The sequence below is a fragment of the Hylobates moloch genome, unplaced genomic scaffold (genome assembly GCF_009828535.3).
Source record: "Hylobates moloch isolate HMO894 unplaced genomic scaffold, HMol_V3 SCAFFOLD_3, whole genome shotgun sequence".
Taxonomy (NCBI): domain Eukaryota; kingdom Metazoa; phylum Chordata; class Mammalia; order Primates; family Hylobatidae; genus Hylobates; species Hylobates moloch.
In genome coordinates this window covers 35,205,695-35,348,313 of record NW_026652278.1, presented here as the reverse complement: position 1 = coordinate 35,348,313, position 142,619 = coordinate 35,205,695, and the positions used below count along the sequence as shown (strand labels likewise).

At 46.6% G+C, this 142,619-nt stretch overlaps 3 protein-coding genes across 12 annotated transcripts in view; all 3 read right to left on the bottom strand.

Annotated features, from left to right (window-relative positions):
* Positions 1-33,213: 33,213 nt before the first annotated feature.
* On the bottom strand, positions 33,214-64,556 carry PYROXD2 (pyridine nucleotide-disulphide oxidoreductase domain 2). 4 transcript variants are annotated; one of them, XM_032134846.2, is made up of 16 exons: positions 64,383-64,556; positions 60,403-60,422; positions 57,370-57,463; positions 57,107-57,180; positions 49,669-49,824; positions 46,939-47,092; positions 44,976-45,037; positions 44,781-44,878; positions 42,534-42,675; positions 42,051-42,185; positions 40,628-40,700; positions 40,215-40,371; positions 37,973-38,127; positions 36,832-36,938; positions 34,574-34,694; positions 33,214-33,514 (listed from the first exon to the last, which is right to left on the bottom strand). In XM_032134846.2, the coding sequence occupies exons 1-16, from the start codon at positions 64,507-64,509 to the stop codon at positions 33,444-33,446; spliced, it is 1,746 nt and encodes a 581-aa protein (XP_031990737.1). In that variant the 5' UTR covers positions 64,510-64,556; the 3' UTR covers positions 33,214-33,443. The 4 variants fall into 4 exon arrangements, with proteins under 4 accessions (XP_031990737.1, XP_031990744.1, XP_058292100.1 ...); XM_032134853.2 differs by lacking the exon at positions 37,973-38,127 and having other exon boundaries at positions 33,220-33,514; positions 64,383-64,545; XM_058436117.1 differs by lacking the exons at positions 57,107-57,180; positions 57,370-57,463; positions 60,403-60,422; positions 64,383-64,556 and adding exons at positions 52,579-52,707; positions 52,787-53,055 and having other exon boundaries at positions 33,220-33,514.
* Positions 64,557-65,592: 1,036 nt separating this feature from the next.
* Positions 65,593-96,507, bottom strand: HPS1 (HPS1 biogenesis of lysosomal organelles complex 3 subunit 1). Of its 5 annotated transcripts, none has more exons than XM_058436115.1 (20): positions 96,459-96,507; positions 94,866-94,982; positions 92,713-92,829; positions 85,238-85,375; positions 84,875-85,017; positions 83,583-83,691; positions 80,743-80,903; positions 80,175-80,274; positions 79,402-79,500; positions 79,184-79,253; positions 76,825-76,874; positions 75,439-75,606; positions 75,162-75,341; positions 73,890-73,951; positions 73,079-73,213; positions 72,930-72,994; positions 71,687-71,832; positions 69,388-69,501; positions 67,537-67,619; positions 65,595-67,088 (listed from the first exon to the last, which is right to left on the bottom strand). In XM_058436115.1, exons 3-20 carry the CDS (start codon positions 92,827-92,829, stop codon positions 66,926-66,928), a joined length of 2,103 nt encoding a protein of 700 aa, XP_058292098.1. In that variant the 5' UTR covers positions 94,866-94,982; positions 96,459-96,507; the 3' UTR covers positions 65,595-66,925. The 5 variants fall into 5 exon arrangements, with proteins under 5 accessions (XP_058292099.1, XP_058292098.1, XP_058292097.1 ...); XM_058436114.1 differs by lacking the exon at positions 96,459-96,507 and adding an exon at positions 96,221-96,448; XM_058436113.1 differs by lacking the exons at positions 94,866-94,982; positions 96,459-96,507 and adding an exon at positions 94,152-94,171.
* Positions 96,508-106,265: 9,758 nt separating this feature from the next.
* The window catches only part of HPSE2 (heparanase 2 (inactive)), a 786,995-nt gene continuing 750,641 nt past the window's right edge, over positions 106,266-142,619 (bottom strand). For 2 of the 3 annotated variants that reach the window (XM_032134711.1, XM_032134691.2), the window contains 3 exons: positions 138,574-138,719; positions 131,170-131,316; positions 106,266-108,931 (listed from right to left, as the gene is read on the bottom strand). In XM_032134711.1, coding sequence (XP_031990602.1) covers positions 108,766-108,931; positions 131,170-131,316; positions 138,574-138,719 — 459 coding nt within the window. In that variant the 3' untranslated portion in view covers positions 106,266-108,765. The remainder of the gene's footprint in view (positions 108,932-131,169; positions 131,317-138,573; positions 138,720-142,619) is intronic. The other variant, XM_032134716.2, reaches the window with a different exon arrangement.

The window sequence follows — 142,619 nt, the reverse complement described above, 5'->3', positions numbered from 1 at the left end:
CTTCTTCAGAATGAAGTAGTGGAGTTGGGAATCGAGGCAGGTACCCCAAAGTTGTGCTCTGAACAGCATCACTGCTGCAGTGGTGGGAAGCTGAGGCTTGCAGGAGCTAGGAGTATCTGCAGCCCCTTTTAGAGCACACCTGCTGAGTGCTTTGGTTCCCTTCCAACTATCATGCTATATGGCTCTTACAGTCACCCATCTGCTGTTTCTGCCCCTGACTCACAACTCTGATTAAGCCTGCTCTTTTTTGCTATCCTGGAGAAAATGTGCTTCTTGCTTGATCTTGTTCCTTACAAATTCATTCTCTTGTTTAGGGTCCATGCTCCTTATTGATGCTGTTGTTCTATTGTCTGCCACAAACCACTTTCCACTCTAAAGGTTTGTTAACATGAACCAGTTTGTTGATGAAATCAGACAAGACAGATGTGAGGATGATATTCTTCTCGAGGTGTCCAGTCCAGCTTGATACCCGACAGATCTAGACTAAAAGCATCCTCCTGACCCATGTGCAGAGACGGCACATGATGCTTGGCTGTGTGATGGAGACACTAAGACACCAGCTTGAGTTCTCTGCTCTTACTACCCATGAGAATGTGGGTGAGAAACATGACCACCCTGAGCCTCAGTCTTCTGATGTGTGAAATGAAGATAATTGGAGACCCTATTTTCTAGGGTGTTTTAGGAAGAAACAAAATCATGCTTGGCATGGTACCTGGAACATCTTTAGGGTCCAATAAAAAGAATAGCTATATTCCTTGTAGTGACGAGATAGTTCTGTATCTTGAGTGTAGTGATGATTACACAAATGTACGCATGTGAGGAAATGGCATAGAGCTACACACACACTGACCTGGTGTCAAATTCCTGGCTCAGATTTTGTGTGATAGTTATTCCCGTAACCAATGGGCAACTTCTTGTCATTATTTCAAGATTAAAAAAAAAAAAGACCAGGAAGGTAAAAAAGGAGATGGGGTGGGAATAGCTGTGGTGGGATTAGTATTGTTTGGAGACTTAATTTCCTTCCCTGCTCTGCTGTATGACTGCAGAGCGCTGGCTGCAGACCCTGCTGCACTTTCACGGCCGCCCTGGTCTCCAGGTTCATTACTATCTCTCAGACTCACAGCATCAGCCTTCACCCTGGCTCTGCTGGAGACTGCCTCAGAGCTACAGTCCTCTGGTAACTCCCTGGTGCATCACTGCCCCAGGCAGCTCCACCACCCCTGCCCCACCCCCAGCAAGACACATGCAGGCTATGCAGGGGGAATCTCATGCTGAAGGGTGACCTCACTGTGTGAGCAGAGCTCTCCACGGTCCCACACGCCTGGCCCTGGAGGGAATCCGAGGATAATGGGTGTTGCTGGTGGCTGTAGGGTGTGGACTGTGGGGATGTGCCAAGCTCGTAAGTATGAGCGTAGGAGAGAGTCCTGTCTTGAAGGATGTGATGGCTCGAGCTATGGAATTCTGTTCCAGCAAGGATGAGAAAACACTCTGTGTCTGTCCAAACCAAGAAGGAAAGCAACAAGTATGGAGGGTTTTAAACTTTGACAAGTTCCAGAGGCTCAGTGATAAGAAACAGGGAGAGATTCCAGGGGGTGAAGGCAATCAAGGGAAATGTCTGAGCCCAGGAAGGAGATGGGAGGTGAGCGGCAGGCCCCGGTTACCAAGGACGTTCATGTCTGAGTTAGACCATGGAAGAGACGTCCGTGTGAACCTGATAGGCAGTCTTTTAAAATGTTCATAAAGGAAAAGTAGATCCTATCTGTGGCAGATTGTAAAATGCAGGGGCTGTTGCGGTCTGCGGAGAAGACACCTCAGGATTTTGATCAGATTGGAGTATTGGGGGAGCGTCACTTCAACCAGCTGCCAGAGGACCTCTGATCCGAGATGGGAACTTTGGTTGCAGATGAGCATATGGAGAGGCTCTAACTGCTTTCTTTCCTCGTTTGTCTTCCATAAAGAAGAGAAGACCTGAAGTCCAGGATCCTAGGAATAAGAAGAGCAGATACCATCTTTCCTTTGCAGGAATAACAAACAGTCAGCCCAAATCCTACCCTTCCAATTTTGGTGAGCATGTGGAGAAACAGACACACTTCCAGACATGATGGTGGGGGTGTGCATGGACAATGTTTTTGGGGAATTCAGTCTGGAAGATCCACACATGTCTACAACTGGGTCTTTGTGGAAGACTGTGTCTTGCATATCTCAGGCTTTTGCTGGTAAAGACCAGTGAAATGAAAGGAGTGGGTGCTGAAGAACTGCAGGCACCTGCTTCATGCTCCTCCCAATGCCTCTCACCAGTGGGGAAACCTCAGGAGTCTGTCTCTGAATTTGTTTCCCTTGCTATGAAATAGGGATGGCAAGAATAAAATCTCTTTCTGGGGTGGCTGGGAGGATCACTTGGAACAGTGAACAGGCTTTGAACATTGAACCACACCTCTGGAATGCTACTGAATGTTGCTATTATGACATGTGAAGAGGCAGAGGTTTTGGTGTCTGGGAGCATTTTCCTGGGAGAGGGAAGGGGTAAGGAGGTGAGGGAGGTGGGTCGTCTACAATCATCCCTTTACCCAGGTGGCTGGAATTGCTGCATAGGAATTAAAATCAACAAAGGAACTCATTGTGAAAATATGCATAGACATGAGCTCTGGACAGAGCAGATTCAGGAAACGGAGGAGATCCCCAGGAAGTCTTCCAAGCACAAAGAGGAAGAAATGGAAAGTATGAAAGTACGGATGCAGGATCCTGTGATTAAAGCAGAAATGAAAGAATGAATAAGGGAACTATAGTTCTGCAAACAAGAAAGGGAGGAGGAGGGAATAAGACCAGCTCTCTTTGCAAGTCCTTCCTTCATCAAGCCATAGGAAGGAGGGAACGGATGGCACAGGAGCTCTGAAGAACAAAACAGGGCAAGTCAAAACCAAATCACTAGTGAGATAGTGAGAGGTTAATAAGAGCAATTTCCAGATCTGTCAGCAAACGTGGGTGTGACTAAGACTGGTACACAATTTGGGGGTCCCTGTAAGATGCTACTGATGGAAGGGGAAATGGGGATTTTAAAGGAGAAACATTGCCCAGGGACCCAGAAGCCCTGGAAGGGGACTACTGCTTCCAGAATGGTTAAGTTCACTGAAGAATTTTCCATTAGTAATGGACTCGTCATTCATAGAGGGAGAGAGCTGGAGACAGAGCAAAGGCTGGCCACGCTGGCAGTGGTAGGTATGACCCCACACTCACCTACTGGGGTCAGCTTCCCTGTCTGCATCCCCTACAGCTGGGAAATCCAGTTCCTCTGTCCATACAATCTTAATCTGCAAGGACTTTAATTTGACACCAGGGCTGGTGTTTGAATGGCATTACTGTTAGTGGAGGGAGCGGACGGAATGACTCAAGGCACAAGTATATCATCTGAAGAAGACTAGAGCCTCATTGCCTTAAAAGAGTCAGCAACAAGTGAAAAGTGACAGTGGCTGACCATGTGTCCTTGGACAAGGTACTTATCTGCTCTGAGTGTACTTGCTGAGTCTGTTTCAACTATACAATGGGAATGACACGACGTCCTGCAGGGGATGATGAAGACCACCTTAGAGAGCAGGTGAAGTGGCCGGGGTCACACTCTAGTACTGCCCTCAAGAAACAGCTTCCTTTCCCTTGCAGTGAGGGAAGCCAGGGTGTCTGGATGAGCAGATAGAATCTTTGTTTGCAGTTGTCCAGGCTGTCCCTACCATCGTCATTTAGATGTCGATGCAAGCTCAAAGAAAGCATGTCTGAGCTTTATCCCTTTATTCCTCTCTCATCTTGTCAAGCCCAAGGATGCCTTTTAAAAAATAGGAAAGGCCAAACTGTTTAAAAGAAGGGCCAAGTGCCAGGCAAGAGCCGTGGTGAGTGGTGGGGTGCAGGGAGAGCTTTGCAGACCCTAGGACTCACCTTCAGGCCTTGCACTGACTCTATCTGTTCCTGACAAGCCCTGTGCACTCTCCTCTGGCTCCTGGTGGCTTCTTTCCTGGTTCCAGCCACTCCATTTGTCCTGGACTTCATCTTGGCCCATCTGTTCTGATTGGGCCTTCCCTTTTTGAATTCTTTTCCCTGTTTTTGCAGTCCCAGAAGCCTTGGCTGCCTCCTGGATATCCAAAGTCTTTCATCTTGCCTCGGGCTAGCAGACTGCACTAATTTACACTGAGGGGTGAATGAGGCTTAATTAGGGAATGTTTGCAGCCCAGGAGTACAGAAGGGGTGAGGAAAGGAGAGGTCCCGGGTGGAGTGCGGTGAGGGGATATGGGCAGCACCTGTCTTCAATGTGATTTGCCCAAGAGCATCCCCTAACCCCACCCCAAACATTCTCCAGTGCTGTCGAGAGAGAATAAAAAACACCAAATGCAGGAGTCAAATGTCCCCCCACCTTTGGCAGCCTCTGCCTTTTAGATGAGGTCAAGGATAGAGTCCCCACATGTGAGGCTTTGTCAGTCACCAACCAGAGATTCCACTTCCACCTCCACAACTTCCAGGGCACAGACTCCTCATCTGACAAATATGACCAAAGACCTAGCTGTGGTGAGCGCAGCATTTTGTTCTCCTGCTCTGACATATCAGTAATATTGGTATTTGAGCTGTGAGATCCCATTAGCTCTCCTCAGATCTTGAGGCTTTAAATTTCCCACTGAATTCATTTTAACCCACATTTACTGGGTGTGTACAAAGCTCTGGGCTCAGCACAGTAAAGAAAATGGTGAATTGGCCCCACAGGGAGATCATGATGTAACAGAAGCAAACTGTGAGCTCTGGCTTTCACTATAGGGTGGGATACATGGGGGCTAGAGGGCAAGAGGGCTGGAAGAATTTATTCCTGGGTTGGGGTCAGGGCAGTGGGTGTGTGGCTGGCTGGAAGGAAAGTGAGATTTGGCATGGGGCTTAGGAAAGCATCTTCAGACCGAGGGAACCTCATGAGTAGAGGCATGGAGGAGCAGGTGTGACAGAGCCTATGATGGGGAGTTGGGGAGAGCCTGGATAGGTCAGCCCAGGCCACAGAGAGAATTGGTTAACACATGAACCTGAAGGCCAGAAGTCTAAGAGACATCAGGGTCCATAACTGCTCAAATTATATGCAATTATCTTAGTGCAAATGTATTTTTTAAGAGGAGAGTCTACATATTCCTTCAAGGTCACAGTGAGATCCAGAGCCATCAATGCTGATATAGGCCATGGGGGCCTATTGGAATATTGTTTTTCATTTAAAAAGTTATTTATTGTAAAGATTTTCAAACATACCAAAAGTGGAGGTAATAATATAATGAACTCAATGTCCCACCTTCAACAATGATCAATTTGTGGCTGGTCTTGTTTCACTTGCACCTTCACCTCTTCCCACAACCTCAGGCTTGATTTGATGCTAATCTCAAAGAAAATATTCAGTATGTTTCTGAATTAAAACATAAGGATTTTTTTAAAACACACAACCACAATACCATTAAGTCATCTAAAATGTTTAACAATATTTCCTTAATATCATCAAATATTCAGTCAGGTGTTCACATCTCCCTAATTGTCTCTTGACTTTTTTTTTAAACAGTTTGTTAATTTGATTTAGGGTCCATATAGAGTTCATACCTTGCTTTCTTTAAGTCTCCTTCAACCCATAGGGTCCCTTTCCATCTATTTTTTCTGTCATTTGTCCTGTGGAGTGTCCTGCAGTCTGGATTTTGTGAGCTGCAGCTCATGGTGTTATTTAACATGTGCCTCTATCTGTGTGCTTCCTATAAACTGGGAGTTTGAGCTACAGATGTCATTATATTCAGGTTTGATTTTTTTTCAATACAACTTCAAGAGGTTCATAATGCCTGGTTGTCCCTCTTCTTTCCATCACAGTAATTTTTTTTTTTTTTGAAATGGAGTCTCACTCTGTCACCCAGGCTGGAGTGCAGTGGCGCGATCTTGGCTCACTGCAACCTCAGCCTCCTGGGTTCAAGTGATTCTCCTGCCTTAGCCTCCCGAGTAGCTAGGACTACAGGCACGTGCCACCACGCCCAGCTAATTTTTTGTATTTTTAGTACAGATGGGGTTTCACCATCTTAGCCAGGATGGTCTCGATCTCCTGACATTGTGATCTGCCCACCTTGGCCTCTCAAAGTGCTGGGATTACAGGTGTGAGCCACCACAGTGATTTTAAGCTTGGGAGATGTATTAGTCCATTCTTATGCTGTTGTGAAGAAGTACCCAAGACTGGGTAATTTATAAAGAAAAAAGGTTTAATTGACTCACAGTTCCACATGGCTGGGGAGGCCTTAGGCAACTTACAATCATGGGGGAAAGCACCTCTTCACCGGGGGGCAGGAGAGAGATAAGTGCAAGCAGGGGAAATGCCAGATGCTTATAAAACCATCAGATCTTGTGAGGCTCACTTACTATAATGAGAACAGCATGGGGGAAACCGCCCCCATGATTCAATTATCTCCCCTGGTCCCGCCCTTGACATGTGAGGATTATTACAATTCAAGGTGAGATTTGGGTGGGGACACAGAGCCAAATTATATCAGAAGAGAAGTGTAGGCATTTCAGAAAGGTCAGTCAATGGTGTGGGGGTCTGAGCAGAGGCAGGGACCAGAGGCAGGAAGACCAGCTGGGAAGCTGCTGCAGTGGTCTAGGCGAGCTGCCACCTTCCAGCCGCACGAATGAGCCTGTGTAAACGAGGGGTGCTTGTGTGCTTGCATGTGTAGAAGGCCCCCTGGAGCTGCAGGCAGCACTCTGGCACTAGATGCTTGTTTCTGTGACCTGGGGGAACTTGACAGCCACATGAGGACCATCAAGTGGCTAAATACAGCAAAATAAATGAGGCACTTTTACGAACGTGTTTGCTTTTTCTCTATCTGCCTGAAGCTTTGCTAGGTGAATTAGGTTTCCAATGTGTTGCCCCTCCCTAGAAACATGAAATCCCCAGGGGATAGGAAGTGACTGGAAATGACTGAAGCACAAGGCGAACCCCTGGCCTGTGTGGTTTCTTCTGTATGCTGTAAAGGAGAAAAACAGCAGCTGTATTTTAATGGGAAATGCTTTAACAGTGAAAAAGCCCCAGATTGCAAAATCTTACCCTCCCCAAGAGGCACAAGCAATTTAATGTTTGAAAATGGTTTTACATTTCTTTGAGGACCCAAACTATTCCCCTTGTTTCTAATGCCCATGAGCTAGTCTCTGACTCTCCTTGAAATTTGAGAGGGGTGGGCAGTGGGGAGAAAGAGAGAAATGTATTATATTTCCTTTTGGAATGGGTACACATAAAAGTGTCCAGTAATGTAATTTTTGAAGGTGTAACTAGGCTTATTTTCTGATAGTCTTGAGTCATAAAATTATACCTTAATTTTAGAAAGCATTCTGATTCTGAGATGTAATAAAATTATATTTAAGGCTGTGAAACATTTTAAAGTGTGTTTATAAAGGAAAATGATATTTTGGATAACCATTAAGTATCAGCTATTCAAAATAAACTACAAAATGCAAATAAAAATGTACTTGGGTTATGTTTTGAAGTTTGGTACAATACCGTAGAAATCTGTTGAAGCTACAAGAATGGTAACTGAATCAAACAGATCCCACTGGACCTATCTGCCATCACGGCATCACTGCCCAAATCCTGCAGCTTGATCTAGTGCATCTCATAGCTTGATGGCTCCGTGGTCTATGTTTCTGAGTGTTTTGAGGAAGCTGATTTTAAGAACAGCCAGCTTTGTGTGGCATGGAGAGGATCGAGAAGCAGGCAAGGCTCAGCCCCAACCTACACGTTTGGGAGACTGTTGGGCAGCAGTTGATGGGGGAAATGTAGACTCTAAAGTCTGATGAACCAATTTAAGGTTTTATAACGTGACTACCACTTCCTGGCTGAGTGATGTTGGATATGTCATTTAACCTCTTCTGTGGTTTCTTTATCAATAAATGGAAGATTAAAAACTCCTTGTTTTAGGCCAGGCGCAGTGGCTCACGCCTGTAATCCCAGCACTTTGGGAGGCCGAGGCTGGCGGATCACAAGTTCAGGAGATCGAGACCATCCTGGCTAACACGGTGAAACCCCGTCTCTACTAAAAATACAAAAAATAGCCAGGCGTGGTGGCGGACACCTGTAGTCCCAGCTACTCGGGAAGCTGAGGCAGGAGAATGGCATGAACCCAGGAGGCGGAGCTTGCAGCAAGCCAAGATAGCACCACTGCACTCCAGTCTGGGCGACAGAGTGAGACTCATTTCAAAAAAAAAACAAAAACCTCTTTGTTTTAATATACAATAAGTGGGGCGTAAAAAGAACATATAGGAAAATTGGCTGTGTGTTAGGAACTAAGCTGTTGCTCAAGAAATGATAGATCTTGTTATTATCAGGACACGTAAGAAAGTAAATCAATAATAGAGGAATAAATTAGCTAGCCTTTATAGCTGAGGGAATATTTTAATCTCTTTTTTTAATGCAGTAAAGCTAATATCATCAATTTTCCCTGATTAATGAATATTAAAAATCTGTGGTATGGTAACCAGCTTCAAAGATGGTGCCCAATTATCCTCTTGGTCTTCATGACTAGAAAGAGACACGTGGTTCTCATCCTCATTGTAACAGACTTGGCCTATATGGCCAATGGAATATGGCAGAAATAATGGTAAGTGCCTTCTGAGATTAGGTTATAAAATACACTGTGCTCCCATGGAAAAGAATAAAGTTGGATCCTTATCTCCACCATATACAAAAATTAACTCAAAGTGTATCAAAGACCTATTTTAAGAGCTAAAACTATAAACTCTTAGAAGACAACAGAGAAAATCTTCATGATTCTGGATTAGTCAATAGTTTCTTAGATATGACACCAAAACTACAAAGAACAAAAGACAAGCAAACTACACATCATCAAAATTAACTTTTGTGCTTCAAGGCCAAAGTCTTGGTCAAGAAAGTGAAAGAAAACCTAAAGAATGGGAGAAAAATTTAGCAAATTATATCTAATAAGGATCTCATATCTAGAGTATATAAAGATCTCTAACAGCTCAATAATAAAAAGCCAATAACTAAAAAACAAGCAGAGGACCTGAATAGACAATATACACATGGCCAACAAACAAAAAGTTGTTTAACATTATTGACCATCGGTGAAATGCAGATCAAAACCTGGCAGATACCACTTCATACCCATACAGATGGCTATAATAGAAAAGATAGATAATAAAAAGTGTTGACAAGTATGTAGAAAAATTGGCACCCTTATACATTGCTGATGGGACTGTGAAATGGTGCAGCCACTTTGAGAAACAGCCTGGCAGTTCCTGAAAATGTTAAACATAGAGTTATCATATGACTGTGCAATTCCACTCCTAGGCAAATACCTAAATAAATAAAAACACATGTCCACACAAAAAGTTGTACATAAATGTTCATAGCAGCATTATTTGTAATAGCCAAAAAGAGGAAACAACCCACATGTCTATCAATTGGTGAATGGATAAATAAATTGTGGTATATCCATACAATGGAATATTATTCAGCAATAAGAAGGAATGAAGTACTGATACATACTATAAGGATGACCTTTGAAAACATTATGCTAAATGAAAGAATTATAAAATGCCACATATTTTGTATTATTCTTATTTATATTAAATGTCCAGAATAGGCAAATCCATGTAGACAGAAAATGGCTTACTGGTTAGCGAGGGCTGGGAGGCTTAGGGAGAAATGAGGAGTGATTGCTAATGGTTATGGGGTTTCTTTTTGGGGTGATAAAAATGTTCTAAAATTAATCACAGTGATGATGCACAACTCTGTGAATATACTAAAAACTGAACTGTATACTTTAAATGGGCGAATTGTATGGTACATAAATGACATATCAATTAAGCTGTTATTTTTATTTATTTATTTTGGAGACAGGGACTCTCTCTGTCGTCCAGGCTGGAGTGCAGTGGAGTGATCTTGGCTCACTGCAACATCCACCTCCCAGGTTTAAGCGATTCTCATGCCTCAGCCTCCTGAGTAGCTGGGACTACAGGCATTTGCCACCACGCCTGGCTAATTTTTTGCATTTTTAGTAGAGACAGAGTTTCACCATGTTGGCCAGGCTGGTCTCGAACTCCTGAGCTCAGGCAATCCACCCGCCTCAGCCTCCCAAAGTGCTAGGATTATAGGTGGGAGCCATCATGCCCGGCCTGAAGCTGTTATTTTTTAAAAATCACATTGCAAAATATTTTTTAAAAATTAAAAATTATAAATAAATAAATAAACAAAAATCACATTGCAAAGTATAGCAGATCTCTATGATCTGGTCTGAACTCTAACTTCAAACATTAAAATCGAGTTTGTCAGTATTACTATGTATGGTTTCTAAAAATACCAAATAAAAGATAATGAGGAATCTGAAAATACTTAAAAAGACATCATGGCTTTGGCGTTGCTCGCTCTCTCAGATCACTCCCTCTGGGAAGCAAGCTGCCATGTCATACAGGGATGCCCACTTGGTGAGGAGGTGAGGCCTCCAGCCAATAGCCGGCAAGGAGCAATAGCCTTCTGTTGCCAGCCCTGGGAGTGAGCTTGCAGACAGATCCTTCAGCCCCAGGCAAGCTTCTTGATGACACGGTCCCGGCTGACAAGCGGACTGCAAGCTCATGAGATACCCTGAGCCAGAACCACCAGCTAAGCCACTTCTCAAGTCCTGACTCACAGTGCTGCAAGATAATAAACGTTTTGGAGTCATTCGTAACACAGCAAGTGATAATGAAGATATGTGGGTTGAGTGGGGCTTTGCCTAATATAACCTAGTGCCTCCTGAAAGTGAATGAGGCCAGCTGGGATGACCAGGCACTGCTCAGAGAGCTGGGGTAAGGCCACCATGTGCTTTCCTAAAAAGAGTGAAAGTAGGGAGAGCCTGAGATGAGCATCTTCTGGAGGGAGGGACTATGTCGCCTGGGAGAGAGTCACATGCACCTGGTTTCTGGGGCTCTGGGCCCCAGGGGCAGGTGTTATCTAGGGATAAAGAACGAGGGGCAATGTCCAGAGGAGGAGGTCCCTTCTCTGACAGCCTGGGGTAGGAGGAGGCAAAGCTTTTGTTGAGAGGCAGTTCCCTGGCTTGATCAGAAGAGGAATGTCAGCCAGCTTCTGAGGACTGCAATACCAGAGCCTCTGAGGCAAACTGGGACATAGGAAGATTGAAGAAGGCTCCAGAGGCACAGAGACACATTACTGGAGCCTTGGAGATGGTGGTCATGGAAGCCATTAATAAAACATGGAACTTTCTGGAACATTGGTATTCATCATCATCATCTCTCACCCTCATGTCAACACTATTTATTTATTTATTTATTATTATTATTATTATTATTTATTTATTTATTTTTTTTTGAGACAGAGTCTCGCTCTGTCGCCCAGGCTGGAGTGCAGTGGTGCGATCTCAGCTCACTGCAAGCTCCGCCTCCCGGGTTCACGCCATTCTCCTGCCTCAGCCTCTGGAGTAGCTGGGACTACAGGCGCCTGCCACCACGCCCGGCTAATTTTTTTTTTTTTGTATTTTTAGTAGAGACGGGGTTTCACCGTGTTAGCCAGGGTGGTCTCGATCTCCTGACCTCGTGATCCGCCCGCCTCGGCCTCCCAAAGTGCTGGGATTACAGGCTTGAGCCACCGGGCCCGGCCTTATTTATTTATTTATTTATGACAGGGTCTCACTCTATTGCTCAGGCTGGAGTGCAGTGGCACAATCACAGCTCACTGCAGCCTTGACCTCCCAGGCTCAGGTGATTCTGCCACCTCAGCCTCCACAGTAGCTGGGGCCACAGGCATGCGCCACCATGCCCAGCTAATTGTTGTATTTTCTACAGAGATGGGGGTTTCACCATGTTGCCCAGGCTGGTCCCAAACTCCTAGGCTCAAGTGTTCTGTCTGCCTCGGCCCCCCAAAGTGCTGAGATTACAAGCATGAGCCACGGCACCCAGCCATGTCAACACTTTAATGCAGGCAATCGCTATCCCCATTTTACTGAGGAGAATCTAATTTTGTGGCAGGCCAAGTCTCACTAACACAGGCCTCTGTAACAACCGCTTCAGTACTGACTGAGTGGTTAAGTTAAATATTAAAAGCCAGTGCCTTTATACAAAGGCTAGGATGTAACAAAAGCCCACCAAGAGTTTTGTCTAGGCCTTTCCTGGGCCTTAAAGCATGACAGAATAATGAAGGAATTCTTAACAGGACCCATTTAGGATTAAACAAGTTTGTTGGGGGTCTGGAGGAACTCCCCAAACCTGTGATTTAGCAGGAGACAAGATAAAGGTAATCACCCCAGCAACTGGACCCATTAAGAGTAAGTAAGCTGGCTGGGCGCAGTGACTCATGCCTGTAATCCCAGCACTTTGGGAGGCCGAGATGGGAGGATCACGAGGTCAGGAGATCGAGACCATCCTGGCTAACACAGTGAAAGCCTGTCTCTGCTAAAAATACAAAAAAAAAAAAAAAAAAAAAAAAAAATTAGCCGGGCGTGGTGGCGGGCGCCTGTAGTCCCAGCTACTTGAGAGGCTGAGGCAGAAGAATGGCGTGAACATGGGAGGTGGAGCTTTCAGTGAGCCTAGATCGCACCACTGCACTCCAGCTTGGGCGACAGATCGAGACTCTGTCTCAAAAAAAAAAAAAACAAGAGTAAGTAAGCTTACTGAGGCTCCAGAGGAAGGTCTTCAAGACTCAGACCTTAGTTATAGATTAAAAGAAGTTAATCACTTATGTCTTAAGATGAATGCACACCTACACATAGACATGTAGCTTAGAAGGTATAGAAGCTCTGGAAAACTTTGTAATTTTGAGTTGGTCTGGTGATAATTTCCAGGCCTTCTCCCTGTAACAGGTTGCAGAAATAAAAATTATCTTCCTCCCCAGTTCATCTGCATCTCGTTATTGGGCCATGAGAAATAGCAGCCTGACCCTCAGTTTGGTCTGGGAACAATAATGTCAACAATAGTAAAATGTGGATAGCTAATAAGTGGCAGAACAGGTCTTCCAACTCCAAGTCCTGGGTCGCTACTGCCACACAGCACTGGAAGTCATGAACGGGCCCTTCAATAGGAACCAGATAGGAGGCGGCTCTGGAGGAGAACACCCAGCTGAGACAAGGCTGATGTCAGACATTGTGCCCAGTCTGTTATTTCTCTTACTTGACCTAATCATGTGACTGTGCGTTTATATGTGTATGCAAAATATATTTTTAAAAGTGTATATGAAATCCATACAAATCATAATAAATATCCAAGCACTTACCAGAAAGCTTAAAAGACAGAATTATCACCAGTAACAGATACTCTTGTAAGCCCTCCCTAGTGGAATTCTCCTTCCCCTTCCCAAAAGTAAGTCTGAATTTTACGTTAATTTTGTTATTTCCATCTATTGTTCTCTAAGGTTTCTGGCTGTTCCTTTGTTTGCCCGTGGTGGCCAGCATGTTTGCAGTTGGGAGGATTCTTCACCAGTCTAACACATGCCTCAGTTTTCTGGGTGAGAAACCCAGACAAGAAAAGTATAATACCTGCCCCTCCCCTCTCTTGATCACTCCAGGTCACATGGACTGTGGGTGCCATGGCCGTATCTAAAAACAAATGCCATTAGTCAGGGACTGTTAAGATCAAAGGGACTTTGCCACCCAGGTCAGAGAGGGCACACAGAGGGCCTGCTGCTGTCATCCATGTGTGCAGATGCTGTCCATCTTGGATGGCCCCCTTTTGCGCCGACCTGTCTTGATCCTAGGCCAAAAGCTTTTTTCTGTTATTAAATTCTAATCACTTCCCCTGGTCTGACTCAAGGCTTTCTCCTCCAGACACTTGTACCGAACTATTCGGTTCCCACTGATTTCTCCACGTATTGCCCTGAACTTACGTTTCTGGATCTGGTTGGCATGGTTTCCAGGAGGTAGCGTGTAAGCCACTTGAGGCAGGGGTCTCAGCCTGCTCTTTAACCCCTAGCCCAGCCTTGGGCAGAGTGCCCAGTTGGGCACTCCCCATCAGTTGACTAATCTGCTGAGATCATGTTCAGCCGGGCCTGGAGGGGTCTCTAGTGATTGGAAAGCCAAGGATCCATTGCTCCAGGGCCAAGCAGTGGGGCCACATAGAAGCCTCTGATACACTCCCAAAACCTACAGCTCTTGTCCTAAAATAATTTACTGGGCTCTGCTGGGCTCTCCACTTCTCACGTGTTCCTGATTTTCCCTTTCACTACTGTCCCACTGGCCAAAGCATCAGTGTGGGAGGCCAAGCCCACACTCAGTGTGGGAGGCACCACCAAAGGGTGTGGGGGCAGGGAGCAAACTGTGGCCTTTACTATCATCAGTCAACCACGGTAAGGGAACTGATATTTATTAAGCACCTGCTATGTGCCAAATGCTTTACTTTTCATCTTATTCAAGCTTCACAACAATTCTCTGAAGTGCTGGCATTCCTGTCCCTGGATGAAGAAGCATCACTCAGAGACGTGGGTCACTTGCCCATGTGGTTAGCAAGTGCTGGAGTGGGGATTCGTACCTGCTGAGTTGGGGAGTGGGGCGGAACCTGCCCCTCTGAGAGTGACTCTGAGTATGACATAAGTGAGTCACAGTGAGAATTACAGGAGATCAAACAGAAGCCTGTAAATGAAGCTACCAAGTGGATCCTGCTCCTTACTTAAGAGGGCATGGTCTCTCTCCAGGCCGCCATGTGTCACCAGCGATGATATCCTCTGGTACGCCAGGTTCTTTATTCCTCACCACTGGGGATGAAGAGAAAAAGGATGGAGAAGGGGAAGCAATGTGATGCACGGGACCAGAGACCCAAATGCTGATGGCCTCAGCGATGGGGGTGTGTGAAAAAGACCTTTTCCTTTTTCCATTTCCAATGTCAGGCTTTGCCCTCTGATGGCCACAGGCCACCCAAACCCTTTCCATGCTTTCAGACACAGTTGTGGGTTTTTTTGTTTGTTTGTTTTGGTTCTTTTTTTGTTTTATAACAATTTTGAAAGTGCTTAGGTAGAGACACAGTTTTAGATGGGCCACACGAAGGGCCCCATTCGGACAGCTCTCATCTGATACAAAGCCTCAGAATGCCCATTGACGTGGCCCAAACGGTGGTGCACACTTGGGCAGGTGCACCTGAGTTTCATGCGGTGCCCTGATGGAGGCGTCATCTGAGCTGAATTCTGGCTCAGAACAAAGGAAGTGCAAGTCAGGCCCCCAGTCGGAATTTCCGTCCATCTTTCTGCATAAAAGGATCCTGCCTCCTGGGTTGTTGGTGGCTGCGTGGAGCCAAGTCAATTGCTAACTGTCATTTAAGACCAAAAAAAAAAAAATGCAGTTTTCAAATTCAGTGGACAGGGACTCAGAGGAAAGCAGGTGGGAGAGAAGAACAGGAGCTGCTCACAGCAGCCGAAACAGCAGGATGGGATCTGCGCAGCCCAGGCCTCCAGTGCCAGGCAGCCCTGGTGTCTCAGCGGCCGGCTGACCTCCTGAGGCCTGGCTACAGCCAGGAGCCCACACATCCCACTGGGTAACGCGCAGAGGCCTGCACACAGCCTCGGTGACCCCTCATCTTACACACAGCCTGAAATAGAAGCACAGCAGGAAAGACCTGCTCAGCCGCACACAGCGCCTGACCCGGAGCCAGCCTGACGAAGCCGGAACTTCTCACTTCACCTGAACCCACCCACCACCCGCCTGGCCACAGACTCACTGCCCTCTTTATCCCCAGATGAAAAGGGGTAGTTGTCTCGCTTGGTGCCCAGGCCAGCTTGTTTACCCTTCTTCGTAGGGCATATTTCTGGGCCTGTCCTCTTTTTCTCCCAAAGTACCTAAGACAAGGCTCCCTTTATAGGTCAGGGAAGGAGTATAGATCCTGCTCTCATTCTGTCCTCTTTCCCCAGGGCAAACAGCTTCACCCTCAGCTTTATGAATTCCTTCCTATTCTTACTTTTCTCCAAAGCTGTTTCTCATTGACCTGACGTCTCCTGACCTGTTGACCAAAGCACCATTCCACGTGTCCTGTATGTGTGTAGCTCACTGTGAACTTGCTGTTAAGCTGAGGCCTGGCCCCGAATGTCATCAGCTTGCTGGTTACTTGCTGAGACAGGAGATGGAGGTGTTACAAGAGAGGGAGTTGAAAGAGGAAAGGAGAGAGAGGTGGAGAGATGGAAATGACCAGGAGGGGGAGGGCGGGGAGCAGAGCTGAAAAGTAGGAAGGAAGGAAGGTGTGAATGTGTGCTGGGTGCTACCCTGGGGCCTGTATGTATTACCTCATGTAGCCCTTACAACACACAGGTGACGTTTGCATCAGCACTCACATTTTTCGTGAGTTTTCAGAAAGGTTAGTTTGTCTGAGATCACTCAGCTGTGAGATGGCAGGGACTAGATTCAAACTCTGATTTTTGGCTTCGATTTCAGGACTTTTTCCTTTCTAATCTTCTGCTCCCCCTGAGAGGGGACTAGAGGAGAGAGAAAATGAAGAGAAATAGAAGGGAAGTGGAGACCACCAATTGTTCTCAGGTTGCAAGCAACAGAAACTGATTCTAGCTATCTTAGATGGGAAAGAGTTTGATTGGAGGGGCGTCAGGTGGCTTTCAGAATCCAGTGGACTGTAGGAGAGCAGGGTCAAGAACCACAGTGTTCTGGGGTCTGGGCAGGAGAAATTAACTGACAGCTTACTTGAGATTCTGCCTCTGAAATAAATATGCTCCAAACATTTCCCCTTCTGTGCAGGAGAGAATCCCAGGAAAGAGTCTGATTTGTTGTATTGGGGTCACTTGCCTACCCTTAAGTCAAGGGAGCTAAGAACACCAAGATGTCACATGATGGAGGAGAGAGCTCCAACTCCCAGTGCTGTTATCAAACGAAAGGGACACGGACACAAGGCACCCCAACCACAGATGACAACCACGCAGGAACTTCTTAGGTGCTGCCTGCAGGTATCAGGGGCTGATTCTATCTGCCCCAAACTGCATTAGGGCTGAGCCCTGCAGGTTGAGTCTTTCTCATGACATTGAAATGGCCACCATTGTCACCACCAATTCCATCTGACAGAGACGGGCTGGGCCCCCACCTCTTCCAAACCTGGCTTCTGGGAGGAAGCATTTCTGCTCTCAGGAATTAGTCGTCATTCAAAAACTCCATGCAGTAAGGTTGCAGAACAATGAGCAGCTTGCAGTCAACACTCTGGACACACTGTTTTATAAAGACTCTTCCCAGTGCAGTGGTCTTCAGAGTGAAACTTCTTGAGTTGGAATTCTAACACCATTACCAGCTGTAAGAGAGAAAATGCCCATCTACTCTCTGAGCCTCAGTCTGTTCTGCTGCACGGTACGGGGATAACGCGTACTCCGCCTCCATCTGTATGTTGTTCTATCAAATGAAATAAAAACTGTCATCAGCTTGTAAACGGTGAGATCCATACAGATACGAAGAGGCATTGTTGTCCTTTTCACTATTACCAAGAGAGGCCAGGCTGCTGTGGGAGTGTGGCTGGAGGCCGAAGGCGGCTGCACGCTGCCGTAACAAGAGTGGGGTTGGAGGAGTTGAGGGTGAAAGTCCAGGCAATGGGGTCCTCTGTGCTTCCAGCTTGCTCTCTTCTTCAAGCACTGCGAACAGATGAAGCTCCACCACATCCCTTCACCCATTCCAAGGCCAAATGGCCCGAGGGCAGAGTTATACATTCAACCGGTAATTTTAAAAGCCCTGATTAGCCTCATCTAAGCTCTGTCTTCTTTACTGAGAATCCAACTGCTAAGCCTTTCCTGGCAATTAGGCTTCTTGAGGCTGAGCCTTCACAAAGTTGGGTTGTCTCCAAGTTTCCCTTCTTTTCCTTCCACAGGTTGGCACTGCACAGAGACGGAACCTGATGTAACGGCCCCATTTGAGCGCCTGCTGTATCACGTTGGCTCTGCTTCCTGCAGCTGTGCTCCAAGATGAGCCTTTCAGCCATCGCTCCCTAATAGCTCCATCTCCCCCGATCTGGGAGGATGTGCATTCCTCTCCTCGTTCACATGCCCCACTTCAAGCCATCTGCACACTCTACAGGGGACTTGCTACCTAGCATCCTGATGTGCAACCCCATCCAAATCCTCTGCTGCAATCTCACTATTTGTACCACTTACGCTCCTGGAGCATGAAACAGAAAGGCCAGTCCTCTTGTCTCTTTATTCTAAGTGTTTAATACAGATTCCATGGACTTGGTCCATAACAATATGAGCATGATCTCACATCAGTCCTTTTACTAATTTCTCATCATCTCCCTCATCCTTGTCCTTTAGTGATTGTTCCAGACCTTCTCTTCTTATCCTCATACTCTCCCCTTTGGTATAGTGGTGAGTAAAAGAAAGAAAGAAAAAAAGGTCCTAGTGTGACTCATATCTTCATGGTTTATTTACTACCTGGAGGATTTTTGAGGCTATGAACATTGTTTTATTTTTTGCTGTATCCCCAGCACCTAGCACAGATATGTGTGTGTATCAGGGCCTGCATGTATAAGCTCTCTGATGCTGCTATAACATGTAGTTCCCCAGTCAAAACTAAGCATTATTAAAGCAGCATTTTGGACAGGGTTTAAATTACCTGGCCCTTGACTTTGGGAATTGGAATTTTGTCCACTGCAGTCGCTTGGGGGACCTTCCAGTAGAGATTGATAATTAAAATGATATCATCCAGTAAGGCTTTTACCACAGGACTTCTAAAAACAATAAAAGGATTGTCTGAGGCAGAATCTGCACTGTGGAAGGAGAATTATATATGGTTTACTATAAAGTAAACTTAGGCATAATTATATGTTGTGAACTACAATCGCACAGTGGGATTCTGAGATTAATTTCCAATCACTCCTCACCACGGATTGGTGAAAATCCCAGCCAAGTGTGGTGAAGGAAGTGTCTCTGTTTCTGCCCGGTTTGGAGGTATTGTCTGTGCGTTCGTTGCTGGTCTCATATCCCAACTTCCAGCTGCTGCTGCTCCACATCGGTCACTGCAGAGATGTTCAGTTTTTCATGCCAGGATTGCTCTGTCAGGATTTGTGTTAGTAATTGCAGAGGCTTCGTAGGTTCTGTTTGCAATCATACGTAACTCAGATTTTAAATTAAAAAGGTAAAAATGGAATAATTTGGAAAAACGTTCACAGAATATCAGAGTTAAAAGGAGATATTTAACACGATCAAGTCCAGGAATAGCAAATCGTTTTCCGTCCCAGCTTCCAGCCCTATCAACACCGTATCTAGGCCTTGCCCGTGAGAATGCAGTGATCACCTGGTGACGTTGGCCACAAGCAAGGGAGGATGGGCAGCATAGCCTGAACCACATACTTGCCCTCCTTGCAGAAAGGCAGGGATGTCCCACGGATGAAGGGAGGGCAGCCATCAGGTTGAAAGTTTTTTAGGAAAATGGAAACTTAGTGGCAGAAATAGTGTTTCCTTTACTATCAATTGACATTCAAAATCACTTTCAAACCAACAAGGCTAGTAGCAAATTGAAAAATAGGAGTGAGAATGCCTGGCCCAGACATGGATGGTGAGGGGCAAAACAGGGGTAGATCCAAATGAAACAATCAACTGTGACTCAAGCTGATTTCCAGCCTGCGAGTGTCAGCAGGCACAACGGTGGGGGGTTGGAGAGAAACCATCCGGCCGCCTCCTGCCTTGTACCAGATGCAGCCAACTTTATGGACCAGACATGTTACAAGAATCTGGCTCTAAACGGATTTCTGCAAGCCCTCTCTCAACCTCAGCAGAAGGGAAGTTGCCACTCCCTGACAGCAAATCAAACTGGATCTTGGAACACAAAATGTTGGAGACGTTTAAAAAATTGTAATTGAAAAAATTGAAAGTTAGGCCAGGTGCAGTGGCTCAGGCCTATAATTCCAGCACTTTGGGAGGCCAAGGGCTGATCACTTGAGGTCAGGAGTTTGAGGCCAGCCTAGCCAACATGGTGAAACCCTGTCTTTACTAAAAATACAAAATTTAGCCAGGCGTGGTGGCACACGCCTGTAGTCCCAGCTACTTGGGAACCTGAGGCAGGAGAATCGCTTGCACCTAGGAGTCGGAGGTTGTAGTGAGCTGCGATTGCACCACCGCACTCCAGCCTGCACGACAGAGAGAGACTCCATCTCAAAAAATAAAATAAAATAACAAATAAAAAATTGAAATTTAAAGAAAAGGAGAGAACACTGTTTAACCATAAATAAATACGTATGTGACCACAAAGAGTTACAATGTAAATAATTGTGTATTAATCAAAATAAACCAGTGGGGTAAAAAAAAGATAATGCAACTTGTAAATTGCCTGGCTCTCTAAGTTTTGCTGCTAGAAGTAAAATATAACATTTCTATTTTAAAAATTCCAAGCTGAAAACTAAAATGTTCAATTATAAGGACTTTAAGTAAGTAACATATAATAATGATGAATGGAAAGGTTTAGAACAACATGAGGAAATGCTTGATAGTATGTTAAGTGAAATCACAGTATTGTAAACACAGGATGATCAAACTAGAGGAAAAAAGCGTTTCACTGGAAAAAGCATCTTTATCCTTTCTGGAGTAAGAAGGGGTTAATATGGTGTATTATATGTAGCTATATCATTATGTCTCTCTCTTTTGGTGTTTTTGTTTATCTGTCAGGCACTCAGAAATATGAACACAGTTTGCACTCAGGAGCCGTAACCATGGATAATTTTTGTCTTTTGGCAGTTTTTATTACATCATTCCTTCCTGTTTATAGTAGCAATATTAGAAAAGAGATAAACAGAAGTAAAATAACATTTATAATTCTCCCCTGGATAGGTAATATTTGGCGCTTTCTTTCCAGACAATTCAATATGCAGATAGACACATAAGTGCATTTATTTTATAAAATTGGGATCATACTCTGCATCTGGTGAGTATTTATAAAGATCGACCTTGCCCTGGCTGGTGCCATCCCAGTCCCTGGGGGCTTGTGCTCGCCTCTGGGTGGAAGTTCACAGGCAGGCAGATCACAGAGCTGCAACGCAACCAAGTCTTTATGTTGCCTCTATAAGATGTTAAAGGTAAAACAAGGAAGGTATAACATGCTCAGTTTCTGCAGAGGCAGGCCCCTTCCCCTGTAATCTGATGAGCTCTTTGCTTTTATCCTAGAAAAATACAGCAAAGGTCAGGATGGCCCATCGGAGCTCTTGCCCTTGCCAAATGGTGTGTGGACAGGAAAATGTCAAGTGTCTCTGCTGGAAGCACTTGACCGGGAAAAGGCATTCATCCTCCCAGCACCCTCAGGGACAAGGGGTGCCAGCTGGGCTCCCCTGCCCTCCCGTTGCATGACACGGTCCCTGATACCCCGCCACCCGCTCCATGCCCAAGTTGCGTCCCCTCCCAGGGGCACACTCTCTGATGCTACTATGGCAGGCAAGGGGGAGACATGGCAAAGAGAAACCGGAGGATCTGTGCTTTTCCCTGAGGCTTTTGCTCCCAACCATCTGCAGAGAGAGTGTGAGAAGGAGAGTACCCAGGCCAGGAGCAACTGAGAGGCTCTATATTTGTCTTCTGGGCTGTTATGACAAAGAACCACAAACTGGGTGTTTTAAATTTATTATCCCACAGTTCTGGAGGCCAGAGGACCACAATCAAGGTGTTAGGAGAGCCACACTTCCTCTGAAACCTCTTGAGGGGTGGCGGGGGGATCTTTTCTTGCCTCTTCCGTGGTCGCTCCAGACACCCTTGGCTTGTGGCAGCATCCCGCCCATCTCCACCTCCACTTCACACAGCCGTCTTCTCCCTGTGTCTGTGTCTTCATAAGGCACTGTGTGTGTGTGTGTGTATGTGTGTGTGTCCCAATTTCCCTCATTTTATAAGGACACGATCATATAGGATTAGGGCTCACCCTTAGGACTTCATCTTGACTCCATGTGCAAAGACCCTGTTTCCCAACAAGGTCACGTTGATTGGTACTGAGGGTCAAAACTTCAACATGTCTTTTTGGGGGACACAATTAGACCCTAACAAGCCCTATGAGGGTTCAAGAGGACCAATGCTCTTTCACTATGTCAGATGTATGTGGAGGGAGTGACTAAGTAGGACAGACAAACTATTTTAAAATCCTACCTCTGCCCCCCTAACACACCTCTCCAGCCCTCAGAGAACCTTCCTTGGAGGACCCATGGCACCTGTAGCTTTGGAAAAGTCACTTGACTTCTCGGGGCCACTGTTTTCTCATTTATTAATTGAGCTAATGCAGTGACTCTCAAAGTGAGACCTGAGTATCAGTCTGATGACTATGAAGTGACCCAAGCACACAAATCTTTCCTGTGGTTCCTCCAGGTGGGTCACAGAGGTGGCCCCCAGACTTTACTTCTTATGTACGAGTAAAGCCTTTAACCCACAAAAATTTGGTATTCATAAACTAAAATTAGTGTTCCTGGGGTTTACTGAGGACTCCAATTTGTTATTCTACACTATACTTTACGTAGGTGGAATTTCCCCAAGATTTGGAAGAATGCTGTTTTGTTAGCTCTTCAGCAGTTGTTTTGAGCTATCATGGTTTTCAACTGCTTTTATTCATACTTTATATTTATAAATTACTATTGGTTTTGTGCCCTCATTATCCATTGAGTCTTGTGAGAGTTTGGGGTTGTCCTAGAATGGGTAGTAATAATTATTTACTTTGATAATTTTTGGCTTTTGTTATAAAATTGTCCAATTTCTAGACTTTATACGTAAACGAATTGCAGTTGAATAATTCATCACTCGCGTACCCCTACTGCTAAGGGAGGTGTATACATGATCCCTTTATATTTTGCTTGTATGGTGGTTTGCCCAGGACTGAGAGGTTTGCCGGAATGTAGAATTTTCAATGCTAAAGCTGGGAGAATCCTGAGCAAACTCCCACGGTTGGTCACCCTGTTATAGAAGGACACTTCATTGGTGGCTTCTTTGCCGGTGAATTTGTGCTATTTTCATCACTTTCGTCTTGCAATCAAGGTTAGCATAATAAAATTAGTAGGGTTATTTTGAGATCATGGAGCATTCATTTATAATATAAAATCAAGTGTACAATGGCAGATTTTTCTTTAACATAAATAGGAAGTGAACCATGTATATTGCCTGCTCAGCAGGTTTAGTGCAACATGTCTGTTTGGTTCCTCTGCAATCCTCCTCTCCTTCCCATAAGCCCCACCCCTATAATTACCAAACTCAGGAGAGAGGGGGAACTGGTGAGACATCGTATCCTTTGGCCCCACTCAAGTGGATATAGTCAAAGAAGTTAAGGAACCCCTGGGTTAAGGACTCCTAGACTGCCCTACCCCTTACAGCTTGGGGCTGCAGATCCACCCTGACCATGCTCAAAATTCTAAGCCAATGCAGAGTCAGAAGCAGCTCAGAAGCTTCCCCGGAGGTCCTTACTGAGAATTCCCTAACGGGCAGGCAGTTCCTCCTGCCCTAGGAAGATTTTGTGTATAGCCTCCTTTGCATAGTGTCCACTATGAATTCTCTTATCTGGCTCCATTGCATAATAGGAAGGCAGGAGAGGAGGACAGAAAGCTGCTGCTTATTTTCATGCTTATCTCCAGTGGTCAGAACTCTCATTAGGGACTTTTTGCTTTGGTCTTAATTTACCTTAGTCCTCACAGCAATGCTGTGATGTATGACTGACCCTACTTTGTAGATCTGGAACCTGGCTGCCCTGACCTGGCTCACCTCAAGCCCTGGTCTCCCCTCCAGCCCTGGTCTCCCCTCCACGCTCCCTCAGCCCCTGAAGCCCCAAGGAACCCGGGACTCCACTCACCTGAACAAAGGTCACTTGAAAACTGGGAAAGGGACAGAAGCTTTAAAAAGCCCAAACAAACAAACAAGAGGTTGACAATTTAAAAATAAAACCAACACAAACTCAGCCTGGAATAGAAGCTCCTGATGGAGTCATCCTTAGAATTCATTGCCCGCAATTTACCCCAAATCCTGGCCAACCCCTCCTCCACTGCTCGGACTGTTCTTAGGTACAGCTGCTTCACAGGGCATCGTGGCCCTGTAATAGATGACTGAGCCATCAGTGGGAGGCATCTTTCCCTACAGACCATCTCTTTTTCCCAGCTCAGAGTGTCTTTTCTAACCTAAGAATGTCCTGACTTTATATTTCCAGGGGGTAGTCCTTAACAGTGGGTAGGTAACCCTGTGGCGACCTGATTCCTGCTCAGCTGTGAGCTTTTTCTGTCCCCTGGTGGGGGACAGACACTCAGCATTCCAGACAGGGTTAGTGGTGGGACTTCTATTTATTTAACTACTAATCCCACTTATGTGACATTAATTTGCTCTCTTATTATAACTCACCTTGCTTCCTGCCCTGACCGGCTCCTGTAATTGACACCTGGCTGCTCCATTGTGTTCCTGCTTCCTGGGCTAAGGGGCAGTGGAAGCCAAGTCTTGGAGTGACTCACATTAGGAGGCTGCTCTATACAGAAGAGAGGTTTGCTCATTACAGACTGAGGAGGGTTACTGTAAAAACAGCGGTGGTGTTTTTTTCTCCTAATAACCAGTTCCCCTTTAGGCTAGCCCTTTCTGAGGAAGTTTGTGTACTACTATTAAACTTCTTCCCAACTCCAAATATGGGCTGCTCCAGTTTCTGCAGCGTGCAGATGAGTCTCTGGCTTCTGTAGTAGAAACCCAGGCCCAGGTCCCCATCTGCCTCGGTCCTGGATGAAGTGCAGGTCATCCACAATCCCAAACCTCTACCTAGAGGTGTCCGTGCTGCCCCAGGGGACAATACCTACAAGGTGTTACAAACACCTCCAGCCAAAAACAGGGGCTGCCACTAAAGCCTCCCAGACCCAGGTTCCACGGCCAGGATCCCTCTTCTGTCTGTGGCAGAGGTGAACGAGGAGCTGTTTGCATTGAGGCTGCAGGGGACATGGCTGTATTATGGAGATGAGAAGGAAGCACGCTGGCCTCTGTTCACGGCCCTCCACTGAGCACCTGGGCCGGGCAGACAGAGGGGTGTAGTAGTCTGAAGATCTGACTCTAGCCTCCAAGTGAGAAGCCCCCACTCCCAACTCATGTCCATCTCTCAACTGCTCATTTGAGTCCTTGGGAGAGGGCGAGGGGAAGTGGGGAAGAGGAAGCCCTAGAGTTTGTCCCCTGGCCTCTGCCAACACTGCAAATGTGGCCACTTAAACAGGCTAACAGACTGGACGTCCTCCCTTGTGTGTAAAATCCCCAATACCTCCTCCAGCAAACTCCATGTTGGCTGTAGAATGAAGGCCACCTTCTGCCCAGCATGGCGTCTGCAGCTTGACCCTCTTATCCAGCCTTATTCTCGCCTTTGCTCTTCACAATCCTCATCCCGTCCGACCGTGGCTCTGAACTCTCTACCCATCCCTCCATCCCACCTTTGTCACATGGTGCCCAAAAGACCCTGAATGCCCACCTTATTCTTTTCACTCATCATGTCTAGTGCATCCTTGACCCCACTCTGGCTCAGTCCCCTCTGCTGTGAGAAATACTTCCTGACCCTACCAATTAACAGGCAGCTTGTCTCTCCAAATTCCACTAGTGTGCTCACACAGATTAATGCAGCCCTGGAGTTGTTAATAACTCTTATATGAGCGTTCTTTGTCGTCCTCCACTAGACTGTAAATGCTTTGCAACAAGGAACCACTCCTTAACATTCATGTATAGTCCTACACGTGTGGCCAACAATTGATGGAGCTTGATGACCCTACGACCAGTTGTCCACTAAGAGTGTCCAGAGTGTTGTTTCTTGCTTAGAGCGTGATTTTTGCTGTCAGAAGGACCTCACTTCAAATCTTGACTGTGTCAACTACCAGCTCTGTGACCTCAGGAAACTATTTAACCTAACTGTGTTTGTTTCCTTATCTGTAAAAGCAGAGATGTACAGTAATTGGCCCCCGGGTTTATTGTAGATTTAAATGAAGTAAAGCATGGGAAATTCTGGCTTGGTGCAGTACCTGGCATGACTTCAGGGTTCACTAAATAGCAGCCATTATCATTATTGGGTTAGTTTTGGGGCTGGTGCCTCTGCTACAGTGAGTCTTAACAAACATCAAATTAATGGAGATAGATCCTGGTTTTAGGGGAGGCATCCTAGAGAGAATGTTGAAGTGAGTTTTGGAAATCCAACAAGGAGAGAAATCAGAAGTTAACCCAATTGCATTTCTCCCAACTTTTCAACAGCCTTCAGGCATACTCATTTTTAGCTGATTCTCCAGATATTGCTAGAACTTTTCCCAGAGGCAGATGCAGAGTGACTGTGCAGACTCTGAAAAACAGTGCTTGTCACCTGACCTTAAACGTAACAAACAACCCCTGAGGAAGGTAGCTCCAATTACAGTCATGAAGTTGGAGGAGCCCTTTCAAGGCAGATTGATTTATTGGACCAGACATACAGCTCAGCATCCCACACACAGATTTCTGCCTTTGGCGAACTGCCCTGCTTGCTTCCTTCTCTCTTGCCCTGGCATATTGCTCTGTGTGTGTGAGTTGGTGTAGTTTATTGTATAGGGTTGTGTGTGTGTGTTTGTGTGTGCCGTGGTCCCAGGATGGAAGCTCCCAGATTGGGGGCCCTCTCATTGAGTGATGTCCAAAGCCTTAATTGAGGGAAACCTTGCTCCATTTCTTTTTGTAGTGGCTTTAATTTCATCCCCCTGCTTCAGGTGGGCATAGAATGTTCCAGAAGGCCTCTCACTGTGTCTGATTCCTGTGCTTCTGAGTGTATGTAGTCACATGTTGTTGTATAAGGAAGGAAGAAAACTAGTTTTTGTTGTGTGCCCTGTGCCAGACAAAAAAAATTACCATCTCCATGAATCACATAAGAAATTGAGACTCAGAAGCATTAGAAACATGCCTAAAATCCAGTGCTGGTAGAGCCAGGATCCAAACACAGGTGTGTCTGACTTGATGCCCTCTGTCATGGTGACTCCAGGCTTGGCCCTGCTGGGAGATGGATGCCCAGCCACTATGGGAGTGAAGTCCAACTCATAGGGTCGTTTTGAATGGGAATACTTTGAAATCTAGGGGCATAATTTCAATTCATATCATCGTATTTTGCACCCATCATGTGCATGGCTATGTGGCTTTCTCCCTTTTATTAGTTATTGATTGCTGTGTGACAAATTAGTACAAACTTGGTGGCTTTGAACAACACACATTTATTATCTCACAGTTTCCACTGTTCAGGAATCTAGGCACAGCTGGACTCCCTGTTCAGGGCGTCACAAGGCTATACTCACGGTGCCGGCCAGGCTGTGTTCTCATCTGGAAGCTCAACCAGATAATCATCCATTTCCTTGCTCACATGGTATTGGCAGTATCATTCTTTGAGGTAGTAGGTCTGAGAGCTTCAGTCAGCTGGAGGCTACTGCAGTTACTTGCCACATGGGGTTTTCAACAGGGCTACCTGCCTCCTCATGGCCAGCCAGGAACTGAGATTCCTGCACGATTATGCCGTGTGTGATATAATCACATACATCCTTTCACCTTGTCATATTCTGTTGGTTAGAAGCAATTCATAGACCTCACCCACCCTTGAGGGGAGGGGAGCACACAAGGCCATGGGCACTAGTAAGGGGTCCCGGGTAGGGGGCACCCTACAGGTTTGTCCACCACATCCCTCTTTCCCTTTCTCCTCTTCTCCTTCCTTACCCTCTTTCTTCATTTCCCCTTTCAAGTCTAGTCTCAGACATAGGGCTTTGCCAACAAATATGAGCTTTAGAGTAATGATGTTAATAAGTGACATCACCATGTTCCAGGCACTAGTTTTTTTAACTTTCTATTGAAGTATAATACACATACAGAAAGCTGCAAATCCTAAGCGTAGAAATCAATGAATTCTTCAGAAACTGAACATGCCTATGTAACCATCACACACATTAAACAGGTGGATATACTGCTAGCACCCTGAAGCCCTTCTCAGGCTTCCTTCTAGGCCTTAACACCCTCAATGGTGAACTTTTTTTTTCAATACAGTGTCTCATTTTGTTGCCCAGGCTGGAATGCAGTGGTATGAGCATAGCTTACTGTAGCCTCCAACTCCTGGGCTTAAGTAATCCTCCCTCCTCAGCCTCCCAAGTAGCTAGGACTACATGCATGCACTACCATGCCTGGTTTTTTTTTGTTTGTTTTTTTTTTTGTTTGTTTTTTTAAATAAATGAGGTCTTGCTACATTGCCCAGGCTGGTCTTGAACTCCTTGCCTTAAGCAATCCTCCCACCTCAGCCTCCCAAAGTGCTGAGATTACAAGTGTGAGCCACTGTGCCCAACCAAAGGTGAACTTTTAACAGTATAGGAACTATTAATTTAGACTGTTTCTGTACAATTTATAAGCAGAATCCTACAACATGTATTATTTCTTGTCTGGTTTCTTTGACTCAATATAGTTTTGTTGCATGTGGTTCTAGATTGTTTATTCTCATTGGTGAATAGTAGTCCATCATGTGAAGGTACCGCAATTTACTTATCCATTCTACTGTCAATGGGCATTGGGGTAGCTTTCTGGTTGGAGGTATTACAAGCAGTGCTGCTAGGAGCAGCCTAGTATGTATCTTTTGGTGAACACCAGTAAGCATTTCTGCTGGGTATATCTGGGAGTGGGTGTGCTGAGTCACACAGTGTGCATATTTTGTGAGCTGTGTTTATGTATATACAATCCTCACATCCCTCTATGGGAAGCATCATCATCCTCTTTATAGACAACAGCCTTCTGGGCCAGACCTACACTTTCTCCATGGGTCCTGAAAGATCAGACAGGAAGGAAGGCCGACAGGTGCAGTGCAGAAAGTGTAGGTTTCACCTATCTTATCACTGTTGACAACCTTCTTTTTTTTTTTTTTCTTAAGAGACACATTGTTTTGAAGACTTCTGCATACCAATCAAATGTCCTTTGCTTAGTCTCATTTAATTCCTCTTGTGATTCTCTTATTAGTTAAAGACATATATAGACAGCTGCAGAGTTGCTGGTCTGACAACCTACATAACAGCATTGGCTAGTTTCAGATAAAACCAGAGAAAATCCAGGTTCAGGTTTACCTCGGTCACCTCCTTAACAGAACACAGGATTTCTGCTGGGCTGTGGAAACACTAGAAGATGCCACCCTTTCCCTTTGTGATGCTGCAGGGACCTTAGGTGACTAAAGATGCCACGTCTCCACTGAGGATCTCTTAGACCCAGACCAGGTCTGAAGCGCTCTGACTTATGGCCAATCAATATATATCAATGCATAAGCCATTCACACGCCATTTTGACCAGGCACAGGCCATCATTTTTAAACAAAAATTCAAAGTCCCATCCATTTACTTTGGGCTGGTTCTTATGCTAAAATAGGTTCCATGAAGGTAGTGAGGAACATTTTCCAAGCTGCTGCCAAGTGGTCAGAAAGACTTCAGGCTACTGCTAGTAGACTGTACTTCGGGGTATAATTTATTCTTTCCCATTTGTCTCTCTGTTTCTGTCTCTCCATCTCTGTCTTTTTCTCTCTCTCTGTCTCTGTGTGGGTATGTTTTATATAGTTAGTATATATAATGTATATTTACAGGTATATGAGAGATCCGTCTATCCATCTATCACCTATCGACAAAATTCAGGTCCCATTATATCTTACTTTTTATTAGCATTTTTTTTCCATGTGATAAAAGAAAAGTACGTTCAAAAATGTAACTTTTAAAGTCATTGTTTGATATTCTATCACATGCCGTTACCATGATTAATTTAACTAATTCTCTATTTTGGGACATTTACGCTGTTTCCAGTATTCTGCCATTGCAAATAATACTGCATGAATATCCTTCTACCTAAATCCTCAGGGACATTTCTGATGTTTTCCTTAGGCTAAGTGATAAGATGCAGAATAACCCACAAAGCACACGGATGTTGGCTTTTGAGTCTCATGATCAAATACAAATTTATGCCGCTGTCAACAGCACAGAAGAGCGTCTTTTTTGCCCACACCAGTAATTTTCTATACAAATATTTTTTCTCAATTTTATAGGTAAAGCATGATCGTTTGGTTTTCATTGCATTTAACGGATTCCTGGTGAGTTTAAATATTTTTTCAGGTTTGCTGTCCATTTGCGTTTCTCCTTGCTTTGCATTTTTCATTCCTTTTTCTCATTTCATGTGTCTCCACTCCCTCACAGAATGACATCCTGTGCTCAGCAGGTCTCTTTTCCCCTCATTCCAGACATCAGGGCAGGAGTATTACAAAGGTCCCACAGAAGAACTTGGCAATTGTCACCTGCCTTGCAAATTGAACGTATGTTAGAAAGATGCACGCTCACAAGGCCCACAGCCGGCTTGGTCAGCCACATCTGTCATTCCTCCCACCAGGAAGGCCAAATTCCTCCCAGAGCTGTAAACCTCACATCTCACTGAGTCTCTGGACACCATCACCCAGGGGCTGTGAGATCAGGAGGACCCGCTGGTAACGACTTAACCAGCTGAGGTTCCAGTGCACTTCAGGGGTTTACAGGACTGTGCCTAGAAGGAAGTGTTCCCTGCTGCTCTGGGGAAACAGGCAATTGTAAATCAGGTAACAATGAGGCCCTAACTTATTTATCCCTCTAAAAGTTTTACATATTAGGGCCAGCAAGGGACACATTTGCCCAGTTCGTGGCTGATTTGCAGAGTCAGCACTTTAGGTAAGACCAGCCTGCCTTGCTCAGCGGGGTCAGCATGTGTTGGGGGCTTGGAGGAACCAAGGCACCCTGTAGTGCTGAGACCTTATCTTGTCTCTGGGTCTGGACTAAATGTCATCTTTCAGAGACATGAGACACAGTATGGGAGTCACCAAACAGTGGGAAATTCTTCCTCTTGGTGCTAAAAGTGCTTTTTCCCCTCTCTCCTTGGTCTCCTCCAAGTTCCTCCTCCTTTACAGGGAACATTTGCCTGGAGAACAGGTGTACCCTTGTGATCCCAGAAATGATAGGGAACCATTAAAACAGGAACAGCGGCGATAAAAGAAGCTTTTGGGCCTTTGGCTTATACTAATTAGCAATCAAGGCCAAAGCTGAACCCAATGTTCCATAATAAATTATGACACATCCTTACAAGAGAATATTAGGCAGCTATTAAAAATAATGTTTTCAAAGAATTTTTATGGCACTGAAAACTGCTTATGACATGAAGTGAAATGAAGGAAAGATGTAAAGCCCACATACAGAACACGGAATATCAATGAGCTGAAAGACTATCTGGAAATATTGTAAAATGGGAACTGCAATTATCTCTGCAGGAAAAATTATGTGTGCATTTTATGTTTCTCTCTTATTATAGTTTAAAAATTTCCTACATTAGGCATTTGTAACTTTTGTTTACCAAAATAAATAAATAAATAAATAAAGTTTTTTGGTTTGTTTTTTGTTTTTTTGAGACAGAGTCTCTTTTTGTTGCCCAGGCTGGAGTGCAGTGGTGCAATCTCGGCTTACAGCAACCTCTGCCTCCCGGGTTCAAGCAATTCTCCTGCCTCAGCCTCCAGAGCAGCTGAGATTACAGACGTGTGCCACCATACCTGGCTAATTTTTTTTTTTTTTTTTTTTGCATTTTTAGTAGAGACAGCGTTTCACCGTGTGAGCCAGGATGGTCTTGATCCCCTGACCTCGTGATCCGCCCACCTCAGCCTCCCAAAGTGCTGGGATTACAGACGTGAACCACTGCGCCCGGCCAAAAATCGTTATTATTTTTAAAGACCAAGTCTGATGTGAGCTGCCCCAGGCCTTTGAAGATTTTCTATGTTAATTTCTCCCTCCTTCCCTCCCTCCCTCCCTTCCTTTCTCCTTCCTTCCCTCACTTTCTTTGTTCCTTCTTCTCTTTTTCCTCTCTTTCTCCCTCCCTCCCTCCCTTTTTTTTCTCTCATTCTTCCTCCCTCTCTCCCTGCCTTCCTTCTTTCCTTCCAGAAAACCAGCAATATTGACCAAAAACAAATTTTCAGCAAGCTCAAGAAGTTGATGGTCCTGATGCTGAATGAGGGAGGGAGCTTGGCTACTTTGGAAAAAGCCTGGGGACCCAGATATTGTTCTGTACTGTCCTGATCACAACGCTTTTAGAGGGCTAGTTTCAATTCTGGGTGCCAGGTTGAAAAGTATATAGAAAAGATCACCTTCTGCAGAATACAAAAATGACAAAAACATCTTCATCAATAAAAGCCACAGCAGCAGCTCCACCATGTACTGAATGCTTATCATGTGCCAGATACTGGATGGAAACATGATCTATTGTTTGATGTGAGCTTTAAAACAACTCTTTTACAGCTGAGAAATCTGAGTTTACCAACATTAAGTAATGAGGTGGATCTATTTGAACCTGTATAAATTTGCCCAGGAAATGGAGGAAGGGAAGCTTTCCCAGGGAAGATCCTGCCTCATCTGCAGATGGGACGGCTTGGACTGTGGCCTTGGCTGCCGGAACTGGAGAAGCTGGCTGGGAGGGCTGCATTACCACGGGAACTCTGGATGGATTTTCCTGGACAAGAGTGACAATTCAACTCTCTTTAGAATTATAGAGGTTTATATTGAAAGGTGTTGGTGATGCAACAGACTTAGCTCATGGGCGGCAGAAGGCTGAATGCTCTGGAATCAGGAAGACCGGGCTCCCAGACGGCCTCAGTGGAATCCACTTTGCAGCCACCCTTGGCTGCTTTTTGCCTGACTGGAGGATTCTGTGGCTTGAGATGCCCAGCATTGTTCAGGACCATAGCCCCTGAGGGTGACTCTGTGGATCATGGGGAAATTGGGTCCATTCTTATAGCTTGCTAGGAACGTGACAGCGGTTGACTGGGCCCCACCTGGGCAGTCCTCCAATTGTTGGTAGTGGGGGTCCCAGGCAAGGACAGGGGGATGCTTGGATCAGACTCTTCCACTGGTTAGATGGACTGTTTTTTGTTTTGTTTTGTTTTGAGATGGAGTCTCTGTCGCCCAGGCTGGAATGCAATGGCGCAATCTCGGCTCACTGCAACCTCTACCTCCTGGGTTCAAGTGATTCTCTTGCCTCAGCCTCCTAAGTAGCTGGGATTACAGGCGTCCGCCACCATGCCTGTCTAATTTTTGTATTTTTAGTAGAGATGAGGTTTCACCATGTTGGCCAGGCTGGTCTTGAATTCCTGACCTCAAAGTGATTTGCCTGCCTCAACTTCCCGAAGTGCTGGGATTACAGGCATGAGTCACCATGCCTGGCCTTTAAATGGACTGCTTCTTAGCTGATATAAGAATTATGAGTACCCCAGAGGAGTCTATCCCACCAACTAACACAGAGAAAAAATACAAGCAAAATTCTCTATATGAAATACTAGTTTTAATAAAACAGAACCAGTCCCTGTATGGAGGCATGGGCATAAGGTTAACTTGCACTAAATGTAACTTGTACATTTTTTCTAAAATAATTTCTTGAGCATTGTGGTGGCCTTACGTACTAACCCGAAGCTGAACTTCCCGGGAAGCTGATCCAATGGAGCACTTGGAATTCAGGGGTGGAGTCTTCTTCCTGGGTCAGAGCTGGTTCAGGGTCACATGCTCTTGAGGTCCCTGAAGGCCACATGCGCTGCATTTCGCCCAGCAGCTCCCATCACGCCTCCTCCTGGAAGGGAATGTCCTATGAATCAAAGCTCCCGTCAAAAACCCGCCAGGGTGGGGGTGGGGATAGGGCTTACAGAGATCCAGCAACAAAGCAGAGTGGGGCTGGTTAGAGGGGTGGAATCACCTAAGACAGCCATTCAATAGATTCTGAATCCCTCCAGGCTTCCTGCACCAAAGGTCTGGGGAGGGGCCAGGTCCACAGCCCAGTCTCAACGGCTGAGGGTGGACGTGCTGGATGGGCAGACACTTAGTTAGCGAAGTTAAAATTTCAGAATAAGGGGCTGGGGGGAGGGAGAAGATGTGTAAGCCTGGACTCTTTCCAGGGGACCAAGTCCACACAGCTGAGAGAAAGTGTGCATAGCAAATGACAGCCTCAGCCAGCTCCGTTAGGCTTGGAATGCGCACAAGAAAGAATTGTAAAGTTGAAGAAGTTAACTTTATCCATCCTTCCTGGTCTAAAATATGGATGGAGGCCTCTAATCCCAGCAGTTTGGGAAGCTAAGTGGGGAGGATCACTTCAGCTCGGGAGTTCGAGACCAGCCGGGGCAACCTAACAAAACCCATCTGTACAAAAGAATAAAAAATTAGCCAGGCATGGTGGCACACACCTGTAGTCCCAGCTACTCCAGAGGCTGAGGCAGGAGGATCACTTGAGCCCAGGAGGTTGAAGCTGTAGTGAGCTGTGATCATACCACTGCACCTCCAGCCTAGGCTATAGCGTGAAGCCCTGTCTAAATATATATATGGATGGGGAATTTAGGGACATGGGTCTCTCACAACCCCACGTTGGAATGTCGTGAGATGCCTCCACCAGGATGCATCCCCAGGCCTCCTGAAGTGTGAGCTCAACTGTGGGCTGTGGTCAGCCTGGTGGAGGCAGCGGCTGGGTGCTCACCTGTGCATGGAGAATTCTGAACACAGGGCAGCTTCTTATGTTGGGAGTTCCCTGCTCCCCTCCCTCTCTGCCACCTTCATTGCTTAACTTCCTCCTTCTCCAAGTCTCTGGCCTCCAGTGAGCCCTCCCAGTCCCCACAGGGTAGTGGGACTCCAGGTCACTCACCAGGATGAGCCCCACTTCCACAGAGATACAGGCCCTGGAGAGGGCAGCGGTAGCCAGAATGCAGGGGCACGGGGCGGGCGAAGTAGAGCTGGTCCAGGGACATGGCACAGTGGAATATGTTCTGCGGAGGCAAGGCCACAGTCATTAGCACAGGAGCGTTACAGCCTTTCCTGCCCTGGCGGGGTTTCTTCCCCTCCCCTGTTCTCCAGCAAACGTTCTTCTCCTTCCGGGATATTTTCTTGGGTTTTAAAATGCAGAAAGGGAAGGAGATGAGACGGAATGGGCACATGCTCTGGGGCTGGGAGTGAAGTTTTCCAGAGGCTTTTTGAGGAAGAAAGCAGGGTGGGGAACACGAACTGAATGGGAAAGAAAAGAGGGTTTTGTTGTCTACTCTGCATCCCTCTCACTCTGTTGGAAAAACAGAATTGTCTGACTTATTGTGGCTGCTGGCATGCGTCTCTGCGAGAACTCCCTTCTCTGGCCAAGGCATCCACCTGAGCCCGGACCCTGGCGTTCAAGCTCCAGCAGGATCACTGTGAATGGCAGACAAGGGGCACCGGAGCCCGAGCACGGTTCTGCCCCTCTGGCTTGGGTGAGACCAGCCCCAGGCTGAGAAGGGAGGCAGCATGGGACAAGTGAAGGTCAGACTCAGGGGGCAGGTCTGGACAAGAAGCCTGACGTCTGTTGGGCGTCACCACAGGAGTGTCCCCCCACTGCCCTCCTCACCTTGCCCCAAACTGAGGCCATCCTCTTCCCTCGAGTCTGCTCCTCCCCATCCTCCTGCATAAGTGAATGACACCACCTTCCTCCCCCTGGCCTCTGTGCCTACCCTTCACATCACCTCCACCCTGACCCCCATGTGCACACTGTCACCAAGGCTTCTCAAGTCTGCCCGCCCCATGCCTGCTGTACCCAGCCATTCCCTTTCTTCCTGCTGCCTGGCCTTCTTTCCTTTATACCTGGACCAGTGCTGTTCAGTGAACATGTAATGGGAGCTACATATGTAGTTTTTGATTTATTAGTAGCTACATTTAAAAAGTAGAAGCAGAGCCGGTTGTGGTGGCCCATGCCTGCAATCCCAGCACTTTGGGAGGCCAAGGTGGGAGGATCACTTGAGCCCCAGAGTTTGAGACCAGCCTAGACAACACAGCGAGACTCATCTCTACAAAAAAAAAAAAAAAAAAAAATTTGCCAGGTGTGGCGGTGCATGCCTGTGGGCCCAGCTACTCAGGAGGCTGAGGTGGGAGGATGGATGGCTTCAGCCCCAGAGGTTGAGGCTACAGTGAGCCGTGATTGCACTACTGCACTCCAGCCTGGGTGATAGAACAAGACCTTATCTCTAGAAGGAAGAGAGGGAGGGAGGGAGGGAGGGAGGAAACAAGGAAGGGAGGAAGGAAGGAAGGAAGGAAGGAAGGGCAAGCTGATGAAACTAATGTCAATAATACATTTTATGTAGCTCAATATATCCAAAATATTATAATTTCAACATGTAATCAATATGTAACTTATTGATGAGATATTTTACATTTTTTTCTATACTGTGTGCATTCTACACTTCCAGCACATCTCACTTTGGCCTCAGATCTTTCTGTTGCTTTCTTTTTTTAATTTTCTTTTTAGAGATAGGGTCTCATTCTGTTTTCCAGGCTGAAGTGTAATGATGCATCACAGCTCACTGCAGTCTCGAACTCCTGGGCTCAAGTGATCATCCTGTTTCAGCTTCCTGGGTAGCTGGGACCACAGGTATGCACCACCACACCTGGCGATTTTTTGGGTTTTTTGTTTTTGTAGAGATGGGGTCTCACTACATTGCCTAGGCTGGTCTCTGATCTTTCAAGTGCTCAGTAGCTGCAATGAGGCGATTGAGCCTGGCCTCCTATCTGGTCTCCCTGTCTCCAATCTCTAGTTTTTGATAAATTGACAAGTCTGAGGATGTGCTGCTGCCTTGAGAAGGGGGTGCTCTCTCTGAAGAAAGTCAGATGGCAGAGCCAGCATGGTTGTCAAGGCAGAGGGCCACAATCCTGGTGACCTTCTCAGTGGGGGCTGTCCTGCCTGTGTTTCTGAGCCCCGACTAGGGATTCCCCATTCCCTCGATTTGACCGCTTCTCTGCCCTCTCTCAGCCAGGGTCCCTGCCACTGTCCTCCTTTCCTGATGAAAGCTGAGTATGGAGGGACAAGATAAAGCAGAGAGGTCACAGCCAGGAAGTGAGGGTGCAGAGGGAAGGCTATGGTGAGAGACCCCCTAGGCTTATACGCACCCCTCCAGGAAGCCCGAAGATTCTCTCCAAATCTGGTGGTGTGAGGATGTCTCTGCCAACCACAGAGTCCTTGAAGCCAGGGGCATAGGCCTCGATGCAATCGAACACTGGGGTGCCAAAAACAGAGAAATGAGATGGTGTTAGGAAGAAGAGGAGGCACTATGGGTGTACAACTTGGGAAATTTACTAACAGTCATTAAATTACACACAGAAATGGGTTTATTTTATCGTATGCAAATTATACCTCAATAGGTGAAAAGCAAAAATCAGTCCACAAGCAAATGATTAATTCATCCCAAAGATGCATGGGTAGGCCAGTCCAGTCCCCAATTTCCCCCACTTCCCTAACCCAACCTTAAACACAAAGCTGCTCATCTCCTTTTGCATATGCAGCTTTTTTCACCTCTTTTCTCAAGCTGGTTTTTTTTTTTTTTTTTTGAGATGGAGTCTCGCTCTGTCACCCAGGCTAGAGTGCAGTGGCGCAATCTCAGCTCACTGCAACCTCCGCCTCCGGGTTCAAATGATTCTCCTGCCTCAGCCTCCTGAGCAGTTAAGATTACAGGCATGTGCCACCACACCCTGCTAATTTTTTTATGTTTTTAGTAGCGACGGGGTTTCACCATGTTGGTCAGGCTGGTCTTGAACTCCTGACCTCAGGTGATCCACCTGCCTCGGCCTCCCGAAGTGCTGGAATTACAGGCATGAGCCCCCATGCCCGGCCTGCTGAAGCTGTTTCTCTTGCTTGGAATGCCCTTTGCTGCCTGGCCAGCTCCTAGTCATCCTTGGAAACCCAGCTTGACCGTCCCTTCCTTTGAAAGCCTTCCTTGTCTCTCTGGCTCATGCTTCTCCTTTGGTTCATGCAGTCAGCTGTGCTGTAATGACAGGTTTCTTAATTAGTCTCCTCCATCCCTCACTAGACTGTGAGCAACTGGAGGGCAGGAACTCTGTCTTCTTGGCTTTCTTAGCCCAGTTCCTGAACCCAGCAGTCAACTATGTTGACTTGAGATTCCCTCGACTATTTCCTCCCTTTGGGACGGCACCTGCAGTTGTCAATCCCGAATGGGGCAGTGAGGAGGAGCAGGCCCAGTCGGGTCGCATGCCCGGCTGTGGCTCTGGAGGCAGAACGTGCAGCTTTCTTTACCTCTGTCTGCATAAGCGTCTCTCTCCTGCTCGTCCCAGGCCTTGCCTCCAGCCAGCGTGTAGGGCGTGTACTGAGTGAAGAGGGAGACTACGTGGCAGCCGGGGGGAGCCAGCGTGGGGTCCAGCGAGGAAGGGATGCAGAGCTCAATCATAGGCCTGTGAGGGCAGGGAGTAGAGACGGCAGGTCTAAAGAGCAGGAGTGTGGAGGGTAGCGCATCTGAGATGACTTGGGACACAGTGGAGGCCCTGAGATGACACCAATCCTGGGCGATTGTCGCTGTACAGCCACAGTGGTTGTCCACCTGCACGGGCTTAGCGACTGCTAGCGTGGTCCAGAGCACCTGTGAAGAGCTCGCCTGGCCGCAGACCCCCGAATGCATGGCCTGTCCTCGTCTGCCTTCATCACACGCTGTGCTCTTTAACGACAGCTCCCAAACGCAAATGTCTCCAAGGTCCACACAGTCAGTGGGAGTACGGAAAGGGGCCAGGCCTAAGACAGCAGGTGCCCAAGCAGCCAGATTTCAGCCAGGCTTAGTGGCCTGATTGCCTTTTCCAGAGCAGAACAATGGAAGACAGAGCTGCTAGGGCTGCCCCGAGCCCCAGCAGAGCTGTGACCTGCTTCCCACCCCATCACCTTTGCCTGCCACACCTCTTCTACCTGGAGCATGTTCTCCCTCTGATCTCCAAATATGAGTCTCCTTCAAGGCCACGGGAAATGCTCCTTCTCCCTGTGTCCCTCAGCTGCAATGTTCTCGCTGAACTCGGATGTCCACCAGGGATCTCAAACGTCCCCTGTTCAAACCCCAATGCCTGATTAGCCTCTAAAATCTGCTCCACCCCCACCGCCTCTTCCTCTTTTCAGTAAATGGAGGCATCATTTCACAGTCGCTCCTTTTTTTGACCCACGTCCTACTCCCTGTCCAACAGCAAGTCCTGTTGGCTTCACCTTCAAAATATACTCAGTCTTCCATCACTTCTCATCACTTCCCCTGCCCCCACCCTTGTCCAAGCCACTGTCCTCTCTCCCTTGGATTCTGCAACAGTAACCCATTGCAACAGATGCCTTAACTTTTTCTGCAAACAGTGTCCAGGTTGGTCTTTTTAAAGTATAAGGCAGGCTCTGCACAAACTTTCCTGGAGTAAGAGCCAGGGCAGTTGACAAGACCCAGCACCATCTGAGACCCTTCATTCCCAGGTGCTCTCTCTCCAGCCACTCTGGCCTCGTCCCTGTGCCTCCTACACAGCAGCACACTCCTGCCCCAGGGCCTTTGCACCTGACCTTCCCTCTGTCTGGACTTTTTTTCCCCAGATACCCATAAGATCTGTATTCTCACTTCCTTCTGGTCTCTGCTCAACTGCCACGTTATTAGAGAAGCCTTTCCTCCCCTTCCCTGCCTATTTTTCTCTGCAGTGCTCGTCATCAGTGCTTACTTGTTGATTGTCTTCCTCTCATGGATAGAGAGTCAACGACCTGAGACTTTCTTGGCTTTGCTTGCTGATATGTGCCCAGTCACTGAACCAAGCCTGGCATAGAATAGAGACCCCAGAATATTTATAAATGGATGAACTTTGCCCTATACCCTTCTCTCCAGGTGCACATCTTCTTTACCACATGCTATAAATATTTAGGTACCTGTCGTATCATAAGCTTTGTGTCAGTTTCATGCCCCTGCCCCACTAATTCTCCCAGCCCGTACCTAGTACAGAGCCCAGCACTGGGTAGGTTTTCAACAGTGTGTGCTGGACAGTGGACAGGATGGAAAGGCGCTTGCTCCTATAGCGCCCCTGCCTGTTCTGGAAGAATGGAAATACAGCTGCAGTGGGAGGTGGGAAATGCTTTTAGAAGTTTTGCAAGAAGGCAGATTATCAGAAAAAGAAAGGCTACGGAACAGGGGACTGGGTGAGTGCATGCCCTCTGACGGGCTCTGAATGAGAGAACCTCCTTTGCTCTCCCAGAACACATTTTCTCCTCTTCTTCCCCAGCCCCAGCACCTTCCCGGGCAGCGCTCTGCCCCTCTACCGCTTCTGCTAACCTTAGCTGCTCTTCACCCCTTACTGCCCTCGTTCTCGGATTTTTCACCTGGGATGCACTTCCTGTCCTTAGAAGTATGGATTTTGGCAGATCCTAAGTCACTGTGAAGGTTGAACGCCAGGCCTGATCCCTGCTGTGCGTGGCATGGACAGCCCCGCCTCCCAGGCCCATGTGGAAGAACATCAGGGGACACAAAGTCCAGGGCCCCTACCTGTGGGAAGGCAGGCCGTCCACAGCATCTTCAAAGGCCTGATGAAGGAGGAGGGTGTCTTCACAGTTCAGGTGGATGGAGCACTGGTGATGGGGCAGCGGCTGGCCCCTGGGAGCATTGGGGGCTGCCAGGAAGCTGGGCAGCCTGTCTACGGCCACTGAGGGACCAAAGAGGAGGGTCAGGTCTTAGCCCCCCAAGGTCCTCCCTCTACAGCCAGCACCCTGCTACCCTCACTGGTGGATGGGAGTAGGAAAGTATGAGCAAGTGTTTCACCTTCTGACCAGGCTGCAGGGGAACACGGGCTGGAGGTCAGGGAATGGAGATGATGACAGAGTTCAGCTGCCCCCAGCCCTGGAGGTTTCTCACTCAGATGGGTCAAAGGAGACAGTGCTGCGATGTGGGGTGCCTCTTACCATTGATCTTGGTGACAGGCGACCGGGTGTCCAGCTGAGAGATTCTCTCCAGGAACTCCTCAGGAAGCCACTCCTGGAAGGAGAAGGCTCCATGAAAGGCCTCAGATGTCCAAGGCCCCAAGGAAGCTGCCTTCTTTCTTTGCTCAGGAAGATCCCTCAGTCGCTCCCTCCGGAAATCCTCTTCATCCTTCAAAGCTCAGCCAAAACCACCTCCCCTGTGAAGCCTTCCTAGATCCCCTCCCACTCAGCTCTAACCACTTCCTCCTCCGCACTTGGCCAGCAGTTCTGACTGTGAAATAGTCCACACCTTTCCCTGCTTGCAAAGGTGTCAGTGGTTTGCAGGCCTCTTTTCACTACTGGTCTGTAAGCTCTTGGAAGCCTCGATGATCTCAGAATTGCCTTAACAAGTTTCTTTTTACTGATGTTTGTTGAATTTTAGTAATGGAATCACTCAGCAAAGGTAGTGCTTTGCCTCTAGGAATTGCCCCCAAGAATAGCTGGGAGCTTCATGCGCATATACGTGTTATCATATATTTTGGGCACACGGTAAGTCAATTGCAAAAACTGCCCCCAAAGCTCACCCCTCCCTGTTTGCACACCCACTTCTGTGTAACCTTGCAGTGCCCTCACACTCTGACTCTAGGCTTGGCCATGAGACTTGGTCTGGCCAATGCTAGAAAACAGGATGCAAAGAGATCAAACCATGTGATGCTTGCATGCATGCTTGAGCTTGCCTGCTTTTGCCCTTTGCCAGACCCTGAGAACATGCCTGGACTACTGTGCTGGAGGAGCACAGACACATGGAGCATAGCCGAGTCCCCCACCCGGTCATCCCAGAAGAAACGGTCCTGGACCAGCCACCACCAGCCAGTTCCCAGGCATATGAAGGAGTCCCACCAAGATCAGCAGAGCCAGCAAGCTGACCCACAGCTGACTGCAGATGCATGAACAAGCCTTGAGCAGCTGAAATCCACCAAGATCAACTGAAGTCTCCAGTTCTTGGTGCCAGTATTTCTTATTGTATGCCCAGAAGTTCTGTGGCTCTTTGTTAATTGATTAATTAATAATCATGGATAATACAACAAATGATTGACACAGAGAATGGAATTACAGCTGGTGAAAGGGGAGAAATCAGGAAAGTAGGAAAGTTGTGGAAATAACTCTAGATTGAAAGTCAGACCTGGGTTCTAGCTCTGGCTCTGCCAATGGCCAGAATCTTGGTCACTTCACCTCTCTGGCCCCTTCTCCTCACCTATGAGGCTTCTTCCCCGTTTACTACCTGCCCTTACCCGCCTGTTTCCCAAATGCAGAGACTTGGCTTTTGCATCTCACACCCTGATGCAATCCTGGCTCCCTCAATCCCCACGGTTTCTAACCCGTTTTGGCAGACATCTAAGCTCCACCCTCCTGCCCACAGCCTCACCTGTGGCGTCAGCTTCAGGAAGGTGATCTGCGGTGATGTGTTGGACAGCACCATTTTGCTTCTCACCTCTGTGCCATCTTCCAGCACAACTCCTTGAACACAGCCTTCACTGTTCACCTGCACCTTTGCCACTGTCTACAGCCCACCAGAACAAGGCCCCGGAAACCCCAGGAAAGGAAATCCAGGTTAGATCTTCCGGGATTTCCATGGTCTGTGCTGCTCCTAGGCATTCACAGCTTCTTCATCCCAAACCCATCCCACCAAGTTCTGCAGCTTCTCCATGAAACATTCAGCCTCAGTTCAGTGACCAGGGAATTTCAAGGGGGTGGTTAGCCACTAACAGACTGCATGACCTTGATTCTGCAACCCACCTCCCCACTGCCCCTCTGTTCATCGGTAAAACAAGCGATCTTCCAAATCTGAGACTTTGTTCTGTCCTGGGATCCTTGCCAATAACTGGGGTGGGGTAGAGGGGCCGTTCACCTTTTCAGTGAAGATGCTTGCTCCATGTGTGGTGGCTGAGCTTGCGATGGCATCAGAGAGGGCACCCATGCCCCCCTGGACGTAGGCCCAGGCCCCCTGCATCCCCTCCAGGCTCCCCATCACATGGTGCAGCAGCACATACCTGTTGACAGACCATCTGACTCAGATCCTGGAGGTGGGGTCTCATCTCCCCAGAGTTCTAGGTGCAACTATTCCTTTCCATCTTGATCTTCAGCCCCGCCCTGCCACCATCCAGCCCTTTCCCAGTAGGCTTTAATGAGCTCAAGTTCTTGTAAGAGCCCTTTGCCTTCTCTACACCCTCTCCCCAGCAAGTGTGTCTATGTGCATAGCTTTATTACCGAAAAGAAGGCAACGATGCCCAAACCTGCAGCTCCAGCACTCTCCTGAGCTCCAGCTCCTGTGTCCAGCTACCCACAGATATCTCCATTTGGACCCTTCCTTGGCAGCATCTTAAATCCACCACATTTTCCCCATTCTCCAGCTGCTTCTCCTTCAATCTTTCCCATCCCAGTGAATGGCACCTTTCAACGGAAGGATCTGTTTCCAACAGAAACCCAGGTGTCAGCCTTGACCTCTACCATCCTTCCCCATCTACGTCCACAAAGCAACACCAACTCAGCCTCCAAAGGGCTTTCAAGGGTCACCCCACCTCTCAGCCTCTCTTCTCTTCCTTATGCTGCTGCAGTAGTGCCCCTCATTGGACCCCCTCTCCCACTCTTTCCCTCCTGCAGGTCTTGTCCACATATATCCTGGAGCCCTATCTTAAAGCCCAGCTCTGCTCCTGCCACTCACTTATCACCAATTCCAAGCCTCCCCGGCTTGGCGCTACTCTTAGGGTAATGGCCAGTCTCCTAGCAGGTGCTCCAGCCTCATCCCTCATCCTGTTCCCCTCTCCATACCCCATCCTCCTAACAGACCCTCTTGATTCCCTGGGTGGATCACACGTTCTCTCAACCCCAGCATTTCCCCTGCTGTTCTGTCGGCCTGAAGCCCCTACCTCCCTCATCTTATGTTTCATTAACTCCTCTTTGTCCTTTGGGTCTCAGATCAAACATCTCTTCCACGTGGAGGCTTCTCTGACCCTGAACAGGCTGTGTCCTTGCTGCTCCTCCTAGCATCACACTCACGCCACTTCATCATCATCACTCGCTCTGTGTCTCTCGCCCATCAGGACGTCTGCTCCACTCACTACCGTATCCCCAGCACCTAGCACAGGCAAGCGCTCATCCATATTTGTTGGAAGAATTAACGAAGGAACAGATTACTTAAAGGCACATTTCACAAACGGAGCACTGGTTAAGCCTCCCAGAGATCCGAAGAGAAAAGGGCAGGAGGCCCCAGCTGGAAGATCCAGATTGGCTGGTAGATCACAGCTTGGCCAATGTGTGGCAACCGCTGCCAAGCTCCTGTCTCCATGGCCCTGGGGGAATTTGGGGCCGGCTTAATATGTGTTGAAAAACCACTTCCGAGGGTGTGCTCATCCCTTGAGAGAAAAGCCACGTCGACAGCTTCTAGCTTCTAGCTGTATCTTCTGGTGCACTGGAAACGGCCCAACCCTTGGCGGCATTCTCCATCCCAACACACACACACACACACACACACACACACACACCCCTCCATTCCTGCTCCTGCGGGGGCTCATTAAGTCAGACCACACTGCAGGCTTTGCTGTGTCTGACTGCCACCTCTCGGATTGGGCTGTCAGCACGAACCCTCACTCACAAAGAAAAAGGCAGCTTCCTGTCCATCCTGAGGTGTCTGTGTGAGTGTGTACCGGAGCCCAGGGGAAGGAACGGTAGGAGAGAAGGGAGAATGGGTGTTTGCGGGAGTGGAGAAGTGGAAGAGGGAAGGGAAGAGGAGAGAAAAGAAGATATAAATGTTGAGCTATCAAGCGGGAGGTGGGAGAGAGGCTTTTCTTAGTGAAGCAGTAGGGCACAGTCACTAAGAAGGAAGATTTTGGGGAGTCAGACACCTTGAGCTGGAAATCAGCCTTGCCACTTACCAGTTGAATGGCTTTGGGCAAGACACTCCCTTCTCTGAACCGCAGTTCTCAGATGTTGCTCTGAGGGTTAAGTGGATCGTGTGTGATGTGCCTGGCTCGGTTTCTGGCTCACTGGGTGAGTTCTGCTAAGTGGCAGCTGTTGTTGCTGCCACTGCCACTATAGTCCTCACTCCTGTTGGGGAACATGCCCCACTCCTGTGTCCCGCCTCACCCCCCTCACTCACCCACTCCCCGGAGTGTGGGGACTTGTCATGGCTCCAATCACAGCATCTGTGGCTAGAGTGGCTTTTAGAGGCTCAGACTCGAACCACTGATCCAGCACCTGGACAGCACAACAGCAGAGAGAAGGGCTTAGGGGCCTGGGTGGGAGGAGGGCCCCCTCACTGCCTGGTCGGGCCTGAGGCTGGGGAACCACTCACCTTGGTAATGGGAGCTGTGAGGACCTCGTAGTATCGGGGAAGCTGGGTTCCCAGGATGCGGCCTACAAGAGAAGATCCACAAAACAGAAGTTGAAACAGGTGACAGGGAAACCCTCCGACCTGACCTGGGGGATAAAAGAATGGAGGAGGCCGAGACTTCCTGCCGGGAGGTGGTATAGCACAGCCAATGCAGGGACAGATTCAGCTTGAGTCCTGGCCACACCTCTCAGTAGCTGCAGCACCTGGGACACATTTTTAACATCTCTGAACCTGCTTCTTTACCTGCTTCTTTACCTGTAAAATGGGAATCCTATTTTACACCCCAAGGGCTACGGTGAGGATTAAATGAGCTAGGTAAAGCATTTGCAAGTTCATAGGTACTTAATACATTTAAGCAGTTAGCATTATTTTTGGAAAATTTTAAACTTGTACCTTATTCCCTTATTTTGAACTCTGGAAGGCCCACATCCTGGGAGGTGGCTGGCATGGCTGATCCATTCCTATGACCCTGATTCAGACCATTTCAGAAAGAAACTAGGCTTTAAGGCCTTCAGGGTAGAAATCATGGTCTCTAGCCTTACAGCCCCTGGGCCTAGCTTAGTGTCTGGCACATAGCAGTTGCTCAATAAATGTTTTTTGCCTGTTTTTCACACAGAGCTCCTTGGACTGGTTATCTGAGAGGCAGTGTCTACTTTTTGCATTTGTAATAGATTCCACTGGCTCCATACTCTTTGCAATGTATAAGTTTGCAGTGCCTCCCAACCCACCACAGCTTGGTTAACCTGCCCAGCTCCTTGGCTCTGGGCTCATCCATGTGATTTGGCCAGCCAGTGGAATGTTTGCAGATGTGACACAAACCCAGATCTGAAACAGGCCTGTACGTTGGGTCACGCCCTCTGTGCTTGTGCCACTGATGTGAAAAGTCCACACCCAGATCAGCATGTGCTTCTACAAGGAGGACGAGAGGTACCTGGAGCAGAGCTGCCTCCACTGAGCTGCTGCAGACACAAACACGTGCCTGAGACCAGACCAGATCAGCTGAGCCAGCTGGGATCAGCTGAACCACGAAGACATGTGGGAAACCAATGGTTTTTTTTCTAGGATATAGAGGCTAAACTGGTCTGTATACCCCCAAGGAGGGTAGAAAATAATAGCACACTTGATGAGCCTTCCATTCTCATACTCATGGCAGACATTACTAATTGATCACAGAACTTCTCCTTGCTAAGCCCATATCTAGCATTCTTCCTGTATGGGGGCAGCTCTTCAAATCTCTTGGCCCCTATATCTTATTCATAGCCTCGGCCATGATGCTGAGCTCCATGCAGGCTTTGATCAGCTTCACACAGGCAACTCCACAGCATCTCACTTCAGTCCTGAAAAGTGAGCCTCTCTACTTCTTCCCTAGGGCTTCTCTGGCACCAGAGCAGGGCACTCATGGGAACCTACTTGGCACCCACAGATGCATAGCCCAGAAGTGTGGGGGTCAATGCCCTGTGAGGCAACCCTTGACCAATGGGAGATAGAACCCAATGGAGAAATATTTCCCTTTCCATCTCCTGGGAAGGTTTCTCAAATGCATTTCATAAGGCTTCCCAGAGGGCCCACATAGGTCCAGCATCTTGTCACCCACAGTGCTGGCTAGTGCAATCACACACTCTGGTATTGACTCTTTCTCTGTCCACTTTCACCCCAACTTTCTCCTATTTTTGTGCCTTGGGGTCACCCTTCCAAATGAACTACCCACGCATAAGCCTTGGTCTCAGGCTCTATTTTAAAGGCACATCAGCCTAAGATGCTCTCAACAAAGTGCTCCAGGCTGCCCCTAACTGATCGCAGCATGTTAACTGATCCCAGCTGGCAGGCTGCCATGGAGGTTCAGGCTTGTGTCTAGGCATCGAGACAACGGGCTTATCTCCTTGAAGGTCACTCATCATGCCCCGGTGCCTGCACTTGGACTTACCTGCCTTCAGCAGGGGCTTCAGGGTGGAGAGCGACCTCATCCTTTGCAGCAGGGAGCCACGCTGGAAGGCTGCCATGTCCACAGGGGCCGCATCCAGCAAAGGGTAAATGGCTAATGCCAAGCGATGCATGAACTCCTCATATTTGGGAAAGACCTGGAACAGAGCTGTGCATAAGGCCCCACCGTCCACATCCCTGCCCTCCATGCTGTCCCCATATGGCCTGTCACCCCTCACGGTTCCTCAGGCCTCATTCCCTGCTGTGGCCCGGCTTGGCTCTGTTGAGCTCCCCCAGTTCCAGGTCTCTGGGTTAACATCAATACCAGGAAGAGTGCATGGGGTGGGGTGGTGGTGGTCAGGAGACCCTGGGCAATAGAGAGTCACTGGGAGTGGTGACAGGGACAAGGAGCTAATGCTGGCTAACACGAAGTGTCATCCACAGAAAACTGGCAAGAATCCTAGGGTGTGGTCTGTGCAATAGACTATGAAACCACTTAGAAGTTTCTTCCTTCTGTCCTTTTCTTCTTCTTTTTTTTTTTTTTTTCAAGATGGCGTCTTGCTCTGTGACCCAGGCTGGAGTGCAGTGGCGCGATCTCGGCTCACTGCAAGCTCTGCCTCCCAGGTTCAAGTGATTCTCCTGCCTCAGCCTCCTGAGTAGCTGGGATTATAGGCACCTGCCACCACACCTGGCTAATTTTTGTATTTTTAGTAGAGACAGAGTTTCACCATGTTGGCCAGGCTGGTCACGAACTTCTGACCTCAAGTGATCTGCCTGCCTCAGCCTCTCAAAGTGCTGGGATTATAGGCGTGAGCAGCCGCACCGGCCTGTCCTTCCGTCCTTTCCTATGTTACTGGTAGAAGTTAGACCTCTTTGCTTGTATTATTTTCCAGTTTGTAGGTCGTCTCCCATGCCATCTCATCACCTGCAGTCACAGAAGCCTGCCTCCTCTCACCCCACAAGCTCCCACGTCAGAATCCACTTTCGAAAGCCTGGTTTCTGACACCCACCCTCCCTTCCCTGGTGGGCACAGGAGCAGTGATAGAAGCCTGTGCTACTGGAAGCCCTACCTGACTCTTCTTAGCCCTGCACTTTGAATTTTGGTCCATCTCTACCAATGGATATACCCATGGCATTTTAACGAGCGTTATGTAAAGTTCCATATTAAAATACATTTGAGAAGTCTTAGTAAAAATGAAGTTAAACAGCTTTCTCTAAGCAGGCCTTTAATATGACAGCATGGAAAGACAAAACCAGAAATCAAGCTCCTTAATTTCCACAATGGGAAATGGGCACTTGCCTCCAGCGTGTGTGGCCACTAGCGTGTAGGGCCACAGCTAGTGTCCTGCAGGCCCGGGGACCTGGCCTTGTGCCAAGTCCCCTCAAGTGCATCTGAGATGGGCAGGATTTGGACGAGAGGATGCAGGTGGTGGTCTCCAATCTGCTGCACAAAAGAACCACCAAAAAAGCACTTTTAAAAAAGCTAAGCTCCTCAGGCCAGGTGTGGTGGTTCATGCCTGTAATCCTAGCACTTTGGGAGGCGGAGGTGGGAGGATTGCTTGAGCTCAAGAGTTCCAGACCAGCCTGGGCAACGTAGTGAGACTTTTGTCTCTACGAAAAAATTAAAAATAACTTAGCCAGGCATGGTGGTGAATGCCTGTAATCCCAGCTACTCAGCTGGCTGAGGCAGGAGGATTGCTTGAACCCAGGAGGTAGAGGTTACAGTGAGCCAAGATTGCACCGCTGCACTCCAGCCTGGGTAACAGAGTGAGACCCTGTCTCAAAAACAAATAAAATAAAACAACAAAATAAAAGGCTAAGCTCCTCAGGTGATTCTGATCATCAGCCAGGTTTGAAAACTGCTGGTGGAAGAGACATGTAGGCTGTGTGTCTGTGGTTCTCTAAGTTTTACCCAGCAATAGATTAACACAACAAAAGCAATGTACGAGGGTTCTATTAACCTAGGTTCTTCTTATAAAAATGTCTCCACTGAGATGTGATTTAATGCTACACCTCAGCTTGTATCCAGGCTTGGTACAAAATGGCCATTCAAATAATCTTTCTATATCCACAGAACCAACTGTGGCAGGGCCCTTACGGAACTCAGTGGCTCATCTAGACAAGGCCACCCAGCAAGTTCCTAGAATGTAGTTCCAAGGGAAAAAAAGTGCATTCTCCATCTGACATGTGTTCATCCTGTCACCAGACCTGCACACCATCATGGACACTTTGTTGCCTTGGGCGGCCAGGAGGGAGCCTTGAGATGCCACATTGAATGAATATTTAGAACTCTCTTGTCCTAAGTTCCTGATTCAGTTTATTTTATCCTTTTCTCTGATCTTCCCTCATCCTCCTTTTTGGCTTTCATGTGCTTTGATGTGGACAAACACTTGAAACTCTGTCTGGAGGGGCATGAAGCACATGCCGGTGTAAGAACACGCCAGTGCATTTGTTCTTGAACTCAGCATGCACAGCCCCTCTGACAGTGGCCCCATACTGAACACACGCAGGTGAGCAGACCTCCCAGTCCACCGGTCTTAATCAGCATCCTCCATCCGCTTCTCTTCGCAGTGCCTGAGATCAAGAGCTGCCACCAACTGGAGCCCTCCTAAGAACGTGGGGTGGCCTGGCCCAGTGCCCCTGGCCTTTGGACAATTGTTCTAGGACAATCCAACCAGGCCCATCTCCAGGCTGCTGAGGAAGCAGGAGCTCAGTCACTGGTCGCCTTCCCTACCTGGGCATCCTTCCGGGAGAACTGGGCGATCTGCTTCTGGTTTTCTGCCATGTCTGTGCCCAGCAGAAGGGACCTGGGCACCTTGCTGCCTACACCCTCTTCCAGCATGGGGGTGAAGGAGTGGGGGTTTCGAAGATGAAGCCTCAGCCCATGTTTCTGCAAAACACAAACAGCACGGGCCACATATTAATGGCTCTGTGGTCTCTGCCCATCATCTTTGTCCGATTGTGTTTGTGTGACCATTTAGGTACCTGTGTGTAGATTCCCAAGTGTATGGTCCTGGTATCTTTTTTAAATATAAGTTCATAAAAAGCGCTCTTGCCCAAGTACCCTATGGTAGACAATACTGTATCACATCACGGTACACTATACCATTCTATACCATACCATACATACCACACATACCATGCCATACACGCCATGCCATGCCACATCATACCATACCACACTATATCACATCACACCTCACACACCATGCCATACCACACCCTACCACACCATACGATACTATACCATGCCATATCACACCACACTACGCCACGCCATGTCATGCCACATCACACCATGGCACACTCATTCCATGCCAGGGACTGTACTAGGGTTTACAATGGTTACCTCACAACAACTTTGTAAGTACAGTCTTGCATCACTTAACGATGGGGATATGTTCTGAGAAATGCATTGTTAGACAATTTCATCATAGTTTGAGCATCACAGAGTGTACCTACACAAACCTAGATCTGATAGCCTACCACACATAGGCTGTGTGGTGTAGCCTATTGCTGCAAACCTGCACAGAATGTTACTGCACTGAATACTGGAGGCAACTGTAATACAATGGTATTTGGGTATCTAAACATATCTAGGCTGGGCACAGTGGCTCATGCCTGTAATCCCAGCACTTTGGGAGTCCAAGGCGGGCAGATCAGCTGAGGACAGGAGTTCGAGACCAGCCTGGCCAATATGGTGAAACCCCATCTCTACTAAGAATACAAAAATTAGCCGGGTGTGGTGGCACGCACCTGTAGTCCTAACTACTCGGAAGGCTGAGGCAGAAGAATCGCTCGAACCTGGAAGGCGGAGGTTGCAGTGTGGCGAGATTGCACCACTGCACTCCAGCCTGGGTGACAAAGTGAGACTCTGTCTCAAAAAAAAAAAAAAAAAAACCCCAAACATAGATAAGGTACATTACGAATATGGCCTAAAAGGTAAGAAAAATGATACTGTATAGAGCCCTCACGATGAATGGAGCCTGCAGGACCGGAAGTTGCTCTGGCTAGTGAGTGGTGAGCACATTGCTGTACACTACTGCACACTTTATAAATACAGTACAAGTAGGCTACACTACATTTATTTAAAAATTTCTTCAGTAAGTTAGCTTACTGTAAACTTTTAAACTTTATAAACATTTTAATTTTTAAAACCTTTTTGATTCTTTTAAAAAGACACTTGGCTTAAAACACAAACATTGTACAGCTATATAAAATATTTTCTTTATATCCTCATTCCATAAGCTTTTTTCTGTTTTTAAAATTTTTATTTTTATTTTTTTACTTTTTAAATTTTTTTGCTAAAAAGTAAAACGCAAACACACACATCAGCCTAGGCCTACACAGGGTCAGGATCATCAATGTCACTGCCTTCTACCTCCACATCCTGCCCCACTGCAGAGTCTTCAGGGACAGTAACACGTGGCACTGTCATCTCCTAGAGAGCAATGCCTTCTGCTGGATACCTCCTGACAGACCTGCCTGAGGCTGTTTGACCGTGAATTTTTTAAATAAGGAAAAGGAATACACTCCAAAATAATAATAATAGTATAATAAACACATTAGCCAGTGACAAAGTCATTTACTATCAAGTATTATCTACTGTATATAATTATATGTACTAGACTTTTTGACAACTGGCCACACAGTAGGCTTTATCGCCACAAACACATGAATAATATGTTGCACTGCAACTATGACATCACTAGGGGACGGGAATTTTTTCAGCTCCATTGTAAGCTTATGGGACCACCATTGTATATAGTCTACCGTTGACCAACATGGTGGCACGTGGCTGTCTTATTATCCTCATTGTACAAAAGCAACATGAGAGGCTCAAAGCAGTTAAATAATTTGTTCTAGGTCACTTTAGGAGGTAGGTCTGGGTTTCAAAACCACAGCTCTGTAACTGCAAAGCCCCAGCTCTCAGCACCGGTCTGTAACTGCCCCACTTCAGAAATAAATAATTAAATTTAGAAAGACACAATCAAGCAATGTTTATGTGAAAATCTATACTTACAAGGTAGATAAATTATTCACATCAGAACATTTTATTTACTTTGCAGACTCATTTACTCCAGGGTCACTTTAAATGGAAGTTCCTTTGATGCATTTAAAATATGATTTGATTTACAAATATTTGATTAGCACACAGAACTTTCCAACAGCACATCTACTTCTTCAAAGCAGGCACAGATAAAACAGAAGGGGCCTGTGCTGCCTCCAGTTTCTGCTGTCGAGAGGCTTCCTTCTCCAGATCCGCGGCCTGCAACCTCACGACTCGAGGTCTTAGCTGGAATACCACCTTATCAGCCAGGCCTCCCCTGCATTCCCTGCTCCCTCACCCTGCAATATTTTTCTCCAAAGCACTTGTCACCACATGGCTAATCACATATTTAGTGTTTTCATTGTCTCCCCAAGTAGAATGTGAGCCCTGTGAAGTCAGGGGCATTGTCTGTTTTGTTCACCGCTGTACCCCCCGCATGCAGACACAGTGTAGTTAATAAGCATTCCGTCGACTCTGAATAAATGAATGCTACGTTGCAGACAAGGTATGGCCCCAGAGGAGAGAAATGAGATCTGACAGTAGACGTTTTAGAAAAGCACGAGGAAACCAAAAACAGGCTTTTACAACAATTACCGCTGGAGTTGCTCCACACTGGAGATGCTCCAGGCGGGCAGGCTCGCCGCAGCTCCGGACACTCTGTGGAGGAGATTTCCGACGCTGGCGGGGGCCAGGGCCAGGAGACGGATGGGGCCCCTCCTGTCCCTAAGATGGAGACGTTCTTTATTCTAAGCTAGAGAAACTTCCAGCTTCGTTCTTCTTAATGTAGTGAACTCACTCATACCCGGGAGGCATCCTTAGTTTCTCTCCTTGTCATCCTTGACATCCCATCCGCTGCCTCCATATTCCGTGCGCTTCTCTCCAAGCCGCCATTTTGGGAACCGCAGCAGCGGCGGCCTCGTGGTCCACATGCGACCCCTCCTGTTTTCGCCGAGTCCTCACCAGCCAGCAGGTGGGCTGACCTTTGTAAAGTCACAAATCCTAGCAGTGAACTTCCTGATCACACACCTCACTGGCTTCTCGCTGCACTTGGATAAAATGCAGTCCTGCCCCTCCCGCCCCAATCTGCTGCTCTCTGCCTGTCTGCTCTGTCCACACTGACCTGCCCTCTGCTCACGCCTGCCTGGGTGGGTCCTTCTCTTGCCTCTGACTGGAGACTGCTCAGATGTCTACATGGCTGCTGCTGGTGACCTCTTGGTATTTGAATAACTGCTCAAATGTCACCTCCTTGAGGAAGATGTCCTTCCTGGTCACCATCTAGGCTGGAATCTCCACTCTCTTTCTCTAACGCTGCCTTCTTTTCTTTTCTTCTTGGCACTCTGCCTGAAGTTCTCTGCCTAAGAGCAGGGTCCTTGCCTTCCTAGTTCACTGCTGTACACCCAAGGGCTTCTCTCGGTGCCTGGCACACAGCAGGTGCTCAGAAACATGGACTGAATGAACGAATAAACCCTCCAAATCAGGGACCCCAGAGGAATCCTAAAGTTATTTCAAGTATAACTAATTGACTATGAATCACTTTTCATTTGATTCCAGGACTTTCTCTTCTAAATGGAGGCTCCGTCATTCTTAATGGTGTTAAATCAAATTTAGCTTAAAGCTGCCTCCTTAAATACTTTAAGCTCAACCTAAAGGTTTCTCTGTTCATAGTGAACTATAACCTAGAAGGAGGCGTGAACAGACTGTAACCTACTCCTGTGTCAATCGCCGAGTTTTGGCCAATCAAAGGTGATCAACTGCTTAAAACGTGTTCAAATAAGGCAAACACTAAACTGTAACCAATCCAGCTGTTTCTGTACCTCAGTTCCATATTCTGTACATCACTTTTCACTTTCTGTCTATAAGTCTTCTTCCACCATGGAGCTGTGCTGGAGACTGTGAGCATACTCCAGCTCGGGAGCCTGATCCATTTATGAATCATTCTTTGCTCAATTAAACTCTGTTAAATTTAATTTAGTGAAGGTTTTTCTTTTAACAATGGTTTTAATTATGTGGAGTCTGAACGAGAAGGGGAATGTTAAATAACCATCAGATTATATCCACAAGATATATGTGTTCGGATTATGAAGCTTTTTTCTTAAAAAACAAACAAACAAAAAAAAATGAAAGCAAACCCTTCTTTTATTTACCCCATGAGAGTTCTCAGCATGCACAGTCATCCTGGGTGGAAATTGTTGGAAAGGGTGTCTATGTGTGAAGGGTGTATGTGTGTGAAGGGTGTGTGTCTAAAGGACCAGAGATACAAGAGATTTAAAGGGTGTGCTTCTCGAAGTTATGTTCTGGGGGCCTCCTCTTTCAGAATGACCTGAGAATGCCATAAAAACGACCGTTTCTTGGCCCCACCACTGCCACAGAATCAGACTTGTGAGCAAGAACCGCTGGGTTCTTCCTTAGGGGTTTCCCCATCAGTTTCCCAGGTCATACTTTGTGGCCCTGAAAATTAGAGCCCTACCTTAGAGAGATTTCCAGGAGAAAAGCAAGAGCAAAATGAATAAGGGTGAGTGAGACCCAGAAGGTCAGTGAGGGAGGGGAAGGGCAATGGGATTGCCTCTGGCAATGAGGTCAAGGCTGGCCCAGGGGGAGGTGGGGAAGGTGGCTTATGGCTGAAGGGGATGAAAAGCCCCCCTCCACACCCCCTTCTCCGCTAGTGCAAAGGCTCTGCTCTTCCAGCCTGGATTCCATCATCCAGCATGGGGCCGCTGCAAAAGCAAACTCATTTACTAGGTGGATGGAACCGGGAGGTGATCCAAGTCAGTGCTCGCATTGACAGCTGTGGAAACTAACACCCAGGAAGGGGAGGCAGGCCCTGGTGGGGACCACAGCGGGTCAGTGGAAGGTGCTTTGGTTCAAGGAGGGGAGGAGGGGCAGTGGTGCCAAAGCCAAGCCTCTCACTTCAGTTGAGGACTCAGTCTAATTGGATACAGCCTTATAAGTGGCAGGGTGGGTGAGTAGTCTCCGGCCATGGGTCTTTCTGGAGCCTGTTTTCTCAAGTGCCAAATGGGGGTACTAATAATAGTGACAAGTACTGAGCCCTCTGTGCACCAGGCACTGTGCTGATGTGGCCTTAGAAGGCAGGTGCTGTTACTATTCCCATCTTACAGATGAGGAAGAGAAGGCACCACGTGGTGAAATCACACAGCTGGTGAGCTGTGGAGCAGGGAGGCAGATGCAGTCGGCCAGTTTCCAGCAGCTCCAGTCTCAGCCTCTGTGCACACCCCGCTGGAGCTGCCAGGGGCACTCTATCACCATGTTCACCGCAAACTACAAAGAGCTAGAGACGTGTGAGTCTGGGTGGTATCGGTACCAAGAGGCCTGAGCGCATCATAGCTCAAGAACAATGAGTAGGAGACAGTCAGGCCTTGGCTCGAATTCTCCATCACTTTCTAGCTGTGCGAATTTAACCCCTGAACTTTAGGTCCCTGATTGTAACATGGCTCTTGACTTACAGGTGAGGATCAGTTGAGATAGAACATTAAAGGTCATAGCCCAAGATGTGATGCTGGTAAAATAAATGCTCTCCATTATAGTTTTGGAAAGACAACATTCCTGGAAGGAGTTTAGTTGCCCTCCTGTCAATGCCCTCCAGGCTGTCAATGTCCTGTTAAAACAAGGTGCTCCAGATGAGGTGAGTCCTGCGCATCACACAGCAGGACTGCTTTCTCCCTGCTCTGAGCTCCGTACTCCTAGTAATGCAGCCCAAGGCAGAGGTTAAAGCATCTACTCAATTCACTTGGGAGCTTCTAGTTCAAGGAACACTACGACAAATACCATTTCAAATGAGTAACATTTTTTAAATAAAGAGAATAATCAAGTGAAGATGTCCATTCTGTGATTCTTAGTCTCTTAAATCAGGTTTGCCAAAAGGAGGGTCCTTGCTCCCCAACATCTGCCACTATGAATAAGTGGTGCATTTATAAACTGCCTGCTGCTATGGTCTGCTCTGGACTGGAGACCAGCGACCCACCCCCAGGCCTGGCTAGATTTCATCCAGTCCTGGTACCAGGATGCACATACTCTGTTTCAGTGGCTTGAAGAACTCTCTACATGAACCAGTTAGAGCAGCCAAAGAGCTGTGAACAACAGCCGGACATCTTACTAGCTTAAAATTTTGAATTTAGAGCAAAGATGGCACCAATGTGGCCGGGCGCGGTGGCTCACGCCTGTTAATCCCAGCACTTTGGGAGGCTGAGGCAGGTGGATCACGAGATCAGGAGATCAAGACCATCCTGGCTAACACAGTGAAACCCCGTCTCTACTAAAAATACAAAAAATTTGCCTGGCGTGGAGGCGGCGCCTATAGTCCCAGCTACTCGGGAGGCTGAGGCAGGAGAATGGCGTGAACCCGGGAGGAGGAGCTTGCAGTGAGCCGAGATCGCGCCACTGTACTCCAGCCTTGGCGACAGAGAGAGACTCTGTCTCAAAAAAAAAAAAAAAAAAAAAGATGGCACCAATGTGAGTGGCAGCTGCAGATGGCACCAAGAACCCTTTTCTCTGAGTGGTGAGTGACAGTGGCACTAAGCAGGTAGAAGCCAATCAGCCTCAGGAACGTGGTGACACGGTTTATAAGACAGTGGGGGTGAAGGAAGGTGAAAGGGTGGGGGGCAGGGTTGGGCCAGGTTGTGGACAAAGGTCAGCAGACTAAGAGAGGCAAACAGTGCCAGATGAGACTCCCAGGAACCTTCCAAACAGCCCGGGAGCCAGAAAAGTCCCCAGGTCCCACTTCCTGCTCCAGCTGCCAAGAGAGGTAAGCAGCTCTCAAGTTCAATGAGGGCAGAAATCGGGCTCATGTCCCAAGGCAGCTGTAAGCTCAGGCGCCCAAGGCTTCAGATAGGTGTCCCACGTGGGCCTGAGGGTGACAAAGCTCATTCTTCAAGAGAAGTCTGATTTTTGGATGAAATTTCCCACTTTTCAAGACACTACATGGACGAGACAAAACCCATCTGTGGGAACGCAGCAGGGAGACCACGTGGGATACACAAGACTTGAGTGGAAGAGGGAGCCCTCAGGGGCGGGCCTCACCTCAGGCACAGAACAGGGAGCCTCCACCCAGGTTGGGAAGATGGAACTGCCTCCTCCCTCCCTGTAATCGGACCGGGGGGGGCCCTACCTTCAGCTCCAGATCAGTGTAAATCTGCGGCCTCAGCAGGCTGAGCAGGTAGGACGCACGGGAGAACTTAAATCCTGAAACCGAATCCGATGAAGACTGTCACCAGGGGTCACCAGGGATGAGGACCGTCACCAGGGGTCAGCAGGGATGAAGATTGTCATCAGGGTCACCAGGGATGGAGACCGTCACCCGGGGTCACCAGGGATGAAATCTGTCACCCGGAGTCACTGCCCTCCACTCCTCCATGCCACATCAGAGCTCACCTGGGATGATCTCCTCAGTGACAGCTGCACCTCCGATCACATGGCGCCTCTCGAAGACGGCAGTGTTCACCCCCAGTCTCTGTAGGTACGCTGCCTGGGAAGTGGGGCAGCACACAGGGCCCTCCCTTTATCCCTCTGAAATGTCAGGGCTCCCTCGGGCTGACCCGCAGACTAAGGTCCTCACTACAGGCCAGTATGGCCCACACCCCACGGCCTCCCCGCCCCACTCATGCTGTTCCCGCCTCTGGGAATGCCCTTCCCTGTGCTTCCCTTTCCATTCTCGCCTTTTCTAGATGTCCTCTAAGATCCGAGAGGCCTGCTCCCGCCCCTCCACTTCCCAACTGAAGGTGGTCTTCCCTCCTTAGAGGCCTGGTGCCTCGGGGACTCACGCTGCTTCCTGCCACCCTGCCCTGGGATGTCGCTTTCCTCCAGGCAGGGAGCAAGCCTCATTTCTCCTACAAGCACAGCACAGTGAGGTGGAACTTGTGAATGCTGACCCTTCCACCTAGGTTCAGCCCCTCGTTCTCTCTCTGCTGCTGCAGCCTCAGTACCTGATCCGTCTGGCCTTAGTTTGTTCACATGCAAAAATGGGGCTGATGAAAATAGTCCCGGCTTTACCCACTTCACAAGGCTGCTGTGAAGATGAACTGAGCTGGTCCCTAGACAGGGCTTTAAGTGGTCCCTGGCACAGAGAATGTACTCAGTAAATGAAGCTGTTCATAGCAGAGCTTTATTTTGGGAGAACAAATGATGCAAGGATTTCTATTAATTTTTTTCTAGCACTTAGTGGAAAAATCAATAAATAATTGTTGAACCAAACTGGTCATGAATCTACTGATCTAAAATGCTGGCCCTGTGACCACAGGAATGGTGCTATGCAAAAGTCAGACTTTTCAAAAAGCTCACTTGGCAACTACTATGTGCCAGAAACAGTGAGTACATTGTCTTGTTTAATTTTTCCCACCAGCCAAGAGGTAGGTACTGTGATTCTCCCATTTTACAGATGAGAAAACTGAGGCTCAATGAGGTTAACAGCTTGCCTCAGGCTCACAGAGCTGATGAGTAGAGGTGTTGGGAATTGAAACCAGACAGCGTGAAACCAGCATCTATCCTCCTAACATATCCTATCATAACCTACTGAGAAAGAAACAGCAGCCGTCACTCAGTGGCTGAGGCCTGGCACGCAAGGTGAGCTGCGTCATTCTCCTATTACACAGGAACGATCTCACAGATTGACAACCTCAAACAAGGTTTCTATGAGACTATGATAAAATGAGGCAAGCACAAACAAAAGCAATGTCTCCGTGCCATCCAGAAAATACCGAACACCCCTCTTGGCTGAAATGAGTGACTGCTACTTCTTTATCAATTACTGCTCTCTGCACACTCGTCTCTCCTCCCTATAGATCAGATTTCTTGAGCTGCCCAGTTGCAGGGCTGTCCCTCCTTCCTGACAGTATCTAACCTATGGCAACCCCTATTTTCTTAGGCCTTCCCTCAAATCACCAAAGCTCAAATCCTGTGCTAGGTTCTTTCTAACACCTTCCTACTGAGCAACCTGAGGTTCCCCTGATGGGAGTTCCCTCGCTGCAAAGAGCAAGAAACCAAACTAGACTAACTACAAGTGTGTTCCTGGTGGGCTTTAGGTGAAGGGCGTGGACACCAGCCTTCCTTGGCCTGGAAACTTCCAGTAATAACAGCCACCATTTGGGTAAGGCTGCATGTGCCAGGTCCTAGCAGCAAATGATCTATTACCTTCACAGCAGCTCTGTGAGGGCAGGTGCCATTGTTCCATTTTACCGTGACTCGGAGAGGTTAAGTGACTCACCTTAACCTTCACAAAGTGGCAGAGCTGGGAGATGAATCTTTGTTTATGTTAATACAAAATCAGGCCGGGCGTGGTGGTTCACGCCTGTAATCTCAGCACTTTCAGAGGCTAAGGCAGGCGGGTCACCTGAGATCAGGAGTTCGAGATCAGCCTGGTCAACATGGCGAAACCCCGTCTCTACCAAAAATACAAAAATTAGCCAGGCCTGATGGCGGGTGCCTGCAATCCCAGCTACTCAGGAGGCTGAGGCAGGAGAATTGCTTGAACCCGGGAAGTAGAGGTTGCAGTGGGCCGAGATCATGCCATTGCACTCCAGCCTGGGTGACAAGAGCGAAACTCCATCTCAAAAAAAATTAAAATAAAATAAATAAAATCAATGTTTTAAATTACTGATCCATTGAGTTACAAAATGCCCCACGTAAAATGTTCAAGTAAAACTTAGACATCAGGCAAAGTATTAAGGTTTAACATCAGTCCGTTAGCACACCCACAGTTTACCCCTATATTGATATTCTAGAGCTGCCGCTGCTTCAAGAAGATGTTCCATGTTTGTTTTGTGGCCCTGAATACCTTCTGTGGCCTCCTGGAGGTATCTGGACTCAGGTTACAGAAGCATAGGCTAAGGATAGCTCTGGGATACCCAGCTCAGTTTGGGATCTTGAAGTCAGTTGTGTTGGGGACAGGGTGCAGGCCCTTCTGCTAGACTGAGCTCCTCAATGTCTCCAGGGCACACTTTGGCCACATAGCAGCTATGTACTCCAAGGTGGTACATGGCCTGGACCTGGCTGGGAACACAGGGCTCTAGACACAAGGACTGCCTATGATCTGGAGTCAAGAGCCCCCACCCCGCCCCAGGTGCCCAATCCCCTGGGTCCCACCTGCTCCCATGCTATGTTGGTTACATGCTTCCCCGCCTTGTCAGCTTGCTTCTGGAAGCTCCCTGACTCCCTCACAGGCCATGGGGAAACCACCTTTCCCCATAAGGGGAAGGGGAGGAAAGGAGCCTGTGATGTCCTCAGCTGGCTGCAGATGTCCATTTGACCCAGCCCCCAGTCAGCGCTGGAGAGCAGAGAGCATCGACTAGGCTGCCTTTTCCTTCTCTCTCGAGGCCCTTATCCCACCTGCTTCTTCACATTCCTTCCCAGACTGCTGAGAGCCACACGCCTAGGGGCCAGTGAAGTGGGATCAAGTGGGGAGGTACTCACAGCCACCAGTCCATTGTGTCCTGCAACAAAACAGGGGAGAGGGAAGGAAAGCATCACTGGTCAGTGGGTGGGCCGACAGACAGTCCTTGAGGAATGTGCTCACCGCTGCCCGTTCCCCATGCCATGAAGATCCTTGGTGACCCTCCCCTCCCCTTCCCGCACTCTGATGTTGGAACAGCATCTAGCTCAACTCCATGAAACACTAGATCTTCAAGGAGTCAGAAAACCCTGGTTCTTGCCCTGGCTGGAAAAGTCCTGCTCCCCTGGCTTGGTCAGGGGCTCTGCTGGAGTGAGGGGCTCATGAGAGCATTGCCAGGGCTTCCATCGCTTGGGAGGCGCAAGTGATGGCGTCTGAGGGAGCAGCACGGTTGAGTTGGCAAGCAGGAGAAGCAATGGGTGGCTGGCATGCTGGTGCGCCAACATCCCATCTCGGGTGGCAGCATCAGCATCCAGGGGAGTGCTGGTCATGTGGGTAGTTGCTGTCAAGCGCGGCTTGTTTTGTCCACGTGTGGTTCACAATCGGCACAGTGGTGCCCTAGAAGGCTTTATTCACATAGGTTTGTTTTTGCCAATCCCCAGTGTTCCAAAAATAAAACATGAACAGTTCAACATGAAGTAAACATGCACAGCTGTGCTTCAGGGTGCCTTGAGCTGAGAGGCCTGAATTTGGCTTTGGCATCTCATGTTCCACACCAAGCCCCTGGGTAGCAAGTGCCTCTCCAGCTCTGAGAAGCTCAGAATCACCTGGGAGGTTGTGTAAATGTCGACTCCCACAGACCCCCTTCCCAGGAGTCTGTTCGGCAGGTGTTTCACAGAACCAAAAGTTTCATGAGCTAAAATTAACTCTTACCAAATGAGAAGCATGTGAGAAGCTAGTTGGTTATAGTTCATCTTAAAAAGTGCCGGTTGACATACACTTTATTTGTATGGGCTTTTGAAAATGTTCATAAGAAAGTTTAAACAATCTGCCAGTTGGGACTCATGAACAGATGGAAACTGTCTCTCAAAGACATGCAGCAAACTAAAGGCAGACAGTCCTGGGCTCAGCCCAGCCTCTGCTGTTTGCCAGGGCATGACCTCAGAGAGTCGTCAGCTGCCCTGAGCCTTGAGTTTCTTCATATGGGGAACAGAGGGTGCCAGGGACCCTGCAGTGTGGCAAGGATGAGATAAATGGGAGCTATTTGTCTTTTAATTGGTGCTGATGATCAATCTTGGAAAACTCACAGTTTTCCAGGCAACTGGGTCCAGTTCAATCACGGCAGACCTCAAATGAGTAAGATCAAGGATCCAAAGCACAAGACCCCCTCCCAGTGCCCACCCTCAAGTCCTGGCTGAGCCCTCCTTGGCTTCTGGTCACACCTCTGTTCCCTTGAAGAGGACTTCAGCTGTGGGCTCTGCTAATCCCCAGACCTGCCTCAGGGGCCCCATAGCAGGCGCCTGGGCTGTTGAGGAGCTGCTCTGGGCGTGGGCTCTGCAGCTGCCTGCTTCAGGCAGTGTTGGTTGGGTGGATGTGCCGACCTCCGGGAGTCACCTTCCGCCCTCAGAATGCTCGTCACCAGGTACCGGGCCAGGAATCTCCATTTTAACAAGCCCCTCAGTCACTCTCAGGCACATTTAGTCAAATGACTAAATCAGATTCATCTTCAAGGTGGCGGCCAGGTGCCAGTGTGCCTTCAGGGACTCAAGAGGTAACCCTTGTCTCAGAAGATGTCATTCTATTCCTCACTGAGGCCCAAGATGCCTTTAAACCAGGCTTTACGGTATGTTTAGCAACTAAAGAAATCATGTCAAGGAAAAGCTCACACACTGAGACTCACTCCCACTTGTAGGCAAGTCACCAATGCAGCTGGTGACCTAGAGTCAACCTTCCCCATTAGGAGACAGCAGGGTGAGCTGTGGCCGAGCACGGAGGGAGGCAGGGGGCTTCTCTGAGGCTAAGTGAGGTGCTGGAGATGGCTCCCACCAGCCCAGGGAGTTTGTGAGCCAGCTGTCAAACAGCCATTGTTGTAAAGTAAATTATATAAGCTTACAATTAAATAAATTATATTAAAAACAAAGGTAATAAATACTCGAAACACACTACCTCCTATTTGTTTTACTACATTTGACTGTTGCCCATGCCCTGGCAGTCATTGGCCTCTATGTACCTATGTGCATGGTGGACATACTATACACTGTTACCCATGCCCTGGCAGTCACTGGCCTCTATGTACATATCTGCATGGTGGACACACTATACAATGATGTGCTACTGGGTATCTCTCCTAAATCACATTGAGCAACCTCATCTTGGTAACAGAAAAGGCTATGGTGGGAGTATTTAGACCACCGTCATCAGCAAATATTACACAGAAGGGCTGAATTTATTTTTTGTGGTCAGGCTTAAGAAAGCAATGGGAAAATGCTAATAATGCAGATTAAACCTAACAGCGTTAGCTGTTATAGCGTGAATATATAGCACAAAAATTGAAGGAAATATTCTAGTATTAGAACAATATTATCTTATTTGAGTAACATCATTCCTGTCACTTAAAGAAGGAGGCCGGGTGCAGTGGCTCACACCAGTAATCCCAGCACTTTGGGAGGCTGAGGCGGGTGGATCACAAGGCCAGGAGTTTCAGATCAGCCTGGCCAACATGGTGAAACCCCGTCTCTTCTAAAAATACAAAAATTAGCCGGGCGTGGTGGCGGGCGCCTGTAGTCCCAGCTACTCAGGAGGCTGAGGCAAGAGAATCGCTCGAACCCAGAAGGCAGAGGTTGCAGTGAGCCGAGATTGTGCCACTGCACTCCAGCCTGGGCGACAGAGTGAGACTCCGTCTCAATAAATAAATAAATTAATTAATTAATTTAATTAAATTAAATTAAAATAAAATTTAAAAAATAAAGAAGGAGTAATGTTGGGACATAAATCTTCGTTGTTTCACTTGTTTCACGACCATCCTACTCTTTACAGAAAATACGCAGCACCATTCTCTTTAGAGCTACCCTCATTTGTCAATTGCACCTATAGGTTGGCTACTGAGTTTGGCAAAAATCAAAGCCTTATATGTGTGTATATATACATACATATATACACGTACACACACACATACATCACACATTTTTCCCTGGAGAGGTGACTGTTGAGTATCTACCAGCTTGCAACTGCTCTAGTGCATATGGAAATGAAGACATGTCCCCAAAGCTGCATGTTGAGTGCCGTCTGCTTTCGGTCCCGTCATTATCTCTGTATAGACCTAGTTGGCAATCATGCATTTGGGGCCCTCTGCAAGTGTGAATGGAAGGCACTAAGGAAAGACCACCTGGTCCTGGGCCTGCCTCTTCCCCTGGCACCCGTAGACTGTGATACTCTGAGCCCAGGGGTTGACAAAGTGTGGCAGGATCACTGCAGATCCCCAAATGTCCCAGAGCTGCAAGGCAATGGGGTCCACCTCCCTCTGCAGACATGCAGTAGGAACTCTGGGACTCAGTTCTGTTTTATCCTAACTGGCCTTTATGAAATGACTGCAGTTTCTTGTGATGAGGGGTGGCCTCAGTGGTAAGGTAGTGGTGACCAGAACTCAGGGCCCTGAGGGGGCGGGGTGCTGGATTTCACTTGTCTGTTGGCCCAGGGCTTTTTCCAACCCTTACAAACCATAGGCTCGGAATGCGGTGGAAACTAGGTCACTTTGCAGGAGATATAGGGAAACCCCTGAGCTCACCTAGTCTTCCTCTGTCATTCTCCATGGGAAGATCCAAGCCCAGAGAAGGCAAGCATTTGCCCCAGGCCACACAGCAGAGCCAGCAGTGGAATCCCAGGTGCCTGCCTGCCAGATGGAAGGGCTTTCCATTGCAGCCCCTGCTAGTGTATAAACTTCTGGCTGGGTTATGCCAGAGGAGAGAGCAGTGGGGCTTGGCAAAGCCTCCCCCTCCCCACCAAGCTCTGAGCAGGGCTGCCTTCCCACCCCTCAGCTCTGGCCCAGCTTTCTTTACTACTTTACCTGCTCCTATCACCACCGCATCATACTCAGGCTTCAGACCTCCCCCGGCTTCCGTGTGAGCTCGTCTCCAAGCCGGGAAGGGAGAGGCGGCCACAGCCTTGCAGAGACCTCGGCCACTTGCAGCCATTTCTGCCCCAGGCTGGGCCTTGCTAGGCAGGAAGTTTGCTAGCGATTGGCTTTTGTGCTGCCCTAGGCACGGGGTGGAGCAGGGAGGAAGCAGGAAGAGGAGGAGCTGCAGTCCCCCTCCAGGCCCCCTCCACCATGCATTCTTGGCCACAGGCCAGCCTCCTGCTGCCGTGCGGCTTGGAGGGGTTGCTTATTAGCCAGGCAGTGTCACCTCCAGGATGCAGGGGATAATGGCAAAACTGATAATCCACTGGGGTTCCTATGTCGGGCCGGCACTGTGCTGAACCCTGTAGGCAAAACTCCCCATTTTATAGATGAGGGCGCCGAGGCTGCGGGGTTAGGGAATGAGTGGTGGAGGCAGAGCGGAGCTCGAAAGGGCCCTCTCCTCCCCTGTGCGTCTCCCTTCAGTCAGAACTGAAACGCCTGGGATGGCAAGTGCTCATGCCAGACTCTGCTCCGACTCCATGCTGAGTCTGCCAGTGCAGAGTGGTGATGCCTCTACACCCACAGGAGGCGCCCAGGGCGGCCATCTAGCGTCACCATGACCAGGGCCTTCAGACACCGCAGAGGCGGCTGTGTCTGTCGCTGAGGAGCACTGGAGTCCTCCCCTAAATGCTCAAACACACCCCTCAATGAGGACTTAGGGGCAAGTTCACTATCTGTAATTCTCCGGGTTTTTCTATTTTGAAGGCCTGGCCATTTCTCCTCTTTTGGCACCTTGCCCATTTTCCAAGAATCCCCAAGGATTCGAGGTCACATCTGTAAATACCTCCAGCTAAAGTTCTTTCCGACCCTCCCTTAGGCCTGCCTTGAATTAGGAGCCCCTTTGTTCTCTGCCCATTACTTAGCAGAGTGTTCCCCTAGGAGGAAAAACCCCTCGGAGCGGAGAGTTCCTGCACTGCTCTGTTATCGCGGTGTGACGGAAACCTGCTATCGGTAACGAATCTCAGAACTGGGAGAGTATGTGGAGATGATCCTAAGAGGGGGTTCTGAGGACCCCTCCACACACCATGGACAGTTACCCCGCATGTGAGCATCTCTGCTAAGTTCTGATTCAGGATGTTCACCCCTGTGTTATTTATTATATAGAAAGATCAAGGGGACTGGTTAAACTAGACATATCACATCCAGCCGCTGCTAAAAACTAAAGGGAAATAGTAGGTGAAAAGCAGGGGTCCTGAACAGTGGTGGGCTCAGAGGATTGGAGTTTTTTCCTTTATGTTTTTCTGTATTTTCCACAATCCATGCTTTTCATTGCCATTCCATCAGATGATGTTAAGGAGGAACACACATCCAGTCACCTGAGGGGACACTTCCTCACTGCCACCTTCTCAGGGTTTAGACCAACGTGTGGGTTCGAGCTCCCCCAGCGCCTCCCCAAAGCTGTTCCCTGCAAGGGAGAGACCAGTCTTTGAGCGAATTTTGGCTCATGACTGAAGACACAGAAGGCAAGGCTCCTGCATGCACAGCACGCGGCCATCTGATCCTGTGCTGCAGTGGACACTGACTTTCGCCACGCCGCCCTCTCTGGCCCAGCACCGGCCTCCTGGCCTCAGAGGAGCAGACACTCCCGGTCCCAGGGCTCCCAGGGTCTCTTGTCCTTAGGTCCATTCTGGGACGGGAACTTCTCGGTTGGAAGAGAGGGGCTGTACCCCTCGGGTGGTGGTTCTCAATCCAGGATGCACCACGGAAGCTTTGAAAGACATCAAAGCCTGGGCTCCACAGCCGCCAAGTGAATCCAAATCTCTGGGCCAGGGCCAGGGGCTTGAGAACCCCAGCCCTAGGGCAGACGCCAGCCGAGCATGAAGGGGCTGGGACTTAGCAAGGGCTTATCAGCACTGACAGAAGGGTCTAGAAGCACAAGCATGTTGGGCTTCAGTGATAACAATGACCAACATTTATTGAGCACCTACCACATTGGGTAATCCTCACGCCACCCTGGGAGGGAGGTGCCACTGCTTTAAATATGGGGAATAGAAGAAACTTGCCAGGAGGTGCAGAGAGGAAGTGGCAGGGCTGGAATTCAAACCCAGGCAAAGGAGCACCTTTTACCTGGGATAGGAGAGAGCTTCCCGGGTGGGCTTCCTCCACGCAGGGAACAGCAGAGATGGGGCTTCCTCCCCATCTCCCAGGATAAAGGCACAGGCAGCTCTGGAAGAGGAGCTGCTGCCACTGTTGTTTTGCAAACAGGACCCTTGGGCTTCCCTCTTCCTCCAGAGAGAAGGATCTGGGGCCTTGCTCAGTACCCGACATGGAGGGTGGTCTAGGTGGGGTTTTAGAAACCCTGGGGCCACCCTGGGCACTCTGCCCCATCCTCAGGATGGCCACTGCAGACAGGAGGCTCTCGTCATGGGGAACAGTGGGAAGAAAGGGCGACTGGAGGACAGGATGCAAAGGCAGACTGCGGCCACCTTGGCCTAGAGCAGGGGGATACGGGAGGCCTCCCAGAGGCGCCGGGCCAGCTGGCCGGCCTGCTGCACCAGCAGGTCAGTGGGGATGACAGACAGGTGCAGGGCCAGCAGCTCGTAGCACCTGACAGCCTCGGTTGGGCGGTTCTTGCTGTAGTAGCGCAGGAGCTTCCTGGGGAGGAAAGGGAGGATGGGATAAAGGAGTGAGGCTGTGGCACTCCTCCAGCGCCAGAGGCCTCTCTGAGCCCTTGCAAGCAAATGCCCATGCCCTCGGTCATCTCACTAGGCCCCTGCATGTGGGCCTTGACACCTGCTCCGGTTCCTCACTGACCTAACAGTGCCATCCTGGCTACAAGGTAGCAGCAGGGATGTTCTGGGCTGGGCACAGACGTTCCCCGTGCTGCCAAGACCATGCCAGCAGGAAGGTGGTAGGAACACAGATGTGCCCTCCACACCCGTCCTCCCTCGCTGCACACAGGGCCAGCTGGGAAGGTGTTCCCAGCATGGATTTCTGGGTCTGAGGTAGGGCACTGCTGAAGCAGAAGCTGCTTCCGGCAGAGGCAAGCACTTATCACCCAAATGGGGGCATCTGTCCCCAGCGGCTCCCAACGCGGCGTCACCTGTAGTAGTCTCCTCCCAGCATGCCGATAGGCACTGAGTCGTCGGAGAGGACGGGCACCTCGATCATCTGGAGTTTGTACCCCTGAGGAGGGAGGACAGGGAGGCAGTGGGTGTGGGGAGAGTGCAAGGGCCTGAGTCAGACGCACTGGGCTTGCGGCCTGGCTTGGCTCTGTCATGTGTGCTGGGTGCTTGGGAAAATGCCTGGACCTTGTTTTTTCATCTTTGAAGTCAGAATAACAACAGTCACCTTATGAACATTAGAGACAAAGTATACAAAGTTTCAAGGGCCGGCAGGGTAGCTCTCATTACCATTAATAACTGGACCCGTACAGGCCACAAACACACGCTCAGGAGGGCAACCTGCAGGGCTGTCATACAGGGTCTTGAAGAGCACAGCATTCACAAAAGGCCCAAGCCTCTGCTTTGAAAGAATTGGGAATTCCCAGGGTGGGATAAAGTGGGGAAGGGAATTAAGATCTGCTGGACGCGCTCTGTGTGCCAGGCACAAACATGGCACTTAGCTGACGCTTGCATGGGCACCGTGGCCTGCCCTGCAGGGGGAGTGAATTCCGTAGCGTGCAGGGCTGCTCCCATGGCACCGGCTGGGCTGTGTGGCTGGCATTCAAACCTGGCTTCTCCAGCCCACAGCTCTGTCTCGCTTTATCACCCCATGGGGCCACCCAAGTACACAGACTCCTGTCCCTCCCTAGAAGTGAAAGTAAAGGTCACAGGAATTTTCTAGCACTTCTGTTGTACACACGTCCTGGGTACTTCTGAGGGCACAGAGGAAAACTGGGAGGAGCCTGCAGGCTGGGGGAGCAGAGCTTGGGCTCCGGCTTCCTCGCTTACAGCCTTGATGGCCCTGGCCATGGCGTCTGATCTCCGGATCATTGTGTCTCCATCCATACAACAGGGTCAGGAATCCCTGCCCCAGCCACTTTACAGGGCTGTGAGGGGTGACTGAGAGAACAGCGGTGGAGGGCCCCATTAACCGCCCTGCCCTATGGAAAGGGATGGCTGTCACCCTCAGTGAACAAAGAGAGTGCAGGGTGGGTGCAGGGGAAGGCACGGTAGTGCAGGGACCCAGACACCAAGGGCTGCGAGGGAGGAGGAACACTCCTGAGAGCTGGAACAACCACTCATGGTGACAAGCGAGATGCAAATAAAAGAGAAACAGGAGGAAAGCAAAGAAAGGGAAAAGACAGAGAGGAAGGAGAGACAGAAGGAGAGGAGCCCCAGCCGCTGCACCCCTCACAGCCCTGTGCAGTGGCTGGGGCAGGGATCCCTGACCCCGTTGTATGAATGGAGACACAATGATAGTAAGTTCCCCTCACCGGAGCTTACTCTGCAGTAACAGTGAGGCCCAGAGGAAGCAGTGCAGGGCCAGGTGGCCAGGGCCCCGAGCCACACCACCAGTGTCTCCTCGGGCGGCCTGGCTCACTGCTTCAAGCAGGGGCCTATACTCGAGTTCAGGGGCCTATGCCACAGGGATGACCGTGTGCCACACTTGGCACGTGACGCTGGTGACATGGAAGCACTAGCGACAAAGTGTGTGGTCTGAGTCGCATTTCTCACAGTGGGGCACGTGCCTATCTGCTCACATGTGTGCCTGGATGCCACGTGGACAATGGCAAGAGTTTGCCAGACAGCTGGGCAGAGGGATCCCAAAGCAGTTAAATGCCCATGTGAAAATGTGACCTCTGAGCTCTGGGTCCCAACCTGCTGGACTTACCAGCAAGAAGAAGAGAAGATGAGACAGACAGACAACAATTCAGAAGAAAGGAATCCAAGAGTTACAGAACAGGAAGTGTGTGCGGCCCGTCCTGGCCCAGGGACTCAGCCTCACCTACCATGTCATTCTCAAACCACAGGAAGTAAGAGCAGTAGAAGTCCCCCTCCTGGAACAGCAGCGTGGTGTAGCCCTTCTGCAGGTATCTGCGCGCCAGCTGGATCAGAGACCAGACCTGGGGAAAAGAGGAGAGCAAGCATCACCACTCTCCCAGCCTTGGTCTGCCTGGGCGGCTCTCACCTCCGAAGGAAGGAAAGTGCACAGCCGAGAAGCTCCATCTCTCCTAGTACCCCGGCACTGCCTCGGCTCAGAGCAGGAGGCTCAACAATAAATCATTATTGGATGGATGGACTACCCTCTAGTTAGCATGGGGGCAAAATATATGTAAAAAAGCTTTGTGTAACTTTACTATACACATAAGCCATAAATTAGTGAACTGGGCTAGTGTGGTGGCTTACGCCTGTAATCCTAGCACTTTGGGAGGCTGCTTGAGCTCAAGAGTTCGAGAGCATCCTGGGCAACACAGCAAAACCCCATCTCTACAAAAAATACAAAATAATTAGCCGGGTGTGGTAGCACACACCTGTAGTCCCAGCTACTTGGGGGGCTGAGACAAGAGGATCGCTTGAGCCCAGGAGGTCGAGGCTGCAGTGAGCTGTGTTTGTGCCACTGCACTCTAGCCTGGGTGACAAAGTGAGACCCTGTCTCAAAAAATAATAATATTGAAAAAAATTAATAAATTAGTGAAATGATCATCAGGCCAGAAAATAGCCAGGGACATCATTAAAGAACATGAGAACAAGGTGTGGCCTCCTGAATCCCCTCCTCTGCCTGGGGTCACCCACTCACCTAGTGCCCTTTAGGCTGGGAACTGATGGCACAGGTGAGTGACCCTGTAGGACGTCCTGAGCCAGGGGTGAAGTCCAAATCAGAGTTCACCAAGGGGTCAGATGGAAACACAGGGCCTGAGAAACCACATGCCTTAGCTCCCCTGGGAATGTCCTCCTGCCTGACGCAGGGACTGTCACCAATGCTGCTGGTGAAGTGCCCCAGGGAAGGCAGCAGGGACAGTGGGCTCTCTCCCACCTTTCAGGGCTGGGAAGAGACTCGAGGAGCCCTCTCCTCTACCCTTAACGGGAGGGACAGGCAATCTGCTCCAAACTGCATCACTGTGCAATTACTAATTAAATCTGCCATGGATTGACTATACTTTTCAGGAAAGTAATTTGACAACACCCGCCAATAACCTTAAAAACATTCCTCCCATCTGACTTACTAATTCCATTTCTAGGAATCCATTTTGGGGACATAATCAGAGGTGGGGACACAGATGTATGTAAGGTGTATACTTATACTGCAGAATTATTTATAACAGCAAAAGCCTAGAAATAATCTGTATGTCTAAACATCAGGGAAATGGTTCAATAAATTATGTTACATTCACATGATGGACTATTATGGAGCTAAAAATCATGTCTATAAAGAATTAATGGCATGAGGAAACGCATCTGATAGAACGTGAAGTGAAAACATAGTAACAAAGTTGTACATACAGAGTGATCTCAGCTACAACAAACTGTGCACAGAAAACCAACAGAAAGAAATGTACCAAGATAACCCCAACCGTCTCCAGAATGAGGGGCAAGGATGAAGATGGTGATGATGATGCCACCAGTAAGTACTGAATGAACTGTATCTGTATTTTGTGCCACGTGCTATGCTAAATATTTGATACGTATCCTCTCATGTAATCTTCATAACTCTGTGATGTAAATAGCACTATTATTTCCTTCTACAGATGAGGAAACTGACCCTTGGGCTAAGTACTGCCCAAAGCCACATAACTGGTGGGAGATGGGGCTGGGCTTCCAACACATGCCTCCGCCACCCATCTTCCCATCTTGTTTTAAACATTAGAATACACTTTACTTGCCTCCTCCGCCAAAAAAAAGAAAGAAAAGAACACACACACACACACACACACACACACACACACACACACACACACACACGTATAGATTTTTGGAGAGTGGCACGGGTCCTCCCCCTATCAAAACTACAACTTTGCCATGAAAAACAGTTAAATAAGGAGAATAAAAGAATTTCCAGGGAATGCTTCCTTAACAGAAATCACCTTGTTTTAAATTCTGATGCCCAACTGATGGACCTTGCTGTTCTCTCCATTCTAGCTCATTCAACAAATACTTATCGAGCATTTATTTATGCCGGCACTGGCCATTGCCTCCTCGGGCCTGCTGCCCAGCGCACTCTGCTAGCCCCAGGCATGTGGATCACACCAGGAGGGGCTGCCCAATATTGGCTGAGGCCCACCCATCCCCGCCCTGGGTCCGAATGGTTACCTTAGTTTTGACAAAGGCAGCCAGCGGCCCCTTGCCCAACTCTGACGAGGTCTTTTCACTGCAGTTGAGGGAAGGCGCCACCATCTGCCCGGTCGTGCGGTCCACATAGATGAAGTGCACCAAGCCTGGGAAGTCTTCTAGGTAGGTGAAGGTCTGAGTTAAGGTGCTTACAAGCCAGGAGCTAGGGATGGCCTGCCTCTATCCTCTCCCTGGGCTTCTAGCTGTGCCCAATCATGGTGGCAGGAGGGCCAGGACTGCCTCTTTCCAGTGGCTTCCATTTCAGCCAAGCCCCCTGTATCCTTGCTTCCTCAGATCCCCCACTACCTCCCAGCTCCCCAGGCCTTGAAAAGCTGTAAGATCCTCAACACTTGCACATTTGACATGGGCAGTTCTGGCCCTACAGGAGCATGGTATGCTCACAGTTCATCATTTTCATGAGGGACGAATTTAAGTCAGACACACGTGAGGCTGGAGTGTGAGCACAGCCACTTGGTTCATGAGTGAGCCTAGCTGACCGCCCAACCTATGCACTTCACTGTGATCTTCCTAAACCCTTACACTTCATCATGAGAGTTTGGAAGGCTCCCATTTGGGAGGGGAAGAGACATCCATGGAAGGGCAGCAGCTGGTGGCTAAAGAGGCCCTCTGGCATCCTTTCACCTGCCCACTGAGGACCTGCCTCAGGAGACTGGCGGCTGGACATTTCAGAGATGATATGGGAAAAGCTGCTTTACATAAAGTTTCATGGAAAATCAGTATTCAATAAAATTAGTGTTCCATAATAAAAGGGTCAAATAGTCTTAGGAATGGCTTTTGAGACAGGGATAAACATTTACCGTAGGCCTTCTAGAGCTTTTACATGCCACTGTGCACTGTGATGATCTAAGGACATGGTCCTTTCAACTAAACTAGACCACAGGAACCCACGCCGTCCCCATCCCTCGTGGAATACCTACTACCATTTTGCCAGCTGGGCAACACTGACATAAAGGGTCTTTATGGCTTTTGTGAATTAACTTTGGGACAGGAGGAATTCCTGAAATTTCAGCTCGAAGTGTTCCTATAGACAAGGCACATGGGCCACTATGTCCCATTATTTTCCTTCAGAGAGGTGGTGAGCAGCTGACAGGGTGGAACATATATTCCCCTTCCCTGGGGCCCATAGTCCCTCCAGGGAGCAGGTGTGGAGGCAGCAGACCCAAGAGGCTTGTTGGGCTGGCTGGGGCCCCGGCGTCAGGATATGACACCATGGTGATGTTCCTCCTGCTCTTCACCAGCAAGAAGTCCTTCCAGTCCGTCAGCTTCTCCCTGCCAAGGGAAGCTCGGGCTGTGTGAAGGAAGTACAGGCCCCAGACCCTGCCCTGGCCATCCAGGGGGCCGCACCGCACTTACTGCATGAGCCTCTGCACTTGGTCCTGCAGGTGCTGGGGCAGGTGTGGGCCTCCCCTGCTGGGGGCCGTGGTCAGGAAGTTCAGCCGGTAGATGGCGCAGAGCTGCCGCTTCAGCTTCCCACATGCCTGGAGCAGCCTGAGCATGAGAGAGGAGAGCATTACAGCAGAAGGGACCTAGGGGAGCCCCTCGCCCTGTGTGGACCACCTCGTTCCTGCACCCAGGACAGACAGACCTGGGGAGCCCCTTCCCCCGTGTGGGTCACCCCACTCTTGTACCCAGGACAGACAGACAGACCTAGGGGAGCCCCTCACCCCATGTGGACCACCCCACTCCTGTACCCAGGAGAGAGACCTAGGAGAACCCCTCGCCCCATGTGGACCACTTGACTCCTGCACCCAAGAAAGACAGACAGACAGACCTAGGGAGGCCCTTGCCCCGTGTAGACGTCCCTGTTCCTGCACCCAGGATAGACAGACAGACCTAGGGGAGCCCCTTGCCCCCATGTGGACCACCCCACTCCTGTACCCAGGACAGACCAACCTGGGGAGCCCCTCACTCCCACGTGGACCACCCTGCTCCTGCACCCAGGATAGACAGATGGAAAGACCTAAGGGAGCAGCCACAGCTGATGAGGCAATAGGAAGGAGCTTCCCAGCTTCTCCACGTGGTGCTCTGCGTATGTGGGAAGAAGTCTCCTTTCTTGAAATTATTTTGCTGATAAATGAAGTGCAGTGGTGGAGGAGATGTGGTCTTCCAGGGAACAGTCCCCTGGGCACATGACCCACCCCTTATCCTGAGGCCCACCACTCACTCCCAGGAGGATCCGGGCTCACTTTTGGAGAAAGCCTTGGCCTTAAACTCCAGCCAGGTGCTCTGTAAGGAAGACAGAGGGCAGGTTTGCGTCCCGACCATGTTTCCAGTGAGGTCCAGGCCAAAGTCCTTCCCAGATCAGGCTCTGAGAGGGCACAGGGCCCCCAGACAAATCTGCCCATCTGGCCAATGCAGGCTACCCTGGCAGGCCCCACCAGCCCCCTGCAGACTTCAGTGTGCCATGTTCTAGTCACTCAGCAGCGTTTATTTAAAGGGCAGTTTCCAGGGGCTCGCTGTCTGACGGGCACAGGCACGCATAGTAGCACCATCACAGCGGCCAGGCCAGCCCCTTGGGGTGGGGGGCATACATAGGGCAGGGGCTGGGGTGTGAGGAGGAGGTGCTGCTGCAGGAGCTGGGAGGGCATGGGGTAGCCATGCAGGGGGCGGCCTCACAGGATCTCTATAAAGCAGAAGAACTTGGTGTCCTAGTGAAAGTGCTCCTTAGGACACCCTGAGGCACTGCAGGATGTGGCACTGCCTCTGCCTCCGTGAAGAGAAGCCTGGGTCTGGGGCATCAGCTGCTTGCTCTGCATCCTCCAGCCAATCATGCAGCCTTCAGACTGACGGGCACTCCAGCCACAATGGGTCCTAGCTCCTCAAACACCAGGCGCAGCCACTGCTTAAATCCAGTGTCAACCCCCACCCGCCCCACTGCCGTCCAGGCCCTGATCTGGGCTTTGTCAGAGCACGGAGTGATGGCCTGTTTCTACTGCCTGCACATTCTCGCGTGTCTCCTGGTCTCAGCTCCCCACCTGGGCCCTAAGCTTGCTGCGGGTGGGGTGGGGCCATGACCTGCACATCCCCGTGTTGCCCTGCGAGCCCGGGGACACAGCCCTGCTGCAGGGAGGAAGCCCGTGACGGGCAGATCCCCGGCCTGCACTTGCTCACTGCGTCCAGGCTCTGGCTGCACTGCTCATGAGCCGCATAATCTTGGCCAAGTTAAAACTTATCTAAGCCTTAGTTTCCACACGTAAAAAAGGGGAATTATAATTTGTATTCTGCCAAACACACATAAAAAGATTCTGAAAACCTAAAAAGCAGCTAAGTTTTCCTTATCATTTCATAATAGGGAAAACACGGATCATAGGCCCGGGGAGGTGGAGCCCGGACAGGAACCCAGGCCCACTGGCCCCTCAGCTGCTGTGGACTGGATGGACACTGCTGCCAGCCCTGCCCCTTCCCCAGGTGGGGAGGACTGGAACCTGGGTCTCACCTGAATCTCCTGTGCCCCTCGATTCTTGACAAACTTGTCCATCCTCTGGCGCAGGTCTCCCACGAGGGGCTGGGAGCGCAGGGAGGCCCCGGCCTCCAGCCCTTCCTTCAGCTTCTTCTCCAGCATGGAGAAGCCATCCATCAGCTGGGACAGGACCAGGGCCAGCGGCGCGCTGGGGCTCTGAGGGAAAGGGCCGAGAGGCGGGTGAACGGGGCTGCCCCTGGGGAAGCCGTGCCAGCCCCAAGAGTCACCAGGGCAGGGTGAGGGGCTCTCCTACCCTGGTCAGGAGCACCAGGTTGATGCCCTGCCACAGGGGCAGGCAGTACATGGTGTGGGGCGCTAGTGGGCAGTAGGTTTCCTTCACGTTGGCATCCAGGAAGATCCTTCTGGGGCCGGAAGGCACAGGGCAGTGGGGAACCAGCGTTTGGAGGGTGTCCTCTGCTATCTAGAGGAAGAAGAGCTGCAGTGAGAGGTGGGATCCCTAAGTTGGACCCACCCATTGCAGCCCTATCTGTGAACCACAAGAAATAAACATTTTTAGCTCCAAGAAACTCCAGTTTTTGAATCCCTGCACTCTGCTGAACTTGCCCTCGCAGCTCCAGTTCCGCGGTTGCCCCTCTCCCTCAGCTGTTCCTGGGCCTTTCTGCCCAGAGTCTGGCCCGGGTGCCAAGCAGGGCAGTGGGCAGGGGCAGAGGGGCTGGGTGGTGGCACAGAGAGGACCGAGAAGGCAGGGAAACACTCGTGGATGGGGAGTGGATGGGGAGAGGTCCCCTCCCCACATCTGCAACAGATGGAGGTATCTAATGTTCAACATTGTATCATTTCAGTCACCCTCAGAACATCCCAACAGCCACTCAAATGGGGGAAACTGAGGCATAAAGTGACCAAATGGGCAAGGCTCCAGCCTTACAGAGGGATCTGAGCAAGAAAGCCTTTAGTGCAAAAAATTATAGAATTAAGGAAATCATGAGATGCGCCACAAAAATTCCTCTTCGGTATTATACATAACAGCAAACACTGGACACAATGACGTGATTTTCCTGGGGATTTGCTAGATAAATAACATATGCATGTGATGGACTCCCAGACAATCATTACAAACCACACTGTGGGAGTGCTTAGGAAATGGAAAAATGTTTAAATAAAAAAGTATAATGAAGCACATTAGTATCCAAATCTAATTTTAAAAATACACACGTGTACATATGTAGTGCGTGTGTGTGTGTGTAAAGTCATAGGAAAAAAAGACTAGAAGGAAACACCCCAAGATGTTAATCTCATTTTGAGGATGGAATTAAGAGTAATTTGTATGCCCTTTTTTATAGTTTACTTTTGTATTCCCCGATTTTTCTACAATAAATATACATGCTCACTTAAAAACAATCAAAAATTCTATTGGACTTTCACTCCCAAGAACAATGGAGCCGAGGGACAGCACCTGGGGGAGGGGAGGGGCAAGTTCACCACCCCTCACAGCCCATCTCCGGACCCTGCCTCTGCACTGAGCTCTGGCACCAGGACAGGCACCTGCACTGACCAGCCCTGGGGTGGGCAGGAGGAGGGCTGGCATGGGTAGAGGTGGAGGCGAAACCCTCAGAGCCCCCAGTACTCACTGCGGCATCTCAGATCAGCTGGCGCCCAGGCAAACACAGGAGAAACTCACCTGAATGGCATCCATGGGTGGGGTGCCCCCCTCCAGCCAGATGGTGCTACCTGCAGGCCACAGGTAATAACATAACGATGTAAGTACTATGAGATATAAGCAATGGCTCAACAGCATGGGGTAGGGGGCCCAGGTGCCCCCCACAACCTCAGCCCTTGGCCGCCAGCTCCACGCAGGGGTGCCAATGTGGCTGGGGCAACACCCCTTCATCCTAAGTTGGCAGGCACAAGGTGAACTCTGCAGTACCAGGGCTAAGGTGGCCTGGGCCTGGCAGAGAAGCTGCCCCCAGAGCCAACTGCTGAGAATCAAGCTCCTGAGGACATGTTTGGTAATGGTGGTCAGGGGGTAGGGGGGCATCTTCCTCCCCCCTCCCTTGCCCCCAATCCCCTCCTTGTTCTGTCCCCTGTATTCCTTCAGGCCTCAACCCACCCCTCAGGAGTCAGCACACACAGTCCACGTTTGCCCATTCATTTATTCAACCAGCAAGCTCTTACTTAGCACCTACTGTGTGCTGGGAATTGAGGTGGATTTCCTTCCTAGTATAGCGCACAAAAACCTACTGAACCCACCACATATCTGAAATATTATGTGTCTGTAATAATACTGTTACCTAATATTTCACTGCAAACAACCCTCATTTATAATGATGTTTCTCCGGGGGAAATGTGTTCCTACATCTTAAACACTTGATTTACAAATGGATGAGTGCAACCCAAGCCATTTGTAAGTTGTGAGTTCTGTGCATGGTGGAACAGCATTATTTTTTACAGTTCTAAGGCATAAAAAACCACTATCGAGAGAGAGGGACTGGGAGGAGGATGGTGATGAATGAGGAGGGGAGTGGTAAGAGGAACTTCGGAGATTACCCAGAACTCTGCTTCTCAACAGGTCTCAGGCTCTTCGAGAGCTCAGGGAATCTGAAGATAGCTAGGAACCCTCACCCCAGGAACTGCACAGGCATCAATGAGTTCGCACACAGTCTCAGGGGGTCCTAGGCTTCTAGCCAGACCTAAAGTTAAGAGCATCTAACCCAGTGGTTGTCAATCTCACCTACACACGAAAATCATTTGGGGACTTTTACAAAATCCTGACGCCCAGGGCACAGCTCAGACCAACTGAGTCAGCATCTCCAGGTACAGGCTCAGCTTCAATAATTGTTAAAGATCCCCAGGTGAATTCAATATGCAGCCAGAGGGCAAAGCATGCTGTAACCTATATCTGTGCAGAGCAGTGGTTTGCACCCGAGGCACACTGGAGTCACCTGGGAAAATTTCCTAGAAGTATTCACACCTGGGTCCCAGGCCCACAGACTGTAACTTAATTGGGCTGGCTGAAGCTGCCCAGTGATTCCAGTGTGCCAGGGTTGGGAGCCACTGGTTAAAAGAAGCCACATAATAAATTCCTTTCAAATCCTAGTCCCCAACAGGTTTCTCCTCCTGAAACCCTGGCCTTCTTTCTTCCATCAGATGATGTGGACGGACCACAGGACCCTTTTTTTTTTTTTAGCTAAGAACTTCAGAAAAAAATGTAATGTTTATTCATAGTGACCACAACAGTCTGGATTTTGGTTTATCTACTTCTCTAAGCAAGGTTGTCCATTTTTTGTTAACACTTTGAATATTTGTAGTTTTTTTTTTTTTTTTTGAGACAGAGTCTTGCTCTGTCGCCTAGGCTGGAGTGCAGTGGCGTGATCTCAGCTCACTGCAACCTCCACCTCCTGGATTCAAGCAATTCTCCTGGCTCAGCCTCCCGAGTAGCTGGGATTATAGGCGCCTGCCACCAGACCAGCTAATTTTTGTATTTTTAGTAGACACGGGGTTTCGCCATGTTGGCCAGGCTGGTCTCAAACTCCTGACCTCAGGTGATCTACCCAACTCGGCCTCCCAAAGTGCTGGGATTACAGGCGTGAGCTACCACACCTCAACTGTTTTGAATATTTATAGTTTTTTTTATTGTTTATCCACATACTTTGGAGAAACAGGTAAAGTATAAACTACAGATGCTGAATATATTTTAGAATGTATTGAAATGAGATGATTATTACTAAATTTAACTTAATTTTTAATTTTAATTACAAAAAAGATGAGTCTGAGAATGCATGTACAAAAGTTTTAAATGAATCAACTTGTCATCAACAGCTTTAGGGATCAGTGGAGTGGTCTTAACAGTCCTTGAGTTCAGGCCGGAGCTGGCAGGGAAGATGGGGAGCCGCAGACAGCGTCCTGTGCTCTAGGAACACGGGTAAGTGCACTCAAGCCTTAGGAGGCACGGGGGTCCACTGAAGCCTAAGACAGATGTCCTGGGCTGCCTGTCCCACGCAGCTAGCTATTGTTTCCTCCTGCTTCCCTCCGGGCCTCACCTGAGCTCTGATCGCCAGGGGAAGGAGCTGGCGTGAAGTACTCCTCAGGGAGGGAGAAGCTGTCTGTCTCCTGGAATGGAGAAGGTGGCTCAGGTTGAGAGGCTCTCCCAGCTGCCTCAACCCTGTCCCTGCTCTCCCGGGAGGGGCAGGAGAGGCCTGGTCGCCTGCAGAGGCCGATCCCCTCCTGTCCCTGACTCCACGAAGTGCACAGCACACACCATCTCTGCAGAGCTCCCCCGGATTGGGCCTGTGGTGTGAGGGCTCCAGGCCTGCTGCACCGGGATGTTCTGGCTGCTCCGGGCCCTCTGTGGGGAAGGCTATGCAAGGCAGGGGAGAGGCTGGTTAGCTGCTATCTGACGTGGCTCCCTCCACCCCTTCTGCCTCCCAGCGCTTCACAGAGAAGCCTCCACCCCTCCACCCGTTCCAGGTGCAGTCCTGGGTGTGTGGTCCTCAGACTTCCCAGGGATTCGATTCTAGGTGGTCTGTTCTGTGGAAATTCGAGAAATTCTAATACACTGGTATCCAACCCACCACTACCCCTGGTGATGAGGTCAACAGCGATAGTGGTGGCTGACACTCACTGATCACTCACTATGCCCCAGGTGGTGCTGGGCTCTGTGGGAACCACCCCTTTTGTCCCTCCAAATACCCCTGAGAGGTAGATGCTTTGTTATTCCCATTGCACAGATAAGGGCATTGAGGCTCTGGGGGTGCAAGTACGGGCTCAGCTCACACAGCCAGGTGGTGAAGTTGGGTTTCAAACCATGGCTCACTTGAAAAATCTGCACTTTTAACCCACTGGACCATGTGCACTCCAGAATTCCCCTTACATCTGAAAGCAGTGGGAAAGAAGTCATGCCCAACCACACACCCAGAATTGTGACTTAGAAAACATGGAGTCCCCGGGGGGGGCCTGCCCACCACTCTCCAGGCAGGTTTTCTGAGCTACCTCCCTAATGGCCTCCCTCTGCCCAGAGAGCTGCCCTGAGACCTGAATGTCGTCCTCTGCTGTGCTCTCGCTAGGGTAGAGGTCCTGAACCAGGAGGATGAGGGCGAGCAGGTCAGCCGGGCGCAGGGAGCTGGCACTGTGGCTGCAGACACAGGAGCATGGCCACCCATCAGCATGTGCCCAGCAGGAGATGGGGCAGGCAGGTTAAAGTAGTGTGGAGCCTGGCCCCTGCCCTCAAGGAGCAATGTACTTAATCCTTTCTGGAGATGGGCAAGGCACAAATACAATTAATTAACTCATCAAATTTTAAAATAAAACTTGGTTGTATAGAACAAAGAAAATAAAATGATTTAGCAGTGGGAAAGCACCAGGGACCAAGAACAACATAAAAGGAAGTTCTAGATGGAGACTCTAAGACAGTGTTCCAGGAAGGAATGGTACAGAGAAACGAGTGAGCTGAAAAAGGTTGGAGAATCAAATCTGGGAAGGTTTCAGGCTTCATGGAGGAGGTGATTCTTGGCTGGGCAGGTGGTGCTTTTCAGGCAGAGGGAATAGGGGAGTGAGAAGGCCAGGGAGCCTTTAGCCACCACATGCCAGACCTTGAGCTCACCTAGAGTAGAATGCCAGCAGCTTGGAGTGCACGAGCAGGAAGGCATGCAGGGCCTCCTCGCCGCCCCGCTCGGGGCTGGTGTTGACAGCCTGGATGACGTGCCGCTCCAGCGCCTCTATGCACAGCTCACAGAGCTGGGGGTGAATCAGCCGCTCCAGGGCCTGGCCAGGGCAGGAAGGGAGAGGAAGCCATAACATCAACAACCTTGCCCCACTCCAAGCCCTGGGCTAGTGGGGACATTCACTCTGTCCACAGTGAGCTTGGACTCCACACCAGATACTTGGAAACAGGGGGACTAAGACCCACCAGGTCCCAGCCTTCCTGAGGCTTACCGTCTGGTCACTAGACTCCAGTGGATGAGGCAAGGCAATACACAAGGAAATAAAGTAAGTGCCATTTGTAAATAAGCACCAAGTACAAAATACACAGCACTAGGCTAGAGAGAAATAGCAGAGACCTCCTTGCGTAGGGTGTCCAAAGAAATGTCCCTGAATTAGGTCACCTTTAAACTAATATCTAAACAACCAGATGGCCCACCAGAGAAAGAGGGAGCGAGAGAACACTGCAAGTCAAGGAAACTGCATATTCGGAGGCCCTGAGATAGGGAGAGAGTTTGGAATGGTGCTGTCTAACAGAAATAAAAGGAAGGCCCTATGCATAATTTAAATGTTTCCAGTGACCACATTAAAAAAGTAAAAAGAAACAGTTGACATTAATTTTAATGATATATTTCATTTAACTCAATATATCCAAAATATTATCACCATATGATATAAAAGCTTTATTAATGGAATGTTTTACATTCTTTTTTGTGCTAAGTTACCAAAATCTGGTATATATTTCACATGCATAGCATAACTCAATTTGCACTAGTTATATTTCAGATGTTCAACAGCCACATGTAGCTAATGACTATCATATTGGACAGATCTAAATACAGAGTTTTCCTGAAACTTAAAAAAGTTTCATGTGACTAGCACTCAGTAAGTGTGGAAAGAGAGGCATAAGATGAAGCTGGAGTGAAATAGGCAGCGATAGATCACACAGGGCCTGGTAGGCTTGGGAAGGAGTTTGGATTTTATACTAATGGCAGTAGGTCACCTCCTACAAGAAGTCTTTCCTAATGTCCCAGAAAGAGTTAACCACTCCATCTCTTGTGCCACCACAGCTTTTGGTGAAAAACCTAATATGGCACCAGAATTCTTTATTGTATCTTTTAGTATATACATGGCTGATTTCCCCTCAAGGGCAGTGAATGTGTCTTTATTCATCTCTTTATTCCCATGGCCTGGCACACCTCTTAGCATATAAAAGGTACTATATGTTTATTGGAAGAGTGAATGAGTGGGGGTATGAGAATGAATTCCTTCAGATCTATTTTCCAGCTCATTAATTCTCCCTCTAGCTATGTCTCATCTGCTATTTAACATATCCTTTGAGTTTTTCATTTTAACAACTATGTTTTCTTTTCTAAAATATCTCTACTGGTTCTTTTCCAAATTTGCCTGGTCAATTTAGAGTTTCTTATTATCTCATTTTGTGATTCTACATTTCATATTTTTAAATATTTCATAGTTATTTTATATTCTGTACCTAATAGTTCCAATGTATCAAGTGCCTTGGGATCTAAATCTTCTGGTGATTGATTTTCCTGACTTTCACTCATGGTGACTTATTTTCATCCATATCTGATTTTCTTCAGTTGTGAGTTCACATTTGTTTGATCTTTACCTTTCCTGCTTTAGCAGTGGTTTTCAAAGTGTGGTTCCTGACCAGCACCTGGGAATTTTTTAGAAATGGGAGTTCTAGGGCCGGGCACGGTGGCTCACGCCTGTAATCCCAGCACTTTGGGAGGCCGAGTGGGCGGATCATGAGGTCAGGAGTTCGAGACCAGCCTGACCAACATAGTGAAACCCCATCTCTACTAAAAACACAAAAATTAGCCAGGCGTGGTGGCACATGCCTATAAACCCAGCTACTCAGGAGGCTGAGGCAGGAGAATCACTTGAACCCAGGAGGCAGAAGTCACAGTTAGCCAAGATTGCTCCACTGTACCCCAGCCTGGGCAACAGAGTGAGACTCTGTCTCAAAAAAAAAAAAAAAAAAAAGAAATGCAAGTTCTAGAGCCCCCATCCCAGACTTGCTAAATGAGAAATGCTGAAAGTGAGGCCTAGTAACCTGTATTTAACAAGCGCTACAGAGGATTCTGACACATGCTGGAGTATGAAAACCACTGTTGCAAGAGAATTTGGTTTACCTCTTTAGGAAGGCAAGGAGTGCTACTGACCAGCAGCCACTTTAGTTTTTATTTTTAATTTTTTAGTTTCTTATTTACCAGGGCTTTATAAAAGGACCAGTAGCCACTTTAACTTTTTGGGGCTGGGCTTAACCTAGAGTTGCAGGCTCAGCTCTCCTATGCTGCTGCTGGCCTAAGGCTGTTTACTGGCTGTAGTGCTGGCATCATTTGCACTCAGGGAATCTTGCCTTTAGCGCTGTGTATTTCTCCACTGCTTTCTCCTCCAGTTCCAGCTCAATATAATTTTGTGGGAGGAGGAGGGGAGGGTTGAAGGAACTGTCTTCAAAGATTTCTGTAATTTACAGTGAACCCAAAAATTACATTAAAAGCCTGTGTTATCCAGGATCGAGCTGTTTTACCATGGGAAAGCCCATCAGGATACCCAACCCTCCATATGGCCAGAAAGAACAACTCTCTCTGAATACACGAGTTTCAGGGGCTGCTTGTGCCTTCACTCATTAGGGTTAAAACATGGTCTTAAAGCTGGACGCCCCCTCTGACCTGACAGCTTCAAGTCCTGGGGACTCCCGCGCCCAGTAGTCACCTCCACGGCGAAGCACTGCTCCTGTTCCCGCAGGCGGCCGTAGGTCCACAGCAGGCTCTGGAAGTGCTCCCACAGCTGGACACGCTGCCCCAGGTCTGGGGGCCGCAGCCTGGGAGCAGAGCCAGAGAAGGCGGGAGAGATCACGAGAAAGCTGGTCTCCCCCACACCCAACCAAAGGACCACAGTCTCAGCTCAGCATCAGAGCTTGGTGAGCCCATGTGACCTGCCCACACAGCTGGGAAAGGGGGCCAGGTTTCCGGCCAAGCTCTAGCTATGGAGTGGGGTGGGATAGGCACGGAGCCAGAAGGCAGGCAGCTGAGCAAATCACCTCACTCCTCAACCTCTGTCACACAAACACATGTCATACAAAGCCAGCTAGAGAGAGCCAGGGTGATGCTTAAGCTTCTCACACAGAGGCCACTGAACACAGAAAGGTCTGGTCCATCATCAGGGCCCTACTCAGGGTCGCAGCCATCTTGGATGCTGGCAAGGTGGGCACTGGCCAATGTGGTTCATGTAACAGGCATCCACCACCTGCAGCATTTGCCACTGAAACCATGACTATCTGGGCTAAAATGACTCATGAAACAATGTTTGTGCATTTGAGAAATGCCTCAATATGGGTAGTTGCTCATATCGCCACAAAACTCTGAAGTCCCAGAGTGTCACACTCTGCAGCTTCCCAATCCATCTTAGAGAATCAGGGGGTGGTGATACCATGAACTTCTCTTTTCTAGGTCTGCATTTCAACTACAAGCCTTTTCTGGGGTCCCTCCCACCTCAGCGTATACTCTGAACCATGATTCTCTTTCCCCAAGTTCTTCACTGTGGGCCCAGAGACAGGTTTTAAGGTCTGTCTCCTGAGAAAACCTTCACGAGACTGTATGAGTGTGCACGGGCTTGTGTTTTTCTGGAGAGAGAGTCTGAAGCTTGAGAAGCCAGAGAGGACTAGCTCAGACCAGATTTGTGATGACAGGTGACGATGTTGGGAGGATGGGAAGAGCACTGGACTGAGAATCCTGAGCTCAAATATCCAGTTTGGATGTGGCCACCAACCAGCTGGATGACCCCAGGCAAGTGAGTTCCATTCTCTGCTCTGTTTCACCAGATATAAAGTCAGAGGGTCAGACCAGATGGTCTCCAAGGTTCATTTGAGCTCTGTTTCTCTGACCTAGGGACCCAGCTGGGGGCAGCGTGTGAAAAATGGCAGCTTCACAGGGGCTGGGCAGATGCTGCTTGCCCCAGCAAGGGTGCTCGGCAAAGGACAGAGGGGACCAGCTTTGAAGACTTACTCCTTTCGGATAAGCTGACCGTCCACAGTCACCAGCCCGAAGTGCACTTCGAACAGGTACTTGAGCACATACAGCTTCCGCCGCAGGTCCCCCTCGCTCTCGGCGTGGTCGCCATTGATGGCAATGAACAGGCATTCTCCAAACTGCAGGCACAGGCAGGCCAGTGTCAGCCAGCTCCGAGGGCACTCCCTTCACCTGCCCTGGTCTCTGCGGACAAGCCAGGGGAGGCTCGGGTCCCAGGCGGGTTTGATAAGATGCCATTTCTGCCTTCTAAAGGAGTCTAAAGTTCCAGATAAGAAAGGTCTGTGGACTCCCCATCAAGCTGAGGGAAGAGGAACATGGGCCCCAGAGCTACAGACTCACCAGGTGAAGGACATACAGGAAGTTGCCGTTTTCCGTGGAGAAGCAGGTGTAGGTGTCCGAGAGCTTCTCCAGCATCGTCATGGAGGAGATGATGACCGGGGCTAGGAGGGTGCTCAGCTGGTCCTCCAGGGCAGGGAGCTGCAAAAATGGGGGAAAATTTCACAGCTTAGAGTGGGCCAGACACCAAGAACAAAGGAAGGGACAATATCAGGCCATGACATCAAGGGTTCCATAGTGTTAGACCCTCCTGGGAGGGTATCACTGTCCTGGTAGGGAGGGGGGCAAAAAGAGACTGCTCACAACACTTTGGGTGGTGGTTAGGAAGAATGGGGAGGGCCAGCTGGGTAATGGTGCTGTTTAGGCTCTGAATCTAGAAGGAAACATTAAGGAATTGGGCCTCATTACAATAGTGGAATGTGGGGAGCACTGAATGTGAAGCTGGAAGGAAGTTTGCAGCATGTACCAAAGTCTATGCTGTTTTTTGCAATAAGTCTACTTTGGAAAATTTGTCCTAAGGAAAATGATCAGAGATTGGAACAAAGACACATGCACAGAGATGTTCACTACTGCATAATTTATAATAGCAAACAACTGGAAAAAAATGTAAACATCTAGTAGCAGGGAAATAGTTAAATAAATAGCAGTACATCAAAATTATGGAAGAGTCTATAGCCACTTAAAATATTAGAGTGTTTCAACGACATGGAAAATTCCTCTGATACAATGTTATAGTTAAAAATAAAACAAGAATGTGAATGCATAGAAAAAACGGAGTATTGATAAAATACTGAGAAAGCCAATACTATTAAAGTTACTTCTGGATAGAGGAATTAGGAGTGATTTTTTTCCATTTTTAAGTATGTTTCTGTACTTTCCCTATTTTCCGTAACAAGCCTGCATTGACTTTGATAAGCTCTTCCTCCATCCATTCTCTCAGCTCTCCAAAAGAAGGAACAAAACAAATAAACAAAAACAAAAAGGAACTGGACAAGTTTGTTGCAAATGTGTGAATAAAATGGGATAAAGCCAGTGGAACGGTTACAACTCAAATTCTCCATAGTGGAATAAAAAGAAAGGAAGAAAACAGCAGAATTCCCAAGAGGATTTCAGGAGACGTGAATGAAATATGGGGAAGGCACAGTCCTAACTTGGAGCTGGGGAAGTCTACAAGCTGAGTAAGACCTTGCCTTGAAAAGAAAGACGGGCAACTGGCCAGCAGGAAGGTGCAGCATTGAAGTACAAGTGGGACACAGCACTACGGAGCAGGTTTTCCTGCCGACATTCAGGAACCGAGGACTGTGCCCACCTCCCACAGTTAGTCCGTCAATCTTTCACAGTGGCTCCTACTTATCATTCTGGTTCCAGCTCAGATTTTTTTTTTTCTGGCCACCTCAGGCTACCACCCTCCACCTTTGTCACTCCCCATCCCATACCCCATTTAACTTCTTCAGACTATTTGTCACTATCTGAACTCAGGGTACTTATTTGCCATCTGGTTCACTGTACAAAGTCCTTCTTTAGACTCTAAGTTCCGTGAAAGCAGGGATCATGTTGCTACGTTTACTGCTTTACCCCGAGAGACTGGCACATGGTAGGTTCCCAATTAATATTTGGTTAATGAATACCCCACAGATAGGCGAGAATTCCATAAACAGGCAAGAATTCAAATACTTGCTGAATTATTCATATACCATGATTTTCTTGAACAAATTTTGTTAATAGAGAAGTCACTTATCAATCTAGATTTTGATAGAAACTCATCTTAAAAGCAGTATAGTCACATACTGAAGAGCAATGTTTTGGTCAGCAACAGACCATGCATGATAGTGGCCCCCTAAGATTATACTACTTTATTTTTGCTATACCTTCTATGTTCATTCAGATACGCAAACATTTCCATTGTGTTACAAGTGCCTGCAGTATTTAGTACAGTCACATGCTACAGGTTTGCAGCCTAGGAGCAACAGGCCATACTGTACAGCCTAGGTGTGTAGTCGGCTACACCATCTAGGTTTGTGTAAGTACACACTATCAGGTTCACATGACAAGGAAATCACCTAATGATGAATTTGTTATTAACAGAATGTATCACCATCATTAAGCAGGGCATGACTATAGCTTTTTCTGCAGGAATAGAACGTTTTTTTTGGTGAGGGGATGACATGGTTAAGCTTTGTGTCCCCATCAAATCTCATCTTGACTTGTAATCCCCATAATCCCCACGTGTCAAGGGAGACCAGGTGGAGATAACTGAATCATGGGGGTGGTTTCCCCCAGGCTGTTCTCAACTTGTTCTCATGAGAATGAGTGAGTTCTCACGAGATCTGATGGTTTTATAAGCAGCTCTTCCCCACTTTGCTTGACACTTCTTCCTGCTGCCTTGCGAAGAAGGTGCCTTGTTTCCCCTTTGCCTTCCACCACGACTGTAAATTTCCTGAGTTCTCCCCAGCCATGCTGAACTATGCATCAATTAAACCTTTGTTCTTTATAAATAACCCAGTCTCAGGCAGTTCTATATAGTGGTGCGAAAACGGACTGACACAGTAAATTGGTACTGTGGAGAGTGAGGTGCTACTATAAAGATACCTAAAAATGTGAAAGTGACTTTGGAACTGGGTAACAGGCAGAGGTTGGAACAGTATGGAGGGCTCAGAAGAAAACAGGAAGATGTGGGAAAGTTTGAAACTTCCCAGAGACTTGTTGAATGCTTTTGAACAAAATTCTGATAGTGATATGGACAATGAAGTCCAGGCTGAGGTGGTCTCAGATGGAGATGAGGAACTTATTTGGAACTGGAACAAAGGTGACTCTTGTTATGCTTTAGCAAAGAGACTGGCAGCATTTTGCCCCTGCCCTAGAGATCTGTGCAACTTTGAACTTGAGAGAGATGATTTAGGGTGGAAAAAATTTCTAAGTAGCAAAGCATTCAGGAAGTGACTTGGGTGCTCTAAAAAGCACTCAGTTTTATGCATTCACTAATAGATGGTTTGGAATTGGGACTTATGTTAAAAAGGGAAGCAGAACATAAAAGTTTGGAAAATTTGCAGCCTGATGATGCAATAGAAAAGAAAAGCCCATTTTCTGAGGAGAAATTCAAGCCCTGGCTGCAGAAATTTGCATAAACAATGAAGAGCCAAACGTTAATTACCAAGACAACGGGGAAAAATGTCTCCAGGGCATGTCAGAGGTCTTCACAGTAGCCCCTCTTGCCACAGGCCTGGAGGCCTAGGAAGAAAAAACTGTTTCAGGGGTTGGGCCCAGGGCCTTGCTGCTTTGTGCACTCTGGGGACATGGTGCCATGTGTCCTAGCCATGCTAAAAGGTGCCAACATACAGCTCTGGCTGTTGTTTCAGAGAGTGCAAGCCCCAAGCTTTGGTGGCTTATTTGTGGTATTGGGCCTGCGAGTGCACATAAATCAAAAATTGAGGTTTGGGAACCTCCACCTAGATTTCAGAGGATATATGGAAATGCCAGGATGTCCAGGCAGAAATTTGCTGCAGGGGCAGAGCCCTCATGGAGAGCCTCTGCTAGAGTGGTGAGTAAGGGAATGTGGGGTCAGATGCCTCCACACAGAGTCCCCATTGGGGCATTGCCTAGTGGAGCTGTGAGAATAGGGCCATTATCCTCTAGCCCCCAGAATGGTAGATCCACCGACAGCTTGCACTATGCACCTGGAAAAGCCGCAGACACTCAACACCAGCCTGTGAAAACAGCCGGGAAGAGGACTGTACCCTGCAAAAGCACAGGGGTAGGGCTGCCCAAGGCCTTAGGAGCCCACCTCTTGTATCAGTGTGACCTGGGCGTGGATAGAGTCAAAGGAGATCATTTCAAAGCTTTAAGATTTGACTGCCCCACTGGATTTTGGACTTGCATGGGTCTTGTAGCCCCTTAGTTTCAGCCAATTTCTCCCATTTGGAATGGGAACATTTACCCAATGCCTATACCCCCATTGTCTTGGAAGTAACTTGTTTTTTATTTTACAGGGTCATAGGTGGAAGGGACTGCCTTGTCTCAGGTGAGACTTTAGTCTTGGACTTTTTGGTTAATGCTGGAATGAATTAAGACTTTGAAGAACTGTTGGGAAGGCATGATTGGTTCTGAAATGTGAAAGGGACATGAGATTTGGGAGGGTCCTGGGGCAGAATGATATGATTAGGCTTTGTGTCCCCATCCAAATCTCATCTTGAATTGTAATCCCCATAATCCCCACAATCCTCATATGTCAACGGAGAAACCAGGTAGAGGTTAACTGAATCATGGCGGCAGTTTCCCCCATGCTGTTCTTGTGATAGTGAGTTCTCATGAGATCTAATGGTTTTATAAGAGGCACTTTCCCCCTCACTCAGCACTTCTCCTTCCTGCTGCCTTGTGAAGAGGGTGTCTTGCTTCCCTTTTGCCTTTTGACATGATTGTAAGTTTCCTGGGGCCTCCACAGCCTTCTGAACTGTGAGTCAATTAAACTTCTTTCCTTTACAAAGTACCCAGTCTTGGGCATTTCTTTATAGTGGTAAGAAAACAGACTAATACAGAGGAGATAAAAATATTTGGTGTATATAAAGGAGCATACTCATATACTACTTGGTGGAATTATAAAGTAGTACAATATCTTTGAATGGCTTTTGACTAAATATTTTTATTTTTAGGAATTTATCCTAAGGAAATGATCTGACATGAGATAAAATTTAAGCACAAATGTTCCTTAAAGCAAGACTGATATAGCAAATTAGGAGCAATATATATGTCCATATGAGGAAAATGGTTAAATAAAGGATGATACACTGATTCATGTACTTGAGTATAATATTTCCATTAAGAATTATGCTTCTGAGACTAAGAAAATAGAAGAAATATCTTGATATAATGGCAAGTGGAAAAAAAAACAGGCAGTAAAACTGTAAATGTGGCATAATCCCAATTATATAGAAAAAATAAAGACCCAAAGAAAGTATATTAAAAAGCTAATAGCTCTGGGTCATGGAATTATAGGTCATTTAAAAACTATCTCTTTGTATTTCCAAATTTCCTACAATTAACTCATTATTTATATGACAAGAAAAGAATGTCTTGCACATTAACAACAAAAAAAAACTTTAAAGACCACCTTTCCTTTACACTACTCATTTTTAGGAACTGAAAATTCAGGAGTTTGTTCCTTTGCCAGGTTTTCAATAAAGAGGAAGAGAAAGGCCACCAAACAGTTTGCTTCTTAAGTTGACATAGTTGTAACAGTAGTTTAAAAACTGAAATACTTAAAAATTCTTAATTTAAATATTATATGTATTGACTGTTAAAAAATAAAGAAAGCCTAACAGTTAGCTTAAATAAAACCACTTGAATGTCTATGATCTCTGATATCTTGTGTTTGTCTAAAGACTGTGATGAGAACACGGGTGATGTTGATGGTAAATGGACTCCCTGAAGTGGAGTCGCATCACTCATTTGCTGGATGATGAGACCCTTAGAGCAGAAAGGGCAAGAGAGGCAATCAGTCCATGCTGCTGCAGAAGTGTAAGAACACCTTCCACTGCATCCCCAGTAAAAATATTTTTAACCCAAAATTAATCTGGAAAACATTTTCAAAATAAATTACTCCTTTAAAATGTAGAGTGGAAATTATGTAAGTGAAAATGACAAGTATTTCTGAGTTGTAATGTTAAAGTGTTAAACTGGATGTCCACATGCAAAAAAAAAATTATCTTCAATCCATAGCTCATACCACACACAAAAATTCAAAGTAGATCATCAGACCTGATATAAAACCTAAAACTATAAAACTTTCAAAAGAATATGTAGAGAAAACTCTTTGTAAGTTGGGCAAAGATTTCTTAGGTATAACACTGAAAGCATAATCCATAAATGCAAAATGGATAAACTCGAGTTTTAATACTTCTGCTCTTTGAAAGATACCATTGAGAATACAAACACAAGCCACAAACTGAAAGAAAGTATTTGTAAAACATATATCTGATAAAGGACTTCATCCAAAATATATTAGACGCTCTCAAAACTCAGTAAGAATAATAAGAAGAAACGATCAGCTCAAATAAAAACTGGGCAAAAGACATGGCAAATAAGCACATGAAAAGATGCTGAAAATCATTAGTCATTAAGGAAATGAAATTTAAAACACAGTGAGATTCTAGTGGACATCTATTAGAATGGCTAAAATTAAAAAGACAGACCATGGCGTTGGTGAGGATATGGAGGAACTGAACTCTCAAACACTACAGGTGGAATAAAAAATTATACAACCCCTTTGGAAAAGCTTGGCAGTTTATTAAAAAGTTACACATACACCTACGTGATCTAGCCATTCTATCCTAAGTATCTGTCCTTGGACGTGAAAGCATCCATGTATACATAGACCTGTACGTGCATGTTCATAGTTGCTTTATTTGTAATAGTCAAAAACTGAAAATAACACAGATGTCCATCAACAAGTAAATGAATGAACAAATGGTGGCATCCTGATAAAATAGATTACTACTCAATGACAAGGAATGAACAATTGATACATGCCACAACACAGATGAATCACAAAATAATTACGCCGAGTGAAAGCAGTCAAACCAAAACCAAACTAAATCCAAGCATGTACTGTATGACTCCATTTATATAAGGCCATATAATACAAACTAATCTATCATGACAAAAAGCAGATCAGCAGTTCCTACGGGATGGGGATGGGAAAGAAGGGATTACAAATGTTTGAGGTGGTAGACATATTCCTTGTATTGACTGTGATAGAATCATAGGTATATATACATATCAAAGCTTATCAAATTGTGCACTTTAAATATGTGCAATTTATGGTATGTTAATCATACCTTAATATAGCTATTAAAAAATTAATGTGTTCAGCTTACGTTAAACTTTTTTATTTTTTGCTCTGTCGCCCAGGTTGGAATGCATGGGCACAATCTCGGCTCACTGCAGCCTCTACCACCTGGACTCAAGTGATCCTCCCACCTCAACCTCCCAAGTAGCTGGGACTATAGGCACGCACCACCACATCTGGCTAATTTTTGTATTTTTTTTTGTAGAGACAGGGTTTTGCCATGCTGCCCAGGCTGGTCTCAAATCCCTGAGCTGAAGCAATTTGGCCCACCTTGGCTTCCCAAAGTGTTGTTATTACAGGCGTGAGCTACCATGCCCAGCCTTGTTAAACTTTTTAGGTTATAGAAACTGATGGCTCCAAGTTCTTCTGTTATGTGATTAAAATTCGACTTCTTCTTGCCCTCATTTAGTCCAGAGAGGCCTGGTGGGGTGTGGGGGTGCGGTCACCGAGCTCACAGCAGCAAGAGACCGACCTTGAGGATAAGGGTCTAGGTGTGAAGGATGCTGGACCCCACACGGCACCCTGCTCATGCTGCCCAGGACAGGGTGAACAAGGTTTTCCTGCCTCTCTGCCTGATGGTAGTTTTGTATGGTTCCTTCCTATCCACCCCTCCTGGGACTGCCTACCCTGCACTCACCTCTTCTTCCTCATTCTCTGACTGCCCAAACTTCAGCCGGAGACTCTCTTCAAACTCCTCATCTGTCCAGTAGAAGAGGACCTCTGCGCCCTCAGTGGCCACCAAGACGCACTTCATCTGCCAGGGAAAGGCAAGGTCAAGGTCAGCCCCCAGCCCCAACATCCATGAGCTCAGTCTGAGTAACGAAGAGGACCCCAACCTCAGCAAACATTCAGTGAGCCGTTTCTGCAAACCAGGCATCACAAGGGCCTTCCACTTTTGTTGCACCCTCACAACTGAACAAAGTAGGACTCTTCAGGTACCCCATTTTAGAGAGCAGGACACAGGCACAGCCTGAAGTGGCAAAGCTGGGATCTGGACCCAGACCTGTCTGATGCCAAGGCTGGGGCTCTTTCCTCTGTGGTATCTGGTCCCTCTCAGCACAGCATCAGACCCACCACGGGGCCTACTGGAACCAGACTGGGACAGGAAGGGACCCAGGTCTTGGCCTGGACATGGAGTCGAATGCCCAGGGGGGCCATGCTCACGGCAGAGTTAGTGCCTGGTGTGGATTGGAGGGCGCTGGTGCACCTCCGTCTCTGGGCAGTCCAGAGATATCTCTCCCTCAAATAAAAACAGTTCCGGGGCTGGGCACGGTGGCTCACGCCTGTAATCCCAGCACTTTGGGAGGCTGACGTGGGTGGATCACCTGAAGTCAGGAGTTTGAGACCAGCCTAGCCAACATGGTGAAACTAAAAATACCATCTCTACTAAAAATACAAAACTTAGCCAAGCGTGGTGGCAAGTGCCTGTTATCCCAGCTACTCGGGAGGCTGAGGCAGGAGAATTGATTGAACCCGGGAGGCAGAGGTTGCAGTGAGCCGAGATTACACCACTGCACTCCAGCCTGGGTGACAGTGCGAGACTCTGTCTGAAAAAACAAACAAAAAACAGCTCCAGAAGATGAGCCTCAAAGCCCCCGAATTTACTTCAGCACCACAGAAGTTTCATTCAAATGCTGCTCTCCCTGTTCATGGTGAGAACAGAGGCTGCCTAAAGACCCTGTACCTAGTAGGCTGCAGCTTCTAGGGCCACAGCCACCAGTGTCTTCAGCCCTCCCAAATCTCCTTCCCCACCCCCCTACCACACACACACACCACACACTCTGTGCTTGATTACGTAAGAAACATCTTAACTATTCACCCACTGGATGATCTTTAATACAGCTTCCTACACTGTGTGCCATGGCCCTCTGGGTGTGGCAAACCCTTGATCTTCTAAAACCCTTGGGCAGCCTGACCAGGCTGGTGAGGACAGTGCTTCAGGCTGGCTGCTGCAGCTGAGAGGCCTCAGGCAGTGGTTTCAAATCCTCTTATGTGCCTCAGGGTGTCATGCAGATATAATCATGTGGTATGTGTGCTAAGCCATGACAATGATTAGGAAGCTCTGCTGTAACTCACACAAGTGGATTTCCAGTTTTCTTGGGAGGATCCCAGCATCTCCAGGTCTTGTGTTCCGTCATCCCCATGTCCAGCTTAGTGGTCCTTACTGAATTCCTCCCAAACTAACTCGATGCAACTGGTCCCAAGGTGTTTATGGCAAATGCCAGGAGACATAACAGCACAGTGAAGAAGGAATGCAGCCTATTCCCACAGAATTACTCAATGCCAAAGCAGACACTGAGAGTGCAACAGGTGTGAAGAGGAGGTTGCTGGGAGAGGCCAGTGGACCTGAAGAGGCTGCTCTGGGACTCCCAGGTACATGTGACAAAGCTGACCAGAGTGTATGGGTTAGAGAGCAGTGGGCTATGGAATGGAGGCTGTGGTTGTGAGTGGAGAAGTGACCAGCTGGCTGGAGATGGGCAGGTCAAGGTCATGAAGGTGGTCTTCTAGATGCGGGTGTCGGGTAATGAGTGCTCACCCCTTGGTGGGGGCCTGGAGGAGCTTTAAAGATTCAGCAGGCTGTGACGACCCACCTGGATGGGAGGCGTGAAGGAGAGATGAGGCATCAGGATGGGAGTGGCCTCAGGATGCAGGGCTGGGGAAGGGATGAGCGGGTGTGCAGAGCCCAGGAGCACTCAGTCCAGTGCCTATCTCATTCCATCTGCCTCCCAAAGCCCCAGGGGGGATGCTGCCTGCCTCCCTGTTCTCCCTAGGTGGGGCAAGATCATCTACCTTGGCAAGGAGCACAGTGGAGCATCCAGACAGCCAGAGGTTCAGAAAGAGCTGCAGCAGACAGACTCGGTGACTGGCTCATGGGACAGCAGCACAGCATCCCTGGTCCTGCAAATGCTTAAAACAGAGAGAATATGAGGGCAGGCAGATGCCCTGGTCCTGACTGCTGCTCGTTGGGAAAGGACAAGCTGGAGAAGGGCTGCGTGGTCCCTGGTCTCTCCAGGCCCTGAGGCAGTCTGCTAAGAACATATCTGGGATCCTGCCGCTCACCTCCCATAATGGAGAATAGGAGCCCGGCCAGCACAGCCCTTTGCACAGAGCAGGTGCCCACTTTTGTTCCTTCCTCCTTTGTTCCCATGAAGTGCTCCCACTTCTGTGGGTCACTCAGAGCTTCCCAAGCAGCCCCAGGGAGCTTGCTAGGAGTGACTGTCGGGAGATAGCATAGCACATCCCAGGTGGTGAGGATGCAGTCCCAGTGAAGGGAGTGGGGATCCTGGGATGATACGATGAATGGAAGGAAACTAACAGGAAAGGCATCTGGGACCAGGTTCTAGTTTTGGCTTTGCCAAGTCGCATAAACCTCTCAGAGCCTCAAACTCCTGGGGAGAAATACAGACAGCAACATCCCCTACTCTACCTCCCTACAGGGTTAGATCATGGGAGTGACCAGGCAAGCTGCAAAGTAACCTTAGCAAACTGCGTTCTTACATAGCTGTGGGGATCATTATTCCTATTTCCCAGCTTCCCTTCTTCAAATAACAGGATTAACGAATCTGGTTCCGGAATCATTCATATTTGGATAGATGGCAGGAGCAACAGAAAACTTAATTAGGAAGTTAAGCGCTGTGAGCGAGTAAGAGGCAAGTGACTACCCGCCACAGAGACTGCTGTTACGAGTTCGGCCTTTAGCAACCGAACCCTGAGACGGGCTCCATCAACCCACATGATTGGCCCGAATGCCATATTCCCGAAACAGGGGGATGCTTCCCCACAGGCTGCTGGGAAGAGAACCTCGCCGGTGTCACATTGTGACTTCCGCTTCACTTCGCTATCTGCCCTAGAAAGGGAACTCGGAGGGGACTCACTGGCGAAAGGAGCTCCAGATGGCGGGGGGCCAACCTGGGGCGACCCCCAGCGCCCACTTTCACCATCTGGACCCCAGCAAACCGCCCTGTGGCCCTTGGTCCCGTCTTCAGCAGCTCCTTCTGGGGTCCCACACCTTCGGAGCCCGGCCCTGCCCCTGAGTCTCTGGAGAGAGCGAGTCAGCGGCTCGCCACCGCGGGGCTCCCGTTTGCCTAGCACGCCAGTTTCTGTCCAGTTTCACCCCAAATCCCCACCTCCCCCCACCCCCGAACCTCACGGCCACCCTGAGAAGGAGGCTTGACTTGTGACATCCGCCCCTCTTCACGGCTGAGGAACTTTGGCTCCGAGCGAGGAAGCGACCGGCCCACGGCCACACGCCCGGAGTGGGTGAGGCTAGGGGTGGGCCCGCTCCGGGACCCCTAGGGCCCCTCCCCCACTTCCGGGAGGTTTGCAGGGGCTCCGGAGGGAGGATCGCCGCCCCCGGAGGGGACAGCCCGGAAGCCCACGTACCGGATCGCGGCGCGCACAGCGCCCCGCCTGCAGGAGCCCGGGCGCGCTTCCGGGTAGGACCGCGTGATCGCGCACGTGACCGCCCCGCCCCGGGAGGGGCCGGAGCCTCCGTCGCCTTCCGCGGGTTCGAGCCCCGCCCCTGCCAGGCCTTGCCCATGCCCCGTTTCACAGAAGAGGAAACGGAGGCTCAGAGAGAAGAAATAACTTGCTGAGGGGCCGAACCAGGCTCAGAACCCAGGTTTCCTGGCTCCTCAGCTGATCCCTTCTCTCCTCCCCATGCCCCGGAACCCCAGGCTTTGCTTAATGAACTGAAGTTCTGGGGCTAGAGCTGTCCTTTTGTGACTGCTCTCCCTGACCTTTGGGGAGGTGACACAGCACACAGAAGGGCTCAGTTGCCCCCAGAGTGCCAACGCTGGAATTTCTTTATAGGAGTTCTCAATGTATTTTGGGAGTGGAGTACACATTAGGAGTTTTGTGTTGAACCTATGTTTGCAATATTTATTTTAAAAAATCATATGTGTATTGGGGGTGGCTGGAAGTGGAGAGGGCGCTCAGGAAGGGCCTAAATCCCTGAACAGTCCACCCCTCAGTGCCTGGGTGCCACCTGGGAGCTTTGAGCCCAGCCCAGCAGGGTATGGGTTGCAGGAACTAGCTGGGGATATAGTAGATTGAGCATCCCTTGGGGGAAAGGCAGAGGCTAAGAATCAATACCTCCGCCACCTGCAGATCAAAGAGAGCATCACTCCCCCCAACCCATGACCCACCCCTTCCAGCCCACCTTAGGGCAAATTCTTCCAACTCCCCATCTACAGCACATAGCCCTGCCACAGGCATCTCTTTCCTCAGCCCACCGTTGAGATCGTTCACTCACTATGCTTTCAGTGGTTAAATGAATTCCATCAAATGGATATGCTGTTATTTACTTATTCATTCCCCTACTGGTAGTTTCCATTTCCCAACAGCAATGTATGAGGATTCTGATTTCTCCACATCCTCACCAATGCTTGTTATTGTTGATTTTTTTTTTTTAAGTATAGTAACCCAGTGTGGAGTGGTATCTTGTGATTTTATTTGCACTTCCCTGACGTTCAGCATCTTTTCATGTGCTTTTTGCCTATTTGTGTACCTTCTTTGGAAAAAAAAATGTCTATTCAAATCCTTTATCCATTTTTAAATTGTCTTTATTATTGAGTTGTAAGAGTTCTTTATATGCTCTGGATACAAGCCCCTTATCAGATACTTGATTTGCAAAAGTTTTTTTTCCCATTATGTGGCTTGTCTTTTCACTTTCTTAGTGGTATCATTTGTAGCACCAAAGTTTTAAATTTTTATGTAATCCAATATAAACTATTTTTTAGTTATGTACAGGTTTTTTGTGTCAACATGTTTCTTTTTTTCAAATTTGTTTGTGGTAAAATACATATAATGTAAAATCGATCATTAAGCATTATGAGTGTATTGTTCTGTGCTATTAACTACATTCCTAATACTATGCAGCCATCACCACCATCCATCTCCACAGCTCTTTTCGTCTTTTAAAACTGAAACTATATCCATTAAGCAATAATGCTGGCCGGGTGTGGTGGCTCACGCCTGCAATCCCAACACTTTGGGAGGTCAAGGCAGGCGGATCACGAAGTCAGGAGTTTGAGACCAGCCTGGCCAACATGGTGAAACCCTGTCTCTACTAAAAATACAAAATTAGCAGGGTGTGGTGGCACACAGCTGTAGTCCCAGCGACTCAGGAGGCTGAGGCAGGAGAATCGCTTGTACCCAGGAGGCAGAGGTTGCAGTGAGCCAAGATCGTGCTACTGCATTCCAGCCTGGGCAACGGAGCAAGACTCCCATCTCAAAAACAACAACAAAAACAATAACAACAACAATTCTTCATTCCTTCTCGTAGCAACCACAATGCTACTTTCTGTCTCTATGAATTTGACTACTCTAAGTACCTCATATAAGTAGAAGTAGAATCGTACAGTATTTGTCTTTTTATGACTGGCTTATTTCACTTAGCATAATATTCTCAAGGTGCATTCATGTTGTAGCATATGTGAGAATTCCTTCCTTTTTTCTTTATTTTTAAGGCTGAATAATATTCTATTGTCTGTATATACTACATTTTGCTTCTCCATTTATCCACTGATGGACAATTGGGTTACATCCATTGTGTATAAGGCCATTATGAACACGAGTGTACAAATATCTCTTTGAGACTCTGCTTTCAATTCTTTTGGGCATATACCCAGAAGAGAAACTGCTAGATCATATGGTAATTCTATTTTTAATTTTTTAAGGAACTACCATACTGTTTTCCACAGCAGCTGCATCATTTTACATTCCCAACCTGGAACAAGGGTTCCAGTTTACCCACATCTTTGTCAACACTTGCTATTTTCTATTTTCTTTAAAATTTTTATAGTAGCCATCCTAATGGGTGTGAGGTAGTTCAACATAAGTTTATATTTCTGTTAGGTAAATATCTACTCATGGGATTGCTGGGCTGTATGGTAAGTTTATGTTTAAGTTTATATTAAACTGCTGAACCATTTTCCAAAGTGGATGTACCATTTTACATTCCTCCTAGCAACACTGAGAGTTGTAATTACTCTGTAGTCTTCTTAGCACTTGATATTGTCCTTTTTTAACTTTAGCCATTCTAGTAGGTATGTGGTAGTATGTTAAGTGTTCAAATTTTGCCTGTTAAAAATTGGATTGTCTTATTATTTATGTGTTTGAATTCAAGCCCTTTATTAGATTTTTTTTTTCCCAGTCTGTGGCTTTGTCTTTTCATTTTCTTTACAGTAACTTTTGAAGAGCAGAAATCTTTGTGCATTTTGCGTCCCATGTAAAGTCTCTGCTTAGCCAGGGTCACAGAGATTTTCTCCTGTTTTTTCTTTTTTGCAGAAATTTAATAGTCGTAGATTTTGTCTTTAGGTTCACAATCCATTTTGAGTTAATTTTTGTGTGTGATGTGAAAGAAGGTTGAGGTTTTAGTTTTTTAGTTTTTTTTTTTGTTTGTTTGTTTTTGTTTTTGCATATAGATGTCCAATTTTTCTAGCACGATTTGTTGAAAAAAAAATATTTTCTCAGTCGGGCGTGGTGGCTCATGCCTGTAATCCCAGCACTTTGGGAGGCTGAGGAGGGCAGATCATCTGAGGTCAGGAATTTGAGACTAGCCTGGGCAACATGATGAAACCCCGTTTCTAGTGAAAATACAAAAAAAAAAATTAACCGGGCGTGGTAGCATGCACCTGTAATCCCAGCTACTTGGAAGGCTGAGGCAGGAGAATCGCTTGAACCCAGGAGGCAGAGGTTGCAGTGAGCTGAGATAGGGCCACTGCACTCCAGCTTGGGCAACAAGAGTGAAACTCCATCTCAGAGAAATAAATAAATAAATAAATCTTTTCTCCATTGAATTAATTACCATGGCACAGTTGTCTCAAATCAATTGACCATCTGTGTGTGAATCTGTTTTTGGAGTCTATGTTGTTCAATAAATTTAAAAGGATTTGATTGATTTTCTTAGAGGCAGTTTTTGGTTGAATCAATTTTTATTGATTCTCTGTTTTTTAATTCATCAATTTCTGTTCTGATAGTTACTATTTCCTATCTTCTGTTTACTTTGGGTTTATTTTTTTTCTTCTTTTTAATACTTTCTTAGGGTAGAAACAGAGGCCATTGATTTGAGACCTTTTGTCTTTTCTAATGGAGTTTAGTGCTGTAGATCTTCCCCAAGGTACTGCTTTATCAGCATCCCACAACTTTTTATCTGCCATGTTTTCATTTTCAATTACTTTAAAATGCTAATTTTTCTTTTGATTTATTTATAGTTCAGAGGTCAGCCAGATATTTGAGTGTACTTTGTACCAGCTTTTTAAGTTTCTCCCACCTGTTCCCTTTCCCTCTCCATTCAATTTTCAGCTGCTCTGGCAGTCTTGAACACCAATGTCACTCCACGGCCTAATATAATAGCTGCTTGCTGATGGACCTTGCTGTTTGTTGTGAACTAGGGGAATTCCTTCAGGAGAAAAGCCAAATAAATGTGGATATCACCCAGTGTGATTTCTTCATTCAAGAGCTATATCTCCTGCAGTTTCTGCCTGCTGTTAGCTGTTCTGCATTGCCTTCAAAGAATTGTTTTTTCAAATTTTGTCTAAGGTTCGTAATTGTTATTGGCAAAAGGGTCAGTCTGATATAACTTTAACATTACCAGAAATTGGAAGTTCTTTCTGCACATTTTTATATGTAGTATTTTCCATTTAGTTTAAAATATTTTCTACTTTTTATCATGATTTCTGATTTTTTTCTCGTAGAATATTTAGAAGTGTGTTTCTTAATTTTCAAGCACAGAGAGATTTTCTAGTTTTCTATCTCTATCTGTCTATCTATCTATATCTATCTATCTATCTATAATTTCCACTTATATTCCACTGCTGTCAGAAATACATTGTATGTTATTATTCTTTGAAGTTTTTTGAAACTTTATGTCACAGTATATAATCACGTTTTATAAATGTTTTGATGTGTTGTTGAAAAAGGATTTTATTCATTTGTTGTAATGTTCTCTATATATCATTTAGATAAAATGTTAATTGTATTGTTTAAATCTTTTCTTTCTGATTTTGTCTTCCTTTTCTCTCATTTTCTGAGAGAAATAGCAGTTAAAAATCTGTTATAATTGCAAATTTTTCTATTTCTCCTTTTATTTCTGTGAGATTTTTGCTTCACATATAGGAGATGTCATTAGGTACATGCAGATTTATAATTATATATCTTACTGTTAAATCAAAACTTTCGTCTTTATGAAATGTTCCTATCACTAGCAATGCTTTTTGGTTTTACAAAAGCATTTATTGTCTCATATAAACATACGGACATCACCTTTTGTTGCATGGCATATCTTTTTCTTACTCCTTTTAATTTCTTATATTTTAGATATTTCTTTTGAAATAGCTTTTAGTTGAACTTTCTTTTATCTTATCTGACAACCTTCATCTTTTCATCAGAGCATTTATTCCATTTACATTTAGTACCATTACAAATAAATTTGGTTTTAAATCTATTATCTTGCTAGTTGCTTTCTATTTGTCCTGTTCTTCATTATCTTTGTCTTCTTTCTTGCTTTCTGTTAGATGAAGCATTTTTGTTATGATTCCACTGCCTTTCCATTCACTTAGAAGAATATACTCTTTTAAATATACTTTCAGTGGTTACCGTAGAGACTAAAACATGTATCCTTGACTTATCAAAGTTTAATGTAAATTAGTAGTTTTACCTCTTTCTTGAAAATGTAAGGATGTTAATATGTCTTCCATTTACCAGCTTTCAATATGTATGGTATTATTGTAATGCATTTTTAATTATTTACGTATTTTAAATTGCAAGAGACATTGTTATTAGATTATATTTATTTAGAGTTTCCCAATAATTACCCTTCACGTTGTTTTTTATTCTTTTCCTGCATCTCTCATTGCATTATTTTGATTGTTCATTCTTTCTCTCCGTCTCTGTCTTCATCTTTCCTTTCACTGTCTCCTCCAATTTTCTCAGCCTCCCACCACCCATGCACACATAGACATAGTTGAGTTCCAAGACTATCTGAGGTTTCAAATTATATTTTTGATGTTTCTGATAGAGGGTGCAGCATCTTCTACTATGTGTATCTACATTGGATGGCAGTGGAGCAACACAGATTGTTTTCTGACAAAAATCAGCCAAGTACTAGGAGAGGCAGGACTTTAGAAGTGGAGGAGATGGAGAAGGAAGCTTAGGTTACTACGAAGTGTGCAAAAAGGTCCTGTGGATTTAGATAACACCACACACAAACGGTATGTAATACTCACTTGATGGCAAATCAACTAGAGGGATCTAACAGCATTGACCCATTCTCTGGTCATCTAGCATCCATCATAGTTTTGTGCTCCTTTTCCATGAAATACAGCTGTTGTTGGAAAGTAGCTGCCCAGATAAGGACTGTATTTCCTCTAGCATTGAGATGGGACCAAATGACTGCTGGCCAATAGAACTGACTGGAAGGATTGACTCCAGTTCCAGGTTAGGCCTCCAACTGCTCTGGGCATGTCGATGGAACAGAACCACCACCTCCACCCTATTACCACCAATTCAACTTTACATGAATTATAAGCAAGAAATAAACTTGGACTGTGTTAAGCCATTGAGTTTCTAGGGTTTAACTGTCTTTATAGTTAAGAATGACTTTAACTAATATAGTCAATGACATCTAACTGGAATTATGATATTCAATTTCTACTTAAGAGTAATTGAAGCAGAGGTTGTGGGGGAGGGGAGGAGGGCAGCACACCACAAAATCAGAGATCCCCAGTATGTGTTAGTTCATCAATCAGTCTTAAGGTCAGGGTGTAGTGTGGGCAGCAGTTGCCTCCCTCTCCCCACAGAACACCCTGAGAATAGGAAGTTAGAGTGTCGCATCTTATTACTTACAAAACATTACCTCAAAATGTAAACTATCCCCTGGACCCAAACTCTTTACAATCACCAGGTTCCATAAACTATATTCTAATCTGTTTTCTGGAAGAAAATATTAACCTGTTAAAATTCCCTGCACAGAGAGGAAACTTTTTCTGGGAGGTATTCCTGAACTCATTTTGCCAACTTCCAGACGAACAAAACTAAAGTTTCTTTTTGCTTCTTCCAAAAACATAAATTATCAAATAACATTTATAACTTGAAAAAGAATCCTAGAATATTTTCATGAATAATAATTAGAAGAGTAATGTTCACATAGGAAGGGTGCCTTTTCTCTGCTGTGTGCATAGGACCCTGGGACCCTGGGATTTACTTATGAGCCAGTCATATGGAACTTGGTCAACTCCTCCAAAATGCTCCCAGCCCTCACAGGGGCTGCCTTGGTGTTTGGAAGGAGGTGGTGCCAAAGCAGTTGGTTTGCTGGATTTTGACTTTCTTTTTTTAAAGTGGTATTTGCAAATGCTACCCCGAGAGCAATGGTTAATGGATTTGACCTTTAGGTCATGGGGGCCAGGGAGCAGCACTCATAGAAGCTGTGTGTGTGTGTGTGTGTGTGTGTGTGTGTGCACTGCTGACTGGCTCTGCCACTCACCTCTCAGGCCTCAGGAATACCGAAGATTCTCACCTACGATTGGTGCTGATGGTGGGAGTGGTCCTTAAAACTGCTTTATAGAAAACCATAGTGGATGCCAGGCGCCGTGGCTCATGCCTGTAGTCCCAGCACTTTGGGAGGCCGAGGTGGGCAGATCACGAGGTCAGGAGATCGAGACCATCCTGGCTAACACGGTGAAACCCCGTCTCTACTAAAAATACAAAAAAATTAGCTGGGCATGGTGGCTGACACCTGTAGTCCCAGCTACTTGGGAGGCTGAGGCAGGAGAATGGCGTGAACCCAGGAGGTGGAGCTTGCAGTGAGCCGAGATCGCGCCACTGCACTCCAGCCTGGGCGACAGAGCGAGACTCTGTCTCAAAAAAAAAAGAAAAAAGAAAATCATAGCAGAACAGACCAGGAGGACCACTGATGGGCCAAGGTGAACCTGGACTCAAAGTTCTACAGCAAAGGCTGTCCACAACACTACTTACTATTCACGACAGCTTCTAGTTGGCATCCTCAAACCAGAGAGCAGTTGTACTGGGGGTAAGGAACTGCTAGGGTTCTCTGTAGGACACACATGAGATGTTAAGGAATCTAGCTATGGGCAATACAGAGATGAGAAATACGTGGCTACAATCAGTCAAGTGAGAGGTAGCACAGTGTAGGGACAGCAGGCTTTGAAATTTAACAGACCTGGGTTCAACTCCTAGTTTTGCCACACTGTTTTTCTGGGTGGTCTTGGACAAGTTCTTTCTCTAATCCTCCCCATCTATAATTAGATCTGAACACTCACCATACCACCCAGGACTGCTGTGAGCATTCAAAGAAATAGCATGTCTGATAAGAAGAAGGCATTCGATCAAGGAAGGGCAGCCACAGAAGCTTTCGTGCCATGGTTAGTGGAACTCAGAGGGAAGGGTTCTGTATGTCCCAGTTGTTTGGGCCTTATAATAATAATAAAATTCATTTTAGCACTATCTCTCTTTGGAGTACTTATTTTTTTTTATTTTTTTTTTTTGAGACGGAGTCTCGCTCTGTCGCCCAGGCTGGAGTGCAGTGGCCCAATCTCGGCTCACTGCAAGCTCCGCCTCCCGGGTTCACGCCATTCTCCTGCCTCAGCCTCTCCGAGTAGCTGGGACTACAGGCGCCCGCCACCACGCCCGGCTAATTTTTTGTATTTTTAGTAGAGACGGGGTTTCACCGTGGTCTCGATCTCCTGACCTCGTGATCCGCCCGCCTCGGCCTCCCAAAGTGCTAGGATTACAAGCGTGAGCCACCGCGCCTGGCCTCTTTGGAGTACTTCTTATCTTCAATTCTGGTATATCCTAAGAAAAGATTACAAACAATTCTAAAACGGAAACTTCACTCCACTTCAATACAGCAGATTTCCTTGGGCTCCTGGCTGGGCACAGAGTGGCTGGCAGAGGGGAGTCTGTGGGCGTGGAGAGTAAGTTGGTGGAAACGAGCACTCAGCAGGGGCCAGGCTGGGGCAGTTGCGCCGATGCTGGAGAGAGGCGAAGTGGAGGAAGCCATGCTAGGTAAGGTTTATGCCCTTTCTTCTCTTGCCTTTTCCAAGCCATAGCGGTATTAATTTTGGTTGCTCTATTGATATTTCAAAATGTTAATCTTCCATTCCCCTTGTGTTTTTATCGTCAGAGGGATCCACCTGGTTCACCTTTGCTTCTGCAGAGACTCAACACTGCCCTTTTGTTTTCAAACATAAAGCTACTCTCAGTGGATTTCCAAGGTGAATCCTGCAGCTGCATCCATCCCAGACACTGGGGCCTTGAGTGCCTGTGGAGCACACCTGCAGATGCTGGGCCTCGCCATGACCACGGGAGGCTAAGTGGGCAGCACACCGAGTCCTCACCGCCAGGAGGCCACAGAGACTCCCAGTGCTGACAGCAGATGGGAGCCTCTCAGACAGCATCCACCAGCAACCTCTGCCCTGCTGGAGAGTGCAAGGCTTTCAGCCCACCTGCCTAGGGACCGCCCGCCTGCTGGGGAAGGGTCAGGCTGCAGAGGGCCACTGGGCTTTTGGGAATTGAGCTTCTGGGAGCCCCAGGCCTTCGTCTCACTGTAGCCCAGTTCTGGTATTTTCAAACTTTTCTCCAGCAGAGATAATGCTAATAATCCCACAGTTGCAGCATTGTTCAGGGCACTAGAAGAATTGGGATTTTCTCTCCAAATAACAATGAGTATTTCTTCTGAGCCTTTGTGATAAGAAATGAGAAAGAAGATCATTCCTAGAGGCAGAAGCAGAAAACCGTCTCAACAATAGGTAGAAACTTTTCATTATGCATTATTAGTCTTTCAAATGAGCATTTCTGCCAGCCCATTCTAGGTTTAAAATAAAGTGGCTTTTAAGTCTCAGATTATTATGGCCACATCTTGTTTTAGGAAGGAAATATCTGATCTGGGGCAGCTGCCCGACAAGCTCTTCTGTGCTTTTGTCCCTGCTCCCAGCTGGCAACCTGCTCCCCTGAAGTGCATTGTGATGCTGCGTTTTGCCATAGGCTGTCTTTTGCGGGTAGGTGTGATGGGGATTCCCTATGAAAAGCAACCCCCACCCCTCCAAGGGAAAAAGCCAAGGTGTTTCTATGGAATGTGATTTTACAGTGAGTTTTTCTGGTATCCTTTGAACAATGCACATATTTCTTCTGTGAAACAGTTGCAAAGTTAGAATTGCAGGACGCCAGAGATAAATTTCAGTAATTCCCTCTTCCTTTTATTAACTAAAAAATCAACAAAACTTAAATCTCATGAGAGCAGCATTTAATACACACAGAAAGATAAAAGAAGCAGGAATTACCCATATTCTGCAAGGTTTAGTAAACAAAAAAAATCAACACTTATTTACAGAAAGTGTGTTTGAGTGGAGTTCTGGCTGTTCTGAATGAGCAGAACCTACAAAGATGTGAAGGAGGTGTCTGGACCTGTGGAGACGCTGAGCCTTGTGGTTGAGTGGGCAGGCTCTGGATTATTTCGCACTCAGCAACCCATTTCCCCAGGTGCCCCTGGGCAAGCCACGGATCCTCTCCATGCCTTGTAGGAAAAATGGGGATAACAGTAGTAGCCCCTTTATCATGGGGTTACTTTGGACGCAAAGCAAACCATAGGTCCCCAGGGCCAGGCCCTTAGGGACCTTTGGTTACTCTTGTTATATCAGGGGGCCCTGCAGTTGCACCTGTACCAGTATGTAGAAGAGATGTTGATATCTGCACACATTTTTAACAGTTGGGGGGAACAACCTTTTAGTCATTTCTCTTTTCCTCACTTTGGCCTGTCAATCTGTTCTTCTTTCTCCTATTTCCTACCCCCCGCCCCGCCCCCATCTTGGCACTTCACTTTCCTGCCCTCTCAGAGCTGAAGCCTCAGTGGGAGGTGCCTGGTCCCAGAGAAAGGGGCCCCTTCTGGGCAGCCTTGCAGGGCAGTCTCAGGGTCTGCCCCTCTCTCTCCAGTTGCTTCCATGCTGAGCACAGCCACTGACCTGGTGCAGCCTGGTCCTCGGGCTCTCCCTTTCTTGCTCGCTGTAGTACATCTCCTGTATGCCGTTCCTCCTGTGCTTGATGATAAGCATGTCAAAACCCGAGTCCCCTTGCTTCCTGGAATTAGGTAGTCAGCTTTCCTCTCCCAAATCCACCATTCTCCAAGCTCAGAATTCTCTCCCTCCTCATTGGTCTAATCTCCCTTCCATCTCTCACTTTGCAGGCTTGGCCCAAATCCTTCACTCCGTGTGCATCTTAGGCAGCCTCCCTAGCCTCTGCCCTTGGCAACCCTGCCTTGCCCCCACCCCATTCCTGTCCTTTCACAAACAGCAGAAATTGTATCACCGTCTCACTTGGAACAGTGTCAAATCTCTCCTCCTTCTAACAAAAGCATCATTCCTGTCATTTATCCTGAGAAAGAAAATCACATCCACAGAAAAGAAAGTCATTTCAGCTGTAGCTCATTAGCAAAGACCCTCATGCCCTGTGAATCATATAGAAGGTCCTCATCCCCCACTTCACACCTGCCCAACTCAGAAGCTTCCTACCTACCATTCCATAGTTTTGGCCAGATCTTCATTCTCTAGATTCCCTATTCTCTCCCAAAATGGCTAACGAAGTTTTGTTCTAGCTCAAATAGGCTACTTGCGAAGAGGCAAAAAGGTTAGATTCAGTTGTGTCTTCCAGTGATGACCTTGATTCACACATTTTTCTTTTTTTAAAATAATGATTTGAGTTAATCAAACAATTAAAGGCTTACCCTATAGAGCCCCTAATATTAATTTTGGAGAGGTCTAATTTGCTTCGTCCAGTTGGGGTGTGTGTATGTGTGTGTGCGTGTGTGTGTACCTGATGTTTCAGTATGCTTTCTCTTTGTACTCAAACTCTCCCTCATAGCAACATGAAGAATGATGATTACTTTTTGTTGTGCCTAATAAGCTGCTCTCCACTCAATGAATATTGTTACTTGACTCCCATTACAACTCTGGGGGAATCTGGATTCACAGAGGAATAGAACCTTCTTACCAAATCTGGAGTGTGATTGTAATTTTACTTTTGAAGCACCCGCTTCCCAGAGGAATTGCCAGTGATGGATGCCACTGTCAGCAACCCAGATGCGCACGCTCATACATCAGCCGGGAAATCACATAAACAGCTCTCCCAACAGGCCAGGGCTGACACACCCATTACTCCCCTATGGAAAGAGATGTGTCAAAAAACTCAGGGCAGCAGCAAGAAAGAGGCAGGGAAGAAGGAGTTGGGAGAGGATGGGTTTTTGTAGGTCCACCCAGTTTTTTTCCTTCCTCATCTTCCTCTGAGGGCAGCAGCAGCAGCAGGCTAAGGTTTGGGTTTGTTGTTATAATGCTGTGTGACAGGATCATGGGGAGTTGTCTGGAAACATTTCTCCTGGGAGTGTGCTGTCAGCTCATTTTCATAGTGCACATGAAGGGAAACATTCTGCTCTATACACATGCCTTTATCCTTATATAGGTACAGGTGATGTCTACATTTTCCTTTGGGATGGATGTGGCCTACCTAGGCTAAGATCACGCTATGACATTTAGTCTCTTTGGAGAGCAAGTCTGTGTTGATTCCAGCAGGATGGGGCAGCAGGGGCTGGTTGCTAAGATGTCTGAAAACAGAGGATACTACTGGAGTGGAGGAGTGGAAGCAGCCCAGCGGGCCCACTGGTAGCTGTGAGTGTGAGGATAGCTTATCGGTAGCGGCAGGCCAAAGCATTGACATTCTTGACCACATAAAAGCCCATGGTGACTGGAGGGATGACCAATGTCCGGCCGGCCCGAAGGGGGCGGGGCTTCAATTCTGGGAGGGTCCCGTCGTCCACCATCACTAAGGGCTGGCCATTCAGTTGCACTGACCTACAGTGAGGAAAAACAGTGTGGGACTCATTATTGCATTATAAGGGAGCCATTGCAACAAAGCCTAGCCCCAGATGGCCTGGCAGTGTCTGATATACACACACAGCTAACACTTACTGGCACTGGCTATGCCCTAGATTCAAACTCATTCAAACATCCCAATAACCTCCCACTCCCCCAAGGTAAGGAACTATTAATATCATTATCCCCATTTTATCTAGAGTGGCTAGGTGACTTGTCCCAAGTCACACAGCTTGGAGTTCCAGGGTTTGAACCCAGGTAGTCTACCTCCAGAGACACATTTAGACAAGTGAAAAGTCCGTGATGCAGAAGCTACAATGTTTCATTCCTATTTTTAAAAAATCACAATATCAGCTCAGTTTGACTTTTCCACCTAAAGAGTTTTTACCTGTGGAATGATACATGGGCTTAAGATGACTTCAGAAATCTATATAACTCATATCTCATTAATTTACCTGACAGATTAGATAACTGGCATTACCTTGCTTGTCTAGGGTTATACGGAAGGGAGACAGAGACATAGGTAACACCTCTACTTTTTCTAATTTAAGAATGAGTTTTGGCTGGGTGCAGTGGCTCATGCCTGTAATCTCAGCACTTTGGAAGGCTGAAGAGGGAGGATCGCTTGAGTCCAGGAGTTTGAGACTAGCCTGAGCGACATAGCGAGACCCCATTTCTACAAACAATATAAAAGCAAAATTAGCCTGGCATGGTGGCTACTCAGGAGTTTGAAGTGGGAGGATCACTTGAGCCTGGGAGGTTGAGGCTGCAGTGAGCCAAGATTACACCACTGTACTCCATCCTGGGTGACAGAGAAACTCTGTCCCCCCCCCAAAAAAAAAACCAAAAGAATGAGTTTTCTATTTAATACTAACAGATGTTTCCATGTAGCAAAACAGCAAAGTAGGTGATAAAGTAGGCATTTGTGATTACAATTCACCTATCTTGCTTTTATTCTTTCTGTATAGCCAGCCACTTTCACCCTGAGAAGGGGGACCACATACATAGCATACTTAGAAAAGAGAAACAGCTCATCTTATGCTGGATAGAGGGAAATGCCACCTATCCTTGACCTATGGTACCAGAATCCAGATAATGTTCCAGCTGTTCCTGACAGTCATGCACCCAGGTGGAAGTTTAGTTTTACAGGTCAGTAGAAAAGGCCAGAAACAGGCCACCAGCTGGAAATAAGGTTGTGAGTCACCCTCAGAAAATCAACATCGCATAGTGATGACTGTTTCTGGGCCTTGCCCAACCTCCAGTGTGATAACATTGCTGTGATATCATCTGAGCTGTAAAGAGAATAGAATGTTATAAATTGATATAGAGGTTTTTGTTTAGTGTTCCTTCTGTGCTATGAATGATAGACAGGGTTAGAAAGAGATAATCAGACCCATGCCCAATAGAGCAGTGAATTCCCAGAGATAAGTGTATTGTAAATTGCTCCCAATGGAGAGCTAGGCAGAGAAGAGATCCAAGCTCAGCCCCACATGGGTAAGTTTGGGCTAGGTCCAGATCTGACAGGCCAGAGGGAGCAGGCCCCCTCCCCTTGCTAGAATGACCGAGTGAATAAGCGAGTAGGAGGCTCCTATATGGAGAGCGAGGCCTGCCTCTGGAAGGCGTGGGGGTGGGAGAATTGAGATCTGAAGGTCTGTGTTGACTGCATCAGATATGCAAGGAGCTTTTGCTTCCAAATATGAGAAGTGACCCTCTCTCGTGAAGACAGCCTACTCATTGGAGTGGAAGGCAGGGTGAGGAGAGTGGTTCAGTTACAAAAGAAGCCCAGATGGGTCTTCACAGTATATTTCCATTATTTTGTTTCAGGTGCTATGAATATCTATCACCCAGACATAAGCACAGTCAAATACAAGTTCAATAATACCGATTAATCTTTCTAAGGCATACTCAAATTTATATCAGGTCTCTGCTCGAAAACCTTCAATGGTTTCTCCCATATACAGAATTAGGTGCAAACCTTTCTTCTGAAGAATTAGGTAATGCCCTTTTAGATTCAGATGATCCCAGAGTATTGACATCTTTGGGTTCTGGGGAGTGCAAAACAACATGTGATAAGCAAACCTTTATAAATCTATACTAATAAGGAGTAGTTGTCCTGGAACAGGCCCTATTCTGGTTTCTTTATTGGTTAAAAAGCTAAGAGTAGAACCAGGAAGCATGGTGAAGATTCTTGACCGAAATCTCTAATTCCAGGAGCCAAGTCGCTAACTAGCTAGATGGCTTTGGCAAATCCCCAACCTCACTGCCCTGTAGCTTTTGCATCTGTAAGAACATTATATAGGCACCAAAGAAATGAAATAAGAAATATGAAAGTGCTTTGAAAGCATAATGAACCATATACTTAAGATATGGTGTTTTTGTTGTTGTTGTTCTTTTTATTTTTATTTATTTATTTTTTTGAGATGCAGTCTCGATCTGCTGCCCAGGCTGCAGTGCAGTGGTGCATCCTTGGCTCACTGCAACCTCTGCCTCCTGGGTTCAAACGATTCTCCTGCCTCATCCTCCCGAGTAGCTGGGACTACAGGCATGTGCCACCACACCTGGCTAATTTTTTGTATTTTTAGTAGAGACAGGGTTTCACCATGTTGGCCAGGCTGGTCTCAAACTCCTGACCTCAAGCGATCCACCTGCCTTGGCCTCCCAAAATGCTGGGATTACAGGCATGAGCCACCGTGTCTGATCTGTTGTTGTTATTCTTTTTAACGTCACTGTGGACAGATGCACTTTTTGGTCCTTGTCATACCTGACTGCTCTGTGGTACTGACACTTTTCAAGGCTCCACTCTCAAAACCCCCTCTCCCCTGGCTCCCGTGATATTTCTCTCTGTTTTCCTCCATTTCTGGATGGTGTTTTTTTTTTTTGAGAGGGAGCCATTCCCCTCTGCCTGCTTCTCAGATGCTAGGGTTCCTAGTGTTTTGTCCCTGGACTCTTCTCTCCCTAGACTCTGCACTCCTCCCGGGTTGCTGCTGCTCTCACCTTTGACTTCGGTCACTATCCACATGCTGATGCTCCCTAAGCCTCTATCTCTACCCTGCATTCTTTCTATGAACTTCTGTATCTCCACTTGGCTGTCCACAGGAATTTCAAAGTCACTAAGTCCAAATTCAAAATCTTCTCCTCAAACTCTGTCCTTATCGCTGCTTTTTTTTTTTTTTTTTTTTAATCTTTGTGATGGTACCGCCATTTATCCAATTACTGTAGCCAGAAAGCTTGGAGTCTTCTGAGACTTCTCCCCCAGTTCCCATGTGTAGGGTAGCCAAGTCAAAATAATTCGACCTTATAATGTTTTTCAAATCTGCTCCTTTTCCTCCATTCACTGCTATCTTTTTAGTTCAGAACTTGCCTCCTAACCTATCTCTGTGTCACATTGCTGACAGTTATCTTTTGTCACTGCACTGCTTCAAACTTGCCAACACTCCCCTTCCCTTACACTTTATTGTGAATGATGACACCCAGCTCCAGCTACCTCTCCAGTCTCAGATCCCACCAGTCCCCTCTCCAACGCTCACTGTGGATCGCAGACCTTTGGGAGTGGGCATTGGTAAGGGGTTGCCAGTTATTGTAAGAATTTCATTAATATATGCATACACAAAGATGACGAATGAAAAAATAATGTCTTTCACAGAGATGAGGTAAATATTTCTCAGTGAAAATGTAAGTACATATTGTTGGGATTAAAATACACAAGTTCATTCAAAAGTATAGTAGGCTGGGTGTGGTGGCTCATGCCTATAATCCCAGCACTTTGGGAGGCTGAGACAGGAGGATCACTTGAGTCCAGGAATTTGAGACCAGCTTGGGCAACATAGTGAGACCCCATCTCTACAAAAAAATAAACAAAATTAGGTGGGTGTGGTGGCACATGCCTGTAGTCTCAACTACTTGGGAGGCTGAGGTGGGAGGATTGCTTGAGCCCAGGACATTGATACTGCAGTAAGCTGAGACTGTGCCACTGCACACCAGTCTGGGTGACACAGCGAGACCCTGTCTCCAAAATAACAAAAAGGTAGAAAATATTTTTCAGGCCGGGTGCGGTGGCTCACGCCTGTAATCCCAGCACTTTGGGAGGCCGAGGTGGGTGGATCACAAGGTGAGGAGTTTGAGACCAGCCTGACCAACATGGTGAAACCCCATCTCTACTAAAAATACAAAAATTAGCCAGGCGTGGTGGCACACACCTGTAATCCCAGCTACTCAGGAGGCTGAGGCAGAAGAATTGCTTGAATCCGGGATGCAGAGGTTGCAGTGAGCCAGATTGCACCACTGCACTCCAGCCTGGGCGACAGTGCAAGACTCTGTCTCAAAAAAAAGAAAAAAAAAAAAAAGAAAATATTTTTAAAATGTAAATGCTAGTCAGCAGTTTTGGGATTAAAACATAAGTTCATTTAAAACTGTTCTTCAATTCCAAATAGATTTTTTTGGGGGAAGGGAGGAATCATGTACTTTTTAAGAAAAAGATTTTGAAAGGACAATTACTATAATGTGGAAGACTGTGACATTTGTTGAGATTTAAAAGGAACACACATGCTTGAAGAGGCCAAGCCCCCGTGCCCTAGCGTGACCAAATTAAATGACTTGCAGTTTTGCTTCCGAGTTGTGTCACTGTGTGTGGTGCTCCCTCCAGCTGTCCTCCTCTGCCAGACTAACTGCAATGGATCCTTGCAGAGTCTGTGTACATGTTGCCTCCTCTGGAGAACATTCTCTGACCCCTAGGTTGGGTTTGGAGCCCCACCTCTGGACTCTCTTAGCACCCAAAGTTATTTCTAACTGTGGCCCTTATTCTAGTGAGTTACTTGTTTGATCCCTCACTGGGCTATGAATCCTCAATGCCTAAAGAGGTGCTTGGCACAGAGTAGGGGCTAAATATTTTCTGAGCAAGTGAATGGGCTTTTGAGGCTCTTTTGCATTATTTCTGATCTTCCTGGATTGAGTTTCTCCAGCTCTAAAGAGGCTCCCTGGAGGTTTGCTGAGTGTGTTTACAGATTTCATTAATGTGCCAATTACTCTTGCTCTTGGTGGCTTGTGGAGATGTTAGATAAGATCTGAATTATCACTGATTCTCTCAGTCACTCACTAGACACCTCATCCCAACCTGACATAAGACCATTGATCATTGCTAGTGTTTTCCATCCTTAAAAAAGATCTATGCGACCATCTCTTAGCTAAGTGAGCATAAGTTAATTTTGTGAATAAGGTTTTGTGAGACCTTGAGTCCTCACAGGTCCTTATCCGCAAAGTCCCTTCATTATAAAGACGGGCCATGTGCTTTATCACTTCCATTCTATTCTTCCTGCTTATATTTTTCTTTTAATATTTATCGTGTTACCCAGCAGTCATATCATGCTAAATATAACAATAATCTTTCATTTATATACATTGAACAGCTTGTAAGCTTGTAAACATAATCACATTAATGATAAAATTCACCAATTATGCAGCACTATTTATGCAAAAGGCACTATGCTATGATTTATTTTGACTATCTCATTTAGTCCTTACAACAACTGAGGCAGGTGTTAGCATTCCTGTATTACAGATGAGCAAATCAAAGTTTAGAGGGGTCTAAAACTCACCTAAGCCATACAGCCAATGAGTGGCAGAGCTGAGATTTGCACTGACGCCCTTAACCATAGCCCTATCTGGCCTCCCTTGTCACATGTGATTGCTAAACAGCCCCAGGAGATACTAGGCCAGTATTACTATTATTGTAACTTTACTATGGGGACAAGGTTAGAGAGATTAAGTGGCCTGGGCAAGGTCATGTGGCTAATAAGTGGCTAAGCTAGGTCTCAAATTCTGGCTTCCTGAGCACCTCTTTTTACTATTTCATGTTGTTTCTCCAATTCCAGCTGGTGTTCACCAGGATTGTGTTTCTTTCTTTGAAAATCATCCTTATCATATTTTCATCATATTCTGAGACCTCCTAACTGGCCAGTGACTTCTCAAATCAAATGCTGAATGATCCAGCCTAGGTTGAACTATTTCTCTTAATTCCCTAGCTTGCCTGAACTGCTGAGGGTATTTAAATTATCCAAATATTAGGACAACTGCATTTTATCACCATCTGTTTTTACAAAGTCTGAGTTACTTTCCAATCCCTAAACTTGTTTTATTAATTTTGAATGTTATTTAAAATGGGATTCAATATGTCAGTTTGGAGTCAAGCCCTCTGCTCCCCAGGTCTCCATGGGAGCCCTTAGCCCAGTCACTCCCCCGCTACCCTCCGCCCACCTCTCTACAGTCTCTGGTCTTCATGTCTTATCACTGTTCTTGATAGCCATGGATATTTAAGCAAGTTTCAACTGTTCTGAGGTGTCAGGGAAGTAAGTCTAATGAGCATGTCCTTTTTAAAGTTTGAAGATAAGTTTCTGGACTACAGTCTGGCGAGGGGGGATCTTTAGTGGGGAATTATGTGTTTTATGAGGAGCAACCTTGGGAGCTGGTGTGTAGTTCAGGCTGGCATATTTTGGGGCCTTGAGTGGGAGGTGAAGGGACTTAAAGAAAACTGGTTCTGGCCAGGCACGGTGGCTCACGCCTGTAATCCCAGCACTTTGGGAGCCCGAGGCGGGCAGATCACAAGGTCAGGAGTTCAAGATGAGCCTGGCCAAAATGGTGAAACCCCATCTCTACTAAAAATACAAAAATTAGCCCGGTGTGGTAGTGGGTGCCTGTAATCCCAGCTATGCAGGAGGCTGAGGCAGGAGAATCGCTTGAACCCGGGAGGTGGAGGTTGCAGTGAGCCAAGATTGCACCACTGCACTCCAGCCTAGGCAACAGAATGAGACTCCACCTCAAAAAAAACCAAAGAAAATCGATTCTGTCTCACCCACCTTCAGAACATTTGCCTTCTCTGAGACTAGTTTCTCCATCTGTAAAGTGAGGGGTGATAGATAGGATGAGCCCTAAGATCTCTTCTAGCTTAACTGTTTTTCATTTGGGTTGCCTATGACTAACAGCTAGCCTAAGGCAAAGTTTAATGCCAAACCCAGAGTGATCCTGCATAAACAGAAATCTGACCATAACATTCACCTGTCTAAATATTCAGTGGCTTCCCGCTGATCTTAGAACATGGTCTGAAGTCCCCATGCACAGGCCCTATTATCTACTTCTCCAGCCGCCAAGAGGCTCACTCTAGCTCCTGCCCCTTCCAGCTCCCTTCCACCCCCACCTCCTTTCATTCTTTACGGCCATTTCTCTAATCGCAGCCTCAGCGCAGGGTTTTGCACACGGTTTCCTTCTACCTGGACCTTTCTCCATATGCCCTCCTCCTCCCTTCCAACTTCCTTCTCCTGGCTCTTACTTGTCCTTCAAGTCAGGGGTGCTCCCACAGGACCCAGTACTTCTTGGATCTCAGCTCCTGTCACACAGTATTGTGACCGCTGAGCTGACTGCTTGTCAGTCTCTCCACTAGATAGGAAGCCCATGTGTCTTACTCATCCGTCACTCTCCTGTCCGCCCATACAGGAGGCGTCAATAAAAGACACATTGGATATAAACACGTGGGCAAAAGAACTACTACCTAGAGGGAACGACACTGGACAGGAAGGCCAGAAACCCGTTTTAGTCCAGGCTTGGGACATGAAATGTGCAGGTCTAGGTATGTGACCAGCCGCTTCTGGTCTCAGTTTCTGGATTGTTAAATGATGAGAGAGAGGGAGAGAGGGAAGGGGGAGAGAAAGGAGGAGGAGGGGCAGGGGAGAGAATGCGTAAGTAAGTCTGACTGTGTGTTTGTATGGGCCTGGGCCTGAGTTATCAGCTCCCTTTCCTTCAGTGTGCTTTCCTAGGGGCCACTAGAGGTCACTCTTGTCCTACACAATGGTGCCAGGACAGTCTGACTTCGCGGTGGCTCCCAGGAAGCCGGAATGCGTCCGCCTGCCTCCAAATCCCGCACTCCAGTCCCGGGAAGGCCGGGAGATGTGCCCTGCGCTTGGCCTCCCGGAGGAACAAATCACAGAATCAATCAAATCCCAACCAGAACTTCGTTGCGGTCCCGTTGGCGGGGGTCCCACCTGGAATGTGGCCTAATATTAAGGAAACGTGCGAAACCCGGCTGCAATTCCTGCAGGGGTGCCGGCTTCCCGGCCAGCGGGCAGAGAGGGGGGTCCCGGCGCAGGTGCGGGGTCTGCGGCGCCTGCCACGACTCGGCACCGGGCTCTCCCGTGCTCCGGGTCCCCGGCCTCCCCCGGCCGCCAGTCGGGTCGGCCCCGCACCTGTTTGTGCTTTGCAGGCTCCCGGCCCCCTCGCTGAGTGAGGAAGCTGGTATGTGCAGCTGCCCTGCCCTCCTCCAGGTCAGGGGCAGGTTAGAGCCCAGAGGAGGCCCAGTCAGGTTTGAGGACAGAGGGGCTTTGCTTCCCTTTCCTGCTCGGTGGGGAGATGGTGCATCTGGGGCAGCTTGGACAGGAAGTTCGTCTGCAATTGCCTTGAGTGATGGCTACCACGCTGAGGAAGGCTGCTCAGAAGTGGCCCCTGCAGGTAGTGTCGCCTGGTCCCCCATGTCCGGCTGGAGGAAAGGCTCTAAGACCGTCATGACCCTCTCTGGGGTGCTCCCACTCCTCAGGAGTCACGGGGGGAATTACTTCAAAAGTGTCCTGAACTTTTCTTCTGTGTGCTTTTTGCTCTACCTGGAATCCGGTGGAATCTCTCAAAAGCCTGTTCTTCCCTCCAGGCCCCGTCAGAGGTAGCCTCCTGCTTGGGACCTTACCTGATAACAAGCCGGGAGAGCGGCACATTATCTGCATCTCCCTTTTAGTGTCCCTCTCAGCCTTATTTTATCTGTGTGCTTGGGTCATTTTGTCTGCTACTGACTTTTCATTGCTTAATTTTCAATAGTATGCGGCTCAGTGCCTTCTTGTCCATGATAGCTGTTTAGTTAATACTTGTTGAGTTCTGCTCAATCAACCGCTGTAGGTAGTCATGCCTGGCTGTATGTTCCAATCTCTTCCTCTACTGTTGTTAACAGAGAGGACTGTAAGGGATAGAGAGAGAAAATGGGGAAAATAGTGTCCTGTTCTCTCGCCCTTCCAACAGCCCATACCCTATTTGGAGTTCCTCGTCCCTAAGACATTTTGAGGCTGAGAAGAGTATTTGCCCTCCATCCTACCCTCTGAGGGACATGCTGAAATGGTGAGCAGTTTTGATCTAGCTTCTGTATCACTGACCAGAGAAAATACTAGGACCCTTTGTACAAGCAGAGCTGGGGGTTTTATAGGCAAGTTGTTACGGATATAGGCTTTTCCTGGATGTAGTGTGGTTTGGGGGTCAGGATTTGATCTGTATTCTATCCAAGTCTGTGTAATAGTGATCCAATCCATAATGGATTCTACCATGTGCTTCTAATGGCTTAAAATCACTTAGCACACTTGGCAGACAAGATGAGAGCCTGACTAAGAAACCTGGATTTATACTGATATTGTTAACTCCCAGCAGATGAGGGAATCATCTGGGGGATGTTTGGAAAGAAAATTTGATCCTGCAGCCATCTCAAAGGTCCATGTCATAGGCATATCACACTCAAACCACAGGACACAATAGGAACCAGCTATAAAAACCATGGAGACTTCAGTATGTGGTTAACTATGTCCCCCTAACATTGTAAAGAATTGGTGCCATCATCATCAACATTTACAAGTAGTGTTTAAGGGGCATTATTCATAGTTCCATCGTTCTTTTCATTGTACCAATTAAATTACAATAGACTTACTCCTTGTCCCCTAAGACAGAAAACACTGAAATATGCAAATGTCTGAGCAGACACACCATCATAAACATATTACACAAAGAGCAGGAAGGAAGGAAAATCAGACTTAGTCTGGATTTCAAGGCCTTCTGCAGTCTGGCCTTATTATGTGTTTGTGGCCTTTCCCTTTGCCCCACAAAGCATCCTGTATTCAAGTCACATGAGATGATTTGCCACCTCCCAGACAAAATGAGCCTTGAACTTCTGTACTTCCAAACCTTTAGTGAGCTCATCCTGGTGCTGGAAGTTGCCTTTCCTACAGCCTTTCCTAGAAGTATGGCACATCCTTCCAGCTCCAGTTCCACGGCCTTCAGCCCTGAGACTTTTCAGATTCCCAAGTCAGAATTCATCTCTCTCTTTCTCATAATCCCATCTCCTATATTTACCCTTATGTGATCTGTTTTGTCTCTGAGTTAAGGTATCCTCTGTGGGGAGAGACCAGGTTTCCTCAGCCCTAATTGTGTGGAGCTGGAGGAGACAATGTGGGGGTACAAAGCATCCCCTTTACAGCAGTCTACAGGTGGAGTGAAGACAGGTGGGAAGGCAGGTGTGTGTGTGTGTGTGTGTGTATGCACACATGTTAACACACATTTTAAACATAACATGTCTAGTTATGTTTAACACACATGTTAAATCGATAAATACCTGTTTTATTAACTTTTGACAAAGTATTCCCCATGACATCAGGTGTACTGGTATAATCTCAAAAGGGAAAAAAGATGTCTCAGGTGGTACAGGCTCTGTTCCAGATCCCACAGATATCCAAGTGCAAAGTGTGGGGTGACTCTGAATCATTGTTGCAAGGGTAAGCAGGGAACGGCTAGTCTGCACAGGTATTGCTGGTGTTTGGCAGTGGGTCCACAGTTTAATGCTCCAGGCCCCTTGTCTGGAATGAGCCACATCCTGCCCTGGGCTTCCTGATGCTTAGCAGCCAAAGAAACACCAATTCAGGGCCCAGGCCCCACTATAGGGATAAGCTGGATTAGAACTTTCAGTTCCTTAAGGCTTACATTTGTTCATCACAGCTTCTGGAAGGTGCAGGGGAAGAAGAAGACAAGGGCCATTTCTTCTCAGTCAGCCAGAACTGCCCACATATTCTGCTGCTCTCTCACTTTAGAATCAACTGTTTAGGAATATGTTAGCTCTACCCTAACTTGCCCATTTACAGGTGTTTCGTCTAGGTCATCTGGGACAGAATGGAAATCCCTGCCTACAATAAGGGTCCCTAAGTGAGTGGAGGTGAAGAGGGGAGACCACAGCCTTAATGGACAGCTATGCAGAGAGTTTCCAGCTGCTGGGAGTGAGCTGGAGGAAAATATATTCTGGATCTGAGAACAAACAAAAAACTCTCGGAAAATAATAGTGAAAAGCCTAGATTCCTAAACATCTTGGTTTAAGATGTCAAGTCGCTGTAAAACATAAAAGCATTTTATAATCCTCTAATCGGCACAGTGATCTCCACATTAGTAATCTGGGAGTTAAAACAAAACAAACAATAAAACCTTTGGGAAGCCAGCACTCATCCTTCCACTCAGTCACAGAGAACTCCCAGGGGCTCGTGGCATGTTCACACCTTTGGCAAAATGGCATAGCGCCTGAAAGAAGAATATAATCTGGGAAAAATCAAAGATACAAATCATCTGGGATCTTGTTCTAGCAGTTTATAGAGGGACGGTGGTTCTCAACCTTGACCACATATTTGAATCACCTGGGGAGCTTTAACAACTACTGGTGCCTTGGTCCCAGCCCAAATATTTTGGTTTAATTGGCTTGGGGTGTGGCTTGGGCATTGGGGTTTTTAAAGCTCCCCAGGTAGGTGGAAGTGCAGCCAAGGTTGAACACCACGGGTAGAAGAAGGGGCAGGGATATGTTTGTAGCTGGGGGTGGAGGGGACTCAGATATCTTTCTAACCGTTACATTCTGAATTTATTTCAAATAAAAAGAGATTTTCTTACTTTTTGAGTGCCATGTCAGGAGGCTACATTTTTTTTAACCTAAAAGGAAGATGTGAACTTTCCAAAGACAAGTTTTTTGCTCCATAGATGAAGGGAGCATTTTTGCTATTTCACTGGAACTCCGCTGAATGTCTTGCCCCCTCCCACTTGTTGTACCTTGGTGGGATGATTATGCTCCTCGGTGTGTACCAGGGAAGTTCATGTGTAGCACTTTACAGGATGACTTAGGAAACAAATCAGATGAAGCATCAGCGCTGATAGCCAACTCTGTGTTTCTTGAACACTGAAAAGAACAACTTTTTTCTTTTCTTGAAAGTCAGTTTCTATAAAATCATTTAGATTTCTCTCAAGTTCTGGACTGTGTTGCAGAGAGCTCCTTATAGACAAAGAGTGGTTCAAATTCTCTTCAGGCAAGAGGAACTAAGGGAATGAAGAATGTGTCGTTCAGTATCCTCACTGTAGTTTTCAGATATGTATATACTTATTTATGTAGCTAACATTGGTTATAGCTACTATCTCTTAAATTAGCACAAGGGCTAAAAGAATCCAAACTCCTCTGGGTTTCAATGAGTAAGCTTGCATTAACAAGATTTGTGAGGCTCATTTCTCTACATATTTACTTCTCTTTCTTTTTTTCTATATACTGCCTCAGAACCTTAAGTATAAGTATTTTTATAAATATATATATACTCATACATATATATTTATATTTCCACTTTTTACAGTGTCTATTTCGGCCTTTCTGAACTGGGGCACTAACCTGAATGCTAGTGTTTAGAGTAAGTACCACTTTCCTGTTAACTCACAGCCAGCTCGTAAATCTCCCTGATCCCAGGCACTTTCTTGCCATTCGGTGCTCTCAGCTTCTGCAGCTTGTCTTTCCTGCTGAGGGGCTCTGAATGGCCTTTCAAAAGGGCTGCAGCTGATGTGGTTGATCTGCACCAGGGGGGCCTTTTGCTCCAGGTCAAAGATGTCTCATTTTAAGTCTTGCTTTGTAAAAAATTATCCTATTTTTCCTGATATTTTAACATCTGAAGCCCTGCAGGGGTTAACAGCTTTCCTCACATGCTCTCAGCCTGAACATTACAGGCACTGAGGCTCCTTACCTTTTACCATGCATCAAAACAGATTCTGAGTGAATCAAAGAAATGAATACAAGTGAAACAAAAAAGAATCTGGAAGAAAATAAAGATGCATATTGATCTGATTTCAAGAATATAAATTCATACACATATAAGTAGAATGGAAGAAAGGTAAACATATTTAACTATATAAAAGGGAATATTTCTGTATGTCAAGATAATACTCTTTCTAATAGTTAGAAAAATAGCAAATAAAATACTAGAGAAAATATTTCAATACATAGATAGCAATGGGGGAAACTGCCGTATACCTGTATTAGAGCAAACTTAATAAAACAGACTAATACCCCAATAGAAAAATAGCAAAGGACATAGAAAATTCATAAAAGCAATACAATACTAACATATGAAAAATCTTCAGGCTCATTAATGCTCAAAGAATAGAAATTTACATAAGAATACTTTTTTTATTATGAAGTTGGCAAAGATGTAAAAAATGTTACTATATTGTGTTGGTGAGGTGAATTGTAATAACAAAATGTTCATATTTCCTCCTCCATCTCAGACCTCTTCAACTAAGTTTGGATGAGGTAAGAAAATTGAAAGGTGGCCAGACGCGGTGGCTCATGCCTATAGTCCTAGCACTCTGGGAGGCCGAGATGGGTAGATTACCTGAGGTCAGGAGTTTGAGACCAGCCTGACCAACATGGTGAAACCTCGTCTCTACTAAAAATACAAAAATTAGCCAGGTTTGGTGGCACGCACCTGTAGTCCCAGCTACTCAGGAGGCTGAGGCAGGAGAATCCCTTGAACCAGGGAGGTGGAGGTTGCAGTGAGCCGAGATTGCACCACTGCGCTCCAGCCTGGGTGACAGAGTGAGACTCTGTCTCAAAAAAAAAAAAAGAAGGCAGAAAAAGAGAAAGAAAGAAAGAGAGAGAGAAAGAAAGAAAGAAAGAAAGAAGGAAAGAAAGAAAGAGAAGAAAGAAAGAGAAAATGGAAAGGTTAATCCTGTGAGATAAAATTCTAAAACTCAATGGATTCTAAGGTGAGCAATCTGAACACCAGGTCGTTTGAGGAATGGCTGAAGGATCTGAGAGTGTTTAGCTTGGAGGCTAGAGCTTTTAGGGTAGATATATAGAAAAATTGATAAAGAAGAAGGTATAGATTTTCTCTTCTTACTTTTTCCAAAGCAAGAGTAGAAAGGGCAGGAAAACACCTTTGGCCTAATACATGGAGGCTCTTTCCTACAATCAGAGCTGTCTAGTCCTAGCATGAGCCAATTCCTGAGACGAGCCATCCCATCAAACAGAAACTGAAAAGCTTTATGTCGGGGATGTTATAGAAGAAACCTCTTGACCCATATGAGTTCTTTGAAATTTTTCCTTTATAAAGTCATCTTTTACTAACTACAGAACTTTCATAGAATGGTTTATTTTTAAAAGAAACTAATTTAAATGATCCCAGACAAGTGAAGATAATGGAAACCTGCAGGGAGTACATCTGGTTGACCAGAGTTCAAAAAGTCTAGGTACCAACTAATATCAGCAGTGTAGAACTAAAATACTTAGATGTCTTCAGTCTGCTGGGATAAATGGACAAATGGCCTATGGGTCCCAGAAACAACTCTTCATGTTTTGTTTTTGAGTATCTGAGTCTTGGTATTGAATTAATGGAGTTACGGTTTTTCCCAAAGCTTCTTTTACCTGATCTCTCTGTGTCCAGAAACTAAACATGGTGCTTCCAGGTATCATTAGTGAGAGATTGTGGCGGGTCAGGTGGTGGCCAGTTCACCCCTCGGGATTTTTCACATTAGCCAAGCTCTGAATCCGGAGATGAAATATCATAATATGGTCTGGTCTGTTCCAACAGGGACACGAAAATATTTTTAAAGTCTTAGCACCTGGGAGTTACTTGAGTATTTTCAGAACCATTCTGTTTGGTTAACATCAAATGACACCTCTCTAAAGGCATGCAGTTAGATGCCAATGTTTTTCTTTGATATAGGTTTTAATGAGGGTGAAATCAAAGCTAAAGTTATATCCCAGAGAGATGGAAAAAATGAGCAGTATGTGGAAAAAGGAAAAAAAAAAGATGTTCATTTCTTCACAGAATAGGCAATAAGATTTTTGGTTCATAGGAGACTTGAGATTTTTTTCAGCTAAAGGAGAGGCTCATGCAGATCTGAAATTTAAACATTAATATGGAACCTATTAGCCCCAAAGCAGAAATACTTTACATGTCTATTTATGGCACCACCCACAGGCTGCTTCCTGTTAGTTGTTTGTTTCTAGTAACAGAGATGAGCTCCTTTAGGAGATTCTTCTGAGCTCCTTTAGGAGATTCTGAGATTCATCTCAGCATCCCCTCCCCAACAACCCCAAAACACCCCACATTAAATAGCTCTTGAAAGCCAGGTGAGGATATGGCCTCGCAATTGGAAAGATCAAGGGACATTCTGATCTGAAACATTCACATTGAACTTTACATTCAGAATTTCCCCCTAATTTGTCTACTTGGAACTCTTGAGCCCTTACAGCTATGGGACCACAATTCTTTTTTTTTTTGAGACGGAGTCTCACCCTGTCACCCAAGGCTGGAGTGCAGTGGCGCGGTCTCAGCTCACTGCAACCTCCGCCTCCTGGGTTCATGCCATTCTCCTGCCTCAGCCACCCGAGTAGCTGGGACTACAGGCACCCGCCACCATGCCTGGCTAATTTTTTTTTGTATTTTTAGTAGAGACGGGGTTTCATCGTGTTAGCCAGGATGGTCTTGATCTCCTGACCTTGTGATCCCCTCACCTCGGCCTCCCAAAATGCTGGGATTACAGGTGTGAGCCACCACGCCCAGCCCAGGACCACAATTCTTTTAAAATTTTAGTTAGTCCCTGCAAATTAGACCACTGAAGAGGAAGAAGTTATATCTGACACAAAGTAGGATCAATAAAACTGATGCATGGATGAAGAGATATACTTTCCAGTTTCCTTGGGAAGCCGCCCTTATTGGCATCTTTCCCTCAGAAATATACCTCTGAGAATGGGCTCTGTTAGGTGTGAGGGAGGTGAAGGTGCCTGTGTATATGGGGTTGGAATATAACCTATTGGTATTGATTTTTATATACCTCAAATTAAACAAATCTAGAGTCATTGCTGGTTTTTAATAATCCCTTTGTTTGAGAAGAGCATAATAAAAATAGAAGAGAATTCCCCAGTTTTTCTGGAAAAAAAAATGTGCTTTTACTAGAATTCTGTGACGGGGAGACAGTCTTAGAAGTAGCTCAGAGAAGAACTTTTAAAAGGGTCTGGGGCCAGGCATGGTGGCTCATGCTTGTGATCCAGCACTTTGGGAGGCTGCGGCAGGTGGATCACCTGAGGTCAGGAGTTTGAGACCAGCCTGGCCAACATGGTGGAAACTCATCTTTACTAAAAATACAAAAATTGGCTGGGCGTGGTGGTGCATGCCTGTAGTCCCAACTGCTCAGGAGGTTGAGATGGGAGAATAGCTTGAACCTGGGGGGCAGAGGTTGCAGTGAGCTGAGATCACACCACTGCACTCCAGCCTGGGTGACAGGGTGGGAGTCTGTCTAAAAAAAAAGGAGGGGGGGCAGTCTGAATTCTGGACTTGTGAAGAAAAGTTAATGAAACTGGCGTGAATTAGCCTGAAGGAGAAAACTTCTGGGTAACCTAATACTCTTCAAATATATTCGTTCTATAAGGAGCCTATGATGAAATGAACCCAGACAATATCATAACAGAGTCCAGTTATCCAAATGTGTATTCATCTTATGTAATGATAATTTTATAGTACTGGACTGTTGGTGTAGCACATTGTTGAAAAAAGTGCACTGGAGTAAGGGTCAGGGGAACTGGATCCTAGGGACTTCTATATTTGTCACTTCCTAGTTGTGTGACGCTTGAATAAGTCACTTAATATTTTAAGACTCAGTGTCTTCAACTCTAAAATGGAAGGGAGGCAGGAATTATTCTATATGCTTCATGGTTCTGTCAGAAGGTTAAATGAGATAATGGCTATTAAAGTTTTTCATTATCTATAAAGTTGCAGCCATAGGTACAGTGGGCCCCAGTGTTCTTATAAAATTAAGTGTTCAGACAGGATTGAAATTGTGGTCACCCCTTTCTGAGAGGTCTTTAAATGTGGGGCATCCTCTGGTCCAGATGGCTTGGCCACAGACTGAAGGCTAGGGGAGAGAGCCAGATCACCTCCCAGTGTCACTCCACCTCAGGATTCTTGGCATCTGCTGGTTCCCTCAGGTCAATGTGTCAGAACAAAACAGCCAATGTGATGAAAGTTGCTTCCCTTTTTCCGAATTTTTGGAGTGTTTTCCCTCCAAATGGAATTGAACAAGGCACATAAGGGAGAACATTGGGATCTGACCTAACACCTGTTTTTGGTTTGCTTTTTCTCTGGAAAGGTAAGTCCTTTCGATTTTTGATGTCAGTTGGCTTGTGAGGCCAAACTTCATGTTGCTTCTCTGTTGAGAGACACTGGAGATATTTATCAGGTACAAATGATTCCCTAGAGCAGGGCTCCCTAACCTCTGGGCCATGGATGAATCCTGTTAGGAACTGGGCTGCACAGTAGGTGAGTGGTGGGTGAGCATTACCACCTGAGCTCCACCTCCTGTCAGATAAACAGCATCATCAGATTCTCATAGGAGTGTGAACCCTATTGTGAACTACACACGCAAGAGATCACACTCCTTATGAGAATCTAATGCCTAATGATCTGAGGTGGAACAGTTTCATTCCCAAACCGTCCCCAACCCCCCCACAGTCTGTAGAAAAACTGTCTTCCAGGAAACCAGTCCCTGGTGATAAAAAGGTTGGGGACCGCTGCCCTAGAGGACAGTGGTTATTGCTTTGTGATCACACAAGGCAATGGGTAGATTCTGTCTTTTGCAGATGCCCCCAAAATCTCCTCTGACTTATCCAGAATGGGAACTATTGTTCTGGATGTGAATGGGGCCATCTTCTTCTGAGAAAGTTGAGAAACCAGGTAACATGACAAGGGAGGGACCCACAGCTGGATTTTTTCTGGAAAACAAAACTAGCCAGACACTGCCACCACTTCCTCTAGTCATAGAGCCTCTTTGTGTGGCCTCTTAGTGGCTTGACTTTGCTGGTGACCACTGAGAACACAGGCTCCAAAAGTGAAGAGGAAGCAGGGGGAATGGGGACCAGAAGAGAATAGAATTTCAGAGCTCAAAGGGAAGCTATAATCTCTTGTCCAACCCCCGACTGAGGAAGGAATCCTAGAGCACCTCTGAGATGGCTGCTCACACTCTGATTAATAGGCTACCTCCTGAGAAAGCCTATCCTGACCTCGGTCAGACCAGGCAAGCCTTTGGAAAACGAGCTCATTTTGAAGTGAAATCTATCTCTTTTAAATTGCACTCCTTGGTTTTCTGTCATTTTGAAGTATTCTAGGCCAAATCTGTTTAATTTCACTTGGCAGTCCTCTGAAGAAAGTCCTCATGACTTACCTTACTTTTCTCCTCTGAACTAAATTTCCCCATTTCCTTCAGCTACTCCCGGAAGAATATGTGTTCCAGATGCAGAATACTCTTGTTTGTACACACTGCAATTTTCTAAAACTTCTGTCCTATGGGCTAGAGAGCACCCACTTTTTGTCTGGTTCCTAGAATAAGAACAGTCTCTTATATAAGGAGTTGGGACTGGAGTAGGGGGGTCTTACGATTGGTTCATTCACTGAGATGGGAAACAAGAACCTTCTTGTGAATGTGGTTGCCTAGACCATACATAAATAGTGACCCCAAGGGTGCTTCCTATGTGAGACTTGACATACCTTAGCTCTGAGTTCACATAGAGATGCCCTTTCAGAGATTTCAAGTCTTCCCAGGCCCAGTGGCAATTCTAAGAGAATGAGAATTACCCCATGTCCTCGAACAATCAAAGAAGTCTTCAGGCCTCTCTCTACTCCTGAAACACTAGACCAGAATACCCAACTGGTGGCTTGAATTGGGGCAGGGGGCACTGACTTGCTCTATATCCTCTTCCTGGTTCCTCCAGACAGGAGCAATTGCACATTCCTCTGCTCCCAGAACTTTCTATCCCCTTCTGAGCTAATATGGCTTCAAGCTGTAGCAAGAACTAGCAGACATAGAACACAGAGTCTGGCCCCAGAGGCTTATAAAAAAGAAAGAGACACCAAAGGCTGAAATCACTTCCTAGCATTTCCTTTCATCCCTTTCTGCACAGTCTGCTTCACTGAAACCACACCCTTCCTGTGAGACCCCCATCACGGACCACTCAGCTCTTTAGTAGCTGCTGAGCAAAGCACTAGATGTGGTCTTGAACATGTACATGAGACAGTCCCTGTCTGGCAGCTTACAGTCCACCATGGCACAGCCCAGGGTCGAGCCAATAAGGTCTAGAATAGGAGAGGTGTTAAACTGGCAGTAATTTATAGGCAGAACAGACTCAGAAGAATGAAGGCCCAACATTTCACAGTGAATTAGTGGCAGGATCAGGGGCTGGAATCCAGTTCCCTTGAATTCCAATCCAAAACTCTCTAATCCAACATATGTAAAATCGTTATGAGTGTATCTGTATTTATATTTATAGATGTATGCATATGCTTGGGTTTGTGGAAGGCTTTATTTCAACCATATTTTCCAAATTGAGTCTCATAATAATCCCATTTGACAGTTAAGGAAGCTCAGGTTTGATCACAAAAATAAATGGTAGCATCTGAATTCAGATCCTCACCTTTTAATTCCAGTTCCAGTGTTCTTCCAATTACCTGACATTATTATTTGAGCTCAGTGGGTGTTACCAACTCCTTCTTAGGGATCCCTGTAGAATGAAATTCTCTTTGTCCTTGTCCCTGTCCTACATTTTTTTTTGAGACAGAGTCTTGCTCTGTTGCCCAGGCTGGAGCGCAGTGGTGTGATCTCAGCTCACTGCAACTTCTGCCTCCCAGGTTCAAGTGATTCTCCTGCCTTGGGCTCCCAGGTAGCTGGGATTACAGGTGCTCACCACCACACCTGGCTAATTTTTGTATTTTTTTTGTACAGAAGGGGTTTCACCATGTCGGCCAGGCTCATCTTGAACTCCTGACCTCAAGTAATTCCCCCTCCTCAGCCTCCCAAAGTGTTGGGATTACAGGTGTGAGCCACTGTGCCTGGCTGGTTTCCTACATTCTTAACAAAGTTGTAACACAACTCCTCACTATTATGGTGATGGCAAAAGTTGAACATATGGCATATTGCTAGCCAGTGGGAGTCAGTCCCTTCAGTCACCCTTAAGGATAGGTATAGAAAGACAGGGGTTAAGGTGTGGCCAGTTCCAAACAGCAGGTGAATCATCTTGGAGGCAGGGATATAGGGGTGGGGCGAATAGGTTTAGAGGCCTGCCCGCATCCTTGGTTGGAGGGAAAAGAAGCTCATAAAAAAATGCTACCCTTGACTATCATCTTCTGTTTCATCCTTTTGCTTTTTTGTAATTCATAGCATGACTTTTTATCATAATCCTAACAAATGTCTTGTCAACAGATTATCTTAAAAGTCTGAAAACATTCCTCTTTGGAAGAACATTCTTAGGGAAAGCAATTGTATCCTTCCTCTTTCTCAACCAGCCAGATTTCTGAGTTGAGGAAAAGGAAGGCAATGGACATTTACTGAGCATTTACTATGTGTCAGGAACTTTACACAGATTACCTCATTTACTTTGCTCCACAAGAGAGGTTTCACAGATGACGAAACTGACGCTCACAGAGATGACATAACTTGCCTAAAGACACACAGCCAGCAAGTAACAGAGCAGGGATGGACACTTTGGCTTGTTAGACTAAAGCATTTGGCCAGTCCCCTCCACACAGTGCACACAGTCTTCCTGACACTGGGCAGGCTCAGCTTCTAAGCTCTTCGGTTCCAGAGGACCCTAACCAGAGAACCCTAATCACTGCTGCAGTCAGCCCTTCTGTCAGAAATGGCTTTGCAGATCATTATTTAATGGCAGCAGGAGATTTAAATGCACTCATGATCCTCAGAAAATCACACCCAGGATGAGAGTTTTCAAGCTGCACAGGACTTTACCACATATACAACAACCCTTGAAATCTGAAGATTAGGAAACTGAGGCCAAAGGATTAGGATAAAATAATTTTCCCAGGTCATATGATTATTTAGTGGCAAAGCTGGGACCAGAACCAGGTCTCCTGCCTAGGATGAAGGCCAGGAATTCAGCACACTCATCATGAACTACTCAGAAGTGGAGAGAAAGGGGATAAAATACTCACTAGAGTCCTGCTGACATAGGTAGGACCGGGAAGAAAGAAAAGCAGACGCAATGTACATGTAGCCAGAAAAAAGAGCCAGCTCACATGCTCGGTTCACATACCGAGACTGAAAATGAAGATCTAGGGTGGGCTAAAGAGACTCAATAAGTGACTTCCCAGATTGTTTTTTCTCCCATTGCAAATACAATTGGAAGCCAAATGCAAGCCACCAAGGTTGCAGTAAAACAGTGAATAATTATAGCACAAATATTTGTGGGCAGCTGTTGGAGTGCAAGCCACCTGCTCCAAGTTTACAGCTTTGTTAAACTTGGTAAACATTAAAAATGGAATAGGAATGCCTCCAGTCTGTGCAGCATCCCATGCCCTTCCTGAGAGGCCTTACTCGGGGAGCTGGGGTGGCCTTGCCCTTCACCAGGCCCTTCTCACTGTGGCCTAGAGTTGTTCTGTTTGTAGAGATCCATGTTGTCAAGTCTCTAATAGAGACTGACGGAGGCAGGGAGTGTCACAGAATCGTTTATTTGTAGAGTTTTCAAAGGGTCACAGAGCCCTCAAAATATAATCTCTGTCCTATTATTCAGATGAAGAAGCTGAGATGGAGCAGTGAGGTGCTCAAGTCATGAGGTTAGGGGCAGAATAGACTCTTTATCTCTGACCTTTTGAGCACTAAACTCTTTGTTTAGTGCTCCTTCCTGTAAGCCCTGTGAGGTTAATAGAAGGTAACAACAAGGGAGTCAGCATTACAGAATGTTACAGCTGTGAGGGACATGGTTCTCAACTACCAGGATGTTTGGTTGTTACATGACCATGGGGCACTACTGGCATTTGGTAAGCAGCAGCCAAGGATGCTGAACAGCTTACAACGTGATAGTCATGTATAACGAAGAATTATCTCACTCAAATACCAAGAGTACCCTTGTTGAGAAATACTTTCTCCACCATTTGACTTTACAATTGAGGAATCTAAGATAGGGACGGGCTTGAGCATGTTCCCAAAAGGAGTCAGCAGTCACCTGACCCCAGACCGTTCTTTGTCCTACTCCATCCCACTGAGCCCTTGAGAGAATTAGTAGCAACCTTGGTGTCTTCAGCTCCCCCCTCCCTTAGCTCCTGCTGCACTTGCTCCCGAGCTATTTTCAGGTTGGCACGTACTTGGACTTTAGGCCCTCCTGCCCATAGGGCTGCAGCAGGTACTGGTGAACAAGCTTGTCTCTGAGAGTCCCAGTCAGCTTGATTTTCTTTCTTGATCGATGCAAATTGATGATAAAAAGTGTAATGGACCCACGAACGTAGTTGTGGCTGAGATCCAGAGAAAGAGAGAAGTGAAAGATGGAAACAAAGTGGTCAGTTAGATGCTTCTAAATAATTTATAGACTGTACAAAATATGAACAGCCCAGAAAATGGCACTTAAAAACTTGGCCACCATAGACCCTAAAAGACAGGAAGGCCTTGTTATTGTGGTTTCTTGCAAAGATGATAGCCACTTCCTGCCATACTTCTTTTGTTTTTGTTTAAACTTATTGCAATGATTTTAGAAAATAAAATGTATATATTTTATGGCATATATTACCATAGTATGGAAGTAAAACATGCTGATTGCAAAAAAGGAAAAATATTGAGAAACAAAAAGAAGAAAAAGAAAATTCCCCATAACTCTCATATCTTGAGATATGATAATATTTTGGCAAACATCCTTCCAGTATTTTTTAGTTTATTAATTTGACAAATATTTATTGAGTACTTTGACACATTATTACTCAGTTTTTACATAACTGGAATCACATTATTCACAGAGATTTTTTTGCATTAATGAACATCTTAAACATATTCCCATGTGATTCTATCTTTTTCTACTTATAGAAGAATACTAAACTTTTCAATCATAGAAGTGTAACATAATTTATTTAACTAATCCCCTAGGTTTGCAGTTCAGACAACTCATGTTTGAACATTTTTGCCATTATAAATTATGTCATGTATATAAACTTTTTATTTCTGATGGATAAAGTCCTAGACGTTGGAATCATTAGTCCAAGGGAAATGTGTGTTGTATGATTCCTCATCAAATTTTCCAGTTCATTCCCAGTGGTGTACCTCCCTGTGGGAAGATTTTTTCTTCCTGCCCTACTGAGTGATCATGTGATTTGCTTTGTCCAATGAAATGTGAGTGGACTTGGTAAAACCTCTAGGCAGAAGCTTTGGGACTCAGCCCATCTTTTGCCATGTTTCATTTCCCTTTGCCAAAAGACTGACAATGTTCTTGACAAAGGCTGTTCTATTGAATGAAGATGATGTGGGCAGAGGTACAGTTGAGCCATAATGGACAAGCAGTGTGAATGAGAAATAAATTTTCTTATTGAAAGCCATAGAGATTTGGGGATTATTCATTACTGCAGCATAACCTCACCTATCTTGACAGATACACACTTTTTGATGACATTGATATTAACTCTCTAGGAAGCTTTCACTGATTTTGCTCCCACCTGCTCTGTATGAGAGCACCTATTTCCTTATACCCCTAAGAACACTTCAAATGTGTTTTTTTAAAATATCTTTGTTAACCTGAGAGGTGAAAATGGGATTTCAATGTTGTATTAATTTGTGTTTTTAAAAATTAATACTGACATGCAGCATTTTTTCATTTACCATTTCATTTCTTCTTTTCTAAGCTGACCATGTCCTTTGCCTGCCTGCCTGCCTGCCTGCCTTCCTTCCTTCCTTCCTTCCTTTCCTTCTTTTCTTTCTTTTTTTTCTCTGTCGCCCAGGCTGGAGTGCAGTGGCGCGATCTTGGCTCACTGCAACCTCCGCCTCCCGTGTTCAGGCGATTCTCCTGCCTCAGCCTCCCTGGTAGCTGAGATTACAGGTGTAAGCCACCACACCCAGCTAATTTTTGTATTTTTAGTAGAGATGGGATTTCACCATGTTGGCCAGGCTGGTCTTGAACTCCTGACCTCAAGTGATCACCCACCTTGGCCTCCCAAAGTGCTGGGATTACAGGCGTTAGACAACGTGCCCGGACACCTTTGCCTATTTTTCTGTTGATTTATTAAAACAATTTATTTATTAAAGACTAGTATTTTGTCTGCAAAATTTCCCCCAGTTTTCTTTGACCATTTCAGTTTATTTATATTGTATTTTAATATATAAAAGTTAAAAAACTTTTATGTAGTCAAATTTATCTTTTTGATTTCTTCTTTTGCTGTTTTACCTACCTCAAGATTATAAAACTATTCACCATTTTGGAATCTTTTTAAATGAGCATAAGATGTTCAGAAGTCTGAGAGAACTATATGCCTCCATGCACAAGCCCTTCAGCATGTATCAGCAAAACTATAATGATTTCCTTCTCTCTGTAGGAAAAAATGCTTAGTTTCTAAGGGGTCCCTTAGGGCCCCATCTGGATAGATTAATGAGAGGAAACAGAAAAAAATGACCCAGCCCCACCTTCAAAGGAGGAGTTCAGAGAAACTCTAAGTCAACTTTGCCCAGAGGAAAGCATCATTCCTTGTAGAAATAACACCCCTCCATCCTGGGTCACTCACCTCTGCTTCTAAAGGTGCTAATTAAGAGTTGAGTGACCAAGGACAGGTCAGTATGGTGACATGGAGTTTTTTATTTTTGTTTTTGTTTAGAAGCACAGTTTCCAGGGCTCTTCCCTGGAGATTTTGATGCAATCTATTTGGGATTAGGGACTGGGAATCTATACTTAAAAAAATCTTTCTGGGATATTTGGCAGATGAATTGGGTTTGGGAACCACTTGCTTAGAACAATCCATGAAGATTATGAGAAGAACTACCGAAGTATATCCTGCTGGCTGTGCGTCAGAGGATTTTTCTTGCATCTGCAGGAGGGTACATTATTGTGTTCAAGGCTTTTGGATGCCTGCATTTGTGTTCTGATAACTTATTAAAACGACTCTTCCATCCGGTTCCTCCTCCGCCAGTCCTTCTTAATCTCCTGCAACATGTGAACTAGCTTTTGTAGCTAAATGAGTTAGGTCAGAAGAGAATGCCAGTTGATTTAAGCAGACTTGTGTCCCCAGAACTCTGAAGAAGGATGCTGGCAGCCTGAATCAGTATTGACCATCATTAAAGAAGAACACCGACTCTATCCCATTGGTGGGGTTTCAGCTTAGCTTAGCTATCTGTAAAACTGAGGAAGACACCATTAATTGCGGATCTCTAGGCTTCAGAGTGGGAGCAAAATCCATGTGGATGGGTATCAATTTTGCCAGACTGTAGTAAACTCTTTCGCTAGCTACCATCAAACAACACTCTCAAAGGCTAGCAGTGGAGGAGGAGAGAGCCACATGCTTGCATTTATGAGTTTCTCCTCTGCAGAGCTGGGGCAGAATGAGCCCTTGGAGACTGCAGAAGAGAAGCTGGGATGTGGGGAAGTGGTGGGTGGGAGGGAGACCTGAAATCACAGCACTGCTGCAGAGAAAGCTGTCTCTTTCAAGCTGTTTGGCAGTGGTCTGATTTCCAATTACATAGTTCCCCTGGGGAAGACAAACCAGTACAGCCCAGAGACCCACATATAGAGGCTCTCAGAACTCATAGTGCCTTCTCAGGTAGGAACTGGCATTAAAGACTGCCTCAGCCATCCGTCTCCCTGCTTGGCTTATGGGCAAGGACATTAAGCGAGGCCTTTTTGCTGCAAAGACACATTCTTGGCTGGGGAGTGCAGCACCAACCTGAAAGTAGTGTGTTGAGAATCCAAATTCCTGAGGAACATATATTCTCTGACCACAGAAAAATGATCTTGGAGAAAATGGTGTCTGAAGGCTTGGCCTGCAAGCATTTGCTGGCCTTCTGATCTTATCAAGTCCAGGTGGCTTTTGGTTATCTTAGTGAATGTTCCTTTCAGGAGAGAAGTTGTCTGAGAGGACCATCTATCTTGCCCCATGTCTCACTCATGGGTGAGATTTTTTTTTTTCACGAGCAGAGAATCCATGTATCTGGAGTTCATTTTTTCTGGCTGTTCTTTTCCTGCCTGACATTTCTCTGTGTTGCCATGGGAGGAGGGGGAAGTGAGTCAGGGAAGGGAGGCTGGAATTGGAATATCCTAAATGTAAGAGGTGGGGAATGTTATATGGGGAGGTGCATCTTGACTTCCAGATAGAAAACAGTCATGTTCTAGAAATGTCTCCAGTGAAGCTGGGAGGCTGGGAAAGGGAAAGGAGGATGATGCTTTGCAGTCCACAGTCATTCCCACTGAAAGTCAATGTGCTTGAAACTGGGTTGATCCATTGTCTCCAAATCTAATTCAAAGGTTTTGGGTTCGGTAAAAGCCAGGCCATGTTTTGCCAAACATTTTTTCCCTTAATTTCAAAGCCCCTGGGTATTTTAAGGGAAATTTAATCCACATGTTTCTGATTCATTTACACTTAACTCATCAAAATATTGTTTTGTAAGAGCCATTTGATGTCCAAGAAGCCTCAGGAACCATTTTTATGAGTCTTTAAAAAAACTTCTTCTGAAAAACAGGAAGTCATGTTTTGCCAATAATAAATGAACTTGAACCCCAAAAGGCTTAATTTTGCTTCAGCATCCACCAGGTTCCAATTGGTTCTGAACTTGGCTAAGGACCTCATCTCCACCCCAGAAACATACATTGTTTCAGCAGAATGGCTCATAAAAAGAGGCTTCCTCATCAAAACTTGATTGTTCTCTGAACAAGAAGATCGAAGATGAGAACTGCCATTCTGTCAGTGTCCTAATTTGTTAATTCTAGAACAGAAAACAGAAAAGCACCTGCTGGTGGTGGGTGGTATGAGGATCTAACTTTTTCTCCTAAATTAATCATAAAAGACAGCACTCTACAAGATCAGAAATGACCCACAATGCAAGGGGCTGCCATGACAGGTGGTGAGGTATCCACGTAGGGGTTGCATGACTGTCAGGGAGATGTGAAATGGATTCCTGCGTTGAACCGGCACTCGGCTGAATGATTTCTAAGGGCTCTTTCCAAATGTAACATTCTTTGTATTATTAGTGTTGTTATTTGCATGTAGGTGTGATACCGTAGAACCTTTGAAATTCAATAAAATAAGTGCAAATATCTGGAAAGATGCTTGTCACACAGCAAGTATTCAATACACACTGGAGTGCAGGGGTTGTTGTTTTAATAGACACTTTCTCTGGATGATTCTACTCATAAGTTTATACCTTCTCCCCATTCCCTGTTTTGACCTGGGACAAATATTTTCATAGTATTCATCAAGGTTGAATAATGTGAATCCACCATGCCCACTCTGGGGTAATTCTGTGATTTTGGCCTATTGGCCACAGATAAATGACTCAGCAGTGCTTCCTTAATGGCACATGATTTCTCAGAGAGGTGAACAGATACTTCTACCTTTGAGCTGCCCTAGCTGGACACTGACACCTGTTGACATGGAGGAGCCCTGCAACCTCAGCCAGCTCCGTGCATTCATTGTGGGTTTTCTTTATGAATCTAATAGGAACAAAAACACCTTCACCCCAATTATTATCATTAGGGTCACATGTAGAATGGATTATGAAAGTCTTTTCTTTCTGTCTTTTTAACAGAGAGTGAGAGAGGTTGTACTGATAGAAGCCCAGTGACACCGTTTCTCTAGAGAGGTTCTGGAGTGACTTTGCATAGAAATTAGAGGAGAGCTGGTGGTGTAGACAGAGAGTCTTGAATGCAGATAATTTCAGTAGCTTGTTTGAGGTCTCATGCTACAGAATGGTAGAATTCCTAACCACTCCACCATACCATTTCCTTCTGGCTGATGTGGTAATATCAAAGGGGAAGAAAGCTCTAACTCCAAATCAACAGTAACATCTTGATGCCCAAATTCTGCATTCATTCATTCATTTGCAAACCTTTCCTGGGATCTTCATGCCAGTCACTACATTAGACACCAAGAATACAAAAATGAATGAGACACTGGCCGTGAGTTCATGGTACACTCAGAATATTAATGACAACTTCCCATGAGAATGTTAAAGAATGAGGATGAACACTCGAATGAGATTATGTGAGGAGGCTTCTATGAGGAGATGCAAATCCTGCTAAGCCCATGGCTGCGGATATTTTTTTCCCCCGAGTCCTCAGACTAGTAGTATAAAGGCCACAGACTGATATGCTTTCCAACAGGGATATAAGGTGCCAAGAGTAATTTTTCTATCTTGAGTCTGGGGGTCCACCTTTTGGGTGGTTACCTCAGGGCCAGGGCAGAGACAAGGAATACAATGTTTCCTTGTGTGATGATCAGATAACTCCAGGCCAAGGCCATAAAGCAGTCACTCTCTGTCAGGTATTGCATTGAGCTTCCTGTTGAGCAAAAGGGATGTTGAAAGCCTCTGGCCTCTGCCCAAGCCAGCCTCCCCTCATTTACAATAGGCACTTGTATCTACTGACAAGACAACTGGCCCCTGCCCCCCCTCTGCTCAGAGTGATTCTTTGAAAAGTCTTATCATGATAAATTAATTGGCTTGGCTCCTCTCTCATCAAGGAAGGAGAAGGAGCATCTGTTGTAACCTGACCACTCCAAGCTCTTTGTACTAGGTACTCCCCTTGATCAGTTCCCGATAGGCCTGGGCTGGAATGAAGGTCTGGCTGGAGGCACTTGCTTACCATTCCCTGCCCTGTATCCCCCCCACCAGGTTTTCTTTGCATTAAGAGAAAGAGAAAGAATTATCTTTTCCAGGGCAGCCTACTCTGCCTTAAACAGGAAGTGATGTAAGAAAGCCATATTTGGCCAGATGGATTTTGCTTTAGGCACCTCCCACCCCCGATTTAAAGTTTTCCCTTATGGTCTTCATGTGTTAAAATTTTTTATCTGCCAAACTTATATTTATTGATAATTAATTTTCCTGTTTGTTTTAGAGACAACTGTAATGACAACCAGTGCTTCAGATCAAAAAGAGAAGGATAACCCCACACTACCACATTAGGTTGTTATAAGTCCAGGGCCCTCAGAAAAGGAAGCCAAGATTTCACTTAGCCTCTTAATTTTTAAAATAGCTGAAAAGATTTTCAAAACACTGGAAATGGCTCGAAAGGTGGCATGACCATCTCTGGGCACTCCTTTAGTTCTGGGGACCCCCAGCTTGAGATGCATTGGTCTAGGGCTAGGTTTCTAGTGGCATATCTCTCCAGCATGCATCTTAAAAAGGGAGATTTATTTTCTCAAGCTTTGCTGGTGGATCATAGGAAAAGATTTTACACCTCTTGACTTGGCTAAAGCTTAGGCACACAAAAAAGCCTCATGGGCATTACATCAACTGGCACAGAGAAAATGCCCAATAAAAATGCATTGGATGAATAAGTAAATGAACAAATGGCAAGAATTTTAGGAATCTTTTATGATTAATCCTCTAAGTATGAGAAGGGAGGGTTTACTTGGAGTAAAAGCTATTTACCAGAAATTATTTGAAACCTGCAAAGAGCAGGTATGATGATTCCAGAAGCAAAAAGTTTTTGATAAGATTAGTGAATGGAGATAAGTCTTGAAGGGGTCCCAAATGGTATGGGGTGGGAGCCCCTTGGGTGGCCTTTCTGTGCCATCTCTCTGAGGACTTACCTGTGGTGGTTTGTGCAGTGAGCATAAATCCTTAGTTTGTCCCGGATCACTCGGCCAGGTCGTGGCTTCCGCTGGAGCCCAGCCACATGCACAGCCAAGACTTTGGGGCCGATCAGGCGCTTGTAGAGGAGAGAGAGCCAGTAGTCCTGAGGAGAAAACAGAGGGAGAGGGTCAGGGAGAGAACACATGCTTAGGTGTTCTGAGTAAACATGACACACACACACACAGGCCAGAAATCACTTCCTACCGGGAGTCATAAGTCATGACCAATGCAGCCCTAAGCCTACAAGCATGGTCAGCCCCATGAAACACGAACCTGGGTTGATAGTGAAGTGGACACTGTCTAAAGTGGCCTTTCAACTAAACTGGGATGTGTAAGTGGAGTAGATCCACAGCAGCATATGAACAAATGAATCAAGGATTTTCATATATGAAATAAAACCATTTGAGGCTTTACATTTTCAACTTTCTTTTCCTATGACTTTACTTTTATAGCGGTTTATAACTTCTGCTTAATTATGGAATGGACTATTTCCATTGTTACCAACATGATAATCCAAATTGTCATTCTCCAAATATTATCACTGAAGACTACTAGTGCTGTGGGACTGAGGTGAAGCTTCTCCACATAGGAGACCAGAGTCCTTGATTCCAGAGCCAGAAAGGCAAACAGAAAAATGTTTGCAACCACGGTGCTAATTCTCGGTTATCCTCAACAGTTTGACAATAAAAAGTGTAATTCTAAACTAAAAAGAATGTGATGCTTTAACCATTCTGTGAACCATGTGTAATTGATTTAAAAATATTCAATCTGTGGCACACATTTATATGAGCTTACAAAAGCCCACCTTAATTTCTGTTGTATTTGCTATTATCATATTTTGTGTTTGCATGTGATATAAATATAAAATTTACATTTCTGTTGTGCAAGCTCTTATCAACTATTGCGGGGTAAAGACTTCAGTGTTTATAACTCACTGTATAAAATAGGGCTACCTAATAACATTTAGGACCCCCCACCCCACTCAAATTCCTGAATTCAGTGAATATACTATTCAGTGCATACTCTTCAATGCCTTAAAGACATCAATCGTGATTTATTAGCCTTCATCTTTTCAGGCAGAAGCCTTCTGATAATCTTTTCTTTTTTCTTGTGTGGTCATTTATAATATCAGCTGCTTAAAAATATCTGATGAACTGTGTAAATCAGAACAAAGTCTCAAAGCCCCTTTGCCACTAGAATGGCTCCAAATCTGCCCTGAGTAGTGTGCTCTAAGCCATGCACAACCATTTACTTTAATTTTAAGTGGCCTTAGGATGGCTGTTAAATATGGTCTCCTAATATTAAAAAAGGCAAATAATCATTATCAATTATATAGATGGAAAAAGTGTTGTGGGTTTAATATGCTCAAATTTGATTACAATTTCTGTGTTTTTGATGATTACTTTATGAAGTGGTTTTCACATTGCAAGGGGATTTCCACCTTTTTCTTACTGATTTGCAATGTACTTTCTTTTAAATAATAAAAGTAAAAAACTGTAAGTTAGCTAGGATTAGCTTACTATTTTCTCAGTAGCTCCTCTGATATAATAATAGGGATTATTCTTATTTTACAGATATGAGAATGTTTCAAGGTATATCTCAGGTCACAAAACTAGTGAATGGTAGACCATGAAAGCAAATAGGGATCCATTTGCCTCCAATGGCTGTACAACACTTTCCTTAATGCTGTAAAGTACAAAGTCATATTATATAATGACACAAGGCAGCTGAAAAACAAGTAATTCAACCTAGAGGGTGGGTATAGAATCCGGAAGGGATCCTTAGTTTTTTGTATAGAGGTTGCCAAAATTTAATTTCTGATTTTTACACTCACAAGGCATTTAGAAGACAAGAACAGCAAAAGCAAAGCACAAAACACTTCTGTTTCTCCAATTCCGACTCCCTACAGTTCATTCCCATTTTTCTTATCCTTCATTCCAATGTCTTATCACAAACACCCCTGTTTTTATTTAGGTAATTTGAAAAAACTAAACAGGCTTGCTCTCAAACTTGCATTTGGGTATAGCCATTATCTTTGTGTCATAGCAATTTTCACTTAATGTGAGACATGTTTGTAAGCAAGCCACTCAACATTTGGAAAAAAGAGATACTATGTTTATGGAGGCTCACGCCTGTAATCCCTACACTTTGGGAGGCCAAGGTGGGTGGATCACGAGGTCAGGAGATTGAGACCATCCTGGCTAACACGGTGAAACCCCGTCTCTACTAAAAATACAAAAAATTAGCAGGGCGTGGTGGTGGGCGCCTGTAGTCCCAGCTACTCGGGAGGCTGAGGCGGGAGAATGGCGTGAATCCGGGAGGTGGAGCTTGCAGTGAGCCGAGATTGCGCCACTGCACTCCAGCCTGGGCAACAGCGAGATTCCATCTCAAAAAAGAAAAAAAAAAACAAAAAAGAGAAACGAGATATTATGTTTATTACGTTTAATTCTCAATAATTATGTAGAGATAAAAAATAAACATATAATCCCCACCATAATTGAGTGGCAAACTTTAGATTTATTAACTTGAAACCTGTCTGCTTTTCAATAGGCGATAGCTAAATGCCATGCCACTCTCTAAAAAGGGAGATGAGGACACCTGGGTAAAACTCTAAAGAGGTTTGGGATAGATATATAAAAGAAGTTGATAAGGTTAATTCCTAATGACCAACATTTTTTTCCCAATTTATTTTTACTGTGGTGAGATCCACATAACATAAAATTTACCATCTTAACCATTTTTAAGTGTACAGTTCAGTGGTATTATGTAAATTCATAATGTTGTATAACCATCACCACTGTCCATCTCTATAACTTGTCATCTTGTAAAACTGAAACTCTGTACCCATTAAACATTAACTCTTCATTCCCCCTCCTCCAACCTCTGGCAACCATCATTCCACTTTCTGCCTCTGTGACTATTCTAAGTACCTCATATAAATGAACTCATAGTATTTGTCTTTTGTGACTGGCTTATTTCACTTAGCATAGTGTCCTCAAGGTTCATCCATGTTGTAGCATATGTCAGAATTTTCTTCTTTTGTAAGGCTGAATAATATTCCATTGCATTTGCATACCACATTTGAACTTAATTTGCAGCCTAACACATGGCTTATCCTGCAAAATGTCCCATATGCAATGAGAAAAAATGTATATGCTATTGTTGCTGGGTAAAGTGTTTGGTGTGTCTGTTAGATCTAGTTGGTTTATTGTGTTGTTTAGCTAGTCCTCTACTTCCTTACTTCTGTCTTGTTTTTCTTATCATTATTGAGAATGGGATATTGAAGTCTTCAACTATTATTGCAGAAGTGTCTGTTTCTCTTTCAATTCTGGCAACTTTCACTTCATATTTTTTTGTGATCTGTAATTAGGTCACATAATGTTATATATTATTGCTGCATTGAAACTTTTATTAATATATAATTTCCTTCTTTGTCTCTTATAATCTTTTAAAATTTAAAATCTATTTTGTCTGATATTAGTAAAGCTGCCCCTGCTCTCATTTGGTTACTATTTTTATGGAATATATTTTTGCATCCTTTCAATCTGTTTGTGTTTTTGGGTCTAAAGTGAATCTCTGTGCAGACAGCATATAGTTGGATCCTGTTTTTCTTTTAAAATCTTTTCTGCCAACCTCTGCCTTTTGACTGGAGAGTTTAATCAATTTACATTTAAAGTAACTACTGATAAGGAGAGACATCTGTTATTTTGCTGTTTTCTATATGCTATAGCTTTTTTGTCCCTCCTTTCCTATATCACTGTCTTCTTTTGTGTTTAGTTGATATTTTTTAGTGAAATGTTAAAATTCCTTTCTCATTACCTTTTGTGCATATTCTATAACTATTTTCTTTGTGGTTACTTTGGTATTACATTTAACATCCTAATTATAACACTCTAATTTGCATTTATACCAGCATAACTTTAACAACATACAAAAACTCTGCTCCTTTACAGCTCTGTCCTCACCCTTCTCAATTGTTTGAAATGCCTTAAGCATTTTTTGC

Coding starts and splice junctions, on each gene's coding strand:
- PYROXD2 (XM_032134846.2), bottom strand. CDS start 64,509: ATGGCTGCAAGTGGCCGAGGTCTCTGCAAGGCTGTGGCCGCCTCTCCC. Junction 49,825..57,106: donor ACACTGATCTGGAGCTGAAG/GTAGGGCCCCCC, acceptor TGTGTTTTGCAG/AAACATGGGCTGAGGCTTCA. Junction 33,515..34,573: donor TGGAAGTGGGGCTCATCCTG/GTGAGTGACCTG, acceptor ATTCCCTTCCAG/GAGGAGGCGTGATGGGAGCT.
- HPS1 (XM_058436115.1), bottom strand. CDS start 92,829: ATGAAGTGCGTCTTGGTGGCCACTGAGGGCGCAGAGGTCCTCTTCTAC. Junction 85,018..85,237: donor TCCTGTATGTCCTTCACCTG/GTGAGTCTGTAG, acceptor CTGTGCCTGCAG/TTTGGAGAATGCCTGTTCAT. Junction 76,875..79,183: donor CCCTGGCGATCAGAGCTCAG/GTGAGGCCCGGA, acceptor TGTGGCCTGCAG/GTAGCACCATCTGGCTGGAG.